General features: G+C 45.6%; 1 protein-coding gene and 2 pseudogenes across 3 annotated transcripts; 1 reads left to right on the forward strand and 2 right to left on the reverse strand.

The window, feature by feature from the left end:
- Window positions 1-30708: 30708 nt before the first annotated feature.
- On the forward strand, window positions 30709-57003 carry LOC310775574 (RISC-loading complex subunit tarbp2 pseudogene; annotated as a pseudogene). The gene is made up of 2 exons: window positions 30709-31278; window positions 56935-57003. The product of its transcript is annotated as an RISC-loading complex subunit tarbp2 pseudogene (transcript).
- Window positions 53315-105410, reverse strand: uts2r (urotensin 2 receptor; the record flags this gene model as incomplete). Its single annotated transcript, XM_083635247.1, has 3 exons — window positions 53315-53427; window positions 103641-104019; window positions 104688-105410. The coding sequence occupies 2 exons, from the start codon at window positions 105408-105410 to the stop codon at window positions 103642-103644; spliced, it is 1101 nt and encodes a 366-aa protein (XP_083491373.1). The 3' UTR covers window positions 53315-53427; window position 103641.
- Window positions 68594-69358, reverse strand: LOC310775575 (tetraspanin-7 pseudogene; annotated as a pseudogene). The gene has a single exon. The product of its transcript is annotated as a tetraspanin-7 pseudogene (transcript).
- Window positions 105411-144179: the final 38769 nt, after the last annotated feature.

The following is a 144179-nucleotide window of genomic DNA, read 5'->3' on the forward strand; positions in this document are numbered from 1 at the left end:
TCCTCTCCTCTGCTCTCCTCTCCCATCCTCCTCTCCTCTGCTCTCCTCCCCTCTCCTCTCCTCTCCTCTCCCCTCCCCTCTCTTCATCTCCTCTCCTCTGCTCTCCTCTCCCTTCCTCCCCTCTCCTCACCTCTCTCCCCCGCTCGATGTGGATGCGTCATTGCCAGGTGCCTTACCGTATTTGACAAATGCAGTTGCCGGAGTGAAGACCTGGGCAATTACACCTCCGCAATGATACAGGAGGCGGGGACGAGCGCGGGACAAATGAGTGACGACTGCACTGTTCCGCACCCACTTGTTGTCTGTGTTCCGTCCTGTCGGTCTCCGTCACGTCCATCACAGCCACTTGTCTCTCCGTTGTTCTCTGCAGGTTGTCAAGCCTGCAGCTCCTTCCTACAGCTGTAATGAGACATTGCAAGATGCTGCAGAGACGAAACAAACCCAGCCTGTACCCACCTGAATAAAATGTCAGTTTATGCAGTAGAATATCACGTTTCTGAACCAAAAATACGCTGCATATCACAGATACGTGTATATCAACGTTCTACACGTCATAGAGTCTGCTATTGAAATAGTGCACAACCGTAAGTCACTTTTTTTGGGTTATTTACTGTAAGCCAAACCATAATTCTAACCTTAACCAAGTTCTTTTACTTGTCTAAACATAACCAAAATTGTTAAAGTTGTGTTATTGATTGATTGATTTTATTCTGGATAAAGAACAACAACATCCAAGGGATAGACATGTAAAAGTATAAACGGTTTTCACCAGAGCGCAACCCCACAGCACTTCCCTTTTCTCAGCATTCGGCAAACTGCAGAAATATTCACTCGACATCGTTACTTTTGTTTTCGCTGCTCAGCTGTATAGACGGTTTTCACCGAATGGTCAGTCCTGCACTTGAATGTTTTTTTTTCTTTTATGTCCATAGCAAACACTGCAACAGGAAGTTAGCGGGGGTTCAATTTAGAATGTTTTTGTTGTCAAGTTAAAACCATCTATAAACACTTATTTCCAACATGGTCCCTGGTCTTATAAAAACAGGACAAAACAATAACAGATAGCATCATAAACAACAGAACAGTACAGTCAAGAATAAAAAAAAAAACAGGAAATATGAACCAACATACGTTCCAAAATCATTTCAGCATATCATTCCAGCTTCCTCAGCAAGAATTTTTCCCAGAAGGTCTTTAAAACCATTTAGAGAATTTGCAGATTTAATTTCATTAGGGATCTTATTCTACTCCTCCCCCCCGCCCCGTATATTTGGCAGCGAGGTTTTCAAATATAAACGCTCTTTTGTTTCAAATTTACGTTGAGATTATACATTTACAGAAATGTAAAATGCCACGTTTTAGAAATGTAAAATCCTGACATTTTGTTTCAAATTTACGTTGAGACTGTACGTATCCATGTATTGAAAAAAACAACAACATACAGCCAACATTTTATTCTGGCGATTGGGTTGGATATGGGCACCAGAATGCAGTAACGACTCTTGTTAAAGACCTTACGGCCGGGACACACATCTTGCGTGTACCTACCTAGTGCGTGTGCGTGGCGTGCTGGCTGCGGCTGGCACGCCCGCGGCATCCACACAGGCAGCGTGGCTGCTGCGTGCAGCTGTCTGTCTGCCAACTCTCTTCCTATAGAGTTGACCTTTTATTAAATTTGCTATAAACAATACAATGATGATTTTAACTGAAGATCGATTGGGCTCACTTCGTAATTGAGGCAGTATTGATTTGTGTGTGTGTGTGTGTGTGTCTGTGTGTGTGTGGTGGGGAGGGGAGGGGAGGAACGAAGCCACGTTGTAGCCTATGTGGTTTTCAGAGGGCAGGAGAACTGCAGCTGTGAGCTCCGCTCATCCTCCCGTCTCAAATCAAAACGAGCCTTGATTGGCTGTGGCTGCCCCTGTAAAATATCATTTTAATGTCTATTTGTGTAGAGACACGCTAGAGACACGCGTGCGGTAAGCAGAAAAAATAGGCGTCGCTTCTATTCTCTAGATGACGCGCGTCTCACGCCTCGCAAGACACGCGCCTGAGACGCGCGTCTGATGCCGGTGGTGTGGCTGCTGTAACCTGTTAACATGGGCGCCGAAATGAAAATCAACAGGTAACGCCATGCAGACGCCACGCAGACGCACAGCAGACGCAAGATGTGTGTCCCGGCCGTTATAGGCTGCATGGAGAAGAAGACTTTTCAAAATCCTTAGCGATTTTGAAAATGTATTGCATGACACACTTAACAATGGATTTCCTCATATGGAGTCAGGGCCTTTCATTCTCCCAGGAAACCATGTGATCCGTGTGCATTAATATGCACGTTAAAGCATAAAGCAGCATGCGTCAATATAGCCTACTGACAAATAAAAACAGAAGAAACAGAGAATTTGGTATGAGACTGAGAGACCCACTCAGCGTGGGCTGTGCACTTTGCAGTGAGAGTTGGAGGCGAATAGGCTTTATCAGAAGAAAAAAAAGTTAGCTCTAGGCTCCTACAATGATTGTAGGATAGGAGTCACGACCTTTTAAATTCCACTGACTTTAAATAAGTTTGCATTATTATCTCTAACTTTTTCTGATAATCCTCCAGTGTGTCCTCAGCCTCGCTGCTTGCTGTTGGGTGTATATTGAAATATCAACTTCTTGATTTCAGCTTCACCACCATGCATTTTTTTATTTGATCCAACAGGGTTTGAAAGGGTTTCATCAGCCCAAGGATGGTAGGATTTCTCGAACCGAGAGAACCATGTAATCCCTTCAACTGAAGATAAGACATGCAAATAGCCAAAACTAGAGTTACGAGGTTTTCGCATGACGACAGTGCTTTAGCTTGTGGCTTGTTCAGCTGTCTTTGTCGCTTGACACCAGCTCAAATGAATGGGTTTTCTCAACCAGTGCTTGAGGGTCAGCTGACCCAACGGGTGACAGAGGGTGCTGCTAACGCGTTGAATAGACACCGATGATATCTGCTGCGCTCATGCTGACACTGGCTGCGGCTGCCACTGAGGCGTAACACTTCAGGTATCGCCACAGTCCACTGAGGCGTAACACTTCAGGTATCGCCACAGTCCACTGAGGCGTAACACTTCAGGTATCGCCACAGTCCACTGAGGCGTAACACTTCAGGTCTCGCCACAGTCCACTGAGGCGTAACACTTCAGGTCTCGCCACAGTCCACTGAGGCGTAACACTTCAGGTCTCGCCACAGTCCACTGAGGCGTAACACTTCAGGTCTCGCCACAGTCCACTGAGGCGTAACACTTCAGGTCTCGCCCACAGTCCACTGAGGCGTAACACTTCAGGTCTCGCCACAGTCCACTGAGGCGTAACACTTCAGGTCTCGCCACAGTCCACTGAGGCGTAACACTTCAGGTCTCGCCACACTCCACTGAGGCGTAACACTTCAGGTCTCGCCACAGTCCACTGAGGCGTAACACTTCAGGTCTCGCCACAGTCCACTGAGGCGTAACACTTCAGGTCTCGCCACAGTCCACTGAGGCGTAACACTTCAGGTCTCGCCACACTCCACTGAGGCGTAACACTTCAGGTATCGCCCACAGTCCACTGAGGCGTAACACTTCAGGTCTCGCCACACTCCACTGAGGCGTAACACTTCAGGTATCGTCACAGTCCACTGAGGCGTAACACTTCAGGTATCGCCACAGTCCACTGAGGCGTAACACTTCAGGTCTCGCCACACTCCACTGAGGCGTAACACTTCAGGTATCGCCACAGTCCACTGAGGCGTAACACTTCAGGTATCGTCACAGTCCACTGAGGCGTAACACTTCAGGTATCGCCACACTCCACTGAGGCGTAACACTTCAGGTCTCGCCACAGTCCACTGAGGCGTAACACTTCAGGTCTCGCCACAGTCCACTGAGGCGTAACACTTCAGGTCTCGCCACAGTCCACTGAGGCGTAACACTTCAGGTCTCGCCACAGTCCACTGAGGCGTAACACTTCAGGTATCGCCCACAGTCCACTGAGGCGTAACACTTCAGGTCTCGCCACACTCCACTGAGGCGTAACACTTCAGGTATCGTCACAGTCCACTGAGGCGTAACACTTCAGGTATCGCCACAGTCCACTGAGGCGTAACACTTCAGGTCTCGCCCACAGTCCACTGAGGCGTAACACCTCAGGTATCGCCCACAGTCCACTGAGGCGTAACACTTCAGGTATCGCCACAGTCCACTGAGGCGTAACACTTCAGGTATCGCCACAGTCCACTGAGGCGTAACACTTCAGGTATCGCCACAGTCCACTGAGGCGTAACACTTCAGGTATCGCCCACAGTCCACTGAGGCGTAACACTTCAGGTATCGCCCACAGTCCACTGAGGCGTAACACTTCAGGTATCGCCCACAGTCCACTGAGGCGTAACACTTCAGGTATCGCCCACAGTCCACTGAGGCGTAACACTTCAGGTATCGCCACAGTCCACTGAGGCGTAACACTTCAGGTATCGCCCACAGTCCACTGAGGCGTAACACTTCAGGTATCGCCACAGTCCACTGAGGCGTAACACTTCAGGTATCGCCCACAGTCCACTGAGGCGTAACACTTCAGGTATCGCCCACAGTCCACTGAGGCGTAACACTTCAGGTATCGGCCACAGTCCACTGAGGCGTAACACTTCAGGTATCGCCCACAGTCCACTGAGGCGTAACACTTCAGGTATCGCCCACAGTCCACTGAGGCGTAACACTTCAGGTATCGCCCACAGTCCACTGAGGCGTAACACTTCAGGTATCGCCCACAGTCCACTGAGGCGTAACACTTCAGGTATCGCTAGAGTCCGTGATTGAGGCTATTCAGTGTGTTTACAGTATTCAGCCAGGACAATACATCCTGTGAGCAGGATTCATATACTGTAGGAAACTTTGTGACACTGATTGGTTGAATTGAAAATCACTCAAGTGATGCATTCATGCATAATCTAAAATTTCACTGCGTTTGCCCTAGGATGGCAGGTCTGCAGCAGCAATCTCTGCATAGTGAGTAGTGTAGCAAAACAAAACGGTTTTACTGTATCTTTGCAGAAAAAGAAAATATCTTGTTGAAAGAGGGTCACTCTGTATCATTTTTGATGATCTGAGCCGAGGTATTGCACAACAATGCATTTAGTGATTGTGGGAGTTGTGTGAAAATCCACAGGGTGTCAAAGATCCATCCTGAAAGAGGATCCATCCCTAACGAAACCCCAAACCCAATCTTTGGTGAAGCCTGACACCGAGTCGGGAAACACACTGTCCTTCTGCTATTGGCTGGTCCTTAGTGACAGGAGATCACTTGTCACTTGTTGGACTCTATAGAGCAGGGGTTCCCAAACTTTTCCGAGCAAGTACCATTACGTACCAAACCAAATATAATAATAATATAAAGGCTACTAGCTGGTTCAAAATGGACACACACGGACACTCTCACACACACACACACACACACACACACACACACACACACACACACACACACAGCGGCTGCTTCTCATCATGGACCGTTGCGTAGCTAATACCACCGTCTGACCCAGAACGTCCCGGTCCCAGAGTTGCTTTGTTGTGCTAATGATCAACTCCAATTTCAGAGGCTTTTTGGCCCAAATTGGTGGCTGAAGAGCAGAAGAGGCTTGTGACAGCTTGTGTGTGTGTGTGTGTGTGTGTGTGTGTGTGTGCGTGTGTGTGTGTGTGTGTGAGACAGCTTGATCTGGACGCTGTTTGAAAGTTGACTGGACGTGATATTTGCCAGCGCCTGCTCATCATGTGTGGATGGATGATCAAAGAGCATGCTGCAGCCACCAAACTGCAGTTCAAATGGCTTCGTTCTGCCTCTGTAGCCAAACACACAGGCTGAGCTATTCTAACACAAACACATACGTCATCATGTCTTCATGCCAAAACACCACGATCCATTTAGGAAACGTGATGCAATTCATTAACCAACTATTTTTGAAGAAGACTGGCTCATCTTTATGCAAAGTGATGTCATCCTCTATAGAGTCCAACAAGTGACAAGTGATCTCCTGTCACTATGATGTCATCCTCTATAGCATTGGTTCCCAAACTGCGGGGCTCCGCCTGGTGGTCCGCCAGAGAATTGGAAAAAATTTTTTTTTTACAGACAACAGTTTTTACATACACATTAACCCTGAGCAGTTGCCGGATTGGGCCGATTTTTGGAAATATCGCGATATTTGGGAAACATCACAATTTTGAACATTTAATTTCGGAGGCTGCAGCAGGCTCAGTTTTAAAGCCAGAGTGAGGTTTCTGGTATCATATGAAACTAGAAGACTTAAGGAATCCATTTGTACCAAGCATGGCATGCTAGCTTGTCAGGAAGGTACAGAGGTCTGCAGAGTTGGGGGGAGGTGGCGTTGCCTTTTCCCGCGGTGTGCCGCTTTGATGAAAACAATTAGGCTGCAGTAATATTTATTAGACGCTAGGTGGCAGCATATCACCTGAATCTGCTGAATCACCTGAGAAACGATACACTGTGCGACCACAACACGGTTAAAATGGCAGAGTGGCGCTGTCCACTATTTCTGTTCATTGACTCAACAGGAAGTGCCTGGAGTGAACCAAAGAAGAAGAAGGCTGTCTAACGTTAATACCGGTAAATAAATAAATAAATAATAGTATGTTATGCCACGCAGCGCTGTGGAAATAGGCTACAGTGTGTACCCATCCATCAAATGTGTAACACAACAGTAAAGGTAAGACATCATTTCTGCTTATGGTAGTAGCCTAACAGAAATAAGATGATGTATGGGCTTGTTATTATTATCTCCGCCAGGAGATTATGAGATTGTCGCCTACAGCAGGCCTGTGTTAGCTAACGTTAGCATCATACGCTAACATTAGGGAGTTTGCTAAGGCTTGCCATGCCACCGTTAGATAACTGCAACTGAATGTGTAACGTTAACAGTGATTAACCCCATGGTACCGCTAATCGTTTCCTCAAGGAACATGGTTCTGTGCTGTTGGTAGGCTATTTGGTAGCCTATCTGATGCCTGTAGTCTGCTTATGGAGGGTAGTAGCCATAAAGTGAAGTGGCTAGCGAACATGGCTAATGGGAGCTAAATCTTAGTCCCGTGTAAACCATAATATCTGTGTCGTTTTAACTTTGATTGCATTTTTTTCCCACCAGATTAAAGAAAACATTTAGGCCTATGTGATATTGACTGATGCGCGGTCATGCATCATGGTGTAGCTACAGTAACGCTAATCAATCTACAGTAGATAGCTCTGTTTTGGACTGGAGCTGCATATGGAGCTAGCTTGTCGTCTGAGCCATGCTGTTTTTCAACCAGGGAATTAGGAAAACTAACGCGCACATTACATTAAAAAAACACATCAGTCAACATCACACAGGGTCTTTTCTTTAATCTGGTGGCAGCATTTTTCAGTAAAACGTGAAACGACGACAGATAATGGTTTATAGTGGGACTTAACATAGGTTCCATAAAGAGGTTGTTTGTAAACAAACTGCTTCGGTTGCTAACAGAAAGAAGATGATGTATGGGCTTGTTATTATTTTGTAGGTAGTAATAATAATAATAATTTAATTTCTTTTTCAGTAAATCACAGCATCGTACAGCTCCATGTTCAACTGAGCAGAAGCAGCTGAGTCAGACAGCATGACATGATTGCTACAGACATCCATCAAGAACCTACTTCATGAACATGACGGAGGAAAAGTATGAAGACCTCAAATTCAAGTTGCCATTCTTGTCATCAGCTCAATCCATTCCTTAAAACCACATGGGCTCAATGGAGAGAATTTTCATGGAAGAACCTTATCAGATTTTTTTATTACTCCAATAAGAAAATATTTACAGAACGATAGACCAGAATCCGGTAATTGCTGGAGAAAATGCAATAATTCAATGGCTGATCACTATCACATATTTTGGAAATGCCCAGCAATCCAAGATTACTGGTTAAAAATAATCTCAGAGATCAAATTAATACTGGGTTTTGAATAGCTGAAAGTGAAGCCAGAAAGGCACCTTTTCAAGTATTTTCAACTTAGAAGTTTTATTTTGACACGACTTAACAATTATGTACAACAACCTCCTATGTCCACACTAGAAATATTAAGTAGAAAGTCAGGTTGCAAGCACACTCGAAAATATTTAAAAACTCACTGGGTGCAGGGCAAGCACGAGATATGAACAAGAGAAAAGTCAGCACTCCAAATGTCTTTTTGTTGATTTATTTCCTCATGTACCTGGGCAGCAGCAACGAACGTTTCAGTCAAAGACCAACGCTGAGGAAGGCCCATGTGTATTTTCACATTGAATGTATTATATATTATACATGCATGTCTCATTCCATTTTTTCTCTCTATTTTTCGCTCTATTCTTCTCTCTCTCTCTGAAGCTGATTGGAACAAGTAACCGAACAACATAACTTAACACAAAGCTAACTATTAAAAAACTAAGAATTGATCTGTAACACCCATCATGATGACCTGAATGTTTTTTTTTTTTTTTTTGTGAGTTTGCATTTGTAAAACTGTCACTCATGTGGAGAAATGTTGGAAAATGATGCACTCTGTTCTAAAACAAAAACCTTAAAAATAAAGTTACAAAAAAAACACATGGGCTACATTATTTCCAGTGTCAATATTACACCCTGTTGTGGCCAACCAGCCTCTTCTGTTCAATAAAATCATGTTTCACTGATGGAATGCCATGCAGATTAGTCACCGTTTGTTCAAATTGTCCTACTGTAGCCTATCTTATTGTTAGGCTATTTTACTTATATGGGAAACAGGGGAAATCCAGTTTGTGTATAGAAAACGTGTCACGTTGAAAACCTGTTCTAAAACAAAAACCTTCTCAGTGTCTGCAGGGTGGCAGGGTGAATTAGCAAAACAAAGGACTGGGGGGAAGGGCATTGCTATTCACAATGTTCAAAGCAGCTATCAGCTGCAGCTCACCGGATAAAAAAGCTTTCCATAGGGCAGGAGAGAGAAGGATCTAGCACTCAAAAAATGTCCTTTGAGGGTTTTATTCCTGTTTCAAACACTGCAACAACGTACGCGTTTCAGCAAGAACCACTATAGACTGTTAATTAACAGCATACATATTAACAGAGGTTATGTGTAATGTACAGTGGCTGCAATTTAATTTAGCAGCAGTACGTGTTTTATATTTCATTCATTCACACTGTTGAGCCTTTCTTTAAGCTCAGTGATATGATATTGCAGTGTTTCAGATCAAATGATTGCCTTCTGTTCTGTTCTGTCAATGAGTATTGTTTGTTTCAACTTTTATTCTTGAAAATGCTCTTGTCTGGTCCCAGCACGGCAAGTACAGTACAGTAGCTTGGAGGGTGGAGCACTTTGTCTCACTGAAGGCTCGTCAGCAAGGGAGGGTTGTCCTGAAAAACAACAACAAAATAATATATGTGATTAGGGTTGCGAGGGTGCGATGTCAACCAAATAGCCATTGCGGTGGTATTTATGAATTCATTAATTGGTTTATGAAGTAGCTGCGATACTGTTTGGCTGCGACGCTGCACGTTCACAACCTGACAGCTGATCTCTGCATGAGAGACACCACTGGATAGGCTACTAATAAGTACAGTCAAGCGGCTGAACTAAGCACTATATCACTACCAGTAATATTGAAAGGCCAACACAAATAACGTTAACGATACAGATCCTGACCAACAACGTGTGTGTTGCTGGCAGAAAACAGGGAGAATTACTGGCGGATAACGTTAGTTATCGTGTGGCTTTGAACCTAACGCTATTGGAGAGAGATAAACACAGCAGCAGCATGGATGTAATGGAAGCGACTTCATGCAAATAGGCGAGTTGAATTCACAGTTGAAGACCTGTTCATTACTCACATTGGGTTTAAAACAGGAAAGAATGTGAAAAACATTTTCCACAACACAAATTACTTCTGCTGAATCTGCTAGTCCGCCTCCCCAGTCTGAACTGCACTGACACTGTAGGCTACTTAGGGCGCGCTTGTTCAACCACGCTTGCACCTCCCACGAGCGTTACGTTGAGTGGAATTGGCCTTTTTTACGATTAAATCTGCAAATTTGTAATTCAAACAGGTAATTAATCACGATGGTCCGATGAGGAAGGCTCAGAGGTCCGCCTCCCCTCCGCTATACTGCTTCTCTAACATACTTGGGTGCGTTCGTTTAATGCCGCCCGCACGTCCCCCTCGCGTCACGTTGACCAGTTTGCCTTTTTTATTATTCAATCTGCAATGCAAAGCATTTTGGTAAAGAAACCGCGTGCAATGTTGTTATGGTCAAACTTCCCCCACTTCACTATATCATGCAGTATTTGCGAGGGGTTTATATACACCCCATGGCTGTATGTGTAAAAAGTTATAGCTTTCTGGGAAATATGCAAACAGCTGGTGTTTGAACATTAACCTTAACATGAATTGAAACTCACTCACCTTGAATTATTGTAACGTTACAAGTCACTCTGTCTTTGAGGTGCTTCAAAGATGGAAATGTTTGGAACGAACGCACAGGTGACTTCCGCCTGTAGAGACTGCTCACACGTGCCACCTGGCGGCTCTTTTGCGCACTGCAGCTGCTGGTGAAAAAAAATACTCCGGGAAGCCGCGGCAGGCCACGGGAGGCCACGGGAGGCCGCTGCAACGCCGCAGCGTTGGGCCCTCCCAGTTCTGCAGACCACTGTAGCTAAATAACACTCCAAAGTTAGGCTAAATTTTGGCGAGGGATTTTTTTCCCCCAAAGGGGTCCTCTTTTTCACAGCCTAATGTTGGCAGGTGTGTGTGTGTGTGTGTGTGTGTGTGTGTGTGTGTGTGTGTGTGTGTGTGCGCGTGCGTCTGTCTGTCTGTCTGTCTTTTCTGAAGCATATTTCATGGCGGTTGAGAGAGAGATGGTGCGAGACAGAATATCCGTAGATGTGGACGTCGGCGAACGATAGTCGGTCTCAGCGAACCAGAATAAGGCTAATGAGTGTCACATCCCCGCAGGCTGATCAAAGCCGAGGGCAAATGAGCACTGGCGTTCTGCACGTCACTGCCTTGATACAGCAATGTACTGTAAGTGCCTTGATACAGCAATGTAAGTGCCAGGGACGTGCAGAGAACATTAGAGGGGCAGGGGCTCAAATTCATAAAAGGGCACTACAGCCGCCGTCCGAAGGGCGGCGGTGGAAATTTGAGGCAATTTGAAGGCCAATTTAGGGGTATAACTCATTTTAAATATTCCGATTTTAACCAGATTTAGAGGAATATCTGATTTTAGGATGAGACTTTGACAAACATACATACCTGATTCACGTTGACTGACTGATATATCTGTCAGACTGTGTGCGCCTGTGCTGCTGCTGTCCGTCTGCATGGTTGCTCTGGCTGAGTGGAGTGCGCACTGCTGGAGTGGGTGGGGACGGGCCACGTGCGTTTTTGGGTTGGTGCCTTCAGGGGCGGTTTAGAAAAACACTGCTCCATGCAGAGGCCTATTACAAATGGTGCATTCAAGGCCAAGAGAGCTCGGAAAAGGCATTTCTCTTTGAATGCTGCCTTCAGTGATGGCATGGAAAGGGCAATTTCCATACAAAGCATCATTAGAAAATGCATTCATGGTCAGGAAAGGGCACTTTTTATTTTATTTTTTCATGTTTCTGAGCTGTTTGTTTTGTTCATGTGTTGTTGGAATGAAAATGAAAAATGTATTATAAAAAAAAGGGGGGAAAAAAAGGGCACTTTTTACAGACTGAAAAAAAGGCAGGGGCTCAAGCCCCCTTTCATGTCTATGTGTGCACGTGCCTGGTAAGTGCCTTGATACAGCAATGTAAGTGCCTTGATACAGCAATGTAAGTGCCTTGATACAGCAATGTAAGTGCCTTGATACAGCAATGTAAGTGCCTTGATACAGCAATGTAAGTGCCTTGATGCAGCAATGTAAGTGCCTTGATACAGCAATGTAAGTGCCTTGATGCAGCAATGTAAGTGCCTTGATACAGCAATGTAAGTGCCTTGATGCAGCAATGTAAGTGCCTTGATACAGCAATGTAAGTGCCTTGATACAGCAATGTAAGTGCCTTGATACAGCAATGTAGGTGCCTTGATACAGCAATGTAGGTGCCTTGATACAGCAATGTAAGTGCCTTGATGCAGCAATGTAAGTGGAGCACTGACTGTTACATCATCTTATGGACTCAGAACTCATAAGGGTGTAAAACCTCAGAAAGACTGGGAAAGAAGTCTGTTCTACAGTATATCCATTCCATCTACTAGACTGTGTTCAAAACAAATCAGATGTCCTTCCTTGCAACATGGCTGGCTCTTTGCCATAATTGACCTTCTGTGGGGTTCATATCAAGAACAGATGAAGAAATAAAGGAATATGAGCATCTGTCCAGACTGTGGTTTGCCCTCGGGTCATTTTTGTTATCCTAGACTAGAGGAACTGCTGCTGACCATCAGATGTCAATGTCTGCCGCCTCCACTGCATTTAGGGGTTTGGATTGCATTCTCACTTATTAACAATCCGCACCACAGTTTGCTTGGAGCAGGACCAAAATCATCATTATCGACATGGTCTTGGTTTGGTTATTTGGTGCACTAAACCAGTGGTAAAAGTCAAGCACGTTACCGTGGAAACAATTAAACTTAGCCCAAAATCACAAATCAGAATGAGGGGGTCCCCGGTATATTTTCTATCATGTAAGGGGTCCTTGGCTGAAAAACATTTGAGAACCTCTGCCCTAAACCACTCCAAACATGCTTGGTGTGATTTCCCCGCCCCCTCTCAAGGCGGTCTAAATAGATGAATAGATCTGAATTTAGCGTACACCAGGGCTTTTCAAAGTCTTTTCAAAGCTTGGAAAAAGGTGCCCCCTGCTCAAATTCCTGCATGCCTATGGGATCATGATTGTGTTACTTGATCCCACAGACACTCAACAAGTGAGCCAAGATAGCCTGATGTTGCTATTTGACATACATCAGACTACACCAAATACATGAACGAGGTCTGTCTGAAGGCATTGATTTGTTTCTGCCTCTTGGAAAGTGGGAACAAAGTCAAATTCCCCAAAACGGCTGTATTTCTGAACTATATCTTTAACCAAATCACACTTAATTTAATTTATTTAGGTGGAGGTTCCCTATATCCCTATTCCCCTTTTTACCTCTCCCTGCACAGTATACCTTTGTATTGTACAGTTGTCATTGCTGTGTATATTTTATTGTCTTGTTTTTTACTGTGCGAATAAATAAACTAAAACTAAACTAAACATTTAGGCTCTTCTATGTGATCTCCTTTTGATAACTAATTTAATATTTTTTTCATTTCCATTTACTGAGCCTCCCCTGAAACTGCTTGGAGCCCCTCCCACTTTGAAAACCTCTGGCCTAGAGTCACTCACTAAACCGCTCCAAGTTGACAGCAGACAGGTTTTACCAAGTCATTTCCACCAAAAGCCAGATGAGGAACTTGAACTTAGAACTTAGAACAGAGACATGAGTCCATCTCATCCTATAGTCATATGAGAGGACATTACAGCGGTGCGGGCTGGGAAGGTTCACCTCCCTCCCAGAATGTACAGAGATGTTTCCAGCTAATGAATATCAATCAAATCAGATGCAATTTGAGAAGAATTGCCACTGAATGATTGCGGCCAGCAGGAAACACATTTTGCAATGATGAGGACAATCATGGAGATTGATGGAGAAGACGATTAGGTAAATTATACATCTAATTTCTCACACATTGCCTGGTCATTCTCATTGTAGTGTTTTCATTTTGGTCACACACATTCTCAGAAGAATCTCAGATGGGGGAAAAAAATAGCTTTCCAGAGTTACTCGCCTGACCCTGCACTCACCCCCACTTCATCCTTCTTGACGGAGCGGGATGGATTGAGGAGGGAGCCGTCGGACGCACCTACGATGGATTCTTCTCTCCTCTCTCCGATCTCTCCTTTACCCCCTTTGTTTTGACTAATGTCTCGATGGAAGTGAACCATCATCTTCCACTTATTGTCCTGCAAACCAGCGTGTACATTATCGCCCATCATACTACATCTGTCATGACCTCCCTTCAGTGTTGCATGTGCTGGCTGTGTATAGAGGATCAAGCCTGATGCTGGAAGCGCACTCCCTCTAATGTAGTGGCTCTTGTGGCAGTTAGACAAAGTGGATGGTGGAACACAGTAGCAACGTAAAACCTGTTCTTTGTTACTTTCTGTTCCCAAAGATGAAGCATGGAAAATGAAATGATCCATAAGAGTATGGCATTTTACAACAGGCTCTGAACTCAAGCTGCAACGATTAGTCGATTAATCGATCAACTAATCTGCAACTATTTTTTTTATTATAATCGATTAATCGCTTAGACTAATTTATACGATTTTTTTAAATCTCGTTCCAGCTTCCTAAATGTGAATGTTTTCTTTTTTTTTTTTTTTTTGACGGTAAACTTATTATCTTTGGGTTGTGGATTTTGTGACATTTTATAGATACATTGTGACCCTCAAGCCTGGGCCCTCTGAGCCGCACCCCACCCCACCCCCGGAGAAAAACACCTGCTCACTGTGTCCTCTCCTATAGTAACGTTACTGCACACACACAGCAGCGCGACCAAGGAAAAATGGTCTTTGCAAAAGCACATGGCTGGGGAGGGGAGGGAAAAAAAACGGTAAAAATGGTCAGGTGCCCCGGTGCGACCAATGAATGCTCCTGCTGCTCTGCATGTGGAATGCTCCTGGTTCCAGATGTGCTCTGCATGTGGAATGCTCCTGGTTCCAGATGTGCTCTGCATGTGGAATGCTCCTGGTTCCGGATGTGCTCTGCCTGTGGAATGCTCCTGGTTCCAGATGTGCTCTGCATGTGGAATGCTCCTGGTTCCAGATGTGCTCTGCCTGTGGAATGCTCCTGGTTCCAGATGTGCTCTGCATGTGGAATGCTCCTGGTTCCAGATGTGCTCTGCATGTGGAATGCTCCTGGTTCCGGATGTGCTCTGCATGTGGAATGCTCCTGGTTCCAGATGTGCTCTGCATGTGGAATGCTCCTGGTTCCAGATGTGCTCTGCATGTGGAATGCTCCTGGTTCCAGATGTGCTCTGCATGTGGAATGCTCCTGGTTCCAGATGTGCTCTGCATGTGGAATGCTCCTGGTTCCAGATGTGCTCTGCATGTGGAATGCTCCTGGTTCCAGATGTGCTCTGCATATGGAATGCTCCTGGTTCCAGATGTGCTCTGCATGTGGAATGCTGCTGGTTCCAGATGTGCTCTGCATGTGGAATGCTCCTGGTTCCAGATGTGCTCTGCATGTGGAATGCTCCTGGTTCCAGATGTGCTCTGCATGTGGAATGCTCCTGGTTCCAGATGTGCTCTGCATGTGGAATGCTCCTGGTTCCAGATGTGCTCTGCATGTGGAATGCTCCTGGTTCCAGATGTGCTCTGCATGTGGAATGCTCCTGGTTCCAGATGTGCTCTGCATGTGGAATGCTCCTGGTTCCAGATGTGCTCTGCATGTGGAATGCTCCTGGTTCCAGATGTGCTCTGCATGTGGAATGCTCCTGGTTCCAGATGTGCTCTGCATGTGGAATGCTCCTGGTTCCAGATGTGCTCTGCATGTGGAATGCTCCTGGTTCCAGATGTGCTCTGCATGTGGAATGCTCCTGGTTCCAGATGTGCTCTGCATGTGGAATGCTCCTGGTTCCAGATGTGCTCTGCATGTGGAATGCTCCTGGGCATCCAAGAGACAGAGGGTTCGGAGACGTTGATGCAACGCTGATGGAGCCACATGTTGAAAGCCAGCTGGAGCTGCAGGAAATGGAAAGATCATAGAGCTTCGAGAGGGATTAGCATCAAGTGCGTATCAATCGTCAATCGTCTGATTCATAGTCCAGCTAAAACAAAATCAACAAAATACAAAAGGGCCCTGATGAATTATTACTCCCCCCCCCCCCTAGTTCAATGATGAATGAATGATAATTTACACTGACAAGTAGAATGAAGTAAAGTAGATGGGAGACACACTCCAGTATAGGAGTAAATGTCAGTCAGAGTCTCGCAGAAAGCCTGAAGTGAGCGATGCTCCGGGGACTTGCAGCCTGTGCAAACCTAACGAGACCACAGCTGTCGGCTGCCTCTGATCGCTCTACCTCCTTTGTCATAGCAGAGAATGAAAGAATGAATGCGGGACGAAGAGGTAAGGAGTGAGAGACGAGGATGAAGAGGTAAGGAGTGAGAGACGAGGATGAAGATGTAAGGAGTGGGATGAGGACAAAGAGGTAAGGAGTGAGAGATGAGGATGAAGATGTAAGGAGTGGGATGAGGACGAAGAGGTAAGGAGTGAGAGACGGGGATTGGAACAAGTGAGATGCTCCACAAAGTTCATGGAGTCACAGAGTTTTTTTTTGTATCCTGTCTGACATTTGCAAGAGACAAGCAGGCCTACACTGTTCGGTATGTGCTACTTTACCAGGTGAGTCTTTGCCACAACTGAAATGTCTGAACTGTGGCTCACCTGGTACAGTAGCACGCGTACCACAAAGGCTAGTCCATCGCGCGGCCGACTCGGGTTCGAATCCGACCCGTGGTCCTTTCTGTCATCCCCTCTCTCTCCCCACCTTTCCTGTCTGCCTACTGTCCTATTGGATAAAGGCAAAAATGCCCCCCAAAAATCTTGTCAAATAGAAGCGCAGGATCACAGATCTGACATAACTGGCCCGTTGGGAAGCGGGAATAAAGGGCCAGCTGTATGGAGACGGGGAGCAGGAATTCATTACTGGAGGCATTTAGCTTTCCCACAAAAATAATTAGGGCATTCCTTTCAGAATGATTGGTAGCTTTTACCACTGGAGCTCTGGCCTCTCCCCATTAAAGACTGACTGATTATTCATGCAGTAACGATTAGGTGCTAATATGTTTGGAGTCCAACCCAACCCTTCTGAACCACTTCAAATTGGGCCACATCCATTTTCCTGTAGCGCTGCTGTTCTCTTCACTAATATGGATGTCCAGACTTTACCACTAATATCTGTAAATAGAGTAATGATTTTCATAGGCGAGCAGTCTTACTGGAAACGTCAGTGATTGGGTTTGAAAATTCCACAAGCTTGATTAATTCTGTGCTGCTGATCTACGATTCAATTTTCAGTCAATTTTCACTCTCTCAATATTTTAATAATTCTGTAATCTGTTATAAATTACAAATACTTTCCTCATCAAATGCATCAAAATGATTTACAAAATTCAGGCGTCAAAAAAGCCCGACATCATCACATGAAGTAGCCGCTTCCCGGTCACATGTGCGCCCCAGCCCTGCAAGTCGAGCTACCGCGAGCCACTGGAGCTCCACCGGCTACTTCCTGGTAGTGGTCCTGGACCTTCTAGGCCGGGCCGACCTCCCACTACTTCCTCATTACATCGCTGCCTCCCCCCGTTCATCTCTCGCCAGGTAGGGCGGGGCCAGGCCCTGCCCGCCTGGTGGGAGAGAGACCACTGGACCGGAGCGAGTCTCTCGGGGCGGCCAAGGGACTCTCCCAGGCTTCCTGGTTATATCGCCGGTTAGAGTCCCGGTGGAACCCCGGTGGTGACAACCACTCCACCTTTAACCACTCGGTTAAAGTTAGGCAATAAAGACAACTTGATTTGGTTTAATGTAGGCAATTAATAAGGTTAGGCAACTAAAACAACTTGCAAGGTTAGGCAAGTAAAACAACTTGGGGTTGGGGTTAAGGCCATGGTTGAGTTTGGTTCCACATCGGGGAGGTGAACCAGCTCTCTCGTGATGAAAGTTGAAAGGGGAGGATGCCATCCCATCAAGACAACATCTGAATTGGACAGCGTCAACTTAATTTTAGAGTATTTTGATGTACAAAAATATTGCTTCCCTCTTTAGGATCCGCTCTGATTGAAAGCAACTGTTTCATCAGCAAAGTCGAGACATAATCTTCACTAACCTTTTGCAGATGTCGCAGCTTCATGCTCAGTCTATTGGAGGAAAATGTTCTGCTGGCAGTTACCTCCGTTTCACCATGTCTGCAATAAATCCACATCCTCTCCTTTGTGTCGTAACACTGGTCATTATATTATGGTACAGTACTACAAAAGCTGATGTCCCCCCCCCCCCCCTTCTGTTTATTTGGATTGATCAGGCAGTGTAAAAACAGCCCTCGCTTTTTCCTTCAGATGGACACGGTCAGATTCCCAGGCCAGATTCCCAGGGAAAATGAAGATCATCTATATTCAGCAGTGGCTGTAGCTCAACATATCCACCAAATCCCTAACAATGAATGAATGAATAAATAAATGACCGAATAAATAAAACTGTGGTGACTGATGATATTAGTAAACAACAGTAGCTCATTACAAAAGTAACATATTACATGTAATATATTACTTTTAGCAGTAACTCAGTAATATAACTTATTACTTATAGGCTTTCAGTAATATTGGTGAAAGTAATGCAAAAGTATAGTGTAATAAGTAACGAGTTACTCTACACAGACAGTAATATTGTAAAGTAACTTATTACTTTCAAATTAAAGTAACTAGTAATATGTAGTATATTACATTTTGAAAGTAACTTGCCCAACACTGGTAAACAAACACACTCCATCAACTGAGCATGCAAACGCCCCCGAATGATGATGATGACTGATGATGTCATACCCCACAATCATCGAGTGATTTGACTGATGACGTCATGTCCCACAATCATCATGTGGGCCAGTGGTGACTGATGATGTCATACCCAGTGCCCACTAACAATTTCATAGACATTATCTATCAGTGATGGCATAGACATTGTGATTGATTTTATTTTGGATAAAGAATAACAAAATCCAAGGGATGACATGTAAAAGTGTATTTCCATCACGGTCCCTGTGTGTGACACCATCAGTGATGCTATTATCAGTAGCAATTGTGATGTCATCCGTGATTTATGACAGAGACTGATAGACTGATGTCTGCACTGCTTACTGTACGTCTCACCTGGGTGTGGTTGTCACCTTGGTGGAGTCTCCCCGGGAAACAGCGTTGCAGTATACTCCTATAGTTGTGGTTGAAACGTCGCTCGGATCCGGTGCTCGCTTCTTCTTGTAGACTCTTGTGTCTGATTCGATTGGCCTCGTATCATAAAACTAGTTTTCTTCCAAATATACAGATTTTAGTATTTAGTACATTATATTATATTATATATTATACTGTGGCCGGCTGTGGCTCAGGAGGTAGAGCGGGTCGTCCTCTAATCAGAAGGTCGGTGGTTCGATCCCCAGCTCCTCCAGTCCGCATGTCGAAGTGTCCTTGGGCAAGACACTGAACCCCAAATTGCTCCCGATGGCTGTGCCAGCACCCTGCGTGGCAGCTTGCCGCCTTTCGTTGTGTGAATGGGTGAATGTAGGCACATTGTAAAGTGCTTTTGATAAAAGTGCGATATAAATGCAGTCCATTTACCATTATACTATATAGATATTTTGATGTCTGCTTGTCCCTATTGCTAGTGTTGCATGGGACAGGAGTGTTTTGGGATAATATTTCACACACCACTACAGAACATTTACTTTGTAGTCTCAGACCAATATCCAAATTCCGTGTTGCCTGTGGGTGCAGGCAACATGGAGGGAAGTTAAACATTTCTCATTTGCATAATAGCCTATCACATTGTAATGATAATGTTGCTGATGCTATGTTTAAAATAGCCAAAGTTCCCTTTTAAGTAAAAAGTAAGCTTAAAGCATGCTATTCATAAGGGAATAGGTGTTGGAAGTGGAACTCTATTATAAAGCCAATAATGACTTGGTGAAACTTTGTACCATATGCCACTGGCTCTGAGTCTGAGACCTTTTTTACCTAATTAACAAATGTGTCTTACTGAGAGAACAGAAGAAAAAGAATCGTATGGCTCTGATTGCTCTGTTCTTCATATCAGCAACTTTGATCCCTCTAAACAAATCAACCCAATCTATGATCTTGACAAGAGAAAGCCAGCATGGGAGCTTAGTAAGCAGCAAGAACCACAGCTTCAGTCTCTCAGCTGACTTCTCTGTGTGCCAGATTTACTCTGCAAGCGTATTGGTGTGAGTATGTTTATACACAGGGCATTCGCACAGAGAGCTCATATTTAAAAAAGAAAAATGAAGGGAAAAATAATAATTACCTCGGTAGACTGTCACTGAAAATATTTGTCAGTCCTAGGCAACACTAACGGTTTGCGCATACATTTTCCACAACATGTCCTCATGAAATATGAGAAGGGATGAATAGTGTTTGGCTTGTCCAGCATTTGCTGCGTAACTCGGGACAACAATCTTTTCAAATAAAAATCGATCCGTTAGTTTGGTGCCGAGACACCTGCAGCCAGAACCAATTTGCTCTTAAATGCAGGATGGAAAACTGGCATGACCTTACTGCTTGTTTCTCCCTTTCACTTCTCAGCAACTCTCTACATTTCAGGGGGAGGGGGGACTGGGCCGCCTCTGAAATACAACTCCCTGACTTCGCAGGCCTGTATGACCTTGCAACGGCATGGATCCACACTCCATGCATGAGCTGGAGTTTTTTTTATTTGGTTGCAAAATTTCGGGAATATTTCAATGTTGGAAACTTTCCATGGAAATTAACAGGAATATATGGGAATGAACAGGAATTAATGGGAATAAACTGGACATTTTGGGGGAATTGATACTAACTATGTCATAAGCAGACATGCATGCAAACATTTCTAATAACAAAATTAAAAATGATATTTTTGACTTAATCTATTTGTGAGTAGAACTTTAATTGATTCTTTCATTGAACAGAGGCTTGAGAAGCTTGACAAATGTTTTAATTTAACATTTTGAATAGGTCTTTCTTGGGGGGGGGGGGGGGGGGGGTCATATGTAATGCATTTATTTTATTCAACATTCATGTTTTATGTTCAAGTGGACATTCCAGCAAGAGGTCCAGCAAGAAACATTGAGACCTGAAAGGCTTGAGAAGCTTGACTAAATGCTTTCATTTGATGTTTTTATGTTATGTAATGTTTATTCAACATTCATGATTTTTGTTGTTCAATGAAAGGATCGATTTAAAGTTAATACTCACAAAGCAAATCAATGTCACTTTTGCATCTTTGCATGGAACTTTTGAATATTGGGAACATGCGAAAGAATTGAAATTGAAATTGTAATGCCGATAATGAATTGAAGAATGGTGACGACGAGGAGAGAGAAAGGAGAGATGAGAGTCGGAAATAGATTCAGAGCGAGGCAAGTTCACACATTCATCACAACTTAACGGGGCTATTTTTAGCAGACAGTGTTATGTCTATGTCCAGCTGTGACAGTCGGGAATAGGTTACACAACCATGATGACCTTTAAGACAACCAGAGAGAGAGAGATAGAGATTGAGAGAGAGAGAGAGAGAGGCAGGCACCACGTCACAGATTTAGATGTTCCAAGGACAACAGTTACAAGCCTACAGTATGAATGAGGCATACGAAGGGTCAAGAACTAAACACAGGAACACGTGTATGCTGAGATAGAGAGAAATGGACGGCACTGGTAGGAATGAATAAGCATAGAGGATGGGATGGTCTCAATTCATAGCCTGCACTGGACCATAAACCCACCGTAACATAACATGAAACAGTGCTAGTAAGTAGTAGTAGAAGTGAGGTAGTAACGTTAGCGGTTAGCTAACTCAACAACATGTCCTTCATAGTTTTGGAAATATTTTAGTCTCTTACATATTTGGGGGGTTTCCAACTTGACCAAATGTGGTAAAGTGGCACGAGTGTTTAATTGTCACTTATTTGTTGAAATGTCATCTTAATAATTTTGAGTGGATCAATTGTTTTGTAAATATCTAATGACCTTTATTAATTGTTTAATTGAATATTGTGGAATATTATGATCCAGGTAACTAATGCTATGAGATAATTGATTACCAAACCAAGTCACAGTAGGAGCCAGCTACTATGAAACGTGGAGGCCGCAGCTCCTTGGGAGAGTTGCCCTCTGGTATCAGAATCAGTATCGGTATCGGCAGATATCCAAATTCAGATATCGGAATCGGATCGGAACTGAGAAAAAGTCGATCGGTGCATCTCTAGAGCGAACACAGCAGGTCAGTGTGTCCAGACATTTTACTCTGGCCAGTAAATCCCATCTCCCGAAGCCACCTGCTGAGTGGAAAGATGCTGAACAATCAGTTGCTCTTAGGCGGATAAATGGCAGAGGAAGTAGGTTTTCAGAAAGGTTGACAACCTGTTGAATTAATAACTAGCTCTGAAAGCAGAATTATAGGGAAAACAATCGCAAACACAACTAGTAGTCTACAACTATTATTTATTATTTTTAGTCGTATTGCGAAGAATTGTATTGCACAAATTGTATACTTTATAGCTCTCACGGGCCACATAAAATGAGGTGCCGGGCCGGATTTGGCCCCCGGGCCTTGAGTTTGACACGTGTTGTAGGGAGATAAGAGCAAAACAGTGTCCGCTTAATGCCTAACGTGTAAATGTCATAATTCAACAGGTTGCCAACCTTAATTTGTGCAATACAATTCTTCGCAATACGACTAAAAATAATAAATAATAGTTGTAGACTACTAGTTGTCTGTTTGCCATTGTTTTCCCTATAATTCTGCTTTCAGAGCTAGTTATTAAGTATTAAGTTATTAGTAAAAAAAAAAAAACCAATAATAATAAAATCAGAGGCAATATGAAATATGTTAACACATAGGCTTGATACATTTATATCATGTTGCATTTACAACTGGCCCTTTGAGGGTAACTAACCATGATGCTGATGTGACCCGGAATGAAATAGAGTTTGACCCCCTGTCCCCTGCCCTACAACAAGGGAGGGCGAGCAGGTAAGGGTTCAGTGTCTTGCTCAAGCACATTTTGACACAATGTGATCTCATAAAAGTTTGTGAAATTTGCACAAAGTCTGAAACACAGATTATTACATGACACAAACGATATAGTTTGTCTGCTTGTCCCCGGCAGGAGTAGGGAAAAACACTGGGCAGATTTGGTGAAACTTTGTGAAGCATGTAGTATGAGCCAGCGTGAGCCAAGAAAGAACCCATTACATTTACCCATCTGACTCACCAACAAGCAATAATAGCATTGAACCTTGGTGAAGCTCTGTGCTCTCTGAGTGCACCGAAAACCTCCTTGGCGGAGGTAATTGTGTGAAGATTACATTCCTCTATGAATTGGATTCTGTGAACACAAATTGGACACGGCGTTTAAACGGACGTTTTACCCTTTTCACCTGCCATGTCTCGCCTTAAGGTGAAACTTTAAAGTCTCGGAAACTAAAACAACTTAAGGTTATGGTTAAGTTTAGGCAACTAAAACAACAACAAGTCCTTCAGCCCATACAACCACATACGTTGTTTGTTCCTACCTAATATGAGCCACAGGAGTGTAATTTAATTTAGCTTTAAATCAGCTAAATTCAGCTCTTGGAGTTGTTCAAAAGTGTGATGTTCTCTTCAGCTCAATCCATCAATACAAATCATAAGGAAAATCACTAAATGATTTCATGAGGGTAAAGAATACACCACTCTTGTAAACTAAAATGGTTCCATAAGATCACTTGATTTGTCTGGGACTGCCACTTTTGACTTTTACTCAATTTCTCTCGGTCTATTCGCAGAGTGTTGTGTTGTGTTGTGTCAGCCTTTTCAATTTGCTCAGTGATTGTCCCTTTCAGACATGTTTCTAGTTACTGTGGTTTGGGGATTCTCCATTGAGTCTTCCCGTTTGTCTGCTCATCTTAAGTTCTTAAAATGAATGAATGAGATAAATGTCTTGCCTCAAAGAAGCCCGAATGAAAAGAGCGGACAATGCAGTCGATAGCTTTCAATTTGGAGAGTGTGATTGCTCAGAGATCTGGGCTCAGCTTGGTGTCTGTGTGGGCTCTTTAGGTGAGAAGCACTTGGTGATGGAGTTCACACACCAAGGAGGCCACTGTCATGTTCAGTTGAAGTGATTTAAGCTTCCAGGCTGAATGATGCCTCTTCAAATCACAATCCATTATTTTTCATAGAAATAAATGTCTGATTTGGTACTCTATCATCACTTGACCCTTAACATGACACAGTAGTGATTCAACCTGTGTTCCATCCATCACAGCTTTGACAGTTGCTACTGTACATTTTGTTGTTTGAAACACCCAGAGTAGGTTTTCTCCTCTGACCCTCGAGGAGTGACATATTGTAGCGAATCAGCATTACACATACAGTGGGGAGCAATGGTAGTGTCTCAACTACAGATAGGAACTGATGTGTGCGAGTGTTATATTGGGGAACACTATGCTGTGGGGATACTTCCGGGGGAGACTGAGCATGCGCGGTCAGTCTCCACACACTGCCTAGAGGGAATGCTGCTAGCTATGAGCGTGACAACCGCTGAGAGTTGTAATATAACTAACTGAGAATAAAGAACCCTGTACCAGCAAGAAGCCTCTGCCTCATGAATTACCAGGAACGTTACACTGGCGTCAGAAGTTTAAACGGTGAATATTGCCTCCAGAATCGGCGAGATGGTTAACAAGTTCCTGAAGAAGAGTGCAAAAGACTCAAACGAGAGGCGGGAAAGGCAAGAGCCGGGGCAGACTACCAGGCATCCGAAGAGGAAGTTGTCTGGGTAGACGCGGCCGCTACCACAGAGATCCAAGCGGGGAAAGCAGCAGAAAGCCTGGGGTTGGTGAGGATAAAATCCGAGCTAGACAGCGCTATCACCGTAGCCACGGAAGCTATCCCGCGGCTCAAGGGAGCTAGCAGGCAAGCTAGCGAGGCGGGAGAAGGAGCGGAAGAACCGGGGCCGGTGAGGGTGAAGATCGAGCGGGTTGACATTGCCGCTGTAGCCATGGAGGCTGTGCCACAGCCCAGCGGTCGAGGCGACAAAGGACAGCGGGCGGCGAGGAAGAAAGGAAATCACCCCGCCAAAATTCAACGGTAAAGGCGAGTGGGAGCCATATTGCACAATGTTTAACGTAGCAGCGGACATGAATGGCTGGTCGAGGGAAGAGAGAGCCAGTCACTTGGTGATGTCACTCGAGGGCGAAGCTATAACATGTGTGGCGGCAATGGCAGATACAAAAGACTTAGACGTTGTGATGGCGGCCCTGAGGAGGCGGTTTGGACAGTGCAAAGAGGAAGGCATCATGGCCGCGGAACTGTGTAACAGGCGTAGACGACCAGGGGAGTCGCTGCGGGCGCTGGCTACAGACATGGAGATCCTCAGCCGGCGCGTATACAGCCGGCTGCCGCCAGAATCACGGGATGAGTTAGCCCGAAATTACTTCATCCAGGCAATCGCGCCGCGAGGCCTAAGAGATCAAGTAATGCTGCAATGGCCAAAGACACTAGGAGTAGCGCTGGAGCTGGCATTGGAAAGAGAGACAGTGGAGGGCTGGGCCATTGACAGCGACGCGGGGGGAGCCGCCCTCGTGGTGGGAATGGCGGCGGAGAGCCCGCTGCAAGAAGAGCCAGCATGGAAGATGGCGTTGACGAAACAAGGCAACATGGTGAGAGAACTGTCCGAGTCGGTGCAGCAGTTAAAAGAACAACTGCTCCGAAGCGCGACCCTGCAGCCCACCCCACGAGACAATACCTGGCCCAAGGGGCCCGGGGCCATGCGCTGCTGGACCTGTGGACGCCCCGGACATCGGGCCAGAGAGTGCCGCGGAGGAGCGTGGAACCAGGGAAACGACACGGGGCCCGTCTAGAAGGGGCGAGACGGGTCCCCGATGTCATATTCCCCGTAGCCACGTCATCGCGGGAGGGAGCCCATCGACAGCAACGGGGAGGTGGGGCTCCGTCGTTCCCCGAAGTAGACGACATCGCCGGAGCTGTCAGCATACAGAGCGGGCCGCGCGCGATGAACGGCTGCCATGTTCCAGTCTACCTACAGGGGAGATACTGCGCCGCCCTGGTGGACACGGGGTGTACGGCAACGCTGGTGAACGTCAACATGATGCCCGAGGGGACGCGCCTGGATCAGCCAGCAGCACAGCTGCTAAGAACAGTATCCGGTGAGTTGATGCCAATGAGGGGGAGGGGACACGTGATGATAACAGTGGGGGGACAGACAGTGGACTTTCCGGTGTGGGTGGTAGAAATGGCGGGGCCCTGCATCCTGGGGGAAGACTACTTAACGCTGAACAAATGCACAGTAGACCTAGGAAAAAGCACATTGACATTTGCAGGGGGGCCAGTAGTCCAGATGGGCCACCCTCCCACCGTTCCAGGGGAGCGGCCTAACGTTAACAACATCACTGTATACCGCGTCACAGTTGAGCACGGGCCCCACGCGGAGCCGCAGGGGAGACTGTGTTGGACATGTGGGAGACCGGGGCACTTGGCGAGAGGGTGTCGCAGCGGTCCCGGGGAACAGACCAGGTGCGCGGGACAACGACATGGACAGCAGGGAGCCTGCTGGGCATGCGGTGCGATTGGACACCTGGCCAGAGAGTGTCAAGGGGCTGTCGGGGACCGGGGGACGGCGGGAGAGGAGAGACGTGCGGGCGGTGGGCAGGTGAGACTCTGCTGGACGTGCCGTTCGCCTGAGCACTTGGCCAGAAACTGCACTGCGGGCCCCACGATTGCTGGGCGGAAAGCCGAGGTGGAGATCGAGGCCGGTTGTGTTCCCCCTGCTGTCCTGAACACGCCGCCCCCTGGGGGAGGGGGACGGGAGGACGAGCGAGGGCAAGACGAGGGGGACTGTGCAGATGTGGACCTGGAGGACGACGACATGACCATCATGGATGTCGACGTGGGGGAGTGGAAACGCAGGCAGGCGGAGGACGCGGAGATCGGTCCGGTGCTTGCGTGGGTGGCGGCCGGACGCCGGCCCCCCGTGGGGGAGACTCACATGTTTTCCGGTGCCACGAAAGAACTGTGGAACATGTTTTCCGACCTGCAGCTGGATGAAGATGGGCTGTTGGGGAGAACAGGGCACGGGTTTAAGGGGAAGCAGACGGTTGTGCCCAGATACTTGCGGGGGTTGGCTGTGCGGTGGGCGCACAGGGGCCGTACGGGGCATGACGAGCCTGAGAAGATGCTCCGCAATGTTAGTGCACTTTTCTACTGGGCCGGACACGAGGAGGACGTGTGGAGATACTACAGGGAGTGTGAGGACTGTGTTTAATGGGACACTTGGGGGACTTTGAGTAAAAAAAAAAAAAAAAAAAAAAGGAGGAGATGGTGGTTGGAAATGTTGTAACAGAAAGTAAATGATGTGCATGACATGAGATATTGTGGGGGAGGAGATGTGGGAAAGCCTGAGATTGAAACATAAAATGTGGTTGAAAAAAACAAAGAAGCTGTTAAAAAAGAAAGAAAGATGCTGGGTGTGTTTTGGTACAGGGGGATGTGTGATGTGGTATCAACGTGGGCGTTGACCTTATTGTTGGGCGGGGAGTATGTAGCGAATCAGCATTACACATACAGTGGGGAGCAATGGTAGTGTCTCAACTACAGATAGGAACTGATGTGTGGAAGTGTTATATTGGGGAACACTATGCTGTGGGGATACTTCCGGGGGAGACTGAGCATGCGCGGTCAGTCTCCACACACTGCCTAGAGGGAATGCTGCTAGCTATGAGCGTGACAACCGCTGAGAGTTGTAATATAACTAACTGAGAATAAAGAACCCTGTACCAGCAAGAAGCCTCTGCCTCATGAATTACCAGGAACGTTACAATATTTTATGTTTCAAGCAACAGCAGTTTGTTTGGAATAAAGGAATAAATCTAAGAAGTTGGCGGGTAGTTGGCATGAGTAGCGATAAAGATAAGAGTGCCAACTACAGAAACTCAAATAAAACGATAAATCGCTAGAAGGCAAGCGTGCTATAAAGGAAAATGGCCATCTGAGCCAAAACTACAGTACAGTGAACATCTGCATTGTCTTTCCAAGATGAGAAGGAAGAGTATGACCAATGCAAACGTGACTCTTTCTTTTGGACAGTCAGGAGGTAGGCTTCACTATACACTACTGTATTAGCTGCACTCTATTCACCTTATTCACCACGCCCACTTTTTCTCTCTTCCGCATTACACGCAATTGTATTTGTTCTTCTGGTTCAGCGCTAGTTGGCGGCCAATTTCGAAACAAAACATCACTATAATAATGAATGAAGTTTGGCAACATTCAGAATTAAGCTACACTGCGGCCAACTTCAGTTATATATTCATAGCGTTACTGCAGCGAGGAGCCGATGGCTGTACCCGGTCGGCATTTAACGTTAGTTACAAAAGCACGTCGACAGTGTTTTCTCACTGCCAGTAGCCTACTACAGTAGGGTTTGACAGATAGCTAGTCCGACCGGTGTCAGCACAGTCAGCGCTCCCGGTCCTCGCTGCTCGTTAAAGATTTCTAATAGGCGTTATTCTGATAAACTTGTCACATATATGTTACGTTCTCACCCGAAAAATATTAAAACTTTAAAAGTTTTTTTTTTTTTGCTTGAAAACAGCTTTTTGGCAAGTCTAAAAATGACTACGGTAGGCGTGATCTACTTCCATGTCTAAAACCGCAAAGACGATTACAAAATGACGTCCTGCAGAAGCGTCCTTGTATGGGCAAAGAACAAGGTGAATACTGATCACTTTGTCATTATCCAGGATGTGAGCTAGTGCCTACATTTTTACACTCAATGGTTGTAGCTTGTTAGATCGGTTGCTATGTGCCAAGTACAGTACTGCTACTGTAACTAACGTTAGGCCTACTGTAAGCAGCTGCTGTCCCTTGGTATAATGTTATCAGTTGAGTATTTGCCTGCTATCAGCTGTAATAGCTCTGCAATAATCATCAGTATATAAATGGGAACTGGCGCTCTGTCTGTCTGTCTGTTTGTTTCTCTGTCCCACTGTGATGTCATAAATCCCACTGTGACATCAGTGATGTCATAAATCCTACTGTGACATCATCAGGGATGTCATAAATACCACTGTGACATCAAATCCCTCATAAATCCCACTGTGACATCATCAGTGATGTCATAAATTCCACTGTGGCATCATAAGTGATGTCATAAATCTGACATCATCAGTGATGCTGGTCTCATTGGCCACACAGCAGCCGAGCTGTGGGCAAGGCTGCCAGCTCGGCGAGCTGCGAGATCCCTAGTAATATAAATAAACAGTTATCAGATTGTTTAAATCAGTTAAATCTTGTAGATTACCAGTTTAACTTTTCAGATGAGTGATATTTTCAATTTTTTCTTCATATCTAAAGTGAGTGTGTGCACATACAGTAGCTAAACATAGTAGAGGTGTAATTTCATGTGATATTCCACATCTGAACCAGCTATCAGCTTGACATCCAGACAGTGAAGTACAGTAGGCGCCTAGGCGGCCCACATTGTAGCAGACGTGAATTATCTAAATGTTAAAATCCTACAAATAACACTCCCAGTCACAACTCTATATTATTATTGGTAGTGTGATATTTGCAGCCCTGATACTGAGGTCTTGGTGTTTCATATTGTTTTTCATTATAAGTCATAAAAACCATGGATGACTTTTCTGCGTTGGGTTATGAGTGAAGAAGAATGAGCTTTTTGGAACAGAGTTGTGTGTTGAGTTTATGGGGAGTGATGAAAACGCACATGTTTTGCTCCATAAAGTGGTCCCCGTCAGCTCTACTTAAGACGTAACAAAAGCTTCTCGTAAACAAACACCAGTTTGCTCTTTTAAGGGAATGTGCTATAATAACACTAAAGAGTTTTTTAAGTGCGCTTTCTGAGCCAAATATAATAACGTCAGGCTCGAGCCCTGATGGCAATGGCAAATAAGCAAAGTGCCAGTTTGGGTTAGCTCAAAAGGAAGCAGCTTGGCATGGCTTATGGGTGACTGCATGAGAAGGGATTGTCAACTATGTAATGGCCTCAGTAACCTAGTGCAGTGTAGAGAGCTGCGCGGGCCTGAAATCTCGGCCCGAGCCCTCCCCGGCCCGTGACATGCAGACCCGTGCCCGATCCGGGTCTGCATGTGAAATGCATGAAATGAATTGGCCCCAGCCCGTTGCGAGGCCCGAGGCCAATATTACCATATAATGACACATCTCTCCCTCTCTCTCTGCTCCTCAGCTGCTGCAGCGCGGCCGTCCTGCTCCTGCAGCCTCTCTCTCTATTTGACTCTCTCTCTCTCTCTCTCTGTTCGGGAGCTGTTCGCTGTACACGGGCGGACACGGCACACACGGCTTGTTTTGTTGTTTTTTACATACTGGTATGACTGGCAGACTAACATCACGTGAGGGTCTGTGTGTGACTGTGTGGCTGGGGGAGTGTCTGTGCACTCCTCCTCTTTGTCTGACTCTGCTCTGCTGTGTAAAATCAAGCGAGTAATACAACATTATTTAATTTAATTATTGAAACGGCCCGACCCCGGCCCGGCCCGGACATATTAATAAAAAAAGAAAGAAAAAACAAGCCCGGCCTCGGCCCGTATTGGCAGGCCCGAGGGGCCCGCGAGGGTACCCTCGGGTTTGCAGCTCTCTAGTGCAGTGGTCTTCAACGGGGGGTTCTCAATCTGTGGCACGGGGCTCCCGCCCCCTCACTTTCATATAGTGGAGGTGGTACTTGGTGTAAATATGGTGTATATATGGTGTATATATTCTAATGATGTCATAGACATTGTGACATCATTAGTGATGTCATAACTCCCTCCTGGCTTGGGATATATAGTGGCGGGAGGTTGGCTGCAGAGGCAGAAGAGCCATGGCCAATATCAGTAAGAATCATCCCGGAAAGACACCCGTCAGTCTGCTGCAGGAGTATGGAATGCGGATAGGCAAGACCCCCGTGTACAACCTGCTGAAGGCCGAGCGACAGGCCCACCCTCCCAACTTCACCTTCCACGTCTCCATCGGAGAGATCAGCTGCACCGTCCAAGGGCCCAGCAAGAAGGCAGCCAAGCACAAGGCAGCCGAGGCTGCTCTGAAGACGCTCAAGGGAGGCCTGGGGGGTCAGGGCTTCATCAAGGTTGAAGTCCCTGCTGATGAAGACAGCCCGCGCCCGGAGGTGAAGAAGACGTCAGGCACCTCTCAGCAGTCTGAGTGTAACCCTGTAGGAGCTCTGCAGGGGTTGGTGGGGCAGAAAGGTTGGCATCTGCCAGAATACGCTGTCACCCAGGAATCTGGTCCAGTACACTGCAAAGAGTTCACCATGACCTGCAGAGTTGAGACATTTGTAGAAGTAGGAAGTGGAAGGTCCAAGAAGCTAGCCAAGAGAAACGCAGCAGCCAAGATGCTATCATGTCTCCAGGATATCCCAGTAGACCTGATGCCTGTAAACCACTATGTTCCATTACAAGATTGGACAATGATGAAGAGATTTAGGGCATTTTGGGGGGTTGGTAAATAAATAAATGACAAAGCCCTTCTTCCAACACTGTGGGGCAGTAGATGTAAAGTTCAGCCAGGAACACTCGTCATACGTCATAGATTTAACCATTTATTGCGACAGGTCGCTGATAGCTCCGCTGCTTATAGAAGATGCTCCCTGGATTAGCCAAGCAGCATGCTAAGCTAATCAGGGAGCACAATGGAGAATCCCCCATGGGGAAACAAGAGTGAGCCCAAAGCAAGACATTGAATACATGTTTAACGGTTAACCATTGAGCCAAGCAAGAGTCTGAACGAGGTGGAGGCTGGGGTGGTGGAGGCAAAGCTTTGGCAGCAGCAGCAGCGATGTGTGTGGCAGCATTGGTGAAATAGAGATCAGTGTAGGACAGAATCAAGGACCGCCTTGTTGTGAGAATGGATGTGATTGGTGAATGGTTAAACGCTGATCCAATCAGCAGGCTGTCATCTGATTACAGCTGGGGCGTAGCCTATGACTTCCGTGAACTGCATGAACTAAGGTGATGCTTCACTTATGGCCCATTTCCACCTCTGGGGCCGGTTGCACCAAGTGGTCTTAACTATGCCTGGTTGTAACTCCTACGTCGGTCTTAGTTAAGACCAGTCTTTAGAGTGGATTTATGCCTGTTGCACCAACACGGCTTACGTCTGGTCTTAAGTACGCCGGTCGTAGCAATGCGCGTCCATGTGAATTGCCAGGGAATGCACCCTGATTGGATGATGTTGCAAAAATGTGCCTCGCGACCTGCTTGGAGCGTCACTGTGCCACTACGCTCTATCAGCCACTACTGTATGTGCATCACTACACCCTCCCTCCTCCCACCCTCCCTCGCTCCGGGGGAAAAATGGCGGCGATTGAGCCAGACAGACAGTCTGAATGAAATTGAATGTAACGTTCCCAATTCTATGTATTAAATTCTAAAAAATTAACGGCAACATTTGGGAAGGCTAAGCCACACAACTAGTTCGTTATAATCTAACATCATGCTTTGATGGCGACGTTACGACGGTGACGGTGACGATGACGGTAAGGACTCAAAAAGGTCTCCGTGGAGACATGGAGATCTCTGTTACAGGCAGGCGCTACGCCTCCTCCTGACCAGGCGTAAGAGTTACGCCTGGGCGTAGTGAATAGAAGGCTTAAGCCGTCTTTGTGCAACCGGCATAGCTGTTAGGTCGTAAAGTTACGACCAACTTAGCTTAAGACCAGTGTAAGACCAGTTGGTGCAACTGGCCCCTGGTATCAACGCGGCCCCGCCCAGCTCGTCTCGCCTTTTTGTCTCATTCCACCGATCAAAAACATGGACAGCCCGGGTTGAGTCGGGGCTGAGTCGTGCTGCTTTTGGTCCCTGCTTTGTTGAGGTTCCAGCGCTGTGGACCCGGGTTCATACGGTGACGCAGAATCGTGTTTACTCTACTGACTGTCAATGCATATCAGTTTAGTGGGGCTTACCTTCTCTTCTGTTATGTTATTTCCATCAGACTTTTGTGTTGCTGCCTTCGCCTCTGGTGAAATAAAATCGATCTCCTTACTCAACTTTAACATGGCGGTGGTTTTCAATTGTTTTGAGAGAGAAAAAGTCCGCTGCTCAGGAAGCTCCTGTAGTTGTGTGCAGCGCCGGCTGCGCTAGGCCGCAGGCGGGGCTTTGGTGAAGCCGCGGTCTTGCCTAGTGAGAGGCCGCCGGGGTACAGGCTTCACTCTGTAGCGCAACCCCCGTCCCTCGCGCAGCGCATGCATGTGAGTTTGACTAACAACAAAGTGATATCCATTCTCCTGGCCGAATGTCACATTTGCCCATGTACACTGTAGGTCATTTAGAGGCACCAGTATTTCATAAACAGTTTAAAAGTTCTGTGTATGGATTTAATTTTAACGTTATATGTTATAGCCTACTTCGGTTATGGGCGGAGGGCAGATATGCGGTCGCTATGACGACCAGGTGTGGGCGGGGGCAGAACGAGCAGCGGTGGAAACAAAACATCCATCGGGTCGAAACAAATAGAGCCGAGTGGTGACGGGCTGTGCAGGGCTGTAAAATGTGGTGGAAATGAGCCATTAGTGACCGCAATATCATGTATCAGGCTCTGGCAATAATGCTTTATTTGTGATGACAGTTTTGTTTAGTCTAGCACAACTAACTCTATCTAGCACATATGCGTTGTCCAATGTACTCCAGACACTGGATTTTTTAATGCATTCTGTGACTATTTCTCCCGCCCCTATCTCCTGCACTATAAGTTTCTATAATATTCCTATACATTATGTATTTATACTCTGCCTATGGTACTCACTACTCAGTTTATAGTGACATCCTCCCACTTAATGGTAGTTAATGGTAGTTCTGTTAAACACGGAGAGATTTGGAGACGTGTGCGCTGCTCGCCTGTGTGCTGTGTCGCAAAATAGTAACGCATGGAAACTATCAAAAATAAATGTATTGCAGACAGTAGAAAGGGACTGAATGTGCAATACATGTCCTGGATATTCCAAATCCTCTTGGAATTTATACATTTGTGCGATTGATTTGTGTGATGAAGTGGGGAACGGACAACTTTATAGAGTGTTACTAATAAACTCTGAATGTGTTCAAATCAAACAGCCGCTGTTTATAGGAGTTTATAGGAGGACCTATTAGCACGGGGAAAATGTGCTGTACATGCACTAAAACAGACGGACGGACGGACGCATGCATGCACGCACGCACACACACACACACACACACACACACACACACACTTGCTTTCAGAGCACCTGACAATAGTCCGACCCGCACCAATAGCTCAAAGGCTCCACCTGGCATCACCTCACTAGTGATGGGAATTACGGCTCTTTGAAGGGAGCCAGATCTTATGGCTCCGTTCCTTTCTGAGAGCCGTTCAAAATAGCGGCTCCTCGTTCCTTTTTTTTTTAATGGTGCGCGCACTACTGTTTCTCTGAGAAATCACTAATATAATGATATGGTATGATTTGGATCAGATTTGATTAGACCCACCACTATTTCATTTTGCATCAGTGGACTGCAGCAGCATTAAATTACTCATACAGTATTTCCAGACCTAATGTCAATAAACTGCATTGTAAACATTACACAAGGTGACACCATATCATCTGCTTATTTAGTCAGTGAATTTACTTACTAAGCTGAAAGTTGGCTGTCCTTGATGCAATTCATGCAACACTTCGCTACCCAGAAAGTCGGCAGATGCACTCCGGTTTTGATATTAAGCTGAGTCCGCCCACCCAGGCCAGCTACAGCATGCTAACGAGTGCACCCGACCTATCCTCCCCGCCCCATGCTCCCTGCTCAGCGGACTAGCAGAGGGAGGGAGGGAGGTCTAACCTGTGTGTGTGCTGGGGAGCGGCAGGCAGTGAAATTTGGGCACAACATTAAAACGAACGGCTCTCAAGTAGGACTCGGTTCCCTTCGTTTCATAGCAAAGAGCCGTTCAATAGATTCGGGTCGTTCGCGAACGTCACAACACTACACCTCACACCCGGACACTCCTGTGGGTCTGATGTATTCCAGTAGCTCGCAGCGTGCCTGGCCTGCTCGTGTAGCAGCAGAGCAGTAATTAGACATGTCCTCAGGCGAGCCCACAGCTAAATGGCACCTGGCAATTTGAGCAACTCATGAAACTCGTCGAGCTTCATGAAAGCTTCTTCTGCCTGCTGAGCCTTCCTGGGGGGGTCTCATCATGCAGGGGGGGACCTGCTTCTTCTGCCTGCCTTCCTGGGGGGGGGGTCTCATCATGCAGGGGGGGACCTGCTTTAGGGCTGCACGATATTGGAAAAAACTGACATTGCGATATTCCCCACCCCTGCGATATATATTGCGATATGAAAAAATAGAGATTTTCACCAGATTACCAAAATAGCTCTATTTTAAAGAAAATAATACTTCTAGATTGATTTGGGTGATTTTGTAGAGGAGTCCATCTGATATTGGAGGGGAAATTATGTATTTCAATGTTTCTCAACCACTGGGCTGTGGCCTACTGGTAGGCCTCAGAGCACCATCTATCAGGGTTCATACACATTTTGACCAATGGATTTCCATGACTTACATATGAAAAAGTGAGTGAGTTATGACATTCTACTTTAAAAATGTCACTAGCCTACATTTCACTTAGTGTACTGCAGCTTTTAAAGCCAGGGAAAGACAACATGTATGCCGTATCATCACCATATTTTACCATATCCAACATCTAAGACCATATAGTCTCATATCACAATATTGATATACAATTGATATATTGCCCACCCCTAATATTGAGTGCCAGAATCTACCGTTTCAATAAATCAACAATGAAACACCCCTGCCACTTTACACACTTGGTCTGACCCCCCGGAAACCCCCTCCAGAAACTACCAAGTGGTACACTCCGCATCTCTGGAGTTCCGGTTTTGGAGCGCACCGCAGTACAGACAGAGATGACGATTCACATGTAGCAGCACTGGTGACAAACAATTCATTCGTGAAAAGTAATAAATATACATTTAATTGCCAAGATATGTCTCTTGTCTTTTTATTTTCACTGAAATGTTTTGTGTAAATGAGTCGCTATGTATGATTAACTCAACCCAGGTCCTTACACATCAAGAGCGAATATACGGCACGAAATTGCGATGCGAGTTTTGACCCACCTGTCAATCACAGCCACAGATGTGCACACGTCGGAAGCGAACTACTGAAAAATCGACCGTGGTTCGAAAAAATAAACACCGCAATAACGCTCGGCGAAACTTCGCCGTTGGTATGCACGGTTGCATTGACTGATATAGGTTCGGAAAATATTATTGACGTGCGAATTAATCGCACGAAAAAAACGCTCCCGATGTGTACCTGGCATCATCAGAGCCTGAGGGGGAGAGAGCTGCGGTGATACACGGACAACTTCTCAGTAATAATCACTTTAGCCTTCTTGTCATTATATTATGTTGCTGTCTTGCTTGTTGGTGTTTCAAGAGTAAATATCTCCACTCCACAGACATGTTTGAGTTACAGCAACCAGCCTGCTAGTGCGCTGCAACCTGTGGACACATCCGCCTACGCAATCACATCGTTTACATCCGACGGGCTACTGTCAGCAACGCAACATAAGCAAAAATAATTCAATTTAGCTCTCTGTCCATTTTGTTGTGTTGAAGCTAAGCACTAAATGAGTGAGTACAGTAGTAGGGCATCTCTCACCTTTGAGAGAGACTGCATTTCACTCAGTAGGCTACCCCTAAAGTGAGAGTTTATCAAGCAAAATGACGAGTTAATTTACTTTTAACATCGCACGCCCTGCGATGTGACTATTGCGCATGCGCACATCGCGATGACGATGTGTAAACGATATATCGTGCAGCCCTAACCTGCTTCTTCTGCCTGCCTTCCTGGGGGGGGGTCTCATCACGCAGGGGGGGACCTGCTTCTTCTGCCTGCCTTCCTGGGGGGGGGGTCTCATCATGCAGGGGGGGACCTGCTTCTTCTGCCTGCCTTCCTGGGGGGGGGGTCTCATCACGCAGGGGGGGACCTGCTTCTTCTGCCTGCCTTCCTGGGGGGGGGGTCTCATCATGCAGGGGGGGACCTGCTTCTTCTGCCTGCCTTCCTGGGGGGGGGGGGTCTCATCATGCAGGGGGGGACCTGCTTCTTCTGCCTGCCTTCCTGGGGGGGGGGGTCTCATCACGCAGGGGGGGACCTGCTTCTTCTGCCTGCCTTCCTGGGGGGGGGGGTCTCATCACGCAGGGGGGGACCTGCTTCTTCTGCCTGCCTTCCTGGGGGGGGGGGTCTCATCACGCAGGGGGGGACCTGCTTCTTCTGCCTGCCTTCCTGGGGGGGGGGGGGGTCTCATCACGCAGGGGGGGACCTGCTTCTTCTGCCTGCCTTCCTGGGGGGGGGGGGTCTCATCACGCAGGGGGGGACCTGCTTCTTCTGCCTGCCTTCCTGGGGGGGGGGTCTCATCATGCAGGGGGGGACCTGCTTCTTCTGCCTGCCTTCCTGGGGGGGGGGGTCTCATCACGCAGGGGGGGACCTGCTTCTTCTGCCTGCCTTCCTGGGGGGGGGGGGGGTCTCATCACGCAGGGGGGGACCTGCTTCTTCTGCCTGCCTTCCTGGGGGGGGGGGGGTCTCATCACGCAGGGGGGGACCTGCTTCTTCTGCCTGCCTTCCTGGGGGGGGGGGGGGTCTCATCACGCAGGGGGGGACCTGCTTCTTCTGCCTGCCTTCCTGGGGGGGGGGGGGGTCTCATCACACAGGGGGGGACCTGCTTCTTCTGCCTGCCTTCCTGAGGGGGGGGGGGGGTCTCATCACGCAGGGGGGGACCTGCTTCTTCTGCCTGCCTTCCTGGGGGGGGGGGGGTCTCATCACACAGGGGGGGACCTGCTTCCCAGAGAGGCCACATCACTTAATGATGGTTTTTAAAGTGCCCAAGGTCACTTTCACACCTACATTGATTGGTGCGAACTTTACAAACTGTTTTCCATCAGTTTGACAGGTGTGAGCGCAGCTCGGGGGGTGTGGACCAAAAAGTAAGTGTGTGTGTGTGTGTGTGTGTGTGTGTGTGTGTGTGTGTGTGTGTGTGTGTGTGTGTGTGTGTGACTGCGTGTGTGTGTGTGTGTGTGTGTGTGTGTACTTGGTCCGACTAGTCTCAGATTTTATTTGCGACTAGTCTATAAGCAAGAAAACTCGCAATTTAATATACATATTAAATTAAAAGTTTAAAATGCAAATGTTTTGTGTATTTAGGAGCTATTTTAGCCCAAACATTCAGTACAAGCTGTTAATTTAAATTATATTGGTGTAACAACAACTGACTGAATAAAGGTGAACAAATTAAAGAGAAATACATTTCTGATACGTTTGCCAATGCAATGCATGGCATTTATTATGAATAATGTTGTAGGACGGAATTCCAGCGTGTCTTGCATGATTGTCTAAGCTATTTTTATGAAGGTGCTATATAATTTATGTTTACGTTCTAGACGGCCAATGCACTGTAGGCTCTTATGTTGAAGACAGGAAACGGAAGTGTGTGTGTTGTTGTTGTGGGGGCGCTTGACGCTAGGTTATGCTGGAAGCGGAAGAATAATAAAGCTGGCGTCTCATGCTGAGATTGTTCAAGATTGGAGTTGCCCCGTTTATTGGTTTTTAATATCAAAGTATAGGCGCAGCCTAACGCTCGGCTACAATTGTTGTATGAGTTTGTGTGGGGGACTCTTGTCTCCTGGATCACGCAGTTGCTGCTGCTTTTTGTTCAGCGCCACCGTAGCCACGGTGCTGTGGTGGAAATGGCTCAAACGTGTGCAAGCACCAATCTATCAGTCGGCCCATCGCGTTCACCTTCAACCCGTCATTTATTGCTAATTGCAGAGTATGGGCAAAACACGGTACCGACTCCCAGTCCAGCAGGGTCTCATTCGCCAGCACCATGTTACTTGCATTATCATGCACACAGGCGACGACTTTGTTATCCAGTCCCCACTCACACATCACACCGCGCAGGTGGGCAGCCAAGTTTTCAGCGGTGTGTCTTTCCTCCAGGGCGCACGTCTGAAGCACACAGCTGCGGAGATGTCCTTCGTCCAGATAATGACATGTTATAGTCATGTATGACTCGGTGGTTATGGACGTCCACCCGTCTGAAGTTATGGCCACATATTCTGCCCACTCAAACGCTCGTTGCATCTTCTCTGTCATTTTGCCATGGCTGATCTCGAGTCGAGACGTAATTGTTTTGCGAGTGCGGGGAGGAGGAGCAATTCTGTCCCTGGCTGCTCAGCCTGTTTACAAAGAAGCTGAGGCGGAGGCGTGAAGAACAAGATGCTTGATGCAGCGTTTAACCGACTAGTAATACTAAACGGTTAATAAATGAGTAGGCGGTTAAACGGTTAAACGATTACGTTTGCTCAGTCTGCGTCAGCGATGGACTGAGCAGGAACAGAGAAACGGAAGCTCTGCCAATCTGCCTCAACATGTCCAATGTATTTGATCATATCTAAAAGACATCCTGGGAAGAAAGAAGGAATCATCATTCATCAATTCTCACTGTGCTTAGTGACGCATTTTCATTGTTGCCAGGCAGGCCCTAAAGAATAACCTGTTTCCAATACATGCTTTATGCTCAACCCCGTCCCCCAACCACACGAGTGTTTCCAACATCCTTTTGAAAACGACTGTTCATTTATGCAATTTATGCTTAATACGAGCAGTGTTGGGCAGTAATATATTACTAAAGTAATATATTATGTATTACTTCCCCCCCAGTAACGAGTAGTGTAACAGGTTACAATTTCCAAAAGAGTAATATTACAGTTACTAATCCGAGGCCATTTACACCTGGCGTTGTTAACATGCGTTTTCTGCCATCAGATTGCAATCAGATTTTATTTGATCACTTCAGCCTGATTCCATTTACACCTGGCGTTAACATGCATTTTCTGCAACCTGATTGCAATCTGATGGCAGAAATGGTTGTCCTCTCAATCCGCATAAAGTTGCTGTATCCAGATTGAGAGGACACATTGCATTTACACTTGTGTTCAATGTGTTCACAATGCATCCCTGACCACCTCCGGAGGTGGTTTGGCCATCAGATTGCAATCCTTCTTCAATGCGTTTTGGGGGTTGTTTACACCTGGCATTTCAAGTGATAAAACACAATCTGATTGCAATCTGATCACAGAAAACGCATGTTAGCGCCAGGTGTAAATGGCCTCCAAGTAACTTCAAGTTACTGCATTACTTTCTAAAGCGCTGACTCAGGTTAATGTTGCAGGGCTATTTGTGACACAAACTTGTTATGCAAACATGTACATTGCGTATTGAGAATGTGTTGCAACTTGGTACTTGTTGGCCTCTTTTTCATCTTACCACAACATTTTTATTTGAGTCTACCTGTTTGCCCTGTTGCAGATTTTACAATTGCAGTCTGCACTATCCTTATATAAAAGGGAGCAAGTGGGCAATTCTGTTTACATTTTTGTCTCACTGATGTGATGTCATCAGTGACATCATTATTGACCATATCATCTGATGACATCACTGATGATGTCATAGGCACTGATGATGTTATAGGCATAGGCTTGAGTTAAAAACAGAAGCTCTTTAAAATATTGTGTCTTGTCAACGCTTTGAGCCAGGTGTGCTCTTCATCAAGCAGGTCACTTTTATGGATTCATTCATAAGCTCATTAAGCTGTAGAAAGAAAAGGTAGTTTGAAGCCTTAGCTGTCCATACCGGCAAAGCGATGAGGCCTATATTCACACATACATGAAAAGTCTGAATTTCAATGAGAACCACATACACGAGGTGTACTGCACGTAGGTGGCAACAGTGAGTACAAGATGGCGGCTCATGCTTTTAACTGCAAAAAAGTGGATTTTATACAACCCCACTTTCGAGAAAAGACCAGCAAAGAGACGGTGCTATAGGCAGAGAAAAAAATGGCTATGGGAGAATCAACACAGTCTAAATAATAATATCTTTCACTAAAGTGAGAGATAGGCTATCGAACGAAATCAATCAGTTGAGAGTCATGAAAAGGTCTAGTGTTAACCTACCCTCTAGGTCTGACTCAGGCTTTAACACAAGTACTCTCTCTTATTTATTGATGCTGGACAGCCTATTTCAACTCAGCAGATAATCAGTACACATCATGAAGTGTGCACATCTACTCATGCACACTCGTCCAGGTGTCCATGCTATTAAAGCCTAGCTGTAGCGGAACTGATGCAGGGCAATCTGCACTTAAAGGTTGCTGTTTGGTTTTATAAAGTCTACTGTATACTGGAAGCACAGATGAATACATTTAAGCCCAGTAGACTCATATTTATTGTTACACCTCAGTGAAAATGTATTCTGATAGACTTCCTTCCCATCCCTCCTTTTGGGTCTGATGGCTGTTTCTCTATTATACATGTTGAGTTTGGATTACCTGCATTTAACACGTTGAGTGCCAAGGACGAGATATCTCGTCTTACATAATCCAACCGTTGAGTGCCAAAGACGAGATATCTCGTCTTACATAAACATTTTTTTTTTTTGACGGTGGGACATCAATCAACCCCTTTTACGTCTTCTATACCACTATTGGAGGAAGAGAATGTGTATAATCTATTTTACCGACCACTAAGTGGCGACAGTTCTCTCCAGACAGAGAGAAAGCCACAGCCACGGGTCCGCTGGAGAAAGCCATTCTAATTTTCAAGGAAATAGCTGGGCGAAAACTCTTTCGATTTCACACACACACACACACACACACACACACACACGCGCGCGCGCGCCGCGCGCACACACACACTCGAGTACCTTTGCGCATAAATAAGACCAGAATCGCAAAAGCTTCTTCAAAGCTCTCAGCCGACACCTCAAGAAACGAACGAGCCCGTTCAGTAAGCCAGACTGCCCGAGAGCCGCCAGCAGCAGCAGCAGCAGCAGAGCGGAGTAGGCTGCCTCAAGATTGGAAGAAGGGGATCGCGAAGGAATTTCTCTCCCGTGTCTAACCCCCCCCCCTCGCCTCTCCTCTCCTCTTCCCCGCTCCTGCGATTCCCTTCTCTTTTTTTGGGATCAAACTCGCCTGTGACAAAACACTGCAAAGCCACACCTACGGAGGGAGGAGTTTGGAGACACACACACACACACACACACACACACACACACACACACACACACACAAAACAGTATACAGACTTGCCCAAGGGCACCCATAATCACAGGCACGTGAGGTGGTTCTAAAAATCCATTTATCTCAAAACTGTCTGAAAATCTCTGAAACCATGCTGTACTCAACGGCTAATATCTACATAACTACTAACTCTACAAACGAACTCTTTTAGACAGACACATTCTATTAGTTCTTTTTAGATGATTGGTGTTCACGAAGTCTTAACAGAAAAGAATCCTCGGCTCTTGTAAAATGAGCCAGAATCCTCAAAAAAAAACCTGGCACAACTTACCTACAGCATTGAAAAAACGGCTGGCACTCAATGTGTTAACAGGCCATGATGGAGAGGCTTCTTCCTCTCCTGTTTCCATTAGTGTGCATTTGTTGCCAAGGCAACCGTATCCATGCAGCGGCCCCGGCCTCAGTGAGAACTTCATTCATGGACTCTGCCAGCATGGCGTCGTGCATCTCATTCACTGCCAGAGGAATTTCACACGTTATTGATGGAATTTTCATTTTTTTTTTTTTTTTTTTTTCAAGATTTATTTTATTTTTCGTACAGTTGCTCATTCGTTGACAATATTACAGATCCATAAACATCTCTGCTTGAGCACACGCACATTGCGTAAAATAAAACAAGACAAAACAAACAAAATAAACAAATAAATCCCAACCCCATCCCTCCCCCCACCCATCTCCCTTGTATGGATCTCTACATACATACATACATACATACATACATACATACATACGTACATACAAACATTTTCTAGCATTCACTAAAATTAGGTTTGGTCCAGGTAGAGATGCTAATTAGCTATGGTCACCTGTTCTTAGAGACGGTAGCATATCGATAAAGGGCCCCCAAATTTTCTGGAAGGTTGCAGGTTTCTTTCTTACATTATACAATATCTTCTCTGGAGTACAGTAAGACACGAGCTCGTTAATCCAGTGTCTCTGTGATGGAGATACTTGTGATTTCCAGTTGATCAGTATGCATTTTTTAACTGCAGTACTAGCAAGTAGGATAAAGTATTTCTTGTACTGGTTCACTTCAGCAGAGCTCATGTCCCGCAATATCCATAATTTTGGGTCCTGTCCAATTTGAGAGCCTACTATCTCTGAAGGAATTTTCATTTTTTATTTGATTTATAAAGAAGTCGACTGAGCTCGGCACTTTTGTCCAGCAACATCCTGCTTCACATTCACGCTCACAGCTGAGTGTAGAAGTGAGTGCAGGTGATTGTGTGTGCGCCGGCCCACACCTTTTTGGGGGCCTAAACTGCATTAGATTTGTCCCCCTCCCCCCCCCCCCCCCCCAACCCCCCTTCCCCACCGCCTCGGCGCCGCCAATACTATTGACTATTGTCAATAGGCTACTTGATCCAGGGTCCAAAATTAACTTTTTCATCCACCAGCCAAATCCTATCCTATTATAGAATGAAGGGAACTCTGTGTCTGTGCCACATTTATCGCAGCAGCCAGTTGGCCAAGCAATCACATGCGTATTGAGTAGGGGTGTCACGATGCACTCAGTTCACGATACGATACGATACACGATATTGGGTTCACGATAACGATACGATACGATATTTTAACAATATTTCTTTGCGATCGATTTGTAAGTTGAGGAGGCATCCTCCACGCTAATTTGAGTAATTTCACCATTTTCATCCTCCGTGTCTGTAACGTCCCTCGTCTGTTCAAACAAAGCAATGAAGAGGAGAGTGAGCATGCAATCAGATGCAGATCAGTGCCACCACGTTCAGCTTCTTTTTCTCGCGATATGAGATTTCATCTCAACGATACATATCGTCACGTTTTGATATCGCGATATATCGTGGGACGATATATTGTGACATCCCTAGTATTGAGTATTGATCACAAAGGTGATCAGAAAGGGTCTGCCACGGTTCTCTCTCTGCTCTGCCCGCGGGCCAGTGAGAGCGCCCTTTATTCAAGTCAAGTCAAGTCAAGTCAAGTCAAGTCAAGTTTATTTGTATAGCACATTTCATACACAGAGGCAATTCAAAGTGCTTCACATAAAATGGTTGACAGGAAAAGAAAAGAAAAGAAGAGAGTAAAATGGACATTTAAAAGCATCACAAAAAAAAGAGTATAAAAAGTGCATTAAGCAACTTCATTAAGCAAATAAAATGGTTGACAGGAAAATAAAAGATTTAAAAGCATCACAACAAAACTTTAAAAAAAGAGTATAAAAAGTGCAATAAGCAACAGGCGCAGCAGTTGCAGAAAGAGCTCAAACTTATAGAGGACTCATTGGGTTTGCATAGTAGCTGTCAGCAGTTAAAAGCGATGGTAAACATAAAAGTCTTTAGTCTATTTTTAAAAGTAAGTAAGGTTGGGGCAGATCTGAGGTCTTCAGGCAATTTGTTCCAGCTAGCAGAAGCATAGTGGGTAAATGCAGCCTTCCCGTGATTTGATTTGATCCTAGGGACAGTTAATAAACTGGACCCTGTTGACCTAAGAGTTCTAGACGGTTCGTAGCGTGGGAGCAATTCAGCTATGTATTTTGGGCCTAGGCCGTTAAGTGATTTATAGACTAATAACAGTATTTTAAAATCTATTCTCTGACACACTGGCAACCAGTGTAAGGACTTAAGAACTGGAGTGATATGATCAGCTTTCTTAGTCTTCGTTAGAACTCTCTGAAGGAAGACTAAAAGCCAGAGGCACCGTACAGGAGGAATCTTCAGTTAACCTTTGACCCCTTCCCCTTTCACCTGAAAACTTCTAATTTTTCCTATTTTATTGTGAATCTTGAATCCACGTCCCCGGGTTTGCCAGTGTGTGTAAGTCGTCTATCTGTCTGTATCTGTTTATCTCCCCAACGGGTTGGTCAATAAATCTGTGCTGCACATTGGTCTTGAGCATTGGCTTATGCCTGGTTCAGACTACACGAATTCAGCCCGATTTTAGACCGATTTGGTCGTACGCGACAGATTTTCAGCGTCGGGCCCGAATATGACCGTCGGGGACGACGATCGGCCGTCTTCACCTCTTGTAGTGTGACATAATCAAAGACCAGCATCGGGACCAGTCGGGACGTCTAGGACGCCTCACGACGCCCTGACGAAAAGACTGGCATGTCAGTCTTTTGGACATGGTTTCGCCTAGTGTGACACCCCGGAAGACAGGTATCAGGTCCTGAGGAGACCGCTCCCCGCTCGATACAGATTTCACCCGCTCGCACTCACCGCTCCGCTCCGCTCAAAAGAATAAAAGAGATAAAAAGGCCAGGGTGTTTTAATTTGCGTTTAAACGCCTGGCCAATGGGCATTGCTCACTACAAATAACATGAGCTCAGCAGAGTCGGCTGCACGTTCGTTTCTCCTCCTTCTCGTCTCGCAGCAGCTGGCAAGAAAATAGTGGGCGTGCACATGAAGTAAGTTGGAGGCTGGAGCGGACATCACAGTGCATCACAGCAGAGCCTGTCACTCATCCAAATAACGTTAATTCTGCAAGGGATATATATAGCACCTGGATTACATACATGTTTCACATATGGTTGTGTTTGGATTTCAATGTTTTATTTTGCCCAATATTGAAATGTTTTACAATTGCATGTTGTGCTAACATAAACATTATTTCTATCTACCACTTTAGCCTATTTAGGCTGATTTGGTTGCTATTTCTTGTCAATGTAGTGGCCTCAATGCATGCTGGGAGATTTCGTTCACAGGTCCGCCACCCCGACGACCTGTGAACTCGCTGACGACAGCAGACGACGTGATGACGGTGGCATACGATGCTCTGTCGGTGTTAAGCGAGAATACACTTGTAGTGTGGCCAGTCTCCCGACCAAGACATGTCACGAATTTATGGCAGTATGATGGCCTCGTCTGACATGGTGACATCGTGAACGACAAAAAATATCGTGTAGTCTGATCCTGGCATTAGACAGATAATTTCATTTTCCCAAATTTAAGCACACATCCCAAATTTCCCAAGTTTAAGCACACATTCCCCAGAGGTCTGCATGTACAGTATGTGGTGCACGCATCCATGGCTATGACTAGTGGTTAGTGAATGTTGAATGTTCAGTCACTTAATAGATTACCATAGTTTTAGTTTTAGTTTTTTTTTTTTTGCTGGTGAGTCCGTCAGTTTTGCTGGATCCGCAACGCAGCCGTATCTGGTGTACATTGCCTGTAACCTAACGTTAGTCTGACTGTGCATGCGTTATGGATGCAGGGGTACAGTATACGTTTGAAGGTATACCGCTGTTTGAAAAAGTCACAGTATCAAAACACTAAGATTTGCCGTCATACCTTCCCCACGGTATCAGCTGTTTCCCCAAAACAAAGTGCCCAGGTCGCTTGTAGAGTGCAGCTTACGCGGGCGGCCCCTCGCATGCCTACTTAGACTAGAGCACAGTAGAGAGGAGCTCTCCCTGAATGTATTCACAACCATGTGTGTGTGATAATGGCTGAAGCAGGAGAACGCAAGGACCCCCCCTGAACTTTCCCCCATCTATAAAGACGATGTCGGCTGTATGGCAATATTTCGGCTATTGTAAATACACAAATGGTCCGCGATACCGTGAAACCGTGGTATTTTTGTCCAAGGTTATCATACCGTCAAAAACTCATACCGCTGCATCCCTACTAGTACCATTGACATAATATAATAGATCTGGAGGCGCTTAATTCAGTTTGCCCGGGTGGGTCGACCCTTCATTTGAATGTAAATTGCACAGGGATTCACCAGAAGTTCCTAATGTTTGTAGGCTCTTGCCTGTGAAAGGCCTGCAGAGTCACATGCCAACCCGTTCTCACTCCGAGCACATAGCATATTGACGCTTTGTCCCGTCCCTTGTGCGTCGCTTGTTACTAACATGGTACCCTTGAGCGACACATGAAACGACTTGGGCTTTCCGACTAAACTCAATGCAAACCCATGGAAGTCATCTTTGACGCTTATGGCAACTGCTCCCCTATTAGCCTAACTGCTCCCCCATTAGTCAACTGCTCCGGAGCTAACCTCTCCCAGACCCTAACCCTAAACCTAACCTCTCCCACCCCCCATGCCTAAACCTAACCTCCCCCAGACCCTAACCCTAACCCTAACCTCTCCCACCCCCCATGCCTAAACCTAACCTCCCCCAGACCCTAACCCTAAACCTAACTTCTCCCACCCCCCACGCCTAAACCTAACCTCCCTCCAGACCTTAATGGGGGAGCAGTTGACTAATGGGGGAGCAGTTAGGCTAATGGGGGAGCAGTTGCCATAAGCGTCAAAGATGACTTCCATGGGTTTGCATTGAGTTTAGTCGGAAAGCCCAAGTCGTTTCATGTGTCGCTCAAGGGTACCATGTTAGTAACAAGTGACGCACAAGGGACGGGACAAAGCGTCAATATGCTACGTGCTCGGAGTGAGAATGTGTTGCACATGCACGCTCCTGCAGAGTCACATGCACGCTCCTAAAGTGCTGATCAGTAGCGGCTCCCCTGGGACACCAATTAACACAGTGCTTTGGAGCACTCAGCACTTTGTCCCGTAAAGTTGAGCGACTATAGAGCAGCTATTAAGGGCTGTGTTACTAATGCTTTCATAACGAGCAGGAAGAAGCTGCAGTTGTGCAGAATAGGCCTTCTACTGTATATTCATGGTGTAGACTTCTCTGCTCTCTTAGTGTTCACTGTATATAGCAGAGCTCTGCTTCGCACTTCATCATACTCTACATCCAGAAGAAATTCATGCTAATTCCATGTAGCTAATTAATGCCTTCCAATAGTCTGTGAGTTCAGACATACAACAGTCTATTAGGACTGATGGTTTTTGCACTTATAAGGCATTTTAAATCGCAAACTCTCTCTCTCTCTATATATATATATATACTGTATATATATATATATATACTGTATATATATATATATATATATATACAGTATATATATATACAGACACATATATATTGTTATTTATTTTTTAATTCTAGCCTATTTACCACTGTCCACTTCTAATTTACATTTCATTCAATCATTTTGCAATACATGTAATTATATTTTTTCACATAGCCTATAGACGGTTTTCACCAGAGTGCAACCCCACAGCACTTCCTTTTTCTCAGCATTCGGCAAACTGCAGAAATATTCACTCGACATAGTTACTTTTATTTTCGCTGCTCAGCTGTATAGACGGTTTTCACAGAATGGTCAGTCCTGCACTTGAATGTTTTTTTTTCTTTTATGTCCATAGCAAAGACTGAGACAGGAAGTGAGCGGGGGTTCAATTTAGAATGTTTTTGTTGTCAAGTTAAAACCGTCTATATAACCTTTTTGCATTGTTGCTGTTTTTAAACTACAAACTTTACATTGTTAAACCCATCTTGAAATTAACTGCTGTCCCGGCTAACAAAGACTAGAAACTCATCGCTCACCGTACGTGCACGTGTCCGAAATTAAGCACCGCAGGCTGTCTGGTTCCCGGCCACGCACTCCCCAAGTTTGAAGTCGATCGGATGAACGGTTCTCGAGATAAACTGCTTTTTGTGTTGCCAGTGGGTGGCACTATAGTCTCGCTCGCCAGACTTTCCCTGTTCGCGGTGTATCCGTGCAGGAGAGTCTGGCTGCTGCTACTCTCACTAGCTGGCGGGAAAAAGGCTCTGTTACCTTTACAACCATCCACCTAAAGTAGCCTACCAAGCAGGCCTGCTTTATTGCACAACCCAAATCTTCATCAAAACTTGCCGTTTTCAGCGTGTAGCAACGAGCTAGCATTGTTGTTGTTTCACTGCGGCGGAGGCATTTGAGGCAGATTCGACACGCAGGGAGCGGAAAGGAAAACCATAAATGGTCGCAGCAGGGAGTGGAAAGGGACTGTCTTCTGCTTGCCGAATGAAATAGTCGGCCAATGGCAGAGCGTATACCAGCAGCCTGCTCCGGCCAATGGCAGAGCTTATACCAGCAGCCTGCTCCGGCCAATGGCAGAGCTTATATCAGCAGCCTGCTCCCAGGCAGTCAGACTAGTGGAAATGGATCGATCTCTCTCTCTCTGATTGATTGATTTTGTGTTTTTCTCTCAGCTGATCTGGGATGTTCTTCCATGCGTCCAGTCAGAGCTCGACACATCTCAGCAGGAGACATGATCATGAAGGATGCATCAGAGGAGAGCTTCTGTTGCGTTGCATCATGGGAGGTTTGGGGACTTTTCCTCCCTCCCTCCCTGGCAGAATCATTAAATAGGAATTACAGTTAACTACTGTGATTAATTACCAAGATTAAATCCTACACAAGCAAGGACACAGACGGCAACTCGGAGAGGTCAAACAGATTTTAATTTTTTAATAGGAGTGCATGTCATTTACATGAATCATCTTAATGGAATAACAGAATCAGTTTTGCGCTGTACCCCTCAGGTGTTATTATCCCACACCGCAGGGAGAACTAGAATTAGAGATACAGTATATAACATCAGCCAAGGGCAGACACACCCCCCTTGTTTGTGTGTGTGTGTGTGTGTGTGTGTGTGTTGTGTGTGTGTGTGTGTGTGTGTGTGTGTGTGTGTGTGCGCGTGCGCGTGTGTGTGTGTGTACTGTACACAGCCTAATTTTATGCTAACATGGCTTAATTAGGCAGGTTAAGATTGAAGCAGTGCACCACTGCTGCTGTTGTCATCACTTCCAATATGGCTGCTGGCCTGAGTGGCTACATTAACATGCATGGAGACATTAGTTCTTAATCCTTGTTTACTCCCATAATTAAACAGATTACTGTGGAAACATCATGGAAAGCTCCTCTTGCTTCACTTTTGCTTTTCACGGTTCAAACTCAGATGCCACTTGCACACAGCATTATGGAGTCGACAAAAAAGAGAGAGTAGTACTTACTATCACTATATGGCTGCAACTAATGATTATTTTCATAATCGATTAATCTGTTGATAATTTTCTCGATTCATCGATTAAGTTGTTTGGTCTACAAAATGTCAGAAAATGGTAGCAAATAACGATCCGTGTTTCCCAAAGCCCAAGATGACGCCCTCAAATGTCTTGTTTTGTCCTCAACTCAAAGATAATATCAGTTTACTGTCATACAGGAGTAAAAAAAAACAGAACATTTTGAAGAATTTTGTCCTTTTCTCTTAAAATTGTACTCATAACGATTAATCGATTATCAAAATAGTTGTCGATTAATTTTCTGTCGATCGACTAATCGATTAATCGTTGCAGCTCTAACTATCACTAGCAATTGGGACATTGAAATTCAATACATTGCGATACAATACGTATCGCGGGGCAGTGAAACGAATTGTGATATTAGCTCCATTTTATTCTGCTGTGCTGTAGTAATCATAAATGAGATGCTTAACTCATTGAGTGCCAAGGACGAGTATGTTCGTCAATTGGTTTAGTAACGTAGAGTGCCAAGGACGAGTATGTTCGTCAATTGCGTTTTTTGACGGTGGGACGTGGATCAAAGCCTAATATATCTCCTGTAAAGTTTTGGGGCATGTTGAATGTGTATAACCTATTTTACCGACCCATTAGGTGGCGACAGTGCTCTCCAGATTACAGAAAGGTCCGGAAAACAGCAGGAAAAACCCCCGTGATCAAAGAGAAACCGCTCATGCTGCAGCCAGAGCCATATAGATGGCTCTGACTGCAGCTGATGTTGGCTGCGAACAGCAGTCAATCCGCGCACACAACTGAGCCCCTCTGCCTCTGTCTGTCTGTCTGCATAGTTTCTTCACACGATTAGCCGCCAGAAAGGCAGCACCCGACGCCGAAGGGCCAAACCTTTCCCTGCAGTCCGGTTTGGCATTTCCGTGTCGCGCTGGGAGCCGGCGCAAAAAAACGGAGCGCTCCGAAAATAGACTGGGTGCGTGTTAGGCTGTGTGTTAGTGTGGGGAGGAGTTTGCAGCTGAGGGGGGGAGAGGGGGGTGGGGCACGCAGGCACCACACAACTACACCACGTCACTACATCAGAAAATATTATCTTCAGACTCAGTGAATGTGCTTGAAATGCTGCATTTCACAAAAGGCGGAATAACTCAGCTTCTAATTTGAAAAGTGTCTTTTTGCTCAAAACAGCCTATCTTCTCCGGCTCATAACTAAAGAACGGAAAATGGGATCAATAAACTTTTTTTTGCAGATGATAGAAGAGAGTCTCATCGTTCTTTGTGCGTGTTCGGTGTTTACATAAATTAGGTAATGCTACAGTTGCTCACATTCAAGTAGCTGCACACAGTCACAATTGTGGTTGTATAGTAGTTGTATGTATTGTAGTTGTATTGAATTGTGAACCCAATATTGTGTAGCATATTGTGAGATGAGCATTATTGTCCCATCCCTAATAAATACTATTACTGTAGACCTCATAAGTCAGCTTGCCCAAATATGGACTTGTTTGTAGTCAAATAACTGCTTTGACTTGAAAACAGAACAAGCGGTGCCATCAGAGAGACACATATTTGTAGGTAAAAGCATCCAAGTTTGAAGAGCCTGCATTAAGTGCAGACTGTGGCCGGGACAATTAGGTGAAAACCTCATTCATTTTCCTCCTAGAGAAATTGCTTTGAAGGTGGAACGCCACTTTTGGGCAAGGCTGACTTCATGTTGATTCGACTTACGAGGTCTGCTGGGATCATCGCTTCTTTTATCCCACTCAAACAGGAAAGCTGTTGGCTGCTGCTTTTCATACTTTTCTGCTGGCAGACCGTTCTGTCTGGATATGAATATTCTGGTTTATTCACGGGCAACAGGGAGAGTCATTTTGTAAAGGTATCAAAGGTTCATGTGCACAGCTTAACCCGAATAAGACCTCAACCAGAGGATGGCAAATAGGTTAAAACAGGTTGCATTCACAGCAGGAGAATTAATATTTTAGCAGGCCTCTCAGCGTGGTGTGAAGATCTTAAAGCTTCTTCTCTGTGTAAGGCAGAAGCAGCACAGCAGGACGTGCGGCCATCCTCAAACATCCAGCGAGAAGAGAGTCAAGCTAAATATAGCTAAATATGCATCAGCCTGAGCCGAGCGAGCGGCGTTCTTCTCAGCTCGTCTCCTGCTGCTCCGGGAACCAAACGGATGGAGATGTAACGGCCTGGCTCCTTCCTATCTGTAGGTCTCCTCGGACTCTTGTATCCTTTCCTGTCAGAACTGAGGCCTGTTTGTCCTTGTGGAGATCAAGTGTGCAATCCAAGTGGCCTAGGATGACAACAGTGGCGGGCCGAGGAGCCTCAGAAGAAGATAAAGCACATGGCCCCACTGTCATCGTGTCAGCGTGTCTTTTGGCTGCTGCGCTGAGATACTGTGGAAATCGGCAGCATTGCACAGTAGCATTCAATAGCAGTATTGACATGCAAACAAATTGACATACTTGCAAACAATGTTAAGTGTGCAGCAGAGACAACGATGAAATACAACAGCATCAATATTTAGGATGGAGAAATATAGCAAGATGATTTTTTATTTTCAGGTATACTTTAAAAGCATGAATTTGCCATTTGCACTAAATCTCGCTAATATGTTCTCCAAAAGCAATGATTGGCCACAGCTGAAGAAATGTGCGATTTAAGTGAGTTTTCCTTATCTCAGTTGTGCGTCAAACAGCAGCATTACTGTAGTCTCCCATTGTCGTCGTGTAGATAACTGCTAATTACTAATAATCACAAGTGAATGATCACGATCACATGCATGTGTGCGCGCACACACACACACACACACACACACACAAAATGCACGGCGAGAAAGACAAAAAGGGGGCAGTAAACATAAGAGAAAGCATAAAGATTGAAAAATATCGGTTGTATTGTGTTACAGTCCGATCTTTCCTTCATACAACAGCTTGTTCTTGGCGTGACAAAGTGTAATATTACAAAGTGTGTTTATACACGATGGCAAACAGCACAGCAGGCAACCCCTTATTTCAGTGGTTCTCAATGGGGTCCCGGCACCACCACCACCAGGGGGCACCACCACCAGGGGTCATTGAGGAGGATTCATGGGGTCCCCAGCAAATTAAAAGTCACCATTATTTCATTTACAAGAAGTTACAACAGTTAGAGAAGGTAGAAAAATTACTATTTTGATCATAGTTTCTCTGTTCTCTCTACCTACAACACAGATAGTCATGGAGTTCTGGACAAATACATATCTATAGCAATAAGATATTCTCAGATTTGGGTCCAAGATACACAATGTCATCAAGTAGGGGTCCATGGCCCTAATGTGGATTCAACTAGGGTCCTTGACATGAAAAAGGTTGAGAACCTCTGTCTTATTCTGGTGCTCCTTCAAGGTCCCCACTGTGTTTGCTATAGTGAAGTCCTGCAAAGACAGAAAAGCTTCTATCCTCTTTGTCCTCGTCCCCGATATCGGTGATGATGATGAGTTCAGGGGTCTGCGATGTGTCCTCTCCATCTTAGTTTTGTCCTTTCCATTCTTTCTGCACCACTCCTTCATATCTATCAATGAAACACAGGACAGAACATGGCTATTATTACTCCAGTTGTAAACCCTCTAAATGCGCGTGCACACGGACACACACACACAGTACGCACACACACACACACACACACACAGTACACACACACACACACACAGTACACACACAGTACACACACACACACACACACACACACAGGGGCGGACTGGGATCATAATTCAGGCCGGGCATTAGATACCAAGCAGGCCAGGCCGATACGGGCCGACGCGCGTGCCGGCGTCCGAAGGGCCGTTTGGGTCGTTTAAAGCCAGATTTGGGCTGTTTGAAGCCCGATTTGGGCCGTTTGAAGCCCAATTTGGGCCGTTTGAAGCCCAATTTGGGCCAAGTCCAATTTTACAATGAGATGCACCCACTTTAAACCTGAATAAGTAATAAAACCACTAGTAAACCAGTAGGCGGCGCCTGGCCTGCTGTTCAGTGAGTGGCATGGCCTGGCCTGCAATTTTTTTTTTTTTTTTTTTTTTTTTTTTTGCAGGCCAGGCCAGGCCAGGCCAGGCCAGGCCACCGGGCATTTGCCCGACGTGCCCGATTATGCAGTCCGCCACTGCACACACACACACACACACACACACACAGTACACACACGCACATACACGCACAGAGTTCCATTTCGAAGTACTCATTATAGCATGATGAAAGAGCATAGTTAACAGGATCGCTAGGATTAGATCAGACAGGATCAGATTAGAACAGGATCAGATTGTCGGTAAATCACTGAATTGTAACAACCAGAGGTACAAGAAGCAAAGCTTTCTTGCATCCTTTTCATCACACTTGTCCCTCAGGTGACATTTTTATACAAAACACAGTTTCTGCTCATATATGATACATAATTGCTTCCGAGGCATCAGGCCTTTTCAAGATGGACTTTTTACTGAGTTGTACAAAAAATTATTTCGAAATATGCTAATTTTTGCTCACCCCAATCACACCTTTACATGGGTTATCTGTTAATTACTGGCCACGACAGGTTGGTATTGTTTTCACCGTGTGTGTGTGTGTGTGTGTGTGTGTGTGTGTGTGTGTGTGTGTGTGTGTGTGTGTGTGTGTGTGTGTGTGTGTGTGTGTGTGTGTGTGTGTGTGTGTGTGTGTGTGTGTGTGTGTGTGTGTGTGTGTGTGTCATCATGGCAAAAGGTGGTCCTGATCTGGAGACACCTCTTGTAGCAGCACAGAAGGTGTTTTGGGTACGTTGCCAGGTGTTAATGATGATTTCACAGTTCACTTTGAAGGCAGAGCGTTTCTGCATCACAGCCTGAGCCGGAGGTCACTGGGTAGGTTCCAAGCACTATAAACAAGGGATTCCTATCGGCTGTTAACAGCCAGGGACTTCAGTCTAGATTAAAAAGACAAGGTTCCTATTGAGGCTATTTGTTGTATAGTCTATATTGACTCTATTTGCTGGACATCTGGTTGCCTCAGTGCACTGATCAAATAAATGCATATAAATGCTCAGCCAATCAGGCTTAGCATTCACCTTTTTTCCAGTGCCTGAAGATGACTACACTGCACCGGACTGTTAGATAGACCCTTTTCACGGGGGCCATTTTGTGTCGAAAAGGCAGAATAAACACAGGTGCAAGCAAAACACTAATGAGGGTTTCCAAATTCCAATCATGGAAGTTGGAATTGGAAACCCTCATTAGTGTTTTGCTTGCACCTGTGTTTATTCTGCCTTTTCGACACAAAATGGCCCCCGTGAGAAGGGTCTATTGATCCCCACCAGCAATGCTTGGAGCATGCGTCTGCCTTGGTGGTAATGAGGGAGGGGGCAAGCGCTGCCTTTTCACTTTCCCCACCCAGATTTATCCTGCCGGTCCCGGGGATTGAACCGACGACCTTCCGGTCACAAGCTCGCTTCTCTAACCGTTGGGCCCTCCACTACCCGGCCCTTTGATCTACAAGACACTTCCAACTCTTCACATCAACTACCCGGTCCTTTGTATCGACTGTCGATCGTGTTGTAGATCATCTACCAGACACCTCTGCTCTTCTGCAGGGGGAGACTGGCTCTCCTCAGCCTGCCTGACATCAGTCCTTCACTCAAGTGGCATGCGCACGCTGTTGAGAGCAGGCGGCATAGAGCGGAGGCCATACTGCCCCAATTAGTCTGTTACTGTGCCTTTCAAATTCAGCCCCCCCATAGGCTGACTTATGCTCCAAGTCATGCATGAAGTTTGGACACACCTGATTGAATGTACTGTTTCTCATGATCTAAATGGTTGCTTCAAAAAATTACAGTGTCTCGTAATTTTTCATGATTTCATAGCGTGGTGATTACACGAGTCACAACATGTACATATGAGCATTTTGGTGCTGTTGGAAATGTGTATTTCTGGTGACTGAATGGGGGTAGGCTGCTCTACCAATCAACCAGGCGCGGCTCCAGTATTGGGCCTGGCGGGCCTAGGCCCACCCACTTTTTCCCCAGGCCCAATCAGATTTTTTTTTTTTTTTTTTTTAAATATATATATATGTTTTTTTAATGAATTCATTTTTAAAACGAACATTTGAATACAAAATAAACACACAAAAACGTTTCCTGACTCTTTCTAACAATAAAAGAAAAATAAAACTGTTATATTAGACTTCAAGTACTGACGGGAGTTAAATTTGGCGCTTCAGTTGTTGTTGTAATGTACAGTGTAGCTAAAAAAGGTCAAAAAAAGCCCTCAAATCATTAATTTAAATGAGATATTCCTCTAAATATCGCTAAAAATGTAAAAAAAAAGACCTCAACATTTTTTTTCGGGTGCCGCCCATCTTGGCGGCACCCTTCGGGTGCCGCCAAGATGGGCCCAGCCTACATTTGTTGAGCCCACCCAAAACTGAAATCCTGGAGCCGCCCCTGGAATCAACTACCATTCATTGTGCTAAGCTAACTAGCAGGAGGGGCCAATCCCGACGCTTGACTGCTGCGTAGGCGGGCACAGCGCGTGGTCTGCCCAAAACCGCGGTGGGTTCCGTAATAACGCGGGAACGACGGGACTTCTGAGCCCTGCCTCAAGTGGCCATTCGAGGAATTACAGCTTTCAGGGTTACCTCCTGGTCCTCGTGGGAAAACCTCGTACCGCGTGCCCACTGGTTTTGACAGATGGATGGATGCTTCGACTGGGCTGTGCACTCCAGTTTCATGGTGTTCCACCTCCATTCAACAGGGTGACAGAGTTGTCAATGACACAAGACAGCAGAGAACAGAGAATTCAGGAAAGAGGCAATGACAGAGGTCTTTATTTCGGATATTTCATTCTGCCCAAGAAAAGTGGAGATATGACACTGCATCTCTCAGCCCTCTCAAATCCATTGATTCCACACGCTTACACTAAAGAGGCATTTGGAATGTATTCAGCTGGGGAATCCAGGTCAGACAGAGCGGAGTATGGGCCGCACATCTGTTGAAAGCAGCAGAGAACGTGTGTCTTTGGGCTAACAGTGAAACGTAACACTCTCAAGGCTCTCCACATTTCAGGCCTGGAGAACGTGCCAACCTCATGTCAAGAACGTGCCAACCTCATGTCAAGGTGTGGGCCCCTGTTAGACGAGTGGAAAAAGCACCCTGACGTCGTGAGTCAGATGTGGACTCAGCAGAGTGGAGGTGGATCTGCTGTGGTTCTCACTACAGCCCGACCGATACTGGATTTTTGAGGCCAATGCCGATACCGATATTAGGGAGTAAAAAAATTCCGATACCGATAATATCGTCCGATATTCTTTTTTTTCTTTTTTTCTTTTTTTTATAAATTTTTTACCCCCCATTAGTGCAAATTTTTTATTTATTTATCCTGGTTGCTGCTCCACCCTCTGCCGATCTGGGGAGAGCCGAAAACTGGCTCCATGCTTCCACATGGGCAGTTAGCGAGCCGCTTCTTTTCACCTGACAGGGGAAGCTTCACCGGTAGGACATAGCACGTGGGAGGATCATGCTATTCCAACGAGTTCCCCTCCCTCCGAACAGGCGCCCTTAACGACCAGAGGAGGCACCACATCAGCAACCCTCAAATATCAAACACTTGACAAAGATATGAGTTGACATTAATTGAAATGTGTAATGTAGGCAGGATATTTTACAGCTTATTAATAAACTCAATGCAATGAAACAGTAAACTTAACTGGGAATTTAATAGTTATAAATAACTAGAAATACAAAAACACAATAGAACAAATAGTTAAGAAAAAATGTCAAATATACACAACATGTTGTCTATAATTAAAAAAAAAAAAAAACGGCAATATCGGCGCACCATATCGGCCGATACGATATAACGGTAATCGGCCAATATCGGCCGATAATATCGGCGAACCGATAGATCGGTCAGGCTCTAGTTCTCACTGGTGCCCCTGGACCATCCTGGCTTAGGGGTGGATGTGCTCGGTCATGTGCCTTGGCCAAGAGAGCTGCAACCTCCCCCCCCCCCCCTCCGCCGCGTCCCTCCCTTTCTGACGAGACAGAGACAGGAGAAGCAGACCGTCATTCTGGCATCCCTGGACCATGCAATGTTGGCTCAGATGACTCAGATGTTGGCAGCACTGCTGTGGACAGTTCCTCAGTAGGAGCATTAGGGGTGATGCCAACTTCTCAAGGTTTGGCTCCTGAAAGGGACAGGCTGACGTGCGCAGGGTTGTCTGCACACATTGTGCAGACTAGGATTCTCTCAACCTAAATGGATGGAGAAAGGAATATCAACCCATCGTTTTTGGCCACCCTCTCCTGAAACGTTTTCTGCAGGGCAGAGTGATACGTTCTGCTAACCCCAGTGGGAGATGCCTCTAGATCTCTTTTCAATTACCGTCCATCCGATCTACTTTACACTTGGTTTGTGAATGCTGGGCCAAAGACAAACAGTGTCTGATTTGGTACAATTTGGACACGTGACACATTCAATATGAATAAACTGAATAAACAAGTGAACAGCACAGAAGTGGGCGTGGTGAACAGCACTCTGTGCAGAAGTGGGCATGGTGAACAGCACTCTGTGCAGAAGTGGGCGTGGTGAACAGCACTCTGTGCAGAAGTGGGCGTGGTGAACAGCACTCTGTGCAGAAGTGGGCGTGGTGAACAGCACTCTGTGCAGAAGTGGGCGTGGTGAACAGCACTCTGTGCAGAAGTGGGCGTGGTGAACAGCACTCTGTGCAGAAGTGGGCATGGTGAACAGCACTCTGTGCAGAAGTGGGCGTGGTGAACAGCACTCTGTGCAGAAGGGGCGTGGTGAACAGCACTCTGTGCAGCAGCGAGGTACTTTTTTCACCATCCTCCGTCCCGAAATACAATCTAAGCTGGGGTGTCCCGATTTTAAATTTTTTGTTTTTCTACAATATCATTGGTAAATCATTTAAATGGACCTTTAACATGAATAAAACATACATATAATGGATGATGTGGACCCTATCCTACAGTCCCTCCCTCAGGATGCTGTGTGTGAGAAGCTCTGTGATCAGGATGCTGTGTGTGAGAAGCTCTGTGATCAGGATGCTGTGTGTGAGAAGCTCTGTGATCATCACACCTCTCTGGATTAGACAAGGAAGTAGTGCAAACCAGCATCAGCCGTATCAATTTATTGGCAAATGATTTGGGATTCAACACATTAACGTTCCTTCCCATGGTCAGAAAAAGTCACTAAATCTACTGATAAAGTCGCTAAGTTGGCAACAGTGTGTGTGTGTGTGTGTGTGGTGTGTGTGTGTGTGTGTATGTTATCAAGGAGGTTTAAAAACATGTGAGCTTAATTTTCATCCCAAAATTCATTTACATCCTCCCCAACCATATTTTCATCATCCCCGGGACGAGGGATAGTTCTGATGTTCTGATGTGGGGTTGTATGACGTACTTGCATACAGTCAGTGGACTACATGCAGTAGAATGGTGCTGGTGTGGTCCCAGTTTGGAGACATGGAGACCGGCCGAGGTCAGGCAAGTAGAGTTGTCTGTTGAGTGTGAACTGGGTTACGAGCAAAAACATAAAAAGAACAAAAAGAACAAACAGAAAATGCATCAATACTGCTCACCTGGCGTAATCCAAGTCTCCACAAGCCCTGAGATGCCAAGTTGCTTGAAAAGGTATAATTTACATCCTGTTCTTAGCTGAGATGTTCACAGGTGCTCCAAGAAGTGGTGCTCACCACCTCTTCTACTTCCACACCGTGACTACAGTGCAGATTTCTGCTCAAAAGAGGGATACAGTACAAAAGACGTCTTTTCAAGTCAACTTGGCATCTCAGGGCTTGTGGAGACTTTTATTACGCCAGGTGAGCTGTATGGAGGCATTTTATGTGTGTTTCTGTTTGTGTGTTTTACGTTTTTGCTCATGACTCTGTTCAAACTCAGCAGACAGCTCTACTTGCCTGATGCCGTCACTCTCCATTTCTCCAAACTGGGACCATGCCGGCTGCATTCTACTGCATGTAGTCCACTGACTGTCTGCAAGTACCTCATACATGTAACATAGAGTTCTGTACTGCATGTAGTCCACTGACTGTCTGCAAGTACCTCATACATGTAACATAGAGTTCTGTACTGCATGTAGTACACTGACTGTCTGCAAGTACCTCATACATGTAACATAAGCCGTTTTCCCACATGCGCTTTGTACCGCTAAATGACCGGAACGTGGTCTATTGCCTGCATGTGGGAAAGTCGTTGTGCCGGTTGTGTCCGTCGTGGCGGACATTTCACCAGTTTCGAGCCAGTCAGAAGAGCGGTATGCTCTTAAGGGAGACCAAGTGGGAAATGGGTCCAGTCATTTTCCGCGACAGCGGTCCTTCTCTCATGGGCGAGGTGTAGCCTACACACGTTGCTTAATGTTCCAGCGGGCATAATCTAATCATTCGCGCACATTAAAGCAAACTGTCGAAATGATCTTGTGATAATAAGAGCGGTAGCCTATGTCAGCTTCATGTGCGTGCGTGATTTCCGAAGGCGAAGGCAAGCCCGGACACATCAAACGAAGCCAGTCTGTAAAAAGTGCTTCAACGCGACGCAGGTGAACGGATAAACATCGAACCAGCAACTATTTCTCTCAGACACGGATCCCAACTTCTTCAAAGTGCAGCATCATCTAATCATTCGCGCACATCAAAGCAAACTACTTCCACATTTCGCTTCGTGCATTTGCTTTCTCTACATACATACAAGCTCCCCCCGCCCCCCAACATACAGGCAATTTCGCTGATAGATTCCCACATGCGCGAGCCGAAGTGTGAAGGGAAATGTCCGATATTGACTTACAGGTAATTTTCCGGTACGCATGTGGGAAAACGGCTATAGAGTTCTGGCTTCCCTGACCAGTGACACTTAGGTATAGACTAGGTGACGCTTAGGAATAGACTAGGGGACAACCAGGTATAGATTGGTGACAAGCTGGAGAGGCAGTTGACGGTCGGAGAGACGCCCGAGAGCCTCCCGAAAATCAGTGTAAATATTGGCGCGGCCTTCGGGCCCTTCAGGCTAGAGCGAGGTGCTCGGCGCAGCCGAATGACGTGCAACGCACAGGCCTTGAGACGAAGGAGGAGAGCGGCCGGGAGACAACCCGTAGCGCCGTGAGCCTCCATGCACCGAAGGGTCTCGCAATGCTGCGATGTAGCACTAGCTCTATTGCAGCGGATTGGCCGTGATCGGCCCTTCCGCGGGCAACGTTGCAGACAGAGTAGGAGGGCTGATCCGTGAGCGGCTGCTTCTGGGACGCGGGTCGGGGTCTTAATCGGCCTCGGCTGGGTCTACTGGGCGAGGGTGTATGATGTTGAACAGACCCGAAAGACCTTACGACCCCAGTTAACATCACTGATGACGCGTCCCAGTGCATGCTGAAGTATGTATTTGTAACAACATACAACCCCACATAAAAAAAAATCCGAACTATCCCTTTAAGCTAGCGCCCTGACTACTGCTTGTCTTGACTTGCATTGTCCATCCACCCCAGTTGTTTTCTGCTGGGAGGGGATCTGAGTGGTGCCACACTCAGACAAAGTCCGTCCTTTATCCCTCAGAACATGAACAGTTCTTTTAGGTCTAGGATGATCCAGTTGGATGTCTCTGCTCCTCCCAGTGCTGGAGAGAGAGGGAGAGGTTGAGGTGCTCATGCCTGCTGTCTGTGTGCTTTGGCATGCTATGTGGAGCACACAGCTCCATGCTGAGACGCACACGGCTGTACTGTTTGTGTGCAGTGGAGACAGAGAGACTGGCAAGAGCTCCTGTCCAAATCGACACGATCGTTATGTTTGGAGACCCACGTGTTAAACACCGATGGGTTTAGCATTAGCTGTGTTCCCTGTAGGAGAGGGACTGGTATACTTGTTTGCGCTGTAGGTTCCCGTCAGTCAGGCTTGGGATGGGGCATGTCTCCATGTTACTGTCACAGCAGGGGGTCACAGGCAGAGCCCTCTTAACGCAGTGCTTCTCAAACCTTTTCACATCAAGGACCCCTAAACTGACACAAATTAGACCACGGACCCCCATTTGATAAGATTCTGTCCCAGGGTCCCCCATATATACAATTTTTGCTTTTAGATGTTTTATTGTGTATGAAAAGTAGGGCTGGCACGGATCAGAAAACCCACGGATTGGATCGCGTGACGGATTTCGCAGACCATTGATGTTCCGAACCGCGTTCCGAACCGTGGGGGCTGATCCGTACGGGTCACGGATTATCCGTGATCCGTGCCAGCCCTAATGAAAAGTGTGTGAAAACCATGGCCAAAACAGTCATACACTCATCATCATGTCATTGTGTTACTTATGGATGGAATTATAGTGAAATTAATGATTCCCTTTTTTGCTGGGGACCCCCTGCAACCCCTTAAAGGACCACTGGGGGTCCCCGGACCCCACTTTGAGAACCACTAACAATAACATGTCACCCTGCTGCTGCACAAGTTGCTGAAGACAGTGGATCCAGACTGAGTGTTGGTTATAGCAGAGTGCCATGGTGGTATAGGCTCATCCTGATTGGCTAAGCACGTGTATACAACTTTTCAGTGTAATGAAGCAACTAGTTGAGCCCCGTTAGAGGGCTGGCTCTGCCTGTGATCATGGAGCTCCAGTTACCATGTGTAACTATCCTTATTTACCACCAGGGCTACTCAACTTTGGATTGACCTTCCTGATGAAATCTGTCTGTTTTTTCCAGGTAAACCATTCAGCTTCAGGCGTCGGCATACAGGTAGACCACCATTCTTCCAGATAGTCATAAACCAAGAGATTTGCAGTGAAGTTGTGTGTGTGTGTGTGTGTGTGTGTGTGTGTGTGTGTGTTTGTGTGTTGTTAGCATGTGCAGAAGCTGTTTTACAAGTATGTTCATGTCATTCCTTACACACACACACACACACACACACACACACACACACACACACACACACACACAGCACATAATAGGAATACCTTTAAAGACTTTTCCCACCCTATTTCTACTGTCACTGTTAGAGAAAGGCAGAAAGGCAGAAAGAAAGAATGTATCTATTACAAACTGGGCCCATCAAACCAGAACATAATTGCATGTGTTTGAACTCTCTAATTACTTCATCGATTAAACCTAAAATCCATTTAATTTAGATCAAGCTGAGGAGCCCAGGAGTAAAGCTGCCAGCTGAACCCATGAGGCTGTTCGAACACTTTGTTCACTCACTGAAATTACCTTTGGCTGGTTAAGACAGATGCAGTGCTGTAGGAAAACACTGCTGCTGTCAATTCACTTTCAATTGCCTTGCTTTTTTGTATATAGATGGTATTGTGTGCATGTAAATGTGTGCTGCTAGTAGCAGCTACTGTAGGTGTGTGGGTGGAGGTGTGGAGTGAGCGTCCATGACTGGAGTGAGTGAAGCTATTCACCTTATTCCTGGACTTACGTTTCCCATGATTCTCAGCGGTTGCCGGTTGTCGACTTCCTGTTTACATTTTTTTCACTAGTAAGGAGGTGCGCGCCACTGTCAAAGAGTGGGAACGTTTGGCTTATTTAATCCGAAATGGCTAAAAATTGTAACGTTGTGTGGGTTGCATAGCGGCGATATTTTACAAAAACGAGGTGAATGTCAATTCACTCGTACTGTACGGGATTATTTTAGCCGAAATTGCTAAAAAAAATAGTATGTGGTTGCATAGCGGTTGCTTTTATTTTGAAGGCTAAACGTCCAAACCGGAACTCTTATTATTTGGTCATGAACGGAGCTTTAGCTCTTTCAAGATTCAAGATATTGTCACTCCGTTGTACAATTATGCACGTGTGAAATTATTGTGCTGGGGGGCATCATTACAAGACATATGTAGGTACAAAGTCACAACAATTATGATTATTTTCAGTCTCTTTCGCTATGAACGGTCCTGGGCGGAAACAGGCAACCGGCAGCTGGAAACAGGGAGGGAGGGTGTCATGGAAGCGCACACGGTCTCACCAGGCAACTCGTGAATATACTGACTTTAAAAACTAAGACTTTGAGCCCAAAAAAGTGTGGCTCATTAGCAGAGCTGCAGGAAAAACACAGTAACACATGAAATATCTTCAAAATGACAACATATACTGGAGGGGGGCTTTAAGGCTACATTGGCTGAGCAAAGTTAATGATATTCCACTTTAAAAATGTATGAAGACATACATTCATACATTTTTAACACGTTCAGTGCCAGCGACGCCATATGGCGTCATTAGAAATTTACCGTACAGTGCCAGCGACGCCAAATGGCGTCATAACTCCAAATTGTTTTTTTGACGGGGGGGTGTCGATCTAAGCTTCTTACGTCGCCTCTAACAATATTGTAGCTATTGGAGGTCGATAACCTATTTTACAAACCCATTAGGTGGCGACAGCACTCTCCTGATCAGAGAAAAAGGAGCCAAACACACAGAAATAGTCACTGGGAAAAAGGAGGAAATCGCATCGCATCCGTCCGTATGCATCGACGTGCAGAAGCACAACGAGCACAACGCCAGCTGTGCCCAGAGCAGCAGCATCCGCTGTCACAACTGAGCACCTTCATGTACGCTGCAACAGCACATTGACATAATCAGCATTATTATTCCGAACTGGAAGCATGCCAGCCCGTGACAAACACACGCGGAACCAAAAAGCTGAATATCGCGCACCATTCACTGTGTGTGCGCAGCAAACTCAGCAGAGACTGAGAGCCACCAGACACATAAGACACACCCAGGAGGCGTGTGCAGTTGAGGGGGGGGGGGGGGGGGGGGAGCACGGAGAGCAGCAGAGCAGCATACACTTCACCCAGACAGACCCAGACATCAGAAAATTAGCTTCAGAGTCAGAGATGTGCTTGAAATGTTTAATTTCACAAAAGGCTCGTTATCTCAGCTCGTAGAAAAAAAGGTATGTTTTTCGTTCAATCAGGCTATCTTCTCCGGCTCATAACTAAAGAACGGAAAATGGGATCAATAAACTTTTTTTTGCAGGTGATAGAAGAGAGTCTCATCGTTATTTGTGCGTGTTCAGTGTTTACATAGTAATTATTAAAAAAATTATATGACTGTTTTAAAATGCATTGCGGCCTATGTGGCACAGCAAGCAACCTTTTGCCCAAGGGCCGTGGCACTGAAAGTGTTAAAGTGCAGAATACACTTTGAATTCACTATTCTGCAGAATTCAAATGTATCACATTTCTTGCAGATAAACATATTATGATCAGTGCATTTTCTACCATGATATCATTTTGGGAAAATAACATTAGGGTGAGCAAGTGACGGTCAGAAAGCAATCTGTCTCTGAAAGTCCATTCTTATTTTTCCATTTCCTCATTTCCTCAAACAGATAATTTCTGCGACAGCAAATAATACTGGATCCTTTTGATTCAGACGGGAGAATGGAATTATTATTTGGCCCAAACCGTGCGAACAGAGAGACAATGAATTGTCACTGTACTCAATACTGCTGTGCTGAGGAGGATCGGATGACATCTTTCTGTCTGCCATGAAGGAGGCAGGGAGTGAGAATATCTGTCAAGGAATATGTCAAAGTGTGTGTGTGTGTGTGTGTGTGTGTGTGTGTGTGTGTGTGTGTGTGTGTGTGTGTGTGTGTGTGTGTGTGTGTGTGTGTGTGTGTGTGTGTGTGTGTGTGTGTGTGTGTGTGTGTGTGTGGGCGGCTTTAGCTCAGGAGGTAGAGCGGGTTGGCCAATGACGCAAGGGTTGGCGGTTCGATCCCTGCTCCCTCCCAGCTGCTGTCGTTGTGTCCTTGGGCAAGACACTTAACCCTCCTTGCTCCCGATGGTGTGTAGGCACCCTGCGTGGCAGCCTGCCACCATCGGTGTATGAATGGGTGAATGTAGACTACTGATTGTAAAACGCTTTGGATAAAAGCGCTATATAAATGCAGGCCATTTACCATTTACCGTGTGTGTGTGTGTGTGTGTGTGTGTGTGTGTGTGTGGGCGTGTGCATGACGTGTGCATCAGACTTAATTTCTCAGGTCAAAAAGTGAGCAGGAAGGAAATGTCACCCAAAGGTGTCATTTTATCCAAGTCTTGTATATCCAGCAAAAATCAAGAAGTCTTGTGAAATTCACAAAGGTGTCTTTGTAGCTCAGAGGTCATTTGGATGTCCTCTTCATCACTGTCTGAACTTTTGCAAGAGCTGTTCAGTTCATCTGTATCACTGTGTTACGCAGGTGGAAGCTTTCACTCTGTTCTCCTTCCTTCACTGTTTGTACTTATAACTACGAAAAATAATGCTCTATTAATTTGTATATACGTCTTTATACGTTTAAGAGCTGAGCAGGTCCTCTCAACAGACGTCGACATTGGAATTGTTAGGAAGCCAAACAGGCGAGTGCACAAACGCAGGTTGTCGCGGGCTTTTTGCTGAAGGAAAGGCAGGCTTTGATGGCCTGATGGAGGCCTACATGAGATTGGGGGTTATTTGATGAGTACATCTGTGATGCATCCTGCCTCTTGTCCTGTGAGAAGCTGTGTTATTGAAGGGATTGGAAGTCGGAGGCCGTGTGTAAAGAAGTTGCTGGTTGCCTTCCTGAATCCCTCGTCCCTAATGCTCAAAGCAATACACACCAGGATGATGTTCTGGCAAAAAATAGAAACCTGAATCCCCCCATGCGCGTCACACACACACGCACACGCACACGCACACACACACACGCACACGCACACGCACACACACACACACACACTCATCCCAGCTGCTCAGTGGTACAGTAGCCTACACGGCACCTGTTGACTGGAAATATTGCTATGGGGAAAGTGTGGCCTCGTGTTTGGCTGTGTGCCCTGCTGCTCATGTGCCTCCTTCACTCTCTCCATCCCTCCTGCCCCTCTCATCTCTCTCTCCCTCCCTCCTGCCCCTCTCATCTCTCTCTCCCTCCCTCCTGCCCCTCTCATCTCTCTCTCCCTCCCTCCTGCCCCTCTCATCTCTCTCTCCCTCCCTCCGGCCCCTCTCATCTCTCTCTCCCTCCCTCCTGCCCCTCTCATCTCTCTCTCCCTCCCTCCGGCCCCTCTCATCTCTCTCTCCCTCCCTCCTGCCCCTCTCATCTCTCTCTCCCTCCCTCCGGCCCCTCTCATCTCTCTCTCCCTCCCTCCTACCCCTCTCATCTCTCTCTCCCTCCCTCCTGCCCCTCTCATCTCTCTCTCCCTCTGTCTCCATCCCTCCTGCCCCTCTCATCTCTCTCTCTCCCTCCCTCCTGCCCCTCTCATCTCTCTCTCCCTCCCTCCTGCCCCTCTCATCTCTCTCTCCCCCCCTCCTGCCCCTCTCATCTCTCTCTCCCTCTGTCTCCATCCCTCCTGCCCCTCTCATCTCTCTCTCTCTCTCTCCCTCCCTCCTGCCCCTCTCATCTCTCTCTCCCTCCCTCCGGCCCCTCTCATCTCTCTCCCTCCCTCCTGCCCCTCTCATCTCTCTCTCCCTCCCTCCTGCCCCTCTCATCTCTCTCTCCCTCCCTCCTGCCCCTCTCATCTCTCTCTCTCCCTCCCTCCTGCCCCTCTCATCTCTCTCTCTCCCTCCCTCCTGCCCCTCTCATCTCTCTCTCTCCCTCCCTCATGCCCCTCTCATCTCTCTCTCCCTCCCTCCTGCCCCTCTCATCTCTCTCCCTCCCTCCTGCCCCTCTCATCTCTCTCTCCCTCCCTCCGGCCCCTCTCATCTCTCTCCCTCCCTCCTGCCCCTCTCATCTCTCTCCATCCCTCCTGCCCCTCTCATCTCTCTCTCTCCCTCCCTCCTGCCCCTCTCATCTCTCTCTCCCTCCCTCCTGCCCCCCTCATCTCTCTCCATCCCTCCTGCCCCTCTCATCTCTCTCTCCATCCCTCCTTCCCCTCTCATCTCTCTCTCCCTCTGTCTCCCTCCCTCCTGCCCCTCTCATCTCTCTCTCCCTCTGTCTCCATGCGAAACTTGGTAGAAAGGGAGGTAATGGACGAAATTAGAAATTAATCATGATTAACTTAACGCGCCCATGCAGACAGTGGGCGTTTGTTTATTTATCAGATCCCTGGTGTCCAAGACAACAGTACAACAATACAATACACAATACATTGAAAGCATGAATGAATGAAGTTTTTTTTATTCTTTATTATTGTCATGCATACATTGTATGCCCAGCAGGCATGGGCTTACAAGACTCATCATCATCATCATCATCATCATCAACAACAGCAATGTTGTACACATGACTGTGGCAATGGGCGTGCCCAATCATAAAAAGTGCCTAACTTCCAAACGGATTCACGTAGAGGTCTCAGGAACAAGTTGTCCAGCTTCTTCAGGGTAGTCATCAGCTCTTCTTTCAGCTTCTCCATCCCTCTCATGATGTGCTGAGGTAACCTCATGCAGGCCAGTCTGGCAGTGTCCTGGCCTGGATCGTTCTCCAGAACCTTCTGGAAGTCTTCCAGAGTTTCGTCCAGCTGCGGTCTGTCTCGTCGAAGCTGTGCCCTCCTCAGGCTGGCCTTGAGCTCCATCACTCTGGAGTAATCAATTTTGTGCCTTTTATAGTTTTTTTTAACTGTGCTCTTGCGTGTTTTCTTTTAATTGTTATGTTTGTCTGTTCTTTCTATGGACGATGTGTCTGCTAATAAAAGTTGATTGATCTCTCCATCCTCCATCCTATCTTTTGAGATGCCTACAGTACTTCCTGTTGGGGTTACTTCTCCTGCTCATGTCCTCCTGTCCTCCGCTCTCTGGAGAGTAACCTGTGGATGGAGACTGCTAGACTACCTCAGGACACCTCTGGTTGTTGGTTATGTATCGAGATAAGCAGCAGGCCAGGAATATTCCAATGAGCTGGATGAAGGCGGTTCCGAAAGAGATTCCTGCAATGATTCCCAAGTTGGACTCCATCGTGCTGGTCACCAGTGAGAAGCAACCCTCTCTGTACACCTCATTCCCAAACTTCTCAGGGTCTTTGAGGCTCTCTTGTGTGCAGGTAGCGTGGTCTTTACAGCAGCTGGGAGGGATGCCCTTCTCTTTAAAGTAGATGGTATCCATCCAGTCGGTGTAATTTGTCTTCCCACAGCACTTCAGAGTACGTTGAATGGTGTCGACTGCAGTGCTTCTTGGTGGGTCGGTGCCATCGTAGTTCTCCACAGCGTATGAATATTCATCTGATAATGTGGCCTTGATCTCATGCCTGAAGAGGAAGCCTGAGATTCCAGCCACAAGCTGAGCCAGGAACACCAAGGTCAGGAACACGGCATACAGTTTGAGCATCCATGGGCTTCCGCAGCATGTAGCGAAGCAGCCGAACAGTGCGAAAATAACGATGATGGCTCCGGTCCCAATGAGGGCATATGTCACGTTGATGCTCTTGTCAAACACCTGGGAGATAAAGGCCTCCAGGCTCACCTTCCCCCACACGCCGACCGCCAGCAGGATCACTCCTGTGAACCAAAATATGAGGCTGTGCGAGATGAGGAAATACTTCAGACCGGTGATCACAGGCTTCATCTGAAGCCGTTGAGACAACAGAGACATGGTGACTTTTGCACTTTGTAGGTGAAGAGAAGAGAAAACGTCACTGCACCTGTTTGGGGAAAAAACTTTGGGTGATAAAGACATAGACATTGTGATATAACCTCAGCAGGGAAGGATTTATGACATCATCAGTGATGTCATAATCACTTGCGCTCGATTCCTAGGGTGGAGACTCTGGAGATGACTGCCCACCCACCTAGGCGCCATCGTGCAACTCTGCGCCACTGGCTCATACTACATCCAGTTGCTCGAGTGACATCACTGATGACATCACAACTGCCTGGATGACATCACAGTTGTGCAATCACAGTTGCACAACTGAGTGACATCACCTCGAGTGTCATCACTGATGACATCACAGTTGCTCGAGTGACATCACAATTGTGACTGACACTGCCACAGACACCACACCACCCATTCTAAACGGGCAAGTTATATCAAAATTTACCCCCATACAATTATGAAAGGTTTTTTACCTGTAGCCTATAAGCCAAAACAGTGTTTTGGACCATGCTGCTGTAAACACAGTAATCCTGTTACAAAGTGGGGCATTTTAACATATGGTGAACGGGAACGACTCCCTTTTGGGTCCAGCATCAAGTGGCCATTTGAGGAACTACAGCTTTCAGTATCACTTCCACATAGGGCTGCAACAACTAATCGATTAAATCGATTAAATTCGTTGGCAACGAATTTGATTATCGATTCGTTGGCTTTTTGGCATTTTTTTTTTTTTTTTTTTCATATTTCATTTGAGTTCAATTCAGATTATTGAAACTGGATTAGCCTGACCAGTTCTACTTGTTTAACAAGCTGAAGCATATGCTCTGCCTGTAATTCAAGAGAAGTCTGCCTTTTAATTTCATATTTAATTTTAGTTCAATTCAGATGATTGAAACTGGATTAGCATGGCCCCAGTTTAATTAAAAGTTATGGCCAGTTTAACTAAAAATCATATAGCCTGCCTGTGATTCCTTTTTATTTCATATTAGTTAAATTCAGACTATTGAAACTGGATTAGCATGACCAGGTTAACTTGTTTTATTATTATTATTATTATTATTATTATTATTATTATTATTATTATTATTATTATTATTATTATTATTAACTTGTTTAAAAACATATAGGCATGTAATTCAAGATAAGTCTGCATTTTATTTCATATTTCATACAGTTCAAATAAGACTTTCTGAGCATGACCAGTTTGACTTGTTTAAATTTAAAAACATATAGGCCTGTAATTCAAGTCTGCCTTATTTCAATTGGTTTTTAGCCCTAGTTGCACTTCTGTTGCACTTTTTTGTTAATTTGAAGTATATAACAGTGCATGAAGGGATTGTGTATTAAATTAATGCGCTATTTTTTGTGCAATTAATTTGAGTGGTTCAAAAAAAAAATCCGAAATTTGGGTCGCGACTTCATGACAAGGAAAATAGTGGGTCCTGAGGCTACACCAATTGAGAACCACTGCGTTAAAGCACTTTATTTAAGAAGATATGAAGATATCTTTTGCACTTACACCATACATTTGTATGTATTTTGTATTCGTTCATGCCCTGTCAAAGCTATTTGATGTAGCAAAGCCCGGTGAGTTTTTGTTTAACAAAAAAAAAGTTGTTTTTGAATAAACGGATGGAAACAATATCAGTGCATTTTTTAATCCGATTAATCGATTAATCGAACAAAAAATCGACCGATTAATCGATTATCAAAATAATCGTTAGTTGCAGCCCTACTTCCACAGCTTCCTCTTCCAAACCCCGTGCTAGCCCACTGTAGTGTCCTCTAGTAAGAGAGTGGCGTCAACGGAGGACCAAAATGCGAGACTCATTAGCCAATGAACAGCCAGGAATGAGTCTCGCGCTACTTTTGCATGCTAAAATAAAGCTGATAATGTACAGTGCTGCTTTTTTTACTCAAGAGTTCCACTTTCTACTTCCTGGAAAAAAACTGGTCCATTGGAGTGAATGGAGATGTCGGAACTCTTCTATTATACGGCTCTGGTTTGTGCCTGTGTGCGATACCGGTCTCTGCCTCCAGCAGTAACGTTAACGAGTTGAACAGCCATAAGTGGGTGCAGTTATTCCAGAAATAGACTCAATAACAACAATTAAACAAGAACAGGAGTATGAAACAGCGGAGTTCCTCGCCGGAAAATATGTTATTTCGCCGTTCTTCCAAGTGGATTTGGATTTGACTGAATCCGATGCTGATTGGCTGAAGGACTGTGGCTACTTCCACCCGCTGAAATGATTGTGCACAGCGTGGAGTCCAGACGGATCCACGGGACCAAACAGAATGAGTTCAACCAGGCTAGAGAGACATCACTGCTGTTACAGCTTCCTCCCCCCCCCCCTCCCTCTCTCTCTCTCTCTCTGTCTGGCAGGACATGCAGACCCAGCTTATCCTGCCTGGCTTAACACACTATCTTATCTTGAGCCTTGCAGCACCCCAGGCCTCACAGTACAGTACAGCTACATACAGATACCCAACATGAGAGAGAGAGAGAGAGGTCTGCCGCCTGTGGGAAGTTGAGCCAGTGATCCAACTCAGCCCCCCCATGGTTATTATAGTGTTATTTTACTGTATTTACTGTATTTTACTGTAATTGCAAATAAATAAAGTTGTCAAGACATGAAGTGAAACTGCACCATGCCAGTAGGGAGGCGGAGTTGGGCAAATAGCCATGTCCTCTTTGTGGAAGGAAGCAACCGGGTTTATGGCAAATATGGCCTTCATTTTGGATGGAACATGTCGTACCTTTTAAGGGATTAGACACCCTAAACTCACTTTTTTTTAAACGATTGCTAAAGCACGATTTTGAAAACGGCGCTCATTTTGTCGAAACACTACACAAAACACTTTGCTGTGTGTCATCTTTTATTTTAGCGTGTACTCTAAGCAATCGTTAAAAAAACTAACTAATCAATGTTTAGGGCAATCTTAAAATGAAACACATACATCACGGTCGTGATCGTCTGACATCATGGTAATAATTACACTTCATAACGTGTTTTCTAGATTTTGTGTGCAAATTCACAGCTTTTTAATGACCAGCACCCATCAAAGCTCCATAGCCAATGGCGACATGGTTAGGAGAAAGGAGAGCTGTTTCTCCTCTGTTTTCGCCACCCTATAAAACTCACATTTCTCCTTCCTCTCATTGCCTCTATGAACTGCTCGTTCTTTCTCTTTCCTTACACCTGTTCAACAACTGTTTTTGCCCTTTCTGATTCCACTCCGGTTAGATCAGGGCTCAGGGTTTATTTTTATTGTGTGTTTTAGTGTGCGTGTACATGTCATGGCTTTCTCCTTGGCTATCCTCGTCAAGGTGGAAGAATGTACCATGGATATCTTTATATCCGCGCGTTTCAAATTTCACTTGAAGTGAACGAGGCCAGACGAGACCTTCAATCGCAGCATGATAGCTTCATGCACCCTGGTTTTGTTTCAGGACAACAGCGGCCTCATTTCTTCAATACAGCAGCAACACTGACTGAATTACAACGTTTCCATTCTGTGGCACTGCCGGCTGCAGTGTGTTCTCAGGTCCTTTGTATGGTAGTGTGTTCTCAGGCTGTTTGTATTGTGACGATCCCTTTGGAACGATTTTCCTCTGGTCCTCTGCGTGTTGGCAGGCTAATGGGTGTGGATGGGCCTTTTTCACAGCCACCATTTTGTGTCTAAAAGGCAGGATAAACACAGGTGCAACCAACTCACTAATTAGGGCCCCAGCACTGGAACACCTAAAATTTAATGGACTGGAAGTTGGAAAGCCTAATTAATGTTTTCGTGCACCTGTGTTACTTCCTGCCTTTTAGACACAAATTGGTTGTGAAATTGCTGTGAAAAAGGCCTATTGAGCCGAATTCTCAGTGCTCAGCACCCGCGACAAATGCAGACGCAGCAGCAACAATAGCGGCGGAAAGCACAGAGGAGATGAACACATTTGTTTGCTCCCCCGCAGGCGATTGATGAGATTACCGCTAAATTGTCTATTGAGTGTGTAGCAAGTCCTGTGCATGAAACAGTTAGCGTCTACCCCCGCCCCCCTACCCCCCCCCCCCCCACCCCCAACTTACCGTAAATTCCGGACTATAAGCCGCAGCTTTTTTCCCGTTTTTTGGCCTTTTTTGCCCCCTGCGGCTTATATAACGGTGCGTCTTATCTATGGATTTTTTCCAAAAAAAAAAAAAAATCTCTCTTTTTTTAGCACTCTTTCTAACTATAAATCCACTTCTGTTTTAATTTCCTCTCTTGCCCTCTTTTAACAACATAACATAACATAACATAACACAACACAGGTAAGCAGAAAGAAAAAGACGAAGCAATCACGCCATGAATGAGGAAATGACTCACCTGCTGGAGGCTGGAGATACACGCTTGGGCTAAACTTTTACTCCGTGAAACACTATCGATTAAGTCCGACATCGCTCAGAGGTTTTGAGCAGCTTGAAAACAAGTTTGAAAACGTGCAGAAGTCCATCCACTCACTCACTAAAGAAACTAAGGCAACCGTGAACAGAGTTTATAATAGTAAAAGAAATAACATTCGCCTGATCAATGTAAAAGAGGAGCTGAGATCGGTGACATGGACGCTTTCGTGGCAAAATCCTGTGTTACATCCTGGACCTGAAGGAAGGCGAGAAACCACCAGAGGTGGACAGGGCACACCGGGCGCCTCGGCCACGTCCAGACCCCGGCCTGCCACCGAGGGCCATCTTCATCTGCCTACTCCGCTGGCCCGACCGTCAACTCATCCTCCAGGCTGCGGGGAAGAAGCCCCTCACCTGGGAGGGTACGCGCTTTTTCGTCCGGGCAGGACCTCTCCGCGTTGGTGCAACAGAAACGCGCAACATACAACAGCATCATCGAGTCAATGGATATCGCTTTGGCGTACTGTACCCAGCGAGACTCGTCATAACCAGACCGGACTATCTTTAGCACTCTTTCTAACTATAAATCCACTTCTGTTTTAATTTCCTCTCTTGCCCTCTTTTCACCACACCGCGGACACTGTGTGCCCAGCGGCGGAACAAGAGCTCAAAGTGAAACTGCCGAATATCTTTTGAGTTGGACTGGTCAATAGTACTGTGAGTAACTAAAATAAAAAAATAAAAAACGGAATTCTCTCTTCTTTAGCACTCTTTCTAACTATAAATCCACTTCTGTTTTAATTTCCTCTCTTGCCCTCTTTTCACCACACCGCGGACACTGTGTGCACTGTAAAAAAAACAAAAAATACCACAATGTGTGATTTTGTCTGGGGATTAGTGACCTGACTTTTGTTTTGTTGAAATGTTAATAAATGGGAGCTTCCCCAAACAGCGATCTCTTTCCCGACATTCCTCTCTGTGCACGAACCCTTTCATATGGTAATTAAACATCAAAACACCCGCGGCTTATAGACCGGTGCGGCTTATAGAAGAAAAAAATAGTCACCTTTGAAGGTGCGGCTTATAGACCGGTGCGTCTTATAGTCCGGAATTTACGGTAATTGCTTTCATTTGACTCTAACTGCTTATTTCTGTTTGAAGAAATGACCAGCTCTTCTTTTTGATTGGCATTAGATTTGAATGCATTTTCAGATATGGTCAATTCGGGAAGCAAAAGTATGAAAAAATGCCTTGGCAGATTGTCTACTCAGACAGACATGTCATAAGTGATTCTATCATCTCATGATCTCTAGAGTGGTGTGTTGTCTCATCTCTCCAGCGTATACCTCCGCTTCTGCTGCTATATCAGTTCAGCGGCACATCAGAAACATAGCTTTGAATGGCAAAGGGCAGTTCCCTGCAGGAGACGTCCTTCACAACCAGGCCTTCACCATGCAGACAGCTTTCAGAAAAGGCATGTTAATGCCAGGTGTATGGCCTCTCTGTCTTCGCTTGCAACAGGCTAGTCCCATGGAACCAGGCTACCAGGCCAGCACTCAAGAACTATCTCCCTCCAGATAAACACCAAGCTATGCTTTTGACCGGCCCAGACAGCATTGGCTGGTATTTTTCACCTTGTGAGTCTGTGTGTCATCAAGGCAAGATGTGGTCCTGCAGCGGGAATTACCACAAAAGCAGTTTTGAGTACTTTGCCAGATGTGTCTGTCTGTCTGTCTGTCTGTCTGTCTGAATGTGGACAGATTTTGTTAGCGTGATCAAAAACTGTGCAAGATGCAATCACGAAACTTTACAGGTGTGTAGTTGACATCAAAACGAAGGCTGAGTTTCAAGATGAGTGTGATCCAAGCAAGGGGGCTGCCCCCCGCCCCCCATTTTATGCCCCGCGGCTGGTGTGATCATCGCAAGATGTGGCTAGTTTTAGTTTTAGTTTTTACTGCTGACAGAGAAAACGGTCAGAACACACATTCCACTAATGAGAGTACAGTAGATGATCTGATTGGAGGCAATTAGTTCCTACATTTGCATATTAAAGAGGAAAAGCTGATTTACATACAGAGTAGGGCTGCACGATATGTGGAAAAGCTGCGATGTGCGATAACACTGTTCAATATTGCGATGACGATATGACCTGTGATAAATAAAAAAATGCTATAAACAAAAATATTAATGGGTAGGGGTGCTCCGATCCGGCTAAGCCACGATCCGATCCGATTCCAATTCCTGGGGTCACGATCCGATTCCAGAATCGATTCTCGATTCCAACGATTCTCGATTCCAGAATCTAGAATCGATTCTCAATTATGTACGGTAGTTTTATATTGCAATAACACACAAAGGTAAATCTAAGACAAAAAATGACAAATGTATTAATGCTGAACTTCAAATGCAACTTCTGAAGTATTACAGTGAGGGCCTAAATTCATTTTGCAATACGAGTGTGTTAATTTAAGCATACGTATCAGTAAGTGGCACAGGATTCTCAAAGCCTGTGTTGAGGGTCATACGAACAAAAATGCACTCTTGAAGCAAAAAAAATCCAAAACCAACAAGTTAATTATTTACATTTTTACTTCAATGTAGAACAGTCATTTCTTACACATGAGATTACTTTTAGCCTTTTAGTCATAACGATTATTGAAAGATATGACATGAACATTTGGACACTTATTCAGCCGGTATCTTGCATGTTGCGTTCATGTGCACTGTAAAAAAAAAAATATATAATTTTGCGATAACACGTGACTTTTGCGATGTGTTCATCGCGCATTTTCATATCGCGATGACGATGAAAATACGATAAATCGTGCAGCCCTAATACAGAGCTCATACTAACACCATCCATGTCATGTATGCAAAGATAAGGATGTTGAAATAGTTGCCAAATGAATTAAGTGCCTCGTTAGCACAGCTGGTTATGTTTAATACAGCACATGAAGAAGATTACGGAGGGGCATTAGGCAGCTCAAATATGCATCTTATTTTTCAGTTTGCAACCGTAGGAAAAACAAACTCAAGCCAAATGGGATCACTTGTCAGCCGAGGAAGTGAATGTGTGCTTGACTGTGAAACAGAGTCCACCACATCATCATCAACCCAAACCCGTTCTCCCAGCAATCACAAGGCCGGTCCCGCACATCCCACTGCCTGTGTTCAATTACACGTACATCTGTAGCTGTTAAGCCTCACAACTCATTTCCTCCACTTGTGCCACAGCTTTCATCAGTCTTGGGCAGACTGTAATTACATATTATCAAATGATATGACCAATGACCTTTCCACTGCAGCCCCTTCCCCTTAGCTATATTTACCATAGAGACACTGCATGAAATAGGCCACGCCCCTCACGGGGGAAAGCTCTCCGTTCACTTCCACAAACCAGCGTAATTTTCCTTGAATTAAACATAGCTAAAAGCTGTTGTGTGGTGGGGCTGCGCAGACAACAAATGTAAAAAAAATCGCCAATTAAAGTTTTGTTGTACTCCCGAGCAAAACAAGGAAGCCATTGAGAATTGGCGAGAAGACAAATGTGGATCTAGCTGTCAAGGAAGTAAGTTGGAGTGTTCATCTTCCGTATATATGATCTTTGTGTGCAACAAGCGACCATGCACGTGACATAGGAGAACGCCAGGATTGGGGGGGGGGGGGGGGGAGACGATCTGAGGCTCCGCCTTTCCAGGAAGCAGTGTAGCAGTTGGATGAATTCAAGATGAGGGGATTTTCCACAGTTCATATCTTAAAACCAGGCAGAATGAGAGATCATTCCACTAAAATCAAGAAAATGACAAGTTTCAAGAACATTCTTTAAGCAAGTTGATTTGTATTGACAACATGTGAAATGATCTCACCTCACTGGCAGATCTTTCTTTGAAGAGAAAGAGAATGAAAAGACAGACTCAACTTTAGCTGAAGCCACTTGTTGTAACTGTTATTTGCACTGCATTGCACACTCCTCTCACTGCTTCTATTAGGATGAAGGTACAGTATATGAACTCAAAGGTATCAAATGGAATCCCATTCAATATGACATATTATTGCCATTGGATTTCCTACACCTTCAAGGCTTAAGTATTTTAAGCCGTGGATGTGTGAGTTCCCACGCTGCGGTGACTTGGAGCTAAACTCAGGAGCGTGTCGGGTATAGAGCTAAACTCAGGAGCCTGTTGGGTATAGAGCTAAACTCAGGAGCCTGTTGGGTATAGAGCTAAACTCAGGAGCCTGTTGGGTATAGAGCTAAACTCAGGAGCGTGTCGGGTATAGAGCTAAACTCAGGAGCCTGTTGGGTATAGAGCTAAACTCAGGAGAGTGTCGGGTATAGAGCTAAACTCAGGAGCCTGTTGGGTATAGAGCTAAACTCAGGAGCGTGTTGGGTATAGAGCTAAACTCAGGAGCATGTTCAGGTATAGAGCTAAACTCAGGAGCATGTTGGGTATAGAGCTAAACTCAGGAGCGTGTCAGGTATAGAGCTAAACTCAGGAGCGTGTTGGGTATAGAGCTAAACTCAGGAGCATGTCAGGTATAGAGCTAAACTCAGGAGCCTGTTGGGTATAGAGCTAAACTCAGGAGCGTGTTGGGTATAGAGCTAAACTCAGAAGCGTGTTGGGTATAGAGCTAAACTCAGGAGCGTGTTGGGTATAGAGCTGATGTTCAGTTTCAAGTTTGTGGGCAAAGTGCTGATCTATTCAAAAGGCTGTGTGCCTGCAAGCGTCTGCGGTATAAGATCCACTCATGAGCTTTGGCTCGGTGTTGAAGGTGTCTCCGCAGGGAGGCAGAGGAGGAAAGATGCTATTAAGCATTTTGATGTCGGCCCCGCCTTCACCACGGGAGAACTGATGCTAATAAACACTGCATCTGCCTACCATCTTCATTCTCTCTCTCTCTGTCTCTCTCTCTGTCTGCCTCTCTCTCCCTCTCTCTGTCTGTCTCTCTTTGTCTGCCTGTGTCTCTCTCTCCCTCTCTCTTCTGTGTCTCTCCCTCTCCCTCTCTCTGTCTGTCTCTCTCTCTGTCTTTCTCTCTCTCTGTCTGCCTGTCTCTCTCTCTCCCTCTCTCTCTCTCTCTCTCTCTCTCTCTCTCTCTCTACGTCTCTCTCTAGGCTCTTTCACACACAGATCGCGCAAAAATTGCCGTTTAGGAGTCCCGCAAAGCTCGCACCCTCGCCACAGAAATTGCTTTCACACAGCGCCAAGCAGCACGGCCACTTTCCCGTGCTGTGGTGTACTTTCAGGTGAAATCCCCTGCTCCCGGATTGAAAGGCGAGCGGAGGGATTTCCAGCTCCTCCTAGCCTAAATAAATATTTTCATAGGTTAGTGTAGCCTAGGCTACTGTATGATGAACGAATTAATTCAACAACAATACTTCCCTCCCTCCTTCTCCTAGTCCGCTGAGCTGGGAGAGGATAGGTGCACTCGCATGGTGGGCGGACTCGCCAAAACGGGCTCCGCCGCCGCACTCGCAAGGTGGGCGGGCAGATCGATATGGTGTCCTACTAAAATTGAAACGATACATGACCGCCCGCATATCAAACAGCTGCAGTCTGCATAACGTTCGTCGGGGGAATAGTATGGGCTATAAATGCACATGACTACTCCCACGTTAGTAGTTTTTGTAAGGGAATGCACAGAGCTGATTTCGAGAGGGAATAACCTCAGACCAACTCGCCACAGACAGCTATAGCCCTCTGAAGCTTATTATTATATCCGTTAATTGTAGCCTACCTACTAATGTCAACATCGTTTGAGCATAAAGCCTAACCGCACGGAGCATTCCTCCTGGCGTCCCTGCAGTCATGATTGTATAGGCTACTTTTTTTACTTTCACTCCTGCACTTTTCTTGATCACATGAGGTGATTTCCCCTGTAATTTTTTTATGAATGAGCTGACCATTCCCACCTTTTCCGGCTCGCTGCAACGACCTTTCAAGTGGAGGCGGGTTGCCAGGTAACCCGGCGCTGTTACTACCTCCCGTCGCGGGACAAAAGGCGTAAAACAATTGTCCACCAAAGCGCATTCACAACTTTCACATCGGAGGCGCGAATCCTATTTTCCGTGCATTTTTCGGCTTTCAAGGCCGGTGTGAAAGAGCCTTCTGTCTCTCTCTCTGTCTGTCTGCCTCTCTCTCTCTGTCTCTCTGTCTCTCTTTGTCTGCCTGTCTCTCTCTCTCTCCCTCTCTCTGTCTGTCTCTCTCTGTCTCTCTCTCTGTCTTTCTCTCTCTCTGTCTGCCTGTCTCTCTCTCTCCCTCTCTCTCTCTCTCTCTCTACGTCTCTCTCTGTCTCTGTCTCTCTCTCTCCCTCTCTCATGCCTTTCTTCCACTCGGCTCAGACCCTGCTCTCATATGGGCCAGTTATGTCTGGCTGTTTTTATTCACCGCTGAATTCCAAGACGATGAGAAGAATGTGTTGGGTGTAATGTGGCATCATTCTGTATGCTCATAATCGTGATGGTAGTTGCTGTGTGTCACCCCATTTATGAGTACGCTATGCAGCTGTAAAGTGTGTGTGTGTGTGCGTGTCTGTGTGTGTGTGTGTGTGTGTGGGGTTCAGCGATCGACAGTAGCTGCATTCACATGGAGCCTTTAATCAGAATAAAAATGCCTCACATAAACCCCTCAATCAGAATAAACTCGGACGCAGGTCCATCTAGATTCGCACATCTCAATGCGATTGTCATATTTAACATTCACGTAACACTTGCGTGGCAATCTTGCTTTGGCATGTTTTCATTCAGAATGAAAAAATGCGCCATGTAACTAACCGCAGCTAGTGTCAGTGCGACTGCTGCAGTCAGGTTTCACTACGGACTTTTAATCTCAGCGCTTGAACGTTGAAGGGTTCTGCTGGCTCAGCTTGGAGCTACTTGAAGTGTCCTTTCAGATGTGGCTCAGGCTCTGTGCTGAACGTCAGCCTCTCTCCTCCTCATCCCATATCCCCTCACTTTCTGCTCTATGCTATCTATTGACGCAGAAATCCCTGAAACTAAATAATATATGTTTGTAAGAAAGACTTTTTCAATCTCAGTTGTGATCAGTTTAAATCTTCCACTGCGGAGCTATTCAGTACAAAGTGCATGTTCATAGCCAAGAGTCTCTCAGATGTTGGCTCCCTTATGCACATCTCTGTCTTTTGTGGCGTATATTTTTTTGAAGTCGGCACTGTAAATGTGACTCTTGGCAGCGGCTCGCTTCAAACAGAGATGTTAATCTGACCCCGTGCCCCCGTGACCCTGTGAATAAATGTTACGAGTGGCCGCTAAAAGACGAATGGCAGCGTCGCTGAAACACAAGACACGTCATCTGGGTTTGAAGTGCTTTTGAACCGTTCCAAGACTCAAAACTTCTCTTTTATTGAAACCCAACGACGCACTCCCAAGGGTTCAAGCCAAAATTAGAAGTGGAGTCAATGAATACACCAATATCCTGTAGTTTAACCCCTAATAAACCCTGTTATCCTCACTAAATGGAAAAGTCCCAGGAGTGCAGCAGAAGGAGGATACAATACAGTCTGAGATACACAGAGTGACTCTAGCTCCAACCAAGAAAACCAGGTGAACATTTTCAAGTAAAATGCAGATTTAAATGTTAAAATCTATTGCTATGCCCGATTATGCCGGTGAAGCTCCCCGCTGTCAGGTGAAAAGAAGCGGCTGGCAACGGCGCATGTATCGGAGGAAGCATGGTGCTAGTCTATGGCTCTCTCCAGATTGGCAGAGGCGGTGGAGCAGCGACCGGGGCAGCAGGGGGACATTTGACAAGTACAATTGGGGAGAAAATGGGGGGGAAATCAGAAATAATAATAATAATAAAGTTAATAATAACTTTATTAATAATAATAATAATAAATAATGAAGTTTACTTTCTGCTGGAAGGATACATGGGTTGATTGTGCTTTAAATCTAAATGACAAAACTCCACATGTGCCTTCTCACCCATTCGTTTCTTGGGAAACGGCAAATTTCACTTGTGGGGACTGCTGGGAATGGCACTCTGTGGTTTCAGACTGCTCCCCGTGTGAGTTATTTATCTTTATTTATTTATCTTTATTTATTTTTGAAAATTGACGTCATACTCTCAGGATTATTATTTTTGTATTATTCCCATCAGGGAGACACATTTTCTAATAAGTCTGAATGAATGTGCCTTATTTTCACTTGGGAATTTCACTGGACAGTGGACGGACATAAATTCATGCATGGTGAGTCATCACATGCGTGCGCACGCCCGCGCACACACACGCACGCACACACACACACACACACACACACACGCACGCACGCACGCATACAGACACACACAAGCATGCACGCATACAGACACACACACACACACACACACAAAGACAGACACTTGATCTCTAATTCACACTTTTTGTCCTATGAGAAGATGGATTCATGATAGTGTGACTTAGTGATAGAGAGAGAGAGAGAGTCACCACATTAACCTTTCACTCTGGTCTCTGGAAAGCCTATCTGTATATACAGTATAGCTTGCCTTATAGCAGTGGTTCTCACATTTTTTTCACATGAAGGACCCCTAAACTTACAAAAATTAGACCACAGACCCCCATATGATAGGATTTTGTCCCACGGTCCCCCATATGATAATAAGATTGATGTTTTTAGATGTTTTATTACAGAAAGTGTATAAAACCCATGACCAAAATAGTCATTGTGTTACTTATGAATGGAATTATAGCGAAAGTCAATTACCCCCCTTTTGGCTGGGGACCCCCTGGAACCCCCTCAAGGACCCCTGGGGGTCCCCGGACCCCCATTTGAGAACCACTGGCTTATAGTGTATGTATTTGCAGGCCTATCTGTATATAGCTTATAGTGTTTGTATTTGCAGGCCTATCTGTATATAGCTTATAGTGTATGTATTGCGTGCGAGTGGGGTAAAATCGCCCATATATCTCAATGGGCTGACTCACCAAAGGACGGTGCTGCGGCTCTAAACTACATGTTTGGGGATTCTAGAGCAGAACACAAGACGTCTGTTCAGATGTGCGTTTACTGCGGTGGTTGAATCCCTGATCGTGTCTGCCTGGGCTGGGCTAGCTGCTAAATTCTAACTTTGCTGAATGGATAGAACGGGGGATTTACCCCACCCTGACCACGCGCCCAGCTAGGCCGAGCCAGCTAACCCAGCGTCTATGACGAGACATCGCCTCAACCTATATAGCTTATAGTGTATGTATTTGCAGGCCTATCTGTACGTATTTGCAGCATGACATATGAATTGCAGCGGTGGTCTTCTCACCAAATGAGTCTCTCAGGACAATTAGTCTGTGAGAACGATCAGTAAGAGACTGAATCTCAGACCATGACCTAAACCTCAAGCTAGTCAACAACACAAATCGCCCGAATCCAAGCCTGTAGGTGTAGGCCTTCCTCGTCTTCTTTCATTATGTTTTAGACTTATCTATTCCCCACCACTCCAGACTAACTCTAGCTCCTATTCTTCACCACTCCAAACTTGTATCACATCTTTCTCTGCCATGCATGTACCATGTCTCTGTGTCCAATCTGGCCGCGTGCCATGCACGTGTGTGTGTGTGTGTGTGTGTGTGTGCGTGCGTGTGTGTGTGTGTGTGTGTGTGTGTGTGTGTGAGTGAGCGAGCGAGTGTGTGTATGTGTTTTATGGCGTTAGAGGTCCATGCGGGGTCTGCCCGGACATCGTTTGTCTTCTTCCCAATCACCTCAAACTCCATCTATCATTGCTGCCTTCCTGGAGCCCCTAATGTCTAAAGCACCTGAGTGTGAGAGAGAGAGAGAGAGACTGTGTGTGTGTGTGTGTGTGTGTGTGTGTGTGTGTGTGTGTGTGTGTGTGTGTGTGTGTGTGTGTGTGTGTGTGTGTGTGTGTGTGTGTGTGTGTGTGTGTGTGTGAGTGTGAGTGAATGAGAGCGGGAGAGAAATAATCAGTGTGTTTGTTCACACGCAGCCTCCTACATCCCCATTTATGGCAAAAAAAAACAGCACCCCTGCACTGAGCATTGGTTGGGCTGCCACAGGAGGAGAGCAGACTCTGAGCTTTCCTGCCCCATCTGGAGCTCACCCCCTTGGGCTAAGAAGCTGCTGTGCTGAGCTCACCTTAATCCTGTTTTCCCCACATCGCCTCCCGCTATTCCGGGCCCCACCACTGCGCACTCACCTCCACCAGCATCAACATCTTTAGCTAGAACGTCTTCTCAACTTCCCAGTCAAGTATAGGGCAAAGTTGTGAATTTGTTTTGAATGTATTTTCATCCTTCAACGCTACTGAGATTGATGCTGCTGCAGTGAACTGAAGAGCAAAGATAATTCACTAACAGTGCACTTGAGCTTAATTTATACTTATTAGGAAGTGTCGCCAGACCAAGCATAAATTGGGCTTTAGTATCCACTCAATTAGGTATATCTGCCTGATTATGCAAATAGCTCAAACTCCCAGACAGTGACTCATGTATGAATAAAGCATGGTCATTAAAAAATGCAGACAGGGTCAGGAGGATATTGTTTGACAAAATGCGGGCAAGAAGTTTTAAAGAACACTTTTGGCAAATTTTCTGCTTTCCCATACTGTTTTACAACACTGAAGATAGATTTGCAGTTCCTTTATCACATTTTTGAGATATAGTAATTATAAGTAAATATTTTAAATCAGTGTCCAAATATTATGAGTTACTCCCACGAAGAAGAGCGCAGCAATTTTAAGCCCCTTTGCACTAATTAATCACTGGTCGATATTTATATATGCTGTGATGTAAAAAAAAAAAAAAAGATGAATTACATAATCGCTTGAATGTCACTCACAGCATGTCTTCGTAATGAGCTCGTGGGCCTCAAAAGGGTGCGGGAACATGACAATGACAATGAGCTCAGTCTCCAGCTTTCAACCCAGATCAACCTTTGGGTCGAGACAGAACAGCATGTTCTCAGCAGGAATGTGCCATGGAGAAATGAGTCACCGTGGATCAAGACATTTCCAGCACCTTTTTGAACCCATGCCACTAAGACTTCATGTTGATCTGGAGACAATAGGTCCAGCAGGACAGCACTAACTCAAATGGATGCTGAGTGGATTTTGGGAGTATCTCGCAATGCGGTTGCTCAGGGCCGATTTCCTCGACGTTCGGGGCTTTTGATAAAAGCATCATGTAACAGATACAGACACACTGAAAATCAATCTAATTAAGGACATTGCTCAAAGCCTGATAAGACACTGCTAAGAGTTCCCACGTTAAGCCGGGTACCAACATATTGGATGTCTTCCTCCCATTTATCATTTGATCCTTTCATTTGTGGACTTGAGGTGCAAAGAAAGGACACTGCTAAATGATGTGTGTCCATTCTCTCTATAAACACAGTGCTCAACCAATGGCTCACAAAGAATAGTCGGCTCTTTGGGACGAAGCTCCTTGACCTCAGGGAGATGGACAAGTAAGGACAGGAAGAGAGGTAGCAGAGATAGACCATGGAAGCAGGGGATTTGATCAGTTGCTACATGTATGGGAAAATCCATCATTTGTGTTTGAATGTGTCTTTGAATGTTCACATGGATATTCATGACCCTTGTCAAAACTGTTCTATAAATTAAAAGAAGTACATCAATGAACATCGTCAAAGAACATCTCACCGATAGGCTGCATGGCTTTTTGTGCAGCACTGACAAGAAAAATCACTCCGCTTCTTTTTAGGACTCAACCCTCTCTGGCTCACATACTGAAATATGACCCTCTCTGAGTCACATACTGAAATATGACCCTCTCTGGGTCACATACTGAAATATGACCCTCTCTGAGTCACATACTGAAATATGACCCTCTCTAAGTCACATACTGAAATATAACCCTCTCTGAGTCACATACTGAAATATGACCCTCTCTGAGTCACATACTGAAATATGACCCTCTCTGAGTCACATAGTGAAATATGACCCTCTCTGAGTCACATACTGAAATATAACCCTCTCTGAGTCACATACTGAAATATGACCCTCTCTGAGTCACATACTGAAATATGACCCTCTCTGAGTCACATACTGAAATATGACCCTCTCTGGGTCACATACTGAAATATGACCCCCTCTGAGTCACATACTGAAATATAACCCTCTCTGAGTCACATACTGAAATATGACCCTCTCTGAGTCACACACTGAAATATAACCCTCTCTGGGTCACACACTGAAATATGACCCTCTCTGAGTCACATACTGAAATATGACCCTCTCTGGGTCACATACTGAAATATAACCCTCTCTGGGTCACATACTGAAATATGACCCTCTCTGGGTCACATACTGAAATATGACCCTCTCTGGGTCACATACTGAAATATAACCCTCTCTGGGTCACATACTGAAATATGACCCTCTCTGAGTCACATACTGAAATATGACCCTCTCTGAGTCACATACTGAAATATGACCCTCTCTGGGTCACATACTGAAATATGACCCTCTCTGAGTCACATACTGAAATATAACCCTCTCTGAGTCACATACTGAAATATGACCCTCTCTGAGTCACATACTGAAATATGACCCTCTCTGAGTCACATACTGAAATATGACCCTCTCTGAGTCACATACTGAAATATGACCCTCTCTGGGTCACATACTGAAATATGACCCCCTCTGAGTCACATACTGAAATATAACCCTCTCTGAGTCACATACTGAAATATGACCCTCTCTGAGTCACACACTGAAATATAACCCTCTCTGGGTCACACACTGAAATATGACCCTCTCTGAGTCACACACTGAAATATGACCCTCTCTGGGTCACATACTGAAATATAACCCTCTCTGGGTCACATACTGAAATATAACCCTCTCTGGGTCACATACTGAAATATGACCCTCTCTGAGTCACATACTGAAATATAACCCTCTCTGGGTCACATACTGAAATATGACCCTCTCTGAGTCACATACTGAAATATGACCCTCTGAAATATGACCCTCTCTGGGTCACATACTGAAATATGACCCTCTCTGGGTCACATACTGAAATATGACCCTCTCTGAGTCACATACTAAAATATGACCCTCTCTGAGTCACATACTGAAATATGACCCTCTCTGGGTCACATACTGAAATATGACCCTCTCTGAGTCACATACTAAAATATGACCCTCTCTGAGTCACATACTGAAATATGACCCTCTCTGGGTCACATACTGAAATATGAGCCTCTCTGAGTCACATACTAAAATATGACCCTCTCTGGGTCACATACTGAAATATGACCCTCTCTGAGTCACATACTGAAATATAACCCTCTCTGAGTCACATACTGAAATATGACCCTCTCTGAGTCACATACTAAAATATGACCCTCTCTGGGTCACATACTGAAATATAACCCTCTTACCACTGAAATATGACCCTCTTACCAGTTTAGCCGCCAGGTGATGATTACAGTAGGACTCGCATGTCAATCAAGCTCCTTGGTATCCCAGATTAGTTTATCCTTCAATACCCCTGACTGATTTCCTGTATTTGCCGTGTGTGTGTGTGTGTGTGTGTGTGTGTCTGTGAGTGAGCGAGACACAAGACGGGCAGCCAAACCAACAGCGAGACAAGACGGCGCCATGGAAACAAGACAGTGACGCAAAGTAATGCCAAACGGATGAAAAGTAATGCCAAAAAGTAATGCCAAAAAGTAATGCCAAAAAGTAATGCCAAAAAGTAATGCCAAACGGATGAAAAGTAATGCCAAAAAGTAATGCCAAACGGATGAAAGCGGCAAGCGGAGCGCGATGTGCAAGAGGGAGACAAGGAGCTCTTCCTTTTCACGACCCCTCAAAACAATAGAGCTTCCTCTCTTACGAGTCTTCCCAGAATGCCAGATATCCTTGGATACACGATCAAGCTTCCTTTATTATTATTATTATCATTATCATTATCATTATTATTATTATTATTATTATTATTATTTATTTATTTTACATTTTTAAAAGCAAACAGACAAAACAAAAACAACACAACAATGTGCAGGTAGATACATGAAACCCTATCTGGGCTTATGCTTGGTCTCTACCTCAGAAAACCAATAATAACAATAATTTGTATAAAGTATGAAAACAACAGTAGAAAAAGAGAAACGATTAAAAAAGAAAACGTAATAGCGATCCAAATTAAGATGGCGATGTGAGGTCTGAGGTGTAGGTGTGGTGTGGTGTATGTGGACTGTGTGTGACTCGACATCAGAGAGAGTTTAAGCTGGGATTTAAATGAGTTAACAGATCATGCTTCCCTTCCGCAGCCAAACAATGTGAAACCTGACGCTGGTGGTTTGTTTTCACATAACCATCTGGGAGCGAGTCGCCCGGGAAGCCGTTTCAAAGGGCAGCCAGGCACTTAAAAAAAAAAAACCTGGCAAGTGATTGGATGAACCATCTGTCTATCACGGGCTCGCGTCACACCTACTGTCAATTAACCTCGCGTCACCAGGCTCTCTCCCAAAGTATTCCCATCTCAGACCCGCCCCGGATCCGGTGGATCTCCGCCTGTTTGTGTCACAGTGTTGTGTCCTTCCCCCATAGAAAGGTGGTTTCATGGTGCTAGTTCATTTTATTTGCATGTATTAGCTACATAGCTAGATAATTCACACCTATTTATTTACTATGCCCCGTTTTTCAGAGCAGAATTGTTTTTTGGAGCACAGAGAAGTTCCGGATCTGCCGGATCTGCAACTGCCATTTCCGCTTTTTACTAATGCCAAGATTTTGGCACCAGACTAGACCTAAATCCCACCCCTAGTAGCTGCCTCTGGACGCTGATTGGTGCATGCAAATCGAATCATTGGCGGTTCGGATTAAAACCCAATAGATTTGGAGCGTGGCAAGATGGATTATTGCCGCGTGATCTCGTGCGAATCCAGCTGCCTCGCAGGGTGAAAACAATGTCTGCTGAGCGATGAAAGTATCGGGTCTTAGTCGCCCGGCCTTGGGGAGGCCATTACAGCGGAATGCACCCGTTAATAATAAGCCATTATGCATAAGATCCGCTTTTGGCACGATCTGACTCGAGCTTGGAAGTCTGGCTGCTGCGCCGATTGCGAGATGGTCTCACAAAAGCGGAGGCTCTTCAAGGACGAGCGAGGATTCTCATGCTGTGAACGCAGTCTACGATCAGGAGTTAGCCCACTCAATTCCTCTCTATTGTTTTACAAGGTGTTTCAGGCATTGCCAAGGCTAGCATCCAGCCAGTGCTCTGCAGAGTTGAAATGGAATATACGAGGATGGGTCCACTGCTCCGGTTGCAGCCAGTTACTATAAGGTGCAATAATGATTCATATTGACTGACACTATACTGCAGGGAAAAGGCTCGCAATTCACACATTCGATTCACAGTTGATAGATAGCGCAGGGAGAGCAAAGAGCTGACACACTCTCATGTCTGCAGAACACAATATATCTCTTGTGCTATAAAATATCACCCTTTTCTGAGTTGCGAGATTCTCTGGAAAAGGTCAAACTTAGTTGACTTGAGCGCCAGTAGGATCACAACACGAACATCTCCATCAATAATGCAGGAATAGGAACAACAGGTGCAACAACAAACAAACAAACAAGAATGGGGGGGGGGGGGGGGCAAGAGCCACCAGCGGAAAGCCGGCTGCAGCGTTTAGCCAGTCGAGGAGGTAAATGTGAAGTGATACAAATGTGCACACAGCTGATTGTTTTATTCTCATTTTTTGGGGGGAAAAATGAGAATAAAACATCCCCATATATAAAACATCCCCATCCCCAAACATTTGCCCCCCCCCCCTCCCGGGATGCCAAAGTGTGCTCAGATGCCAGACACTTTTGTCCTGGGTCAGGGGATAAGTATTTACAAGCGTGCGGGCAAAGTGAGTGAGAAGTTGAGGTCTATAAACGCACACAGCTGTCCTGGGCCCGTCACACGCACGCACGCACACACACACACACACACACACACACACACACACGCATTTACCCAATTACACACCATACTCTCTCCTCATCGCTCAAAAGTCTCTTCCTTGCACCGATGTCTCGATGACGAGTGTTTCTATTCTCCCACCGGTGCTGAAATTCCATCTATTTTCTCCTCCTTCCCACTGAATCTATTTTCGCCTCCTCCATTTTGACATCATTCATTTTCACCACACATGAAAGCACCAGGGGGGAAAAAAGAAGGCTCACCTCTCCCAGTCTTCCTGTTAAAATGTCTGCCTACCCCTCTATCTCCCTCTCCTGCCCACCCAGCCTTATCTCAGTGTTCTTTCATAGCGCCCCGGTCTGAACCCAGGGGCTCCTGTGCATCTGACAGCGCCCCCTAACACCGTCTGAAGTGCTGGAGGCCATGCAGCCACTTGTACACAATGAGAGAGACCGTGGCCGATCAAAAGACAGCTCTCATTGTGTCCCACTTCCCATCAGCAGAGCGCTGGCCGGGTAGCAGGTGAGTTTTGTATCTTTGACAACATCTCACCTGGCGTTTGAGTGAAGTGAAAAGAGGCACGAGATACATAGAATCAACCGCTAAAAGTCCAGTGAGGAGTGTGACCTGCAGGAAATGTAATAAGCAAAGTGATGCAGTTATGGGTGTATGTGGTGCATCAAATCACCGGAGAGGCGCACGTTTCATCAAAGCCCACAGCAGCAGAGGGCGAGGCGTACTGTAGGTGCTTATACAGCACAGCAGCAGAGGGTGAGGTGTACTGTAGGTGCTTATACAGCACAGCAGCAGAGGGTGAGGTGTACTGTAGGTGCTTATACAGCACAGCAGCAGAGGGTGAGGTGTACTGTAGGTGCTTATACAGCACAGCAGCAGAGGGTGAGGTGTACTGTAGGTGCTTATACAGCACAGCAGCAGAGGGCGAGGTGTACTGTAGGTGCTTATACAGCACAGCAGCAGAGGGCGAGGTGTACTGTAGGTGCTTATACAGCACAGCAGCAGAGGGCGAGGCGTACTGTAGGTGCTTATAGATCACAGCAGCAGAGGGTGAGGTGTACTGTAGGTGCTTATACAGCACAGCAGCAGAGGGTGAGGTGTACTGTAGGTGCTTATACAGCACAGCAGCAGAGGGTGAGGTGTACTGTAGGTGCTTATACAGCACAGCAGCAGAGGGCGAGGTGTACTGTAGGTGCTTATACATCACAGCAGCAGAGGGCGAGGCGTACTGTAGGTGCTTATAGATCACAGCAGCAGAGGGTGAGGTGTACTGTAGGTGCTTATACAGCACAGCAGCAGAGGGCGAGGTGTACTGTAGGTGCTTATACATCACAGCAGCAGAGGGCGAGGTGTACTGTAGGTGCTTATAGATCACAGCAGCAGAGGGCGAGGTGTACTGTAGGTGCTTATACATCACAGTAGCAGAGGGCGAGGTGTACTGTAGGTGCTTATAGATCACAGCAGCAGAGGGTGAGGTGTACTGTAGGTGCTTATACAGCACAGCAGCAGAGGGTGAGGTGTACTGTAGGTGCTTATACAGCACAGCAGCAGAGGGCGAGGCAGTGGCGTGCCTGACCAAGTTGGTGCCCTAGGCAAGATGTTTGCTGGTGCCCCCCCCCCCCCCCCCCCCCTCCCCCAAAGAAAATATAATCGCCCTTCCCCAGTGGCGCTGGAAGTACTTTTAGGTAGGGGGTGCTGTAAGGAAGGGACTCTCGGTGCTGGCCGCGAGGGCAGCGCCGAAGAAATTGTGACGTTTTTTGGACTTTCATCCATATTTAGAAGAATATTTAATTTTAAATTAACATTAGGATTATACTGTTGGGATGTCATTATTCAGTATCTTCTCCTTTTCTCACTCACTTTCATGTAAGCACCTGCTCTCCCTTTAGTCGTTTTACACAACAGACAGCAACACAGGCATAAACACTGAACTTATTATTATTATTATGGAAAACCAGATTATGATGAAAATCAAACACTTTTGAAGAGAGAGCGTATGAAATAAGATTAGAGCTGGGAAGCACAAACTGTTTTTTGGTGTTTGTTGGTGGTATAAACACAAGACAGCCAAATCCAACAATTTCGAAAATCCCATTTCTTGCCACCAGGGGGTGCTGCAGCACCCTCAGCACCCACCTTCCAGCTCCCTTCCCCCACTCTGGGAAAAAGCTCCGAGCAGGTAGAAGGGGGCGCGGCCGCGCAGGGGGTGGGGTGGTATGGATTAGGGACCATGGTGAAAGTGCTGCAGCCCAGGCAGCCAGAAAGCCACAATTAGAAAAATGATTTCACTATTATTTAAAGACTTAAGACGTTGTTCTGCTTATTTTTTGTCTACTATTGTAAAATAATAGTAGGCCTATTATCATGAAAAAGTATTTGTTAAAAAAAAAAAAAATTGTTGTTGTTTTTTTACCCTCTCTGGCGCCCCTAACGGCTCAAGCGCCCCTAGCATTCGCCTAATGGACGGCACGCCACTGGGGCGAGGTGTAGGTGCTTATACATCACAGCAGCAGAGGGTGAGGTGTACTGTAGGTGCTTATACATCACAGCAGCGACGGGGACATTCCCAGACCATACAGGCCGCAGACGCCATTACAGCCAATGATGTCTATCATCTATGAAGAGCGTGGCGTTCCCATTTCCTATTCCCAAAAGGAGCCTAGTCAATGTCATCATCTTCGAGGTATACAGCTCTGGGATCAGTCGGTGTGAGTGTGAGTGTGTGTGTGTCCCTGTATGACCTTTACAGAGGTGCCCTCTGCTTGAGACCTTCAGCTCAACTCCTGTTTCATTTGGTAGCTGTGATCTAAGCTCTATAGAGTGAAGCAGGAGAACGCAGTCAGACGATAACCTCAAGTCCATGAGCTCTAAGCTCTATAGAGTGAAGCAGCAGAACGCAGTCAGACAATAACCCCAAGTCCATGAGCTCTAAGCTCTATAGAGTGAAGCAGGAGAACGCAGTCAGACGATAACCCCAAGTTCATGAGCTCTAAGCTCTATAGAGTGAAGCAGGAGAACGCAGTCAGACGATAACCCCAAGTCCATGAGCTCTAAGCTCTATAGAGTGAAGCAGGAGAATGCAGTCAGACGATAACCAAGTTCATAACGCAGTCAGACGATAACCAAGTTAATGAGCGTCATTATGCCTCTGACATGCTCTGGCAGACCCAGTGACAGATGAGGACACCTCCTGCTCCTGTGTGGGGCTGATGTAGGCAGCACTAGGTATGGGGCGGCCTCAGTGCTATTATAAGATACAGCATGGAGGAATATATCTGCGAGAGATAGACCCAACTCTATAGATAGTCAATGCATGTCTACAGTACTTTATCCTTTTTACTTTACTTGTCTTTATGGAATTTGTATCGCAACATTTATTTCTATTTGTGTGATTTTGATAGATGCTTCATACAAGCATTCATAGATGGCTTTCACTGTAAACCTGTAGGAAAATTAAGTCTACTCCAATGTCACTGTTCAGTCAATGTCATGTTCAAAGGTGAAGAGATGCTGGAACGGAGAGACGTCGCTTCTCTTTTGGCCCCAGCAAGTGTTGTAGCTGTTTATTCCCAAAACTCTTACATTAGCTGCTCGCAGTCACTCTGCGAGATAGACTGACCACCTCAAGCCACTAGGTGGCAATATCTATTCCCTCGCAGAGCCGTATAAGAGAAGAGTTGCGACATCGGCAAGTTTTTTACCTCACAAAAGTTCCCGGAAGTAAGGTTCTGGGTTAAGCAGTGCTGTCGAGTTGCAGCAAAATGGACCGTTTGTGATGTACTGAATTTTAGCATTCAAACGTAGCGCTAGCCTCCTTCCTGGCTATTCATTGGCTACCGAGTCACACATTTTGGACCTCCGCTGGCGCCACTCTCTTACTAGATTGCTCTGGTCCCTCCTATCCCATAGTCATTTGTGAGCCATGTGACTGTAGCTCTCTTCCGCCACAACTTGTGCTTGCGGCTTCTGTCCACTAGATGTCACCACACAAGCCGGCCCAGAAGCTGAAAGTATAAACATGCATTATGAACAAGAAAAAAAAACGAGTCCGTAGGGCAGGAGGTGGGCAGGGCAGGCGGGCACCACGGGACACAGAGGCAGACGCTCAAACGGAGCGTGGCGCCGCATGGCGGGGCTAGTCGCTGGAGCTGTAGTGGTCAGTTGCTGCCGGTGCTGAACCGTGGCGGGAGTTGTTGTCACACAGGGGAAGTCGAAAACCATCGAAGATCCCCAACACAGCGGCCGGTGGTCGCCGAAAGTCGTGTCATCGCAGTGGAGCCGGAATACAATTCTGACAGTTTTCAATTGGAAAAAGTCGTCAGTTGTACCAAGATGGGCAGATGAAATTACTTGGAATATTGTTTTTACCATTTTGGAAATAAATTGGAATCCCCAATTCCCTTTCCAAGCTGCTCAAGCTCAAGTACGCCTAGGGGTACAAGTACCCCCGGTTGGGAATCACTAGTCTATGGGGAGCTCAATCTTTTGTATTCCAAGGCCCACTTCTGATTGATGAAAACATTTTCGAGGACCACCTTCCCAAAAAAATGATAGGCTATCTCACATCTTGATGTGAGAGGTCCTCCTCCGCGGCCCATTAGATGGCGCTGTGAGGCCCACCAGTGGTTGAGAAACACGATGTAACGCATACCATGTAACTGTAGCATCCTGGATTTGAATCCGGCCTTTGTTACATGTTTTGTAACTCTCTCTCCCACCAGTCATCCCTGTCTCTCTTCACTGAAGACTATCCAAACAAAACAATGTAATAAGTGTGTAGTGCCCTCATGTGCCTCATGAAAAGTATATATAAAAAACACATGGTTGTGTTTTTTCCGTTTTGTTGCGTGCATCAAGTGCCTTTTCCATTCTGGGGCTCCTGGCCCGCGTTTGAAGCTAACTACCTCTTATAACCTTTCTCACTATTCAAATATCCACTTCCTCTGCTGCCTGATTTCCTCTCCTTATCAGGGAGGAAAGGGGCAGCAGGGAAAACACAAGATTAACCGCCGTGTGGTGGTGGCATTCTGGGAACATGCATCATCGGTGTTACGCGCCATCGAAGCCATGAGATGATTTGACGTTGCATGCAGCCTCTGAGCCATCTGCATCGTTTCTGAAACCTTAAACCTTAAAGCCCCATCTGATTTCATTCAGTAGATAACTGCTGATTCACAACTACAATGTGTTTACCATGTTGCCATACAAGGGCATGTATGATATGAAAACCAACGGGGAGAAAATTCCTCATTCCTTTCTAATCCAAATAAATCCCCTGTTTCCCTTTAGCTACAGAATAGATCTCAAACTGGACGGGGTCAGGCATATTGTTCCTTTATTAAACCTGCTGTGGTGGATATATATACAGTGAATATGAAGCCACATCCGTGGGAAACAACAACGTCATCCTAGGCCTCAACTTGTTACTTAACATGCTGCTTGGTCTTGTTTCTTACTGCTGAGTTACTACTGGCTACTAGCAAACATGCGATGCTGTCTGCATGCATTACTATAAGTGCTTCCACAGCCAGCTGATGACAGTGCCTGCTACAAACATTTCATGCCATGTTTTAGGGAGCATTTCTTAGCAGTCTCTGGCCCAGGCAGGTCAGATGGACATGGACACCCTTACAGAAAAACCGCATGAACTTCACATGTGCAAAATCACATGTGATCGCATGTGATCACATCTGATTTGGCAATTTGGAACACATGTGGAACATGTGCTTTGCCCATGGGAAGCGTGTGGTTTTGGAACGTTTTCACATGTGAAATGTGTGAAACCCAAGTAAATTCCCATGTGATTACATGTGAAACCCATGTAAATGTTGTTTTCCACATGTGGAAAACATGTTGCTATACCACATGTGGCAAAACATGTTATCACATGTTATAACATGTGATAACATGTTTTCCACATGTGAAAATGTTCCAAAACCACAGGCTTCCCTAGATAGCTAGGTAGATTTTATTCTCCCAGTTTTCAAGTCGGAGCTCCCACTTTGAGTGCCGTTCCAGCGCACTTTTCCTAATAGGAGGCCAGAAAATCCGAAGGTCCCAGTTGTCTGGAAGGCAGCATTAGTTATGTTAGATGGCAGTAAACGCCACTGAATAACCAAATTGATATAGCTTTTAACCATTTCGAGTAACACTGTCTCCATACGGACCACCAGCGTTGGTTAGTTGTTTATAACGTGGCTATATTTATAACGTACTCCGGTTTACGGTTTGTAATTCGGGTCTGAATAATAATAATAATAATAATAAATTGTATTTCTAATGCACTTTTCATTTTGGACAAAATCCCAAAGTGCTACAGAGTAAAAATAAAATAAAAATAAGATAAAATAATTAAAAGAATAAAAAATTAAAGGAGAATAAAAATAAATAAATAAAAGATTAAAAGAGCATTAAAAAGAACATAAAAAAAAATAAAAAAATAAAAATAACATAAAAGCCTAAAAAACTAAGGAAAGCACAAAACTAAAAGGCTTTATTAAAAAGGAAGGTTTTCAGTCCCTTTTTAAAAGCATCCACCGTCTGTGGAGCTCTTAGGTGGTCGGGAAGAGTGTTCCACAGACGGGGAGCGGCAGAGCAGAAGGCCCGATCTCCCATGGTGCGGAGCTTGGTTCTCGGGGGATGGAGGAGGTGATTGTTATTTGAGCGGAGGTTGCGGGAGGAGGTTTGATTTATGAGGAGTTCCTTGAGGTATGGGGGGGCATGTCCGTGGATACATTGATGTGTCAGCAGAGCGATTTTGAAATCGATTCTGGAGGAAACAGGGAGCCAGTGAAGAGAGTGGAGGATGGGGGTTATGTGGTCGTACTTTCGTACTCTCATCAGGATCCTCGCAGCAGAGTTTTGAATGTGTTGGAGCTTCTGGAGGCTCTTGCTGGGGATCCCGATGAGGAGCGCGTTGCAATAGTCCAGCCTTGAGGAGACAAAGGCGTGGACGAGTTTCTCATCGTCTGGCAGGCTGAGTGTGGGACGGAGTTTTGCGATGTTCTTGAGGTGGTAGAAGGATGTTTTGCACAGGTGTTTGATGTGAGCGTCAAATGACAGGTGAGGGTCGAACCTAACGCCCAGGTTGATGACTGATGAGGAGAGGGGGATGGTTTGGCCAGAGAAGGTGATGTGGGTTATGGGGGATGACTGGACCTGGTGGGGGGTGCCAACTAGAATGGTTTCAGTTTTGGATCCGTTTAGCTGCAGGAAGTTGTCTTTCATCCACGCCCTTATCTCCTCAAGGCAGGTGGTGAGAGATGATGAAGATGCAGAGGGGTTTGGGACAGTTTTAAGGTAGAGCTGCGTGTCATCAGCGTAGCAGTGGAATGAAATTCCATGCCGGCTGATGACACTACCGAGGGAGAGCATATACAGAATAAATAAGATGGGTCCGAGAACTGACCCCTGGGGGACTCCACAGATGACAGAGTGCGTAATACAGCCAAAGAGTATAGTGGGACAAGAGGATACGCTCTTCTGTCTCTTTCCTTGTTTTTTTTTAATGAGGCAGAATGCCATTTTGACAGAAATCTGGGGGGGGGGGGGGTTAGTCCCCCTTTTAAATATCAGATACTTTTAAGAGTTTATTCTAATTCTAATATTATAATACCATATTATAATCTGTGACTTTACAGTAACTATACCAAAGTCATTTTCCAACACAGATGAGACCTTATGAACAGGGTGTGGGACTGTCCTGCCAGCTCTCACGGCTGTGAAGCTGAGATTAACATCAGCAGGACCAGAGCCAAGTATGAGTATAGAGCAACAAGGAAATGGCACTCAGCCAGGGAGTGAAGCAAGCTAACTGCTATCCCTTCATCAACCTACAATGAATAGAAATGTCATTGTTCATACATATTCATTAGTCGGCAAAAAAAAACACACACACACACACATTGTATTCTCTGACAAAAGAGATACGTTCTTTTTTTCTCTGCGGATAAAAAGTTAATTACATTGAAGATTTTCTTTATCCCTGCTGCCATTTCCCAGGTCATTTTGGCACGCGGCCTGCTCTCATAAAGCCAGCGCACGCTCCCCATGCGTCTCATATCATAGCTTCCCTGTCTTCCCTCTCATATCTTAGCACTATAAACGCAAATGAGAGGATTTTCCATCTGGTGGCTTGGGCAATTTTCTGATAGCTGTAAAACAAAATTATAATAATAATAATAATATCACGCTCTCTCTGTCTCTCGGGCATATCAACTGTTTATATGTCATTTAAAGACTGGCTAAAGGGCAGTTTTATCGTCGTTGTCAGTCGGTTTAAATCACAGCACATGACACTAAGCAGACATTCATTGCTCAACAGAGGGATTGTGCTGTACAAGGTCCCTCACTGTAGATTAAGAGCATGTAACAGGAGTCCAGAGCTGTGTGTGTGTGTGTGTGTGTGTGTGTGCGTGCGCGTGTGTGTGTGTGTGTGTGTGTGTGTGTGTGTGCGTGCATGTGTGCGTGTGTGTGTGTGTGCGTGCGTGTGTGTGTAGCCCTACGCTCTGCCCTTGTGAATGGTGGGAGGTGTCAGTCAGCGAGTTGTATTCTAAGGCAGAGAGCAGGGTTGTATTACTCACTCACTCTACTCTCTCAGCAGGACACATGCCGCCCTGCAATCAAAGGCAAAGCACCACCAATATTATGAGCCAAGTATAAAGTCATGACTGACTGGGATCGTAAATATTGTGTTTTTTCCCCTTCCTCTTGGATGAATTGCAACCAGTTTAATGGTATTACGTTGCATAAAAAAAGCTGTTTTTATTGGATGAGTGATGGAGGGGGAAAGTAAATATACGTAGGGATGATATCCTGCTGTCCCGGTCTGGACTTTGTTATGGTAGAAGCAGAGCAGGGGTTTGGCACAACTTCACCTACTTCCAAGGTGCATGGAGAAGGAAAACAGGTGGAAAGAGTTTTTGTAGTGGTTTGTGATGTTTTTGTGGTGTGTTTTTTTTTATCTGGCTACACATTCTATATATAGCACTTTGCAAAAAAAGTCACCTGGTAATTGATTACAATCACCTGTTATTTTCCCACCAATATGGCGCTACAATACACACAGCTCATTGGCTGTTTGTGTCAATTGATTGTAATCACCTGTTAATTGATTGCAATCACCTGTTATTTTCCTACCAAGATGGCCGTGTGGTGATGTAGGGTGTCCCACACATCCCTCATTGGACACTCCTCCTGCCTCTCTCTGCCAGTTGAACTATGATTGGCCTGAAGCCACATGAACATATACATAACCCACCTTTGGATGTATATGATTGGTTGTCTTGTATTTCTTTTTTTGATTTTTTTTTCTACTACCCTATTTAAACATGGTTCATGTCTTTCACTACGACCCTGATGAAGGCCACAAGCCAGAAACGTGTGGTCTAATAATAACGTTGTTCTTCAAACGACACGTGTTGCTGGAGTTTTGACCTTTTTGTTACTGTTGCTGTTGAGAAATAAGTTTACCGAATGGCTTCTTCAATTACTTTTTCTTTTTGCCGATGCCATCAGCAGTGTTGGTTAGGGCTGTGAATCTTCACTGGCTTCGATTCGATTCGATTCGATTACGATTCAGAGGGCTACGATTGGATTCGATTACGATTATCGATGCATCTCGATGCATCTTAAATCGATGCATCACTTTTTTCCGCAATACATGATTTATTTTTTCTCACTTTCTTTTTTCTCACTGTGTGGCTACTTCTAAAATAAAAGTGCATTTGGAATTGCATTGTATTATGATCCATAATTAAAATAAACAACTGCATGTACTTCCATTATATTTTATTTGATTATTAAAAATAAATAAATAATAATAATAATAATAATCGATTTTTGACATTTGTGAATCGATGCAGAATCGTGCACGTCTGCATCGCGATGCATCTTATAATCGATTATTTTTGACACCCCTAGTGTTGGTATTGTCTGTACTCTGTCCCGTGGCTTTCTGTGTGTGAGTGATACATGGCAACGACTCCAATCTCTAAATGGGGAGCAAGTGTGTGTGTGTGTGTGTGTGTTTGTGTGTGTGTGTGTGTCCTACCACCCACCCCCTCCTGCTCTTGCCCTGATCTTCACCCTGTGTTCCCCTCTGCATTCGGCTCCTCATCCCCCCCCTCTTCCCCCAACTTCCTCTCCACGGAACATTTAACACCAGCTAACGTATGAGACAGTCCTCATCCATCCATCTAGACAGATAGACAGACAGACATGCATGCACAAACGCATTCGCACATACAGTACACTGATACACACACACACACACACACACACACACACCCCGACACTCACACACACACACACACACACACACACACACGCCAGTTGCAGCTGCAGACTACTTCAGAAGCTCTCGTAGCCCCTCGCCCACATTTCTCTTGAGCAATGCCAACCCTGCCCCCCCCCCCCCCACACACACACACACACACGCACGCACGCACGCACTGACGCATGCACGTACATACACACACATACGCACGCACACGCGCACATACACACGCACAGACGCATGCGCAGACATACACACACACACACCCCCCCCAGAGAAAATGATGTTCTCCACGCAGATTCCAACCCTGAGCCACCGCGGAACAAAATAATAACACCACATGGGGAGGCAGAAAGACAACATAGAAATGATTGAAAAATGAAAAAGCCTTGAATATAAACAGCAAGCACTTTGTATGAAGAAGAGCATCCAAACATTGGAAAATCAGATTGAATCTGGACTCTAGGGCAGAAGCTGACAAAGCTTCATAGTGTAAAAGGAATTGTGAGGGAAACCTCGAGGACAGAACCTTTGAGGTTGTATAAAATACAAAGTTGTGTTATTTTATAGATGTGTTGAGATATGGCTATACAGTAGTAATACCCCCTATACTATAATACTGTGCTGTAGGTATTTGAGAAGCAAGGTTCAAAATCCAATGACTACATGAATTTGAATAGGATCTATTCATGCATATAGTATATTCATGCTCTTGCGCTCTATATTTGTTTAGCATTTATATGTAAACTAGAGATAGATTCCTAGGCTGCGCGGGCTGCTGCGTGGCCTCGCCTGCCTATTGGCATGCGCAGCGCACAATTGCACAACTTCGCATCACTGATGACATTAGTCACTGATGACATCACAATTGTTCGAGTGCCATCATCAAGTGCCAGCTCGAGTGACATCACTGATGATGTCATTGACATGATGACATCACAATTGCTCGAGTGACATCACTGATGATGCCATATACATTGTGACATCATCAGCAACATTACAATTGTGGGACAAAAATTTAAACAGTCATCAGTGACATCATTATTGACCAAAATCAAATCATCTTATGACATCACTGATGATGTCATAGGCACTGATGTCATGTCCCACTGATGATGTCACAATGTATATGACATCATCAGTGATGTCATCAGTTACATCATTATTGACCAATCATCTTATGACATTACTGATGATTTCATAGGCACTGATGATGTCATAGGCATTGTGACATCATCAGTGACATCATTATTGACCAAAATCATCTTATGACATCACTGATGATGTCATACATGTAGGCATCGTGACATCATTGGTGACATCATTATTGACCAAAATCATCTTATATAAGCGAGTGACATCACTTCGGGCTCCTGAGAAAACGGCTATGACTACTGCTGAGAAAAAACAAGCTCCATGGGCAAGAGAACCTGCTGAAGCTCCTCCAGCCAAGAAACCCAGGACTGATGCTAAGCGAAAGCAGGCCAAGACCGCTCCAGCCAAGAAAGCCAAGACTGATGATGAGCAAAGTCAGCAGCAAAGAGGCCGATACCCTAGAATATATAAAAGCTCCCGGAATCCCCCGCCCCCATACGGCGCCCCTGCATGCGTACCAGAGACGTGTTCTGCTTAACCCTCTGCTAACTGGAATGGGGATCAATAATACAATCATGCGGCTCTTCGAGACTTTCCGAAATGTTCTCGGACTCATTCCGTGGAGACGTGATGCTCAAAACAATGGATCAACTGCTTTACAGCTGTGAGGGAGTCGAGTCGTATGACAAATGCTGTATTCAAGCGCTCCTCGGATGGTCCCATTTCCCGAGTTTGGAAGTGGTTCGTGGACTTCGGTGCTGTATGTTCAGGAGGTTTGAAGTCATAATTTGGAAACAACATGGACACCACAAAGAAGATGTGTCGTATTTTATCGATAGCTGTTTCCAGTTTTTGTGTTACAACGAAGAGCGAAGGAAACGGTCGGGAACTCATTATTCCGACATGAATGCAGCGTTATGCACGTACTCTCACTGCCAGAAGGGGGGAGGGGAATGTTACACACTACAGCTTTAAAAAATCAATAACAGAAGTGTTTATTTTGCATTGCCGCCAAAGTCGTTGTGAAGAAGCATTTTTACGGATAAAACCAAACAAGCTCAGTCCCTGCATCAGAAGGTCAATCTGAGGGTGAACAAACATCTTCAGTCAAAGAAATCCATTCAAAGCCATGAGAGCAGCAGTGGGATCAAAACGGCTTCACCATGTAGCGCCATACTGCCATTAATATGTAGACAGAGCCAGGCAGAACAGATGCTTAATATGTATTTAGGAGTTAACAGTCGAATGAATATTTGTTGTTGTTCAAGAGCTGCTTTCAGCTTGTCCCAGCTCCACACCAATAAACAGCAAGAAGAATCAGTCAACCCGCATGGACATGTTTACGTACCAGGACACAGGGGGATCCCATACAGACAGACACGTTCTCACACAGGCAGAAGTCCAGCTCATCTGACAACACATCAACCCCCCCTGGGACCAGACGGCCGTCTGTTAGGAACCCCTTCAAGTCATCAAGTCTAAAACATCCAGTGCCACAAAGACTGCTGTTGCATATTAGCTACTGGAAAGATTGTTGCAAATGACCTGAACACTAAGCCGTGTTTAGGAAATGTCGGGATGTTGTTTGATTGCCATTTTCCCCTTTTTCCTTTCAACTGACAAACTTACTATTAAAATTGCCACGTGAAAGAAAACCTTGTCATTTAAAATTTTGGTGATGTTTGATCTTAAAGGAACACTCTGCCCATTTTCAACCAGCTTTGTATCATTAGAACATCAGCAGTAACTCAAATCAACTCTCAATAACTGTCAAACTAGATGAATGATGAATAGTTTGACAGTTATTGAGAGTTGATTTGAGTTAATGAGTTATTAATTTGAGTTAGTGTGGACCAGTGATGTCACTGGTCCACACTTTAACACTCAATAACTGTCAAATTAAATGACAGACTTCAAAACCGTTTACAGTTTTCCGATATACTTCTTCTTCGAGTCCGTAGCAATCTCAGATGTCGTTCTGCCAATATCGGGCACAGGCCACAGCTGATGGGGAAGGTTCTGCCAGGTCTTCTGGACTGCACTGGGGGGCATCAGCACATTCCAGTAGGTGGGACATTGTCTGCACAGATCCACATCTACACGTGTCTTCTGTTGTATAGTTCCAGGCTTTCATCAGTGCTTTGCACCTCCCCTGTTCTACACGCAGTCTATTAAGGGACTTCCAGGTTGTCCAGCCTAGATCGTGGCCACTAGCGAGGCTTTCTGTTGGTGTAATTCCTCTCTCCAACCATTCGAGAGCTCGTGTGTTGTAGCTGTGCCATTCATCTTCCCAGATGTTGGCCCTTGCTGCTTCTTTGGTTGTCTGGAGGGGCAGAACTGTCTTCACAAAGCTGGCTCTGGATCGGAGCCTCCATGGGGGTGCTACATGGCCATGTAAGGGATGTACTACTGATATACTACTGATGTTCTAATGATACAAAGCTGGTTGAAAATGGGCGGAGTGTTCCTTTAAATTTAACTCTGTGGGTTGAGAAAATCCTACTACCCTTTGGGCTGATGAAAACCTTTCAAAATCCCATTGGAGGGTATTAACGTAACCTTTCGCACTCCCAACCGCTAAATGTTAGTAAGAAACAGTTGGTGGTCCTACCTCACAAACTGCTGTTGTCCGCGCGGAGGGACGCCGTATGCGTGAGCACGAAGCTCTCGGTGCACTGCTGACTGCTGGAGGAGGGCGACCTGCGCGGCGAGCGCTGGAAGCGGTTCCTCCTGTTGAAGTAGCTGCCGGCCGTCCAGGTGCGCTGGCGCTTCCTCAGGTACTCTTTGTAGTTTTTGGTGAGCAGTGTGTAGAGGAAAGGGTTGATGCAGCTGTTGGAGTAGGTCAGACACGTGGTCAGGTAGTTGATATTGCGCTTGGCTCTGGTGGACAGAGACAGCGAGGGGTGGAACTGGCTCAGCAGCTGCCAGATCCAGAAGGGCAGGAAGCAGGCCCAGAAGAGCAGTACGATGGTGAAGATTAGGTACAGCACCTTGAAGGAAAGAAGACCACGCAAATAAATGGACCATTAAAGATCGTTCAGATTGTGCTCACGATGGACCTGGTGGTGGTGCATTTGTGTAAAACCAAAAAAACAATGCTGATTTATTTGGCACATAATCTCACACATATCTGAAAATGGTAAACAGTTTTGCAGGCATTCGTTTAGTTTGATAGTTATTGAGGGTTGGGCTAATTGTGGACCAGTGATGTCATTTGTGCATGAATGACATCACTGGTCCACAACTGAAGTCAATTCAACTCTCAATAACTGTCAAACTAAATGATTGCCTGCAAAGCCGTTTACAGTTTTCGGATGTTATTTTTCTGCTGTGTGGTAAAAGTGCATTATGACAGTGTGATCTAGTTTTACAGATGTCAGTTCACACTTTAAACAGATGCACATGGAGACGCTAGAGTGTGGGAGTGGACTATCTATCCACTGAGTGGAAATCATGCTGCTGCTGCTGCTGCTGCTGCTGCTTTCTTGGCTGTGGATAGAAATTATGTCTGTTGGTCGCCATATTGTTTTCACAAACTTTTTTATTTGTTTTTATTTTTGATTAACCCCATTTGGACTCATTGGCAGCAAGAGTCAACGGATCTCGTCTGTTTCTACTGACAGCCCGACTGACCCAAAGATCGAAAACATGCACTGACCTTTTGATTGGGAAGCTTCTTGGTCTGTTTGAAGGTCTGCGTCTGTGAGATCCAATAAGTGCGCGCGAGCCGGATGTAGAGATAGCCAATGATCAGGCCTGGAGCTACGATGCTGGTGCAAAACAGGAAGGAGACGTAGACCTTGTAGGAGAGCGGTGACAGCGTGGGCTGACAGATGGCCTTATCGCCCACCGTCGTCAGCTGAATGGTCACGATCATCGGGAGGGTGAGGATGAGGGAAGCGGCCCACACCAGCAGGGCGATAGCCTTCCGGTAGCTCTTCGACCGCTTGACGGTGTCGAGCGGCTTGAGCACGGCGAAGTAGCGCTCCGTGCTCATGATGGTCAGCGTGAAGATGCTCGCGTGCATGGTCAGGAAGTCCATGCTGATCAGAATGCGACAGCCCACGTCCCCAAAGTACCAACCCTTCAGGAAGTGCGCGCAGACCACAAAGGGGATGGTGAGCAGATACAGCAGGTCCGCCAAAGCCAGGTTGATGATGTAAATGTACATGGAGGCCGCGGTCCGCATGGAGTGGCACATGACCACCAGGGTGTAGATGTTCCCAGAGACTCCCACCAGACACATGATGGACAGGATGGTGCCGATGGTGAAGGTGGCGGCCGTGTTCTCGTGTGACGCCGGCAGGTCCAGAGGGGGGTCCGTGGCGTTGGGGACCCGCTCCGCCAGCACCACCATAGGCTCCATGGACACTGTGGTCATCTCTGGATGGCTGGAAGAAGAATGGACGCATGGAATGGGGGGAGGGTGTGTGTAGAGGAGGGGAGAATGAGAGATTAGTCAAAAGGACTTGTGTGGACTGGTCCATAGAGGGTTGCTGTTGGCTATTTTGTTTAAGTGGGTGTTTCAAAAATGCTAATTATCATAATCTGGACAATCTACAATGGAATGTTGTTTTGATTTTTGGTTGCAAAGTCTAAGGTCTTAAGATATACGCATATCATTTACTGTGAATTAGCCAGGCTTTTTTCAGTGTCAAGCCTATATGGCACACCAATCAAACCTTCTCCAACAAACACAAAAACACAAATAGTCTGCTGTGCCATGCCTGTCCGTCCTTGTTTGGAATTGTCTGGAGATGTTTGGTTGGATAGAGATTCAACATGTTTCCATCCTTGTTCGTCCATGTTTGATGAAGTTTGGTCAGTTTGCTATGCTTTCAGATGTGTATCCATAGCAACGTGCATATATATATATATATATATATATGTGTATACTGTATATATATATATATGTACACATACATACATACATACATATAATGAGAGATGTGTGTGTGTGAGATGTGTGTGTGTGTGTGTGTGTGTGTGTGTGTGTGTGTGTGTGTGTGTGTGTGTGCGCGCGCGCGCGCGCGTGAGTTTGTGCGTCTATCAACCCAACGTTTGCAGAATCTGCCCATTTCTCCACAAAGTGCTTCTACCTTGTGCGAGGCTGGAGGTATGAGCTGCACACCTGCCTGTCCACTGCAGCTGACTTGATCACTCTAAAGAAGAGGAAATTCCTCATTTTGCTCATGGCTAAGAAAACAGCTCTGGAAATCGCCTTATTTCAATTTAATTTTCCGTAAAATAGCACAAGCTGTGTTTTTAGAAGATTTTGCAGGTTAGTCCAGGTTGAGCATGAAATGTGATTTATGACATGTTTTCAGTTTCCTTGTCTCTGACCTCACATCTCACATCTGTCTTTACTGTGTGTGAACTGGATTGGCACACTATATTATAGTCTGCTTCAAAAATGGCTTTGGAAACTATTTAATAAAGCAAACCTGAAAACAACTTAGTGTTTTAGAATTGTGTCTGCTTCTTGATGCGTAATCATGAATCATTATCGGTGTAACTAAAGGACTTTTTTTATCACATGAAATGACAATAAAAAAAGTAAATTAATATATTCTGCACAGATGAAATACATGTAAATCCAGATCTTACAATGAATGATAAAACATTAACTCGCAATGGCTGAGTGATGGGGCTCCAGGCCATGTAATCATCACGTGGGGTCCACAAAGGTCCCTTTAAATCGCTAATGATTGAATGGCCAGGAGGCAATTTCAGGGGAGTTGAGAAGTTTGCCTTTGAAAACAATACTGCTTTACCATTCATATAGCCGGGGTGGACGCTTAACGCCAGAGAAGATTGTGAAGGTCATATTTAAATGAAAAATGGTAAAGTCAGTGACAGCTAATAGATATTCGAGGAGTACTTTTTTAAGTCATCAAATACACCAAGATATCAGAGGGTTTGATGACGAAATGTGTCCTCTGACAGCATACTGACACAAAATCTGCCCCAATTAGTGTAAACGAGATGTTGAATATTCATAGACCAGGGCATCAGGGAGCAAGAAAAATGGACAGGGACTCAGAGTAACTGAAGGACAGTAGGCTACCTCTACTCAGTCAAAGAGGTCCGTCTTTGTCATGGCTTAAATACCACGCTGTAAGAAGTCAGACAGGAATCACTGTGAATGTATTCCTCCCTCGGACGCTGAGCCTGTTCCAAACGCAACCACGGAGTCGGACAGATGAAGTCAGCCAGGGTTAATATGACATTCACAATCCTCCCCTTTCTAATGAACACACTTGTCTCATCCAGCCCCGTACTGTGTCTTACCTTTGGCTGTCTCCCTGGACAGAGACAGCCTGCACTGTGTCTTACCTTTGGCTGTCTCCCTGGACAGAGACCGGGCTTTAACACTCAATTGCAGTCCCCTGCCAATCAAGCCATACTTTTGCTTACTCCGCTCCTCCAAACTTCACACTTTATACTGCAAATATGTCACGCTCCATCAAAAGCTCCAACAGATCTTGGAAGAACATCTGAGAAGTAAAACATGGAAAACGAAAAACAAAACAAAAAAAACGGTATCCAGGGAGGAGAATACACCAATTGAGTCTTCCACTACAACAAGATTGCCACCACTGCTGAGCTCTGCCTCAATAGTAACTAAAGCAATCCCAGGTGCCTGGATTCAACAGAAACCTGCTCTGCTTGCAGCTTTCAAAGTTCTCTCCCGTTTCCTCTCAGAGCACCTTGATAGCATCCAAACCCTGGACGTCAGCTCCGAGTCGACAGCGGAACAATTCAATTTAGAGGAGAGCAGGGGGGGGCGGGGGGAGCCAAGAACATCAGTGAAATGATGTTGAGAAGTGTGGATCATATTAAGCTACTGCTGGTTTACAGAGAATCGCCCTTCTGTGTGTGTGTGTGTGTGTGTGTGCGTGCGTGCGCGTGCGTGCGTGCGTGTGTGTGTGTGAGAGAGAGAGAGAGTGCCAGAGGGTGAGAGAGAGAGCAAGTGGAGGGAGGGAGAGAGAGAGAGAGGAGGGTGAACTGTGAGTAGTGAGGCACTCTCGCTCAGGAGCACAAAGTGGGAGGGGGAAGAGGGAGAGAGAGAGAGAGAGAGAGATGGATGTGTTATGTGGTATGCAGGAAATGTGTCCTGCTCTCTCTCTCTCTCTCTCTCTCTCTCTCTCTCTCTCTCTCCCTCTCTAACCCCTGTGCCATCTATTTCCATGCAACACTGGCATGTGCCACGGACTGATAGGCAGCGCTGTGGGACTTGATGCTAAAAGGGCAAAAATCTCCTTGACACAAACATACTAATAAATCAATACTGTAAGTAAAAAGACAGGATATCCAATATCCATTCTTGGAAATGAATAGTGCCGGGGTCAGTGTCACCTCCTCCCACTGCGGCAATTCTCCTAAGGACAGTCATCAAGCATCGTTTGCAGGAGGGGTCGATCCAAGCCAAACACTGTTGCTTGTTAAAGGGTGGAGAGGGAGACGTTGATGAGGCTGAGTGCACTGCTGATGTGGGTCCTTTCATCAAAGCATGCTCGCTGATCATGTGATCTTTCATCAAAGCATGCTCGCTGATCATGTGATTTCAACAATGGGGGAAAATAAATTGGAACTACAATTTGCTCAACAGGAGATCGGCAGGCAGGGCCGACAAACAGCTGCTTTCATTTTAGAATAGCATGTGTCCCCGTTTGCAGGACTGTGTGTCTACAGTATGTCACAGTCATGTCATGAGCGTGTTATGTGCTTCACTCATCGCAACATCCAAGAGCCTTTCTGTACATATGAATTATGAAATATGGAACTGGGTGGAGAGTCTCGATGTGATAGAAAACTGCAGCTTTTGCTAAGTAGAGTTGATTATATTAGTATGAATCTGAATACTGTGGCAGATTGTGCCGCTAATGTAAATAAAATGGCACTTGATTCGAGATCGGCGAGAATTAGGGGTGTCACGATACACTCAGTTCACGATACGATACGTATCACGATACTGGGTTCACGATAACGATACGATACGATTTTAACAATATTTTTTTAAACTTGAATAATGACAATATATGACTGGAAAAGTAGTATTTTATTTGAAATGCACAAATACAAAACATGCTGTTGTGGGAAATTGTTATTACAATAACAACTAGAAAAAACATGAGATTGGAGATAAGGCTTATCTTGAAATAGAATGAGTTACTGTACACCGTCACTTAGATTTACTTTGAACTAAAAGGTTTCTCAGCAGTATAAATTCTCATTATGCATCTTCAGTTTTTCTTCAAACTCAAACAACAATACTTTTCTTAGTCTATTTTTTATGCATCTTCAGTTTTTCCTGTCAAGTAAACAGTTTTGCCAGAAACTCAATTGAATGGTTTCTCTCCTGTATAACTTCTCATGTGTCTCTTCAGAGACTTGTTCAACTGAACTACTTTCCACAAATTGAGCTTCAACAAACAAAGACGTTTCTTTATCTATTTTTGAAAAAGAAAAAAAAAAAAAAAAAAAAAAAATGCGATATGAGATTTCATCTCAACGATACATATCGTGACGTTTTACTATCGCGAAATTTCGTGGGACGATATATTGTGACACCCCTAGCGAGAATTCATTACATTACAGTAACATACAACTTACCAGTGTTGTAGAACTCGAGTCTGGGACTCCGAGTTCTGCTGGACTCATTTTCAGGACTTGCACATGAGCTATGATGACTCCGACTTGGACCTGGACTCGAGCATTCACGCATTCGGACTTGGAAGTTGGACACGAGCACTCAGACTTGTTAATTGATAAAGACTCATGTTCATGTTCAGTACTCAATTAATAACTCAATAATTGATAAGAAGACTTGTTAAAATGTCTGTCTCTTTAGCCTGAAAATGGCTCCTGTGTCTCCACTTATTTACATCTGAGTCTAGGGTTGTGCGATGTCAACCAAATAGCCATCACGATGGTTCCACAGTGAAACATCACGATGGACGATGGCATCGTCGTTGCCGCGCGGGGGTTGGGGTGGGGGTGGGGGTGGGGCAGACAGCGCGCAGCACTCGGCAGAGAGAGGGAGGCGGAGGGGCTGGTGCTGAAACTGAAACTGTGACCAGAGCTGAGGCTATTTAGCGTGTGTTGGTGGATATATTAATTAGTCAACTATCTATTAATATCGCCGCTGTCGTTCCAGGACCTCGAATTTCCAAAACAGAAACTTTTCAGGAAGTAAAAAAAACCTGTTTGCTCTTAAACTACTGAACCAAATGTCGTCAAAGTTGGCACATGTCTTAATTATAGTTAGTTTCCCGCTGAATGTGTCATTACTTTATTAATATCTTACCTGGATAAGCTCAAATGATGTTGTTTATATTATCAGTCCGACTTGGAAGCGCTTTCTCATGGCCAGTCAAGCGGGAGGCAGCCGCATCCTCATGCACGAGCCCCCAAGCTCCAGGCCGCGGGGGCGCGCGCAGGAGCAACAGCATTGCCCCTCGCCTCTCATGGCCGAATGGGGGCTTTGGCATGGGCTGAGAAATAGTCTGACATAACGTAACGTTAACGTTACTTTATTCTCGTCAGAAAGCACTCCGATTTGCATGTTAAAACAAGTTTGCAGCCTAGGAATAACTGGAAAACATTTGATTGATATATTAACGTCAGAGGAAGCCAGGATTAGTCAAAACGATATGAGAAATACACAGCGCGTCCGCCGTGTGTCTTTTCCGGGTTTAGTGTCCTGCGTGGGGGGGTACACACGGAGGTAGGGGGGGAATTTCGAGGTTTGACTGACAGATTGAGGGCGAATGGCGTTACAAGATTTACTCACAAGCTCGTTTTAATGCTTTTCCATTGGTTGCATTTGTTAAAAACCACACAGAGACGTGAAGGGTGACCAATGGCATTGATTCATGACAAAAAGTAAAAAAAGTGACATTCGAGGTCCTGGCCCGACACCGACGATATGTTTCTTTGCCACATTTGCGCATATTTGCGCTCACAAATGGTGGTCCGATGTAGAAGGCTCAGCGGTCAATGGGGGTCGGCCCATCATGCCAACCCTATCTGAGTCTCCTCCTCCATCGCTCTTCATTGCTTTTTCCAGTGTGAGGAAAGGCTGTGAAGACTCCATGTGACAGCGGAGGTGTCAGCATCATACCGTAAGAGTCTTTACAGGATGCTGCTGACACATTGAGTCTCAACATCTTAGCAGAGGATAGTCCCACTCTGACCAGCGGATACTCTGGAACTCCCTACCCGCACACATTCGACAGTCTGACTATAATAACATTCAAATCACACCTCAAAAGCCACCTGTTCAAACTGGCCTACCTCTGTAATCACTGACTGAGCCCCTCCCATACTGCTCTGCTTGGCTTTGCTTCTTATTGTTTGTATTCATGCTGTTCTCTATTTTTAATGTTCTTCTCCGTCTATGGTTTTATATGCACAACTGTTTTTATATCTACTGTAAGGTGACCTTTGGTGTCATGAAACGTGCCTCCAAATAAAATGTATTATTATTATTATTATTATCATTATCATTATCATTATTATTATTATTATTATTATTATTATTATACTCCTGCTCTGGCCTGTGGATGCTCCCGCTCTGACCTGGCTGTAGTAGCTGATCATCTTAATCCCTTTACGGAAAGCCTCTTGAGCGAGTCAGGGGTCTTTGAGCTATGTGACCCCCTCCTGTAGTGAATTTACGGGGGTCAATGACACGATCAGGCCACCGCTGTGATAAGAACCCACAGACAACCCTAATAAACCTCCCCCCCCCCCCCCCCACACACACACACACACACGCACACGCACACATACCCGTTCCTACAGGACAGACTACCACATCATTTATGTGCTGTTATTTATCAGGAATACAGCATTCCTGTAAGCAGTTCTTTGATATTTAATGCAGCCATAAAAGCAGATACGTGTTTTTACAAAGATTTACGTCTCTTGCCTTGTCTGGGCCGCTGCCTCCAGCCACTGTTCATCATTTCAATCCCACAGCAGTATCCGTTTGATTCGCCGACGCTACTTTGATTTCATGCATGGCGCACTGGGGACAGCCTGGCACGCGGCTAAGTGCGCTAAGTGGCTCAGCAGCTTATGGCTAAATGTACTGACTCTGATGCTTTTTAGTAAATGGAAGTCTGACATTTGAGGTGAAAAGGTTATGGATGTAAACAGAGGGATGCAGAAAGCCGGTCAAATTGTCCTTTCTGCACTGAGATAAGTGGCCAACAGCTGATAGGGACGAGGTTGCGTTCACAGCGTGTTACTGGATATAGTCTGTTATTATGAGTTGCCGACTGGAGGGAAAAGCGTTCATCCTCCTAGTGGTGATTACCAACGTCGTCGTTAGAGCTGGCCGTCCGAGGCTACAGCTCCGAATGTTTTATCAATAGCCCCAGATCTCAAGAATAATAATAGTCATAATAATTAAAAAAAAAAAATAATAATCTTTCATTCCGATAAAACCCTAAAAAATAATACGATATTGTTGATCCAAAATGCAAGTGTTTTGGGTCCTCGGTGCACCACTCAAGCAGCAGATCTGCTAGGCTACTTGGCGTGAGCATGCCCGAGAGAGAGAGAAGAAAGAGAGAGAGAGAGAGAGAGAAGAGAGAGAGGAGAGAGAGAGAAGAGAGCGAGAAGAGAGAGAGGAGAGAAAGAGAACATGAAAGAGCAACAACAGCCCAACAGAGGAAGAGATGAGGCTGTGAAGCTGGATGTTATCAGATGGAGAGAGCACAGAGTCACAAACTGATTACACTGCGCTAAGTCATAAATAGCAATAGAGACACTGCAGAGCGCGTCATCATTCAGAAACCACGGCCAAAACGGGGGAAAACAACCCCCCACCCCCCAATCCTGGCATTCTCCTATGTCGCGTGCATGGAACACAAAGATCATATATACTGAAGATGAACACTCCAACTTACTTCCTTGACAGCTAGATCCACATTTTCTTCTGGCCAATTCTCAATGGCTTCCTTCTTTTGCTCGGGAGTACAAAAAAACTTGAATTGGTGATTTTTTACATTTGTTGTCTGCGCATCAGCCCACCACACAACAGCTTTTAGCTATGTTTAATTCAAGGAAAATGACGCTGGTGTGTGGAAGTGAATGGAGCACTTTCCCCCGTGATGGGCGTGGCCTATTTCATGCAGTGTCTCTATAGAATGCTGATTGATGTACAGTACATCTGTTGCTGCATTGAACACTGATTGGCCTGTAGGAGAGAGAGACAAGACACAGACTTAACACAGTTTGTCACAGTTCACATTTTCTCACAACATTAGAGCAGAAATGTGTCAATTCTAATAAAAAGAAACAAGGATTTTGTGTCATGAGGAACATAAGTGACTCATCAGGATAGACATCTTTTGCGGTGCCTGTGGAATGAAAAGTGTAACTGCAACCCGTGTGTGTGTGTGTGTGTGTGTGTGTGTGTGTGTGTGTGTGTGTGTGTGTGTGTGTGTGTGTGTGTGTGTGTGTGTGAGAGAGTGTGTGTGTGTGTGTGTGTGTGTGTGTGTGTGTGTGTGTGTGTGTGTGCGCGCACGCGCGGGTGTGTTTTGCGCCATGAATGTACCCAAATATGGAAAACCCAAGATCCGGCATCCTAAGAGGCGGTTTAACATGTGATTGGACATGTATCTGAAACAGCACTGGAGTGAGGAGACATTGTTCTTTTACACAAAACCTGAAACTGATGTGGTGGAAAATGAAGCGCCTCTGCAGAAACTCAATCGTTTCTGTTTTCTTCTGAGTTTCTGCATTTGAGAGAACATCACACACACACACACACACACACACACACACACACACACACACACACACACACACACACACACACACACACACACTAATGCCTCTCTAATGGCTGGCCAATATGGGGCAACAGCTGCATCTAGCAGATTCTCAGAAAATCACACATTTTATCACATTATGATAAGTAGCAATTTAAATAAGTGCATAAATGCATTTTAAAAGGGCAGAATGTGCTCAGATTTACGCAGCAGGATGGTGTGTGTGTGTGTGTGTGTGTCTGTGTCGAGGGTTACACGCATGTATTTGCATTTGTTTAAGTGTGTGTGGTGGTGACAGGCGAGCATGGCGGAGTGTGTCCCTTGATGAAATAAGTGCGATGCGACTTGTATAATGCATTCATGTTCCAGGGTGCAGCGGTGACTGCTGTCTGCATCTTATCTGTCCTGTGGAAGAAAGGATACGAGTGTGTGTGAGAGGGAGAGAGTATATAACTGTGAATACAAATAAAGCAGTGTTCCACATGAATTCACAATATACATAGAGAGCAACAACAAAAATCGAGTAACATTTTATATTTATTTTATATTTTCCAATTCTTTTGGCTGATTGCTGATCAATTTCAAAGAATCTCCTGTAGTGAACACATTGTGACGGCCCACTGGCAAATGCAGACATAAATACAACGCTTTTGCCAACTGTAGCCTACATTCACTGGGCAAAATAAGAGAACGACTTCAACTTTGGTCATGTAAAACATGCCATGTTTTTATGAAGTCACGCATCGGCCATTTAGGCATGATCAAAGCCATGTTTTTATCAGCCTGTCATATCGCCAGAGAAATGTTCATTTCGGGCCGAGCAGCAAACATCGTCCAGACGGTGACGTCAAATGACGGCTGGCTGAGAGTCTGTCGCAGACCCAGAAAGTTATGAGGCAGCCGGCCAGAAGGTGGCGCTGTCTCCACGTTCAATAACAGTTCACTCAAGAAGATGGTCTCTTACAAAACAAGAAATATGATCATATAATTGCTCTGAAAACAGCAAATGCATGTGTCTTTGTTGCTGTTGTTGTTGTTGTTGAATAAAACGACATTTGATTGACAATTTATTTGGTCGTGTGATCAGACAGTGATGTGCACTCCACGTACAAAAATTATTATTACTGGACGCCCATTTATTTGTTATGAACATACTTCCCTACCGGGGGCAGTAGTAGACAGCTTACATGTCCAAAATGCACAGACAAATTTCAATACTCCGACAGCTCAGTGGATTAAGGGTTCTCTCACACTGGCACCCTGGTAGAAGTCCTGAGCACACTTGTCCCCAAATTGACCCCAAGTCTGGAACGTTTGATGAGTGTGAATGTTGCGTTGCATTCCGTGCCCGTGGGCGCAACGGGGAACCATGACAGGGTCCGCTTTAAAAGGTGGTCTGGGGAACGCTTTGGCGTGGCCGGGGACGCAACACTTGCGAATGTGAACACCAACCGTACCGAACCACATAGACAACACACGGGCGAGGATACACTCCAGGCGTAGTTGATGATGCAAGTGTACTCAAGTGATCCGTTCCCGAGCGCGGAAGAAATGTTGTAATGCGGAAGCTGACCAGCGGGGGAGAGGGGAGGTGGGGCAGTCGTACTCGGGCGCGGAACGGAACGGAATGAAAGCAATCGTTCCCAGTGAGAAAGCACCCTAAGTAGAGCTCTATGACACAGGTGACCGGGGTTTGTACCCGGTTGGTTTGGCGGAGCTTGTTTTTTTTTATGTAGCAAAAATCATTAAATCTGGACATACCGTACCGTATAATGTAACGCTGCTGAATGCACACTGTGCACATACATCTAGCAGAATAGCTGAATATTCTGGGAGTGACACATTTCGACGTTGCGGGGACGGATATTCCATTTCGTATATATTTTTGAACCATGACGGGAGCTATTGATTTGACGTCCATCCAGTGGTCATTCAACGTCTGTATGTATGACATACCAATATCATCGTGGCTCCGACCACATCAAAGCTGGTTCCCACACTCGAAAAGAAGGGGAAATAGAGAGCCGCAGGGATGACGTATTTTTGTAGGCAGAATGCGGAAGTCCCGAACTTCCTGGTTCTTCACTGTTTCTGTCTATGGGATTTTTGAATGGGTTTTTGCCGCGATGCTTCAAATAAGGTCTCTGGGCAATGCAAGATTAATCAAACGCGAACCAGAGTTCTGTCGGATAATCTTCACACGAGGGCCACTTTCATGAGTTTTGTAGCGTAAATGCGAGCCCTAGAGGTAAAAAGCTCGTGCTAAGCTAATCCAGAACTACACACTGTCGCATAGGCTTCCACGTCACGTCAGCACTCAACCTGGACTGTTGTTGATGTGTGCACTGATTCCCCCGGGCTGAACGGGCTGAACCAGGTGAGGGAAAGAGAATTTCCGTGTTCGTCCTTTGAGTGGTGACGTTATTGACGTATATATCCCCATCGACTCAAAAGTGTAGTCTCATTTAGCCGTTTGCTAGCTAGCCGTCCTTTTAACGGCAGGTAAAAGCTTCAAAACTCATAAAAGTGGTCCTCGTGTGTGAAGATGATATTACTAAACACTGGTTCGCGTTTGATTAAGCCAGCGTTGCTCAGAGAGATTATTAGAAGCATCGCGCCAAAAACCCATTCAAAACTCCCATAGGCGAAAACCGTGAAGAACCAGGGCTGTTAGCATCGATGATTTCCGGACTCGTTAGTGCGGCTCTCTATTGCAACGGTTGTAAAAAAAAAAAAAAAAAAAAATAGCAGAGAGAAGAAATGTTGGCAATAGAGGCAGATGAAGGCAGAGAGGTGTTAGTTTGATGAAGGGTGCCATGTGTGTTAGTTTGGTAGTAAGCACAGTCCTCGCAGTTCATTCATCAGCCTGACATACCATCACACTCAGTCCTCCTCCATGGAGCAGAATCTATATAGAGAGATGTATCTTGACGCGCGTGCCTCTATAGAAATAAAGCCAGCCGCCCGGCGTTGTCTCGTTCAATCAGCTCACCCGCTCGCCTATGAATCTTTGGGCCAGATTGAGGGATTTGACTCAAACGCAAAAACAACACATTGTTTTGTTCACTGGTGGCTTTCAGTGCACGCCTGGAGCGCATCACTCCACCGCTCACCTCTTCTGCATACAAAGTAGGGTTGTCAAAAGTGTCGATAGTATCGAAAGTATCAATACTGAACATTTGAATCGGATACAAACAATACTCATTTGCAACAGTTTCGATACCATCAGTGCTTTCTTTTAATGAAAAATCACCGATTCCTCCCTCCCTATCATTGGGTATCTGTTGCTTCAAAAAGCTAAACGTGTTCTGATAGCTAGAGCAGGGCTAATCTGCTGTCTAAATTCAAAGTTTTATCAGGTCTAGATTATGGAGAAGTGTGCGTATGTCCGGCGTCCATCTGTCTAACTTAATTTTTATGCCACTTGATGTGTCGTCCCCCCTTCCCGTGGTAACGAAAATGGTATCGAGTGGTGGTGCCGCGTCTATGTGCCGACAGGCTGCAGTGCCGACAGGCTGCAATGCCGATAAGCCCACAAGCAGAACCAGCTGAGCGAGGCGGCGTGCAGTGTGTCGGTGGACTGGCTGGAGCTAAGCTCTCCCAGCCCCCACGCCTAAACCTAACCTTCCCCCACGCCTAAACCTACCCTCCCCCAGACCCTAACCCTAAACCTAACCTCTCCCACGCCTAAACCTAACCTCCCCCAGACCCTAACCCTAAACCTAACCTCTCCCACCCCCCACGCCTAAACCTAACCTCCCCCAGACCCTAACCCTAAACCTAACCTCTCCCACCCCCCAAGCCTAAACCTAAGGTCGGCATTGCGGGTGTCGGCATAGCGGGTGGACGCCCGAGTATCGACATTTCCCTGGGTATCGGTATCGAAGTAGAAATTAAAGACATCCCTATTCCAAAGTGGCACAAGAGCAGGATCTGGGATTGAGATCTCAAACCAGATGCTCATTAGCTTACATGGGTGCAGGTGGATTAATCTGCGGTTATGACATTTGAATTAAACTTCAAGTTTCAAACTTCAAACTTCAGCCAATCATGCCGGGACGCATTAAGGGCAATTGGATTCTGCTCATATTTGCTCCCGGAGCTTCAAAAGCCAGAAGGGGGATGAAAGTGGTTGGCCTCGTTTTCAAATTGCAGTCGTATGTATTCTAGGCATAATCCATAGCAATAATCCAGCCACAATACAAATAGAAGCAATGTAAAGAGATGGAGGAGACTCTGATGTCCTCTGATGTCAGTCAAAGAAGCCATTTTCAGACATAGGACTTCTTATCAATTATGGAGTCTTATCAAATCTTTCCTTACAAGAGAAAGAATTGCCAAAGAGGTGTGGTAATAATGTGTTACTTTCCAATGTAAACGAAGGTGTGTTAATGTACAGTAATGAATTGCCATTTTCTTTACATTAAATCTGCCTATTGTGTCTTTGTTTGTCTCTTTGTCTCTGATTCAAGATATTAACACGAGACAATTCCTGGCACAAGTGAAACTGCATTAAAAGCATTATGGCAGAAATGAAGTGTAAGTTCTAATAAATAAAAAAATAAGACTTCCATAATGAACATGATACTAAATGATAGACATATTTTGCAGTGCATGTGTGGAATGAAAAGTGTAGCCTAACTGCTGCCCATGTTTGGGTTGTCCGACATCTGAGTTTCATGCATTTGAGAGCAGAATATCGCACACACAAAGAGTGACACACTGCTTTGTGCGATGAATAGATGTTTTGGATTGTAGTGTACCAAAATATGGAAAACCAGAGAGAAACCAAAGATACAGTATCCTAATAGGCGGTTATTCCACCGTGGGCAGTTTGACCTTTGATTGGCGACACTGCATCTGAAACACCACTGTGCCTGGAGGCAGGCGACACTGCATCTGAAACAGCACTGTGACTGGAGGCAGGCAGGCGACACTGCATCTGAAACAGCACTGTGACTGGAGGCAGGCGACACTGCATCTGAAACAGCACTGTGACTGGAGGCAGGCGACACTGCATCTGAAACAGCACTGTGACTGGAGGCAGGCGACACTGCATCTGAAACACCACTGTGCCTGGAGGCAGGCGACACTGCATCTGAAACATCAGTGTGACTGGAGGCAGGCAGGCGACACTGCATCTGAAACACCACTGTGCCTGGAGGCAGGCGACACTGCATCTGAAACATCAGTGTGACTGGAGGCAGGCGACACTGCATCTGAAACACCACTGTGCCTGGAGGCAGGCGACACTGCATCTGAAACACCACTGTGCCTGGAGGCAGGCGACACTGCATCTGAAACATCAGTGTGACTGGAGGCAGGCAGGCGACACTGCATCTGAAACATCAGTGTGACTGGAGGCAGGCAGGCGACACTGCATCTGAAACACCACTGTGCCTGGAGGCAGGCGACACTGCATCTGAAACAGCACTGTGACTGGAGGCAGGCAGGCGACACTGCATCTGAAACAGCACTGTGACTGGAGGCAGGCAGGCAACACTGCATCTGAAACACCACTGTGCCTGGAGGCAGGCGACACTGCATCTGAAACAGCACTGTGACTGGAGGCAGGCAGGCGACACTGCATCTGAAACACCACTGTGACTGGAGGCAGGCAGGCGACACTGCATCTGAAACAGCACTGTGACTGGAGGCAGGCAGGCGACACTGCATCTGAAACAGCACTGTGACTGGAGGCAGGCGACACTGTTCTTTCACCAGAAATGTGAAAGTGATGTGGTGTAAAATGAAGCGCCTCTGCAGAATGGAACATGTATTGAAGTAGGTCAGGAATCTGCTGTCTGAGAAAGACACGGTGGTTTAGATTTCTGTGTGCATCGGACCGTGCAGCGGCCATCACTGCTTCCTGGACAACGATGCCTGACAACTTCAATTTAAACTTGGTTCTTCTTCTTCTTCTTCTTCTTTTTGTTTTACGACGGCATCCAGCTTGGATGTCACTGTTGACATCATCGCTGTGCCGTCAGCACTGTTGACAACAGTCTTTATTTCTAGCTGACCCGCGATAGCAAGGCAGGTCTACATTCCCAAATGTCCCTGGGCGAGTTAGTGATTGACTGAAATGCATTTCAGTTACCTGAAATGCAGCGGCAGGGGGAGGGGCTTAACCAAGTTTTCTTAATAGGCCTTTTTCACAGCCACCATTTTGTGTCTAAACACAGATGCAACCAAAATATTAACGAGGGTTTCCGACTTCCACTCCATTTAGGTGTCCCAGTGCTGGGGGGGGGCCCTCATTATTGTTTTGCTTGCCCCTTTGTTTACCCTGCCTTTTAGACACAAAGTGGCTGCTGTGAAAAACACCCATGATGTGATAATTCATTTAAACTTTAAATGAATGAAATTGTAAAGTTTAGTGCTATAAAGCTGCATCCATCCATCCATCCATCCAAATAGACAGAATACAGGAAGCGATAGGCATTTTTTTTACCTTCAAAATAAAAGCGATAATTTATTACGGAGTAAAAAAAACAGAACAGTCGACTCACAGACAGTTAAAATGGACTTTTAATTGTCTGTGTTGTATGTGTTCTGTGTATTTCAGATCACACACACACATCACACACACACACACACACACACACACACACACACACACACACACACACACACACACACACACAGAGGATGAAGTGATGAAGGCAGCACTGTGGGGGAGCTGACAGGCAGGGAGCCGCTCTCTCCACCGCTAATGGACCAAATTCACTCTAATGAGTTAAACGGGCCCGCAGGGTTTCTGCCTGCCTGTGTGTGTGTGTGTGTGTGTGTGTGTGTGTGTGTGTGTGTGACACTGTAGCATCGCTTCCTCTCTCAAGTCAAGTAGAGATTACATTACAGCGGGGGGGAGGTGTGTGCGTGTGTGTGTGTGCGTGTGTGTGTGTGCGTGTGCGTGTGTGTGTGTGTGTGCGTGTGTGTGTGTGTGTGTGTGTGTGTGTGTGTGTGTGAGAGAGTATGTGTGTGTGTGTGTGTGTAGAGACAGACCACAGACCAGAAACTACGGCATTATGGTTCGACCCCGGCCTCAAGCCCACAAGCCAGCGGCAGATATAATGACCATTTCCTGATAGGAATACACAATATAAACAGTGCCGTAAGACAAGCCTGTGTGTGTGTGTGTGTGTGTGTGTGTGTGTGTGTGTGTGTGTGTGTGTGTGTGTGTGTGTGTGTGTGTGTGTGTGTGTGTGTGTGTGTGTGTGTGTGTGTGTGTGTGTGTGTGTGTGTGTGTGTGTGTGTGTGTGTGTGTAGGAGGGAATTAGAGATGTTATTCTCAATGTCGAAAAGAACAGAGTTGTCAGTAGTGTACTGGAGTGTAGACCTGTGGGAGAGGCAATCACCTCCCATCTCATTCACTCAGGTGTTGCCCCCACCCCCCTCCCCCACAGGTATGAGACTGGGCCTTTTTCACAGCCACCATTTTGTGTCTAAAAGGCAGGATAAACACAGGTGCAACCAACTCACTAATTAGGGCCCCAGCACTGAAACACCTAAATGGGACTGGAGGTTGGAAACCCTAATTAATGTTTTGGTGCACCTGTGTTACTTCTTGCCTGTTAGAGACAAAATGGCTGCTGTGAAAAAGGCCTATAGATAAAGTGATTGAACGGGAGAGAAGAGGTCAGAGCCTAACCATTTCGTTCACTGAATTTAGTACTAACGGATGTCTATTTTTACTTCTTCTTCTTTTACTTACTTCGTCAGTGAAGGAGCATCCTCCACCAGCCTCCACCTCCTTCTCTGCCTGTGCTGAGTACCTCGGCACAACAGCCAGCACCCAGTCACCACCAAGGCCAATGAAAGGACACAATAACATTACAACATTACACATAACAACAAGGAACATTAACCCACGCTGCAGTATGAGTGCTGTCTCTGCCCTGGGACAGAGTGCAAGGGAAGTTCACGTTCGTTGTCAGAGCGAGCGGGCCGCTTTGGGTGCATCGAGGTACATGTCGACACAAATCAAACGCACCTGTCTACGCTTGCTGTGTGTGTGTGTGTGTGTGCTTGGGAGGGAGTGCTCCCTTGTTAAAATGTGTGTAGTTTGACTGGAAATCGAACCCCCGTTGTCAGATTGGAAGGCAAGCACCTTACGCACTAAACCAGCCCAAGCCCAAGCACATCCTGAGCTCAGCTTTTTTCACCCCCTCACTCTAATATTAAAACTCATTGAGTGCCAATGACGTCTAAAGACGTCAATTGCGTTTTTTGACGGTGGGACGTGGATCAAAGCCTGATGCATCTCCTGTAGGGGTGTCACAATATATCGTCCCACGAAATTTCGCGATAGTAAAACGTCACGATATGTATCGTTGAGATGAAATCTCATATTGCAAAAAAAAATTTTTTTTTTTTTTTTTTTTTTTTCCAAAAAATAGACTAAGAAACGTCTTTGTTTGTTGAAGTTCAATGTGTGGAAAGTAGTTCAGTTGAACAAGTCTCTGAAGAGACACATGAGAAGTTATACAGGAGAGAAACCATTTAATTGAGTTTCTGGCAAAACTGTTTACTTGACAGGAAAAACTGAAGATGCATAAAAAATAGATTAAGAAAAGTCTTGTTGTTTGAGTTTGAAGAAAAACTGAAGATGCATAATGAGAAATTATACTGCTGAGAAACCTTTTAGTTCAAAGTAAATCTAAGTGACGGTGTAACTAATTCTATTTCAAGATAAGCCTTATCTCCAATCTCATGTTTTTTCTAGTTGTTATTGTAATAACAATTTCCCACAACAGCATGTTTTGTATTTGTGCATTTCAAATAAAATACTACTTTTCCAGTCATATATTGTCATTATTCAAGTTTAAAAAAATATTGTTAAAATCGTATCGTATCGTATCGTTATCGTGAACCCAGTATCGTGATACGTATCGTATCGTGAACTGAGTGTATCGTGACACCCCTAATCTCCTGTAAAAGTATGGGGGATTTTGAAGGTGTAGAAGCTATTTTACGGACCCATTAGGTGGTGACAGTGCTCTCCGGATTAGAGAAAGATGAGAAAAAAGAGTAGAAGAAGCCGTGTGGGGAAACGGAAATGCTGTAACGTTAGCTGTGAACAGCAGCCACTGCTCCCACAATTGAGCCCCTCCGTCTCCGCTGCGATAGCCCATCCACATGATTAGTTGCCAGAAAAGGAGCACGACACTAGCGTCTTTCTGAAAAGCCAAATCATTCTCAGCTGAAAGCGCTGGGAGCCGCCGAACAAAAACGGCGGAACGATGTGAAAATAGAGCTGGGTGTAGCGCACTTTGAAACGTGCAGAGCAAACGTGCAGCAGAGAGCCACCAGAGACACACCCACGGAGGAGTTTGCAGTTGAGGGGGGTGGGGCACGCAGGGCACCATTCAACACGTACCGACCCAGACAGCAGGCTCGATGGACAGATTGGCAAAACACAAGCTAGAATATCTGATGCCCACCAGCAGTAAATCAAGACCACGCAGGGGCCAGCGCTGCTGGTTGCAGCTAAAAAATATTATTTTGCCATCTTTTATTGAAGGAAATTATTTTTGAGGTGTCACTACATCAGAAAATATTAGCTTCAGAGTCAGTGATGTGCTTGAAATGCTTCATTTCACAAAAGGCTCATTATCTCAGCTTCTAGTTTGAAACGTCTGTTTTTGCTGAAACCAACCTATCTTCTCCGGCTGATAACTAAAGAACGGAAAATGATATCAATAAACTTTTTTTTGCTGATGATACAAGATAGTCTCATCGTTCTTTAGGCGTGTTCGGTGTTTACATAGTAATATCACACAATATTCTGTGGGCCTCGAGAAATCACTGAAAACGCGTTGAAAGGGCTGGCACTGGGAGCATCCGTTTTCCAAAAGTGGCTGGCACTCAATGAGTTAACGACGGAAAAAATTACCTGCCGCACGTTTTCAGGAAGAAGCCGTGGCGGCGACCAATCAAATGAGTTCGGGCCGTGGTTTCATCTAAACTCGGTTGGGAAGATGAGACACGCTGACTGGCCAGCTAACTAGCATGCTAACAGCCCCAGTGAGGATCGGCTGTGTGGAGAAACATGCAGTCCTTCTGTCTTTGCTGCGATGACGGCGTGGAAGCTGCTGCTCTGTGTTAGCCATGTCTTACCCCATTGGTTGTTTGTTACCGGGCGTCCACGGCTTGCGCTTGCCCTGCTAGCCGGGCGCTTCTCGCTCATACCGAGCATTAGCGCCCGGGGACGCACTTATCGTTTCCCCATAGACCAGCTTTCCGCTCTCGCGGCTACATCTTAAAAGATTATTTACCTGAGGAAGAAACTTGAAGTGAAGACCCTATCCGATGCCTAACATCCTCTTCTAGATAGCCACAGATGACGCCGTTTCCAACTTGTTGCATAAAATCCACTTTTACCTCTTTTATATCAAAAAGGCCTTCATGCAATACCATTCAGGAAGTGTGGGGGGCAGTACGGACAGCGACGCACTGTGTTTACATGACTAGGTAAATAATATTTTAAGACCTAGCCGCGAGAACGGAAAGCTGGCCTATGGGGAAATGTTAAGTGGGTCCCCGGCCGGGCGCTAATGCTCAGTATGAGCGAGAAGCGCCCGGCTAGCGGGATAAGGCTTACACCTACTTCCTGTAAGGTCATTACCAACGTGTTAGGGTGCGCATGCAGTGGATGACATCACTACTTCCTGTAAGGTCATTACCAACGTGTTAGGGTGCGCATGCAGTGGATGACGTCACTACTTCCTGTGAGGTCATTACCAACGTGTTAGGGTGCGCATGCAGTGGATGACGTCACTACTTCCTGTGAGGTCATTACCAACGTGTTAGGGTGCGCATGCAGTGGATGACATCACTACTTCCTGTGAGGTCATTACCAACGTGTTAGGGTGCGCATGCAGTGGATGACATCACTACTTCCTGTGAGGTCATTACCAACGTGTTAGGGTGCGCATGCAGTGGATGACGTCACACGCCAGGACTCATGGGAGATGCAGTTCTTTGTCTCCCCGGCCGGCAGCATGACATACAGTACAGAGTAAATATGACCAAAAGAGCATAAGCTGCTGCTTTATGTTATAAACCAACGCTCCATATCAGAATAGAATGGAAGTAGGAAATAAAGGCAAAAATGTGCGCCGACAGGGCTCCGTAACAACATACAACACCCACAGAGATGAGCTCATTTTTAAACCGTACGTTGCAGCTGTAGTCGAAATCGCTACAATGCACTCCCATGAGGTGGGGGTGCAATTCTCGCTGGGGATGCAGAATTCAGCCTAACACCGGCGCCTGTGTGTCTGTGTGCGTGTGCGTGTGCTTGTGCGTGTGTGTGTGTGTGTGTGTGTGTGTGTGTGTGCATGTGTGTGTGTGTGTGTGTGTGTGTGTGTGTGTGTGTGTGTGTGTGTGTGTGTGTGTGTGTATATATATATGTGTGCTTCATGTCTGATCTGGTCAGGATAGAGACAGTGTAAAAAATGACATGCAAATATTTTGCCTTTTTTCTCATTCATTCCCCCCCTTCCACCTGCAACTACTCTCGCACTCACACGTTGTGTATCTCTCATTTAGACACACACACACACACACACAGAATCACATGGCCATCTGGATGAGATGGATAAAGCAGGTATTTGGTGGCGGTTGGGCCAGTTTGCAAAGCGAAGTCTCTTCTTCTCGTAGACCAAACCCCACTCTGTCTTTCCTCTGCAGTCCGGGAGGATCTGCTCAAGGATGTCAGCACATCATATAATAGACCCTTTTCACGGGGGCCATTTTGTGTCGAAAAGGCAGAATAAACACATGTGCAAGCAAAACACTAATGCGGGTAATCCGCTATATGCATAAGCAAATACTGTAATAAGTGCTTTCAGCATCAGGAGATAGAATGTAACAAAATAGAGATGATATTAGGACATCCAACTAACAATAATTTCAATACGACTGTTGGAAATGAATCACATGTATTTAAAGAAGTATAGGATTACAGCATTATGAGAAATAGCAGTAGTAGCAGCAATCAATGTTACACAAAGTGAATGAACCCAATATGTGGAATTACAGCATCATATATTGCAGCATGAGCAAATAAATGAGACACACACGCACACACACACACGCGCACACACACACACACACACACACACACACACACACACACACACACACACACACACACACACACATGACTCTTTCCCATGCATTCTATCCAATATTACATCAACAGTAAAAGTCCCTTTAGTGTGTGGTGTTGGATGGGCAGAGTGGATGTAGGTGGTGGTTCGGTGTAACTAACCCAACACTGCCCCCTAGCTCCGGCTACCAGCATCGTCTCTCTCTTTCCCCATGTCTCTTCAGCAGCTTCTTCCTCTCCTCTTTCACAAAGAGGTGACAGATGTTTCTCCTTAAAGGGGGCGGGGCATCATTCCAGCACCCAACAGTCTAAAGCACTTGTTGTTTCTACCTGCGTGCCGTCCGTCTCTCGGCCAACCATGACAACAGTCGCCATGGCAACTGTTTAACAAGGGTGGATTTGGCCCCTGAGTCATCTTCTTTACGCTGTTCTGCTTCAAACTGCCACCGCTTATTTCACTTTGATGTCAGAGTGGCCAAATCCAAACAACATTTGAATTATAATTCGACCAAAATTGCATTTCACTACAGAATAACTCACCCCGTGTTGTTTCTACTGATCGATTGTTTCATAAATCAATCGTGATCTTGTCTTTTTTATGAATGAATGAATGAATGAATGAAAGCACATGACAGCATTGCTTTGGGCAATTCCAGTTCATACAGTTCATGTCAGCTTCAGTTTGACCCCTTCCTGACCTGTGCACAGTGCACTCAGTTCTCTTAATTTTCCATTTATAATCAATCACCACTCACTGATGACATCACATTTGCTCGAGTGACATCACTTGGAAGCCAATCTGGGAACCCAGAGTCTATTTTTATTTGAATATATATATATATATATATATATATATATATATATATATATATATATATACAGTATATATATATATATGCCCAGGTAAAACCTTTTTCTATATATGTTCCTCACTGTTGAGCACCAGGACTCCTCTTCTGTTCCAAGCTTGGCTGATGCGCGCTGGGTGTCTCTTTGGACATATATATATATATATTTAGAACACGGCTCTCTTGAATACTCGATTCTGATTGGTCAATCAACAATATTCACCGGTCATTATTTCTCGACAACCGACCTCTGCTCTGCCACACCTGGATTAATCAGTTGATAAGAGCTTTTTGTCAGCAAGACACTACTAATTAGGCCAACCAGTTGCAGCTGTGGTGTCTTGTGTGCCAATTACGAATGAAACCGCTTTGTTGTTGAAAACGCTATTAACACATTGACTGCCAGCCGTTTTTTTTTTGCTGTAGGTAGCTTTTGCCACGCCGTTTTTTTGAGGATTCTGGCTCATTTTACAAGAGCCGAGGATTCTTTTCTGCTTGGAGTTTGTCAACACAAAGTTCACAAAAGTACTAATAGAATGTGTGCTTTCTCTGTCTAAAAGAGTTAGTTTGTAGAGTTAGTAGTTATGTAGATATTAGCCGTTGAGTACAGCATGGTTTTAGCGTCTGAGAGTGAAAGCTGAGATAATCGCAGTTTTGTGAAATTCAATCAAACAGGCAGAACAGTCACTTTAACCATTTATTTTTGGCATCAGTGAGAGATCAGACATCCAAACAATATAGTTCCGAACGCCCTCTCCTTCAACTCCTCCCTCCGTGGACGTGTCTAGTGGCTTTCAGCCTGCGTTTGTCACAAGCGAGTGTTCTGCTGCTGAGTTTGAGCAGCCTCCCTCCCTGGCAGCGAGTTTGAGCAGCCTCCCTCCCTGGCAGCGAGTGTGGATAGGTCTCACTCGTCTCTTGGGTTTGAGAGCCCCGATGAAGCCCCGTGCGACTCTAGGCTTTATGCTGCTCACCCAGTCCATTTCTGGAACCCCCCACCGCAGCAGCGCGAAAGCGCCCCCGCCTACAGTATGAGAATGAGGCTCGTTCGTTTCTGACTGTAAAATCGCCAAGCCATTTCCTTGAGAATGGAGGAAGCAGCCGCGGGAGGCGGCTGCTTTTGGTTGACTTTCTCTCTGTGGGGAGAGGACCGTCGCCACCTAGCTGGTCGGTAAAATAGATTATACACATTCAATACTTCCAATATCTCCATAGGAGACGCGGGGGGCATTGATCCACGTAGCACCGTCAAAAAAAAAAAACGTTTTTTTTTGACGTATTAATACGTCGCTGGCAGTCAACCGTTGGATTATTTTTGACGTATTAATACGTCAGTGGCAGTCAACGTGTTAAAAAATCTATTTGAATAATTATTTTTGTCAGATTATTGAATGATTTAGTTGTAGGCCGTGTTCTAAGCGGGATAATGTATATTGAGGTGGTGATTACTGGGAAATAATGACCTTCAGGTGAACGATTAAGCCCTCCGCTGGCGCGTCGGGCTCAATCCACCTGTCGGTCATTATTTCCCCCGTAATCACCGCCTCAATATACATTATCCCTTACATATTTTTTTTTTTTTTTTTTTTTTTCAAGATTAAAAAACAAAAAGTACTGTAGTCTATAAAAGTGCACTTTACAAAAGATGATGGTGAACTAGCTGGCCTGAGCTTTTCAGGCGGAGCATTCCACAGTCTTGAGGCCTTTGATGGCGTCTTACAGCAGATACAGGCTCGAGCGCATCACAAGTTCTCTTTTACAAACTCTGCTTCCTGACTCAAAGGCCTTAGTCATGTGACCCCGGACCCAAGGCCCCGCCCCGCTCAGCCTCACAGGAAGTGGCCTTCAGGGGACGATTATGCAGGATGGAAGCAAGACCTCTGACCATGGGGAAAATAAATAATACATGCAGAGATACATAAAGGAATAGCATGAATCAAGAAGTTAATTCTGGCAGGTCATTTCTGTTACATCATATGGATGAAAATAAAATAACATAATTTCCTCTCTGCGCTTGCTCTCTCTCGCTCTCTCTTCTCTCCTTACCGTCCATGCAGGATCAGAACACACATTATAGTCAGGGATTAAATCAATTAGAAACGGAGTGCGCTGCACGCCTTTCTAGCATCCCTCCTACCGTGCCTCGTCCTCCTTCCCCTCATCCTCCTCCTCATCACTTATTTCTATCGTACCTCGTTGGTTTGCCCTTGATGTCGCATACGCAGCCTCGGCCGCTACGCAGCTTCGCCTGCTCAACTGAGCAATTGCGCGCCGCCCGCTCTCCAATTATTATAGTGCGGTGAGATAATCTGAAAAGAAACCAATACAAGACAGCAGGTGGTATTTATAATACCAATGAAACCACAGGGATGGTAAAAGATGTGCTATACAGTTATTGGCTTATTATATCCGGTAGGTGATTTGTTAATTTGTAACAACAGGTTGCCGTTTTGCCGTCCTCTACATGGCTCAGGAGCGGAGCATTTTAGCCTACTCCATTTTGTTGACAGATTTAGTTGATTTGGAAATTTTTCCTTGATTTGTGTACTTCTACCAGGCTACTCAAATGGTTTCCTTTTTGTCTGTTTTAATTGTGTTTATTGTTGTTAAAAAAAAAAATTACAACCTGGACCTTATTTCCAGCTTGAATTATGATTTTTAACTCACCCTGAAAAGTTTTTTTTAAACTGTATCCACCACACAATGCTATTACGCGCCGAGCAGCGGCCTGGAAACGAGGAATCCGGGGCATGCGTGTTTTTACGTCCTGTAAATAGCTTATTTTCTGACACACAGCGGCTCATATCCTTATTATATCATAGTGACATGAATGTGACACACTGTATCTTTCTCTGCCAGCCAGCCATCCATTCCTCTGTTTTCCATCCATTGATTTTATTTCCCATTCTCAATTTGTTGCCTTTTTTCAATATGCAGATGACACAACAGTGTTTGGCTTCATAAGAAATGCTGATGAATCAGCCTACAGGGCTGAGGTGGACGCCCTAGTAGAGTGGTGTAGGGCAAACAACCTCCTTCTGAATCTTGCTATTAAGACTAAAGAAATTATAGAAACGATAGTTGACTTCCCGAGAGGCGAGGGGGGGGCGAGGCGGTCTTTTCTTTGTCATCAACGACCTCCTACACAGAGATGAAGATGCATCAAGCAGAGTGAGTGTCCCTTAAGCCGTACCTGCTGAAAGGAAATAAGAGTTGAAGTGCTCATCAAGCTATAGCGGTTCCCTCAAACTCGTGTGGCGAGGCCTATAGCCTAGGACAGTGGTTCTCAAATGGGGCTCCGGGGACCCCCAGGGGTCCGTGGCACTTTGCCAGGGACGAAAAGTTTTCAGGAAAATAAAAATATAAACTTTTTTTTGTGTGTGCAAAAGCTTCATAGTTCAACGAAAACATTGTATGCTTTAAATCTAAAATGTTTCATGTCTTACATTCTAATCTAACAAACCTATCAATTTAAAAGTCAAGCACGTTACCGTGGAAACAATTAAGCTTAGCCCAAAATCACAAATCAGAATGAGGGGGTCCCCGGTATATTTTCTATCTTGTAAGGGGTCCTGGGCTGAAAAACATTTGAGAACCTCTGGCCTAGGGCACACATGGGCTAAAATGCGGCACCAGGGCCGGTCCTCAAAGAAAAACAAAACGACCCCCAAAAACTCAATAAAAGGCAGAATTATGTTAGCCATATTGGATTTGTATCACTATTATATCAGGAGATTAACAAGAAATTACCAATCACAACGGGAGAGAGGGTTAAAAATAGGGAGACTCCCGCAAAAATCAGGAGTGTTGGCAGGTATGATCTCCAATGTGTGGCCCTTCACTTACTTGATGTAAGTCAGTATGGCCCTCTGCAAGGATACTAATGGAATCTGATCTGGGATTGATTTACAGACTGACTGAACAGTGACACAAGTCATTTCAACCAAATCCATGGCAACTTCCAAGTGTGTATGTAGTCATGTAAAACACATACAGTAACTACACACCCAAATCCTAGGACACTATACACATAACGCCTGCATCATATCCCCTCACTACCTGACTTCTGAATTCTTCCTGTTGTGAACAGTGTTGGGCAGGAAAGTAACGCATTGCTGTAATTGTATTACTTTCCCAGTAACTAGTAATGTAAGGGATTACAATTTCCAAAACAGTATTTATATTACAGTTACTAATCCAAGTAACTTCAAGTTACAGTACCGCATCTTTTTCCCTCCAGCGCTGGCACAGGGCTCAAAAGAGGTCTGGCTATGTGAGACTTTTACTGCGTTGCCAGAGAGTGATTGTTTGTCCTAGGTAGGCAAATAAGTTCAAAAGTAGGCAGTTTGGCTGATTGATAACTAATATATTGTTCCAATAAAGTGGATTCAGTTCTAAAAGGAGCTGGCTAAACAGGTTGTATGTCACTTTACGGAAGGGGTGGGTAGTGAAAGTAAAAAGTTACTAAAGTAGTCAAGTAACAAGTAATAATTACTTTTGATAGCAAGTAATAAGTAATTGTATTACTTTTTAAAGGAGTGATGAGTAATTACATTTAGAGTAACAACTCGCCCAACACTGGTTGTGAATTAGCGGTGTTATCCCCTCCCCCGTCCCTGTGAACGTGATAATTGTTCACAGGGACTCTAACGAGGAGTGTCGTGGCTGAAGAAATGTTCTTGGCAGAGGGAGCTGGATGGAAACTGCTCATGTCAACAACAGCGTAGTGTTCACCTCCCAGATTTCTAATTATCCTGCATTTCCTACAATGCTCCCCATGGACTGATACTTTTGTCTTGGCCATCTGTGCTATTGTTGGATCAGTCCGTTTGGTTTATGTAGGATGTCTATTCCTGTTAAGTCAACTGATGATTTAGTGCTCAGAATGTGCAAAGCTCTCTGCACTCGCTGTTGTTGTCATACGCAGTATTTTCCAGGTGCACAACAACTGTTGGATAAAACTTCATGCAAGTTTGCCTTACAGCGTCTTGGATGATTATGATTATGATGAGTTACCTCGATCTGAATTTCCACCTATGGGCTTTAAGAGATTCACTCTCACGTTTTATTAAGTAATATATCAACGCAATTGATTTGGCTGAAGAGCTGGCTATGTTTTTGGTAGTGATCATCACCCAGCTGAGTAAAACTCCTGCACAGAAAAGGAAACCAATAGCTTTTTATCTGCGTGAAGTGGGGTGTTTTAAGGTGACTGGGGTCATTGAAAACAATAAAACCAACTAATTTGATGTGCAGCATTGTTTATCTCTCTGTGGCTTCTGTTAAAGCCTTAAGGCCACGTTCACGCTAGGAGGGCAAATCCGATTGGTGAACTTTAATGACCTATTAATGATTCTATCCAGATTGGTTTTATGAGTCTGGACGCTCCAAATCTGATTTGTGTCACTTGTCCCAAACCACATATGGAGGTAGTTTCCAATCTGCTTTCGACTGATGTGTCTGATCACCCAAATCAGATTTGAGTGTCTTTTGCAGGTGGCGGGGACTTGAAGAGCAGAGAGCAGACATGCGAACACTGCCAGAAACACAGTGCACCTAGCAAACTTTGCTCATATTAATGGAGCTACTTCATAGATAGAAACAATTTACTCACCGAAAATAGGAAATAATGTATACTTTCTTTATCGACATTTATTTTTCACAACTACCTCTCAGCGGCTGCTGCACTGTCAAACGTCGAGGAGTTCAGCACTGTGATTTTTTTAACATCCATGTAAGCATTTTATGGAATTTATTTAGTTACCTCGTGTCTGGAGGCTCTGCATGTTAAGTGTTACCAAGTACAGGACAGGGTATTTTTTTATTTTGAAGACTATAAATGGAAGTAGTTGTGTTCAGTGCATATACTTGACGCTATGTGTGCCTCGGAGCGGAAAACAAACCTGGCGCCTGCCAGGTTACATTATACAGGGGGAGTCTCGCTGAGAGCATTTGTCTTTTTCAGGAGCGCGATTGTTTGGATGGCGAGAGATGATGGTCACTTCTCGTGCTTCTGCTTTGGAACGCACCTTCACAGCTAGTTGTTTACTGACGCCTATGTCGTTACCATAGCAACCCATGCAGATAGGCTCGTTGTGTCTGGACACACAGATCCGACTTGGACACTCTCCCAAATCAGATTTGGGAAACCAATCAAGATAATGACTTTAGCAGCAAATCGGATTTGCCTGTAGTGTGAACATGGCCTTAAACTTCACCCCTCCCTCACGCGTGATTTCTATTCGCACATAGGTTACGCAATAACCACGCCCTGTGCCCGCCTACGCAGCAGTCAAGCACCGGGATTGGCCAGGAGCAAGTCTTTTGTGAAAAACTGTAAAACCAATTTTTGAGGGGTTAAACTACTTGGAGTCATTATAAATGGAGTCATTATAAATGATGACGTATGGGAAAGTCAATGTAATAATAGTTGTGTTGAAGGGGACTCTTGTTGTATTGTGTGGTTAATTGAAAACTAATGATGTTTGTCTCTGCATCGTTCAATGGGGGATTCATGTCCCTGCTTCTGACAGGGGAAGGCAGCAGGACTGCTGCCTACATACTGTAACTGGACCCATTTGCAGGGGCTTAGCCTACTGTATGTGTTTGGTTTAGTTCAGTTTTGTCTTGTCTTGTCAAGTTTTGAATAGTGATCTGTTTATTAACTCATTGAGTGCCAGCCACTTTTGGAGAACGGACGCTCCCAGTGCCAGAGTTTCAGAGCGTTTTCAGTGATTTCTCGAGGCCCACAGAATATTGTGTGATATTACTATGTAAACACTGAACACGCACAAAGAACGATGAGACTCTATTCTATCATCTGCAAAAAAAAGTTTATTGATCCCATTTTCCGTTCTTTAGTTATGAGCCGGAGAAGATAGCTTGATTCATCCAAAAAAAGGAATTTTTTTCTAGAAGCTGAGATAATTGGCCTTTTGTGAAATTAATCATTTCAAGCACATCACTGACTCTGAAGCTAATCTTTTCTAATGTAGTCACACCTCAAAAATAATTTCCTTCAATAAAACAGTTTAGGCCAGGGAATTTTGTTTGGCAGAATAATATTTTTAGCTACAACCAGCAGCGCTGGCCCCTGCGTGCGCTGCTGGTTGCAGCTTCTTGCTGGTTTTGATTTGCTGCTGGTGGGTATCGGATATTCTGGCTTGCGTTTGTCAATCCTGTCCTGCTGCCTGGGTCTGTCTGGGTGTTGCGTGCTGCTCTGCGTGCCCCCCCCCCCCCCCCCCCCCGCCCCGCCCCGCCTCGCCTCAACTGCACACTCCTCCTCCTGTCTGTGGTGGCTCTCTGCTGAGTTTGCTGTGCGCACAGTGAAGGGTGCTAGACATCCTGCTTTTTTACAGCGTTCCGCGTGTGTTTGTCACCGGCAACGATGCTTCCAGTTGAGAATAATAACAACTCCACGGTGTGGATGTGCAGATGTGCTGTCGCAACCGACACGGAGCGGCTCAATTGTGGGAGCAGATTGGCTGCTGCAGGCACAGCTGCAGTAACGTGCTTCAGCATATCGATGCATACGGATGCGATGCGATTTCCGTTTCCATAACGACTTCTTCTTTGTTTTTTCCTTGCCTTTCTGTTATGTGGAGAGCACTGTCGCCACCTAAGGGTTCTGTAAAATAGGTTAGACACATCCAATAGCTATAATATTTGTACATCAGAGGCAGAAGGCTTTGATCGACGCCCCACCGTCAAAAAACGCAATTGACGAACATGTCCGTCCTTGGCACTCTACGTTACTATTTGAAATGACGAACATGTCCGTCCTTGGCATTCAATGAGTTAAGGACAATAAAACCTTTTTGAGTCGTTTGTTGGGGAAAGCCATAACAAAACTGCCTAGAGATCCATTGTGGGGGGTGAGAGAGAGGACAAGGCAGGAGAGAGAGGACAAGGCAGGAGAGAGAGAGGACAAGGCAGGAGAGAGAGGACAAGGCAGGAGAGAGAGGACAAGGCAGGAGAGAGAGGACAAGGCAGGAGAGAGAGAGGACAAGGCAGGAGAGAGAGAGGACAAGGCAGGAGAGAGAGGACAAGGCAGGAGAGAGAGGACAAGGCAGGAGAGAGAGGACAAGGCAGGAGAGAGGACTTCAAGGCAGGAGAGAGAGAGGACAAGGCAGGAGAGAGGACAAGGCAGGAGAGAGAGAGGACAAGGCAGGAGAGAGAGGACAAGGCAGGAGAGAGAGAGGACAAGGCAGGAGAGAGAGAGGACAAGGCAGGAGAGAGAGAGGACAAGGCAGGAGAGAGAGAGGACTTCAAGGCAGGAGAGAGAGAGGACAAGGCAGGAGAGAGAGAGGACTTCAAGGCAGGAGAGAGGACAAGGCAGGAGAGAGAGAGGACTTCAAGGCAGGAGAGAGAGGACAAGGCAGGAGAGAGAGAGGACTTCAAGGCAGGAGAGAGAGAGGACAAGGCAGGAGAGAGAGGACAAGGCAGGAGAGAGAGAGGACAAGGCAGGAGAGAGGACTTCAAGGCAGGAGAGAGAGAGGACAAGGCAGGAGAGAGGACTTCAAGGCAGGAGAGAGGACTTCAAGGCAGGAGAGAGGACTTCAAGGCAGGAGAGAGGACAAGGCAGGAGAGAGGACAAGGCAGGAGAGAGAGGACAAGGCAGGAGAGAGAGAGGACAAGGCAGGAGAGAGGACAAGGCAGGAGAGAGAGGACAAGGCAGGAGAGAGAGAGGACAAGGCAGGAGAGAGAGAGGACAAGGCAGGAGAGAGAGAGGACAAGGCAGGAGAGAGGACTTCAAGGCAGGAGAGAGGACAAGGCAGGACCCCCTCCCCTTTTAACTCCCTCCTGTCTCCCTTCCCGTCCTCCCTCCAACAAAATGCCCTCCTCTGCCATCTATCTATGTATCTCCCGGCCTCCTTCCTCTCACCCTGTTCGCACTCAACCACTCTACTACCATCTCTGCAGGGACTGACCCGCAGAGGAGAGAGGGGAGCAGGCACAGTCCCTGCAGAGATGGTGAGAGTGGTTGAGTGAGAACACAGTGAAGGAAGGAGACCGGGAGATGGCAGGGGAGGGAGGGGGGGATGGGAGGAGGAAGGGGTGGGAGCAGGGTGAAGGAAGGAAGCCAGGAGATGACAGAGGAGGGAGAGCAGGGTGAAGGCAGGAAGCCAGGAGATGGGGTTGGAAGGGAGGGGTGGGGAGACGACTTCAAATCCCCTGCAGGAATCGAACCTGCACTTCTGGTAGTTAAGGTGACCGCCTTAACCCCTAGACTATCAGCCTAGGTAACTTACAGAGGATCTCTAGGCAGTTTTGTTATGGCTTTCCCAATGAAAGACTTGAAAAGGTTTTAGTGTCGGTACCGGGATTCAAACCACAAACCTTTGGGTTGGAAGGCATGGTCTTTCACCAGTGGACTACAGCCCAGCTCAAACACACAGAACATGCAGCAAGTCAAATAGATGTGGTTAAGATTAGGGTTTTCTTAACCACGACCATACCCTAACCCAATTGATATGGTGGTGGTGGGGGGGGGGGGGGGGGTAAATATATATATTTTTAATATTTTGTTTTCAATTATTAATATTATTATTTTCACATTTACTAATCATTAACCACTCTATTCAGGAATTGACCGACTAATCAGCAACTATCTAATGATTAACTAATATATTCACGAACTGACATGTATTAATCATTAAAGAAACAGTTAACTACTCTGAGTCTGCACTGAGTGCTCATAAGTGTCAAAATAGAAAACCAGATTCAAACATAGGCAGAATGGTTCCAGGTCCATGTTTATCACCAGGCCGTTATTGAAAATAAGAATTTGTTCTTAATTAACTTGCCTGTTTAAATAAAGGTTGATGTTGATACCATAATGTTAGCACAACAATACAAAACTCACAGCAACAAGTAGACCAGTGGTTTATTGATAGTATTCTGTGACATCACCACACAGACATCTTGGTCTGATTGTAATCAATTAACAGGTGATTAACAATCTAATTACACACACAGCCAATGAGCTGTGTGTAGTGTAAAGTGCCATATTGGTGGGAAATGCATGTGACATCATGGGAATACTATGAATAGACAAGTCCAAGTGAATCAGTTGTTAATAAGCTTTATACGAGGCGGACAAGTCTGTTGTGGCCTTCACCTTGTCAGTCTCACCGTGAGCATGGGCGCCTGGCCAATCCCGGCGCTCGACTGCTGCGCAGGCGGGCACAGGGCGTGGTTGTTGCGTAACCTATGTGCGAATAGAAATCACGCCTCCCTCACCTTTCTCTGACCCCCTCTCAACACACCACACACTGCCATACAGTGTTCAGCCAATATAGACAAATTAGTGGCCCTCGATCAGTGATCTATTTTTGTTGTTACGGTAGTTGGATCAATGAGCAATAACTTGTAGATTATGTATCATTTGTGACAGTTTGGTTACGCTGCCTACCTGTTCATTTCTTTGTGCAGAGTGGGGCTCTATGTATGACTGAAGACCTAAGTCATTGATTATTGTTAATTTAGCAGAGGACAATACAAAACAGCAATGGTTGGATGGCAGTTTATTGTCCTTGAGAGGAAAGATTTTCCACAGCCAGGTGCAGCGAATAGATTTACATTTAAGACAATATAAGACAACATTCCATACAGAGACAGAAATCCAAAAATAAATTGCAAACATACAGACATTTCCAAACATTTCCAACAGTAAATATATGGAGGTTACTTTAGTGCAGAATTATTTCGTGCCTGGATGGCAGAGGGGACAAAGCTTGGTATCTGCAACCTGATGGAAGGAGTGTGAAGGAGCAGTTTTATAGCTTATGCATGATGAAATCTGACCTGAACTTCACACGGAAGCAATACGCTGAAGCAAATAATGGTAAAGATGTGATTTTCTTTTTAAATAATCAGGTCATCTAAGGAAACTTTTGGCATTGCTGGATCCAGTGGACGTCTTCTTAGCTGGGTAACAGGATCAAAGATCTCCAGACTACAAAACATCTTCTCATTATGCAGTAAGGCAATCAGAGGTGACATTATTTGAACGGTCATCAGCATGAATATTTAAATCCCCAACCATGACGGCAACATTGAAGACAAAATGAATGTGAAAACTCAGTTAAAAACCTTGGATTTGGATTTGTGACAATGTAGCAGACTGGATTAACTAGGAACACGAACACCCAACTGAACTCTGAACTCTTCAGAAGTGAGAGGAGTACAAGGAAAATTACCACAGCAAGACCATCTCCATGGCCACTTAGTATAAAATAAGCTCTTCATCATCACACAGATGATGACGTTTCGAGCTAGAAGCTCTTCATCATCACACAGACGATGAAGAGCTTCTAGCTCGAAACGTCACTATCTCTGGTGCAATCAATTCTGAAAAGGAGCCCTGCAGTGTGGGAGCAGTTTTATTATTTTGTTGTTTCACTTTTCCAGTTCAGCTCAGCACCTGCCCCTAGTTGGGATTGGATGTGCGTGTCTCTCCTTTTCTCACTTAGTAGAAAATACCTTCAAATCAGGGGGTGGGAATGACACGGAGGCCATGGCCTCCGTTGCCCCTCCCTCTGGCCGTGATGCCCTGAGATCACTAAGGTCACCTTGGCAGTGCCCTGCTAGCAGCCTGCTGCTGTCAGGTGCTTTAAAAGCATCAGTGGTCTCAGTTTAATGTAGCTGCCCTGTGCAGAGGATGTGTCATTGGCTCATTTTAACACACATTTCAGAAAGATCGCTCTTCACGATGTCACTAGAGCAATGGCCTTTGTGCCCTGACATGTGGCCTTGTGCCCTAAAGAAATTTAACACCGAAGGCCAGATGGCCTTGCCGGTAAAATGACGAAATTCCCACCCTGCTTCAAATAACCAAAGTTTGGTAGGTACAATTCAATAAATTGCCTTTACTCGCCAGCCCTAAACCAGGTTTCAGAGAGAGACAGATAAAGTTATGTGAAATGATAAAAAAAAAAAAAAAAAAAAACTTAGCAAGTGTTATTAAATTCCATCATGACTAAAAAGATAGGGTCTATCCAAAACATTTGTGTAATTCTCCACAAACTGGGGCAGGGCTGCAGCAGCCATTCAGCCAGATGTGTAGCTGCCATTCAGCCAGATGTGCAGCTGCCGGATGCGGCTGCATTTTAAATCACCAAACAGGGAGGATAGGGCAGTGAATCCCGTAGAGAGTTTAAGAGGGTTTAGAGCAGGCAGCACACGTACATCCACTGGACCTTTGAGGGAAAGAGCAGGAGGTCACAGCAACCTAACAGTTGCTCAGCCGTAGCCTGATAAGGCTGGATTGTCAACTTTTTACACCCCATTTCCATCTTCTGGCAAAAGTCAACTCAGTGGAGTGGGCGGGTTGGGAGGTCTGCACCCAGGCAGTGGGCAGGTTGGTCAGCTCAACCGCTTTCGTTTGACAGAACTCAAGAGATTCAGGCAGTCTTCAAGCTCTGCGGTCTTCTGGTTCTGGCTTAAACAGCCTCGACACTTTGAAGGAGAGGGGCAAGTGTCAAATAGCCCAGTCCAAATAAATAAATAAAACCAAATATTCTGTTGTCAGAAATTGCCGACTTGAACTTTTGTTGTTCCCAGAAAAAATGTCCTAAAATACACAGTTTATTGTTTGTTCAAGGATTCATAAAATGCATATACATATATAAATGATGAACAGCTGCAGAAAACGTGCAATCTATTCTGCACCGCCTCAGTCTTTACGTCCTTGGACCATGGATGTATTAAAAGAACTGGATAGGGGACGAGCCACGGCCACGCCCCCCTAAGCATTCGGATGGAGGCTGCTCACTGGCGCATGAAGTCATCATGGGGGGGTTTTCTTCCTGGTTCTTCCTGGCGAAGTGCGCATGTGTTCCATGACGTATCCCACCCCTCCCACCCATGGATGTATTAAAAGAAGAAAATACACCCGTATACGGCTCTTAGTGGCTTCTGAAGAAAAAATGCCCCATAAAAAATTATTTGATAATTAAAAGAGTCATTTTATACTTTGAGTGACACCCGGAAAAAATTCCCCTGGGTTTAACAGCTGCCGGGGTCCCCATGCAAGTGGATGGGGAATTTTCCTTTCTGGGCTGCATGGCGTCACATGACTTGCAATACAGAGCTTTGCCACCATGTTCAAATGGCTTCACAGCCCAGCGCTATTCCTGGGGGCTTGCCTTGAGCCACACATTTTTGATAACCCATCACACGGTTGGCAAATCTCTCTAGTCTAAACCAATGGGATCGCTCACTTTGACGAACACAGCTGAAGAGCGTGAATTCAATCACAGTTTGTTTGTTTTCAATTATCTCAGTCTAACGGCGCTGTGATCCTTTTTCCCAACAGCCACCAGTCCTTTAACTGCAACAGCCAAGCTAATACCCACTCACTCACTCACTCACACACACACACACACACACACACACACACACACACACACATCCCCCACTTCCTCATTCTACCTTCTATGTATTCCTCTGAATGTACTAGTGAGCATACTGACCAGTTGTTTTGGATGTGCCTGCTGGTGTTGGAGCGAGGTCCTTCATTGACCTCGTCAGAGGGGCTGTTTGTGCTATTCATCAGCAGTTGGCCCTCAGAGGAGATAGAGTAGGGCTGGGCCCGGGGTCGCTGTACCGTGCCCTTTCAGAGACGAGACGGGCTTTGGCCCCCACCGCCCTCCAGCGGGCCCCCTCTTAACCAGCTCAATCACAACACACCCACATGAGATGAGCTGGGAGGGGTGGATCGAAGCATAGCGCTTCTACGGGAGGGGGGCTGCTTGAAAGGATCAGTGAGAGATTGGCAACGAATTGAAAAGGGAGAAGTGAGAGGGAGAGAAGCTAGTGGTAGGAGAAAATCAATGGAAAATATGAGGGAGAAGGGTCATGCTGGCTTGTATTTCTGAGTCTACTGTAGTGCTTTCTGACTCCCTTCTCAGTGTTAAGTCACTACCTGCTGTGCTCACCCACTTCCATCACTGCTTCAGTCAGTTAACTGACCAGAGAGAGGGAGAGAGAGAATGCCTCAAAATGCCTGCCCACTGTCCAGCCCTGAAAGAATCACAGTCCGTGGCAGTTTTTGAATTTGCAGTTGGTGTTCTGGTCAGGCCCACCACTGATTCTGACCAATTTGTCGCCCGACCGATTGGTTGACACATCACAGTAGCAAAGCAGATTGACGTAATCTGGAAACAGAGCAACAACAATGATGGTGGCATACTCACTTTTAAACATGCTGATTGTCCCTGTTTTAATCCATCAATGCCACAAAGTTCTTTAAGGATATAATCGCTACATCTACCTTGCCATCATCCAATTCCTTTGCAAGTGCTGCCATTGTGGAAGATGTTGTTGTGCTCGGTACACTCGTCATCAGTAGGTTTTGTCCCACCTGACAACATCGACAGTATACTATATGTCCCAATTAAAGCCACATTCTGTCGTTTTGGGGAAACTGCGCCCCCACCTGTAAATGCTACACTTCCCTGTTTGTACGTTCAGATATCAGCCTCATTTTACAGTGTCTGCTTGTACTCTATTGCTTTCCTTTCTGCAGTGTTTATAACTGGTTCGCTGGGAAAAATGACAGTAGTCTTTATCCCCACTAGGGCAAATGGCTCCAAATATCCCCAAATGTTCTTGCCTCGACTTGTTTCAGTGAGAGAAGTAGCTAATTGCGGCGCTAATCAAGCTAGCTACTTTCACTTTACATATACTTCACAATAAAAGCGCTCCGGGAAAAACCCATAGTGCAGGAACAGGCCTTCGCAGGGCGGTGTGGGAATGACAGAGACGCCATGATCCCTACATCAAAATGATTCAAAAGCTGAAGGTAAAATACAGGAGACATCCTTCCCACTCTGAAGTGCACATACGCTGTGTCCTCATAACACAAGGAGCTGTCCGCGGGGACCTGAGCATCCTCTGAAGTGCCAGGGTCAGCCCCAAGGTCAGCCCCAGGGTCAGCCCCAGCTCCGCTTCTTAAGAGCTCTCCCCCACAATTACTACGATCCTCTGGGTCCTGTCCCCTCTCTCCTCTCTTCCTCCCCTCCTCTGAAACGCCTGACTCAGATCCCTCAGGCCAGCCAGCCAGCCAGCAGCCATTGTAGAGTCAGTGTGCTCTTTTCATCAAAACAACTGTTATTATCTGGATTCTAGAGTTAAGATGAATCCCTGCATGGCGGACGGTCGAGCATCAAGTGCAAATTGAGCTTTGATGGAGAAGAGGCTAAGAATGTTGTGGAGTCTTGTTTCTTTCAGTAATATTTCCCAAATTAAAGTGGCAGTCTTCAAATTCCTTGTTTTGTCTATTACGTGGGTCTTTTGTCATTGCTTTTTGCACTGTCGCCTCACAGGAAGAGGGTCATGGGTTCGAATCTCCGCCGCCTTCTGTGTGGAGTTTGCGTGTTCTCCCCGTGTTTGCGTGGGTTTCCTCTCTGGGTGCTCCGGTTTCCTCTGAAGATATGCTGTGTTTATGTCGTGTATCGTAATGTCATCCAGTGTGATGTATGTAACCAGGATGGAGATGTAAGTTAAGTTAAGTTATCCTTTATTTATCCCCTTGGGGAAATTCATCCTCTGCATTTGACCCATCCTCTACTAGGAACCTTCCTAGAACTAGGAGCAGTGGGCAGCCACTGTGCAGCGCCCGGGGACCAACTCCAGTTCTTTTGCCAGTACCTTGGTCAGGGGCACTGACAGGAGTATTAACCCTAACATACATGTCTTTCTTGATGGTGGGAGGAAACCGGAGCACCCGGAGAAAACCCACACATGTAGTATGACTGACTTTGAGATGCTTGTGTGATAAGTCGCTACAGTATTTAACTGAACTGAACTGAACTGAACTAGCTGCTGGACGTTGTTCAACTTGAGTGAGAAACTCCAGCGCCTCCATGTTGCTCCATTCGCCTCGGCCCGAAGGACTTTTCTTGCACTTGCCCCGCCTCCACATTTTGTGTCTCACTTATCTGTGTTGTTGGGTCTGAGTTAGGAAGCCAGGAGATGGAGGTGACGGAGGTTAATGGTGGAGCACCTGAGAGACAGTTACCGTAATCTCTTGTAAGCTTCAGTAAGCTGAGTGGGACAGAACAGTAGCACGGCGACAATGCTACTCCTGCCAACAAGCAAGACCAGATGTTCTGTTTGATCACACTCGCTCCTCACACACACACACACACACGCACGCACGCACGCACGCACACACATACACACACTCACACTCACACTCACACTCTCACACACACACACACACACACACACACACACACACACACACACACACACACAGACACACACACACACACACACACACACACACACACACGCGCACACACACACACACACACACACACACACACTTCCGATGTGATGTGATATCAGCCAATCGCTTACCGCCACCTTTACGGCCCTAATTAAAAGTTTCCAGGTAGGTGATGCGATCGATGCTTCAGTGTCTCCTCCAGCTGTGGTCCAGGGCAGGTGGTGTGAGGGAGATAAGTGTTTGGAGGAGGAGAGCGAGGAGAGATAGGGCCGAGGTGAAGGAGGTATAGGAGAGATAGAATCAGCAGATGACTGGCTCTCTTTACCACACGTACAGAGGAGGTAGCAGGAGAGCTGTGCCACAGACGACCAGCAGCCAGGACCACACACACACACACACACACACACACACACACACACACACACACACACACACACCACAGATACTATGAAACAGGTCGATAACATTATTGAACTCCAGCTTGCTGTTAGAGCTGCAAATCGAAGCCCCCCGAGGTTCTTGTCTGTCAGTTACAGTTACAATGCTGCTCAACTCGGGTGAACTCTGACATGCTGTGAAGTTAGGCTGTAGCGCCAGAGCACTAATGTATGACAGATAGTCACAGTTTCGTTATGTTTCGTTTTGTTTTTTCGGACACAAAAACCTTTGTGAAAACCCATTATGGTTTTCAAAATTATGACTTAAAGGATAAGTTTAGCGATTTTGGACTTTGTCTCTTAGTACCCACAGAGATCATTGGCTCCAGGACCAGCTGACTAGCAACGAGTCCGAATGGAGGTTTTCAGCCAGCTGACTCTGGAGTCAATATTCTCTGTGGGTCCAAGTGCTACAGAGACAAATTACATATAGGTCCAAAATGGCCAAACTTCTCCTTCAATAGTGCCGTTACGGCAGCTGAGCTCTGGTTTTGTGGACGTGCCAAACAGCAGCTCTCCCTGCTCCCCATCATGTAGTTGACTCAGACAGGACATGATCCAGCTGATTCAGGAAAGATACAGATGATCTGTGACAGACGCCACACAAGCCCCGCCCCCAAAAAACGACCCGCCCTGCTAATCTTTGCAGTCTTTCTCCGCCAGACGTAAACACAGGAATGTCAAAAGCCGTACGAGGAAGTCGGTCTCAACAAAACACAAAGCATGTG

This window comes from Poromitra crassiceps (genome assembly GCF_964638095.1).
Source record: "Poromitra crassiceps genome assembly, chromosome: 4".
Taxonomy (NCBI): Eukaryota; Metazoa; Chordata; class Actinopteri; order Beryciformes; family Melamphaidae; genus Poromitra; species Poromitra crassiceps.